The sequence below is a fragment of the Cricetulus griseus genome, chromosome 4 (genome assembly GCF_003668045.3).
Source record: "Cricetulus griseus strain 17A/GY chromosome 4, alternate assembly CriGri-PICRH-1.0, whole genome shotgun sequence".
NCBI lineage: Eukaryota > Metazoa > Chordata > Mammalia > Rodentia > Cricetidae > Cricetulus > Cricetulus griseus.
The window spans coordinates 199,246,484-199,390,662 of NC_048597.1; the positions used below are offsets into that span (position 1 = coordinate 199,246,484).

Genomic DNA, 144,179 nt, shown 5'->3' on the forward strand with positions numbered 1-144,179 from the left:
GATGCACTCTGTCTCTGAACACATGGGGAGGGTCCCAGGCCCAGCACAGGAAGATTTGGTGGACTTGGTGGAGCCCCAGTTGGGGGCCCTACCCTGCCTGGGGAGTGGTGGGTGGATGGGGTGGGGGGTAGGTTGGAGGTGGGGGAGAAGGACTGGGGGTAAGGGGAGAGAGAGGGAGAGGGAGAGGGGAATTACATGTGAAACAAGTCTGTTCCCTAACTTGAATTAATAATAAAAAAATGAAAAAACACACACACACACACACACAAAAAAAAATACAAGATATCAACAAACCTCTCAAGGAAACAGTTCAAGACCTAAAAACTGAAATAGAGACAATAAAGAAAGCACAATCTGAGGGAATGCTGGAAATAGAAAAGCTGAGTAAATGATCAGGAACTACAGACATAAGCATAACCAACAGAATACAAGAGATGGAAGAGAGAATCTCAGGAGTTGAAGACACACTAGCAGAAATGGAATCATCAACCAAAGAAAATCTTAATTCCAACAAATCCCTAACACAAAATATCCAGGAAATATGGGATACCGTGAAAAGACCAAACCTAAGAATAATAGGTATAGAAGAAGGTGAAGAAATCCAACTCAAAGGTGCAGAAAACATATTCAACAAAATCATAGAAGAAAACTTTCCCAACCTAAAGAAAGACATGCCAATGAAAATACAAGAAGCCTACAGAACACCAAATAGACTGAACCAAAAAAAAAAGTCTCCTCACCAAATAATAATCAAAACATCAAACATACAGAATAAAGAGAAAATATTAAGAGCAGCAAAGGAAAAAGGTCAAGTAACTTATAAACGCAAACATATCAGAATCACACCTGACTTTTCCATGGAAACTCTGAAAGCCAGAAGATCCTGGATAGATATTCTACCTACCCTAAGAGACAATGATGCCAGCCCAGACTACTATACTCAGCAAAGCTTTCAATCAATATAGATGGAGAAAACAAGATATTCCATGGAAAAGCCAGATTCAAACAATACACATCCACCAATCCAGCCCTACATAAAGTTCTGGAAGGAAAACTGCAACCCATGGAAGTTAACTACAACCAGAAAAATATAGGCAATAGATAATCCCACTTTACCAACAGCCAAAAGGAAAAAGGAATAGAATCCCACACATAATTTCGCCACCATCACCAAATCAAAAACAAACAAGAATGAACAATCAATGGTCATTAATATCTATCAACATTAATGGTCTTAACTCTCCTATAAAAAGACACAGATTAGCAGAACGGATAAGAAGACAGAACCCATCCTTCTGCTGCATATAAGAAACACACCTCAACTTCAAAGACAGATGGTACCTAAGAATTAAAGGTTGGGAAAAGATTTTCCAAGCAAATGGACCCAAGAAACAAGCAGGGGTAGCAATCCTAATAGCCAACAAATTGGACTTTAAACTAAAATCAATCAAAAGAGATGAAGGTGGTCACTTCCTACTCATCACAGAAGAAATACATCAGGATGAAGTCTCAATTCTGAACATTTATGCCCCAAATACAAAGGCATCCACGTTTGTAAAAGAAACATTCCTAAAACTCAAATCACACGTAAGACTGCACACACTTATAGTGGGAGACTTCAACACCCCACTCTCACCTCTGGACAGGAACACTAGACAGAAACTTAACAAAGAAACAAAGGAACTAATAGAAGTTATGGCCCAATTGGACTTAACAGATATCTATAGAACAATCCATCCATCCAAATATAAAACAATTTACCTTCTTCTCAGCACCATATGGAACCCTCTCTAAAATCGACCACATACTTGGCAACATAGCAAACCTCAACAGGTACAAAAAAAAATTGAAGTAACCTCCTGTATCTTATCAGATCACCATGCTTTAAAGTTAGAATTCAACAACAACACAAATTACAGAAAACCCACAAACTCATGGAAATTAAGTAACACCCAATTGCGCAATTCCTGGGTCGAAGAAGAAATAAAAAAAGAAATTAAAGATTTCCTAGAATTCAATGAGAATGCGGACACAACGTACCCAAACCTATGGGACACTTTGAAAGCAGTGCTGAGAGGAAAGCTCATAGCTCTAAGTACCCACTTGAAGAAACAGGAGAATAACCACACTAGAGAATTAACAGCACAACTGAAAGCTTTCAAACACAAAGAAGCCAATACACCCCAGAGGAGCAGACACCAGGAAATAATCAAATTGAGGGCTGAAATCAATAAAATGGAAACTAGGAGAACAATAAAAAGAATCAATATAATGAAGAGTTGGTTCTTCGAGAAAATTAACAAGATATACAAACCTTTATCCAAACAGCAGAGAGTGAACATGCAAATTAATAAAATCAGCAATGAAAAGGGGGACATCACAACAGACACAGAGGAAATCCAGAGAATCATCAGGTCATATTTCGAAAACCTATATTCCTCAAAATTGGAAAATCTAAAGGAAATGGACAATTTTCTGGACAGATTTCACTTACCAAAATTAAATGAAGAATAGATAAGCAAATTAAATAGACCTACAACCCTAATGAAATAGAAACAGTCATCAGAAGTCTCCCAACCAAAAAAAAAAAGCCCAGGGCCAGATGGCTTCAGTGCAGAATTCTACCAGAAATTCAAGAAACAGCTAATACCAATTCTCCTCAAAGTATTCCACACAATAGAAACAGAAGGGTCATTACCAAACTCTTTTTATGAGGCTTCAATAACCTTGATACCCAAGCCACACAAAGACACAAATAAGAAAGAGAACTACAGACCAATATCACTCATGAACATTGATGCAAAAATTCTCAATAAAATACTGGCAAATCGAATCCAAGAACACATCAGAGAAATCATCCACCATGATCAAGTAGGCTTCATCCCAAGGATGCAAGGATTGTTCAACATACTAAAATCCATCAATGTAATCCACCATATAAACAGACTGAGGAAAAAACCACGTGATCATCTCACTAGATGCCAAAAAAGCCTTTGAAAAAATCCAATACCCCTTCATGATAAAGGTCTTGGAGAAATCAGGGATAACAGGAACATACCTCAACATAATAAAAGCAATATACAGCAAGCCGACAGCCAACATCAAATTAAATGGAGAGAAACTCAATGCAATTCCTCTAAAATCGGGGACAAGACAAGGCTGTCCACTCTCTCCATACCTCTTCAATATTGTCCTTGAAGTTCTAGCTAGAGCAATAAGACAACAAAAGGAGATCAAGGGAATACAAATCAGAAAGGAAGAAGTCAAACTCTCACTATTTGCAGATGATATGATAGTCTACATAAGTGACCCAAAAACTCTACCAGGGAACTCCTACAGCTGATAAACACCTTCAGCAAAGTGGCAGGATACAAGATTAACTCAAAAAATCTGTAGCCCTACTATATACCGATGACACATTGGTGGAGAAAGAAATCAGAGAAACATCACCCTTTACAATTGCCACAAACAACATAAAATACCTTGGGGTAACACTAACCAAAAAAGTGAAAGACCTGTACCATAAGAATTTTGACTCTCTAAAGAAAGAAATTAAAGAAGATACCTGAAAATGGAAAGATCTCCCATGCTCTTGGATAGGTAGGATCAACATAGTAAAAATGGCAATCTTGCCAAAAGCAATCTACAGATTCAATGCAATCCCCATCAAAATCCCAACACAATTCTTCACAGACCTTGAAAGAACAATTCTCAACTTTATATGGAGAAACAAAAGACCCAGGATAGCCAAAACAACCCTGTACAATAAAGGAACTTCTGGAGGCATCACCATCCCTGACTTCAAGCTCTATTACAGAGCTATAGTCCTGAAAACAGCTTGGTACTGGCATAAAAATAGAAGGTAGACCAATGGAATAGAGTTGAAACCCCTGATATTAACTCACACACCTACAAACACCTGATTTTTGGCAAACATTCCAAATTTAATCAATGGAACAAAGAGAACATCTTCAACAAATGGTGCTGGCATAACTGGATGCAGATGTGTAGAAGACTACAGATAGACCCAAGCCTATCGCCATGCACAAAACTTAAGTCAAAATGGATCAAAGACCTTAACATAAACCCAGCCACACTAACCCTATTAGAAGACAAAGTGGGAAATACCCTTGAATTAATTGGTACAGGAGACCACTTCCTGAGCATTACACCAGTATCTCAGACACTGAGATCAACAATTGATAAATGGGACCTCCTAAAACTGAGAAGCTTCTGTAAGGCAAAGGAGACAGTCAGCAAGACAAAACGGCAGCCCACAGACTGGGAAAAGATATTCACCAACCCCACATCTGACAGAGGGCTGATCTCCAAAATATACAAAGAACTCAAGAAGCTAGTCCCCCAAACACCAAACAATCCAATTAAAAAGTGGGGTACAGAACTAAATAGACAATTCTCAATAGAGGAATCTAAAATGGCTGAAAGACACCTAAGAAAGTGTTCAACATCCTTAGCCATCAGGGAAATGCAAATCAAAACAACTCTGAGATACCATCTTACTCCTGTCAGAATGGCCAAAATCAAAAACACCAATGACAGTTTATGATGGAGAGGTTGTGGAGAAAGAGGAACACTCCTCCACTGCTGGTGGGAGTGCCAACTTGTACAGCCATTTTGGAAATCAGTATGGCGACTCCTCAAGAAAACGGCAATCAGTCTACCACAAGATCCAGCAATTCCACTCTTAGGCATATACCCAAAAGAAGCACATTCATACAACAAGGACATCTGTTCAACTATGTTCATAGCAGCACTATTTGTAATAGCCAAAAACTGGAAGCAGCCTAGATGCCCCTCAACCAAAGAATGGATAGAGAAAATGTGGCACATTTACATGATGGAATACTACTCAGTGGAAAAAAAACAATAGAATCTTGAAATTTGCAGGAAAATGAATGGAACTAGAAGAAACCATTCTGAGCGAGGTAACCCAATCACAAAAAGGCAAACATGATATGTACTCACTCATATTTGGATTTTAGACCTAGAGTAAAGGATTACCAGCCTACAATCCACATTGCCAGAGAAGCTAGTAACCAAGGAGGAACCTAAGAGAGACATGCATGGTCCCCTGGAGAAGAAGAAAGGGTCAAGATCCCCTGAGCAAATTGAGAGCATGGGAAGAAGAGGGAGGGAGCTATGAGAATGAGAAGGGGAGAAGAGGAGGACATGAGGAAGCAGAAAGGTTGAGTCAGGGGAAGAATAGAAGATAACAAGAATGGAGATACCATAATAGAGGGAGGCATTTTAGGTTTACAGAGAAATCAGGCACTAGGGAAATGTCTGGAGATCTACAAAGATGACACCAGCTGACAATCTAAGCAACACAGGAGAGGCTACGTTAAATGTACTCCCCTGATAATGAGATTGATGACTGACTTATATAGCCCTCATCCAGCAGCTGGTGGAAGTAGAAGCAGACACCCACAACTAATCACTGAACTGAACTGGAATCCAGTTGCAGAGAAGGACAGGTGAAGAGCCAAGTGGTCCAGACCAGGCTGTTGAAACCCACAGAAATAGTTGACCTGAACATCGGGGAACTCTTGCTCCCCAGACTGATAGCTGGAATACCAGCGTAGGACTGATCCAGACCCCAGGAACATGGATTTCACTGAGGAAACCTCGGAAATCTTACAGGACCTCCTGTAGTAGTTCAGTACTTCTCCCTAGCATAGGGAGCCCATTCCACATAGAGGAATACTCCCTGAGCCAAGACACACTGGGGTGGGCGTAGGCCCTATCCCAAAGGATATGACAGACTCTGATGACCCCCCCCATGGAAGGCCTCACCATCCAGGGGGAGCAGAAAGGATATGTGATAGATAGGGTTTTACTTGGGGGGGATGGTAGGGGAGGATGGGAGGTAGAAGGGAACTTGGATTGTTATGTAAAACAATCTTGTTTCTAATTCAAATAAAAAGAATCTGAAAAAAAAAAAAAAAAAAAAAAAAAAAAGGTTTGAACTAGAAGTAGGGAAACACAAAAGTCATCACACTGCCCTGGGCTATTAAGTATCAATCTGTCTTCCTGAGCAGGAAGGTGGAGAACAGGGCTTAGAGCCTAAGGACAGTCCTGGGAGATAAGCAAGAAGGTTGCAACACCAACCTCTCTCCCCATTTCATCCAGGAAAATGTTCTTCTTTATCCAAAGGAAGCCCTTTGTCTAGGAAAGACCAGAGAGTGAGACCAGACACCAGGGCCACAGAGCTGAATGGAGAAGAACTTGGGCTAAGCCTGCAGTGGCAGGTGGGAGCACCTGCACAAGCTCACCGCATTTGATGAATGCACTCCCCCCTGTCCTGTATTGACTATGATCACAAGGATGTGTTTACTTTTTCTTCTTTTATTGTGAGTTACACAGTTGGCTCAGTCATCTGAATTCTTTGCTCTGGGTTTTGGATGGACTGGATGGTCTTATCACCAAGTCACTGTGCTGTGTGGATGTAAAGGGAATGAATTAGTCCACTCTTGGCTGCTATGACAGAATGCCACAGAGTGGGAAACTTAAAAACAACAGAATTTCAACTCCTAGTTCTAGAGACTAAGAAGGGCATACCATGTCCTGGCATCTGGCGAAAGCCTTTTGTGTTGGTCATAACATGATATGAAAGCAAAAAAGCATATGTGAGACAGAGAAACGTGTCAAATCTACTTGCTTTCCCAGGGATCCACGCCTGTGATGATTAGCCTGCTCCCATTGATAACATCAATCTGCTTAAAAAGCAGAGCCCCCATGGCTCAACATCTCTTAGTACCATGACAACGGTGCTTAAATTGAGAAAAGACATGCAGACTGCAGCTGGTAATGTGCTAGACCATTGGAAGTTTGAGTCCAGTGGGATCAGAGCTTGGGAACACAAGAGCAAGGTGATGCTCTTTTGTCTACCCCATGTTTGCTTCTTAGTCTGCAACTGAGTTCAGGACCCTGTCAAGTTCCTTTACCACCAGGACACTGGTGGCCTTAAAGGAGAACACCAGATGCCCTCAGAGTTCCCGTGTCCATCTGCCACTTCTGCTCACAGCTGGCAGCTAGCTACGTTAACCAGTTAGAGCTTTGTCCATGTGTATTGTAACTTATCAAACTGAGCTACTAGATGTGTGTATTCTCCAAACCCAAAGAACCTGATGTGTGTCTTTCCCAGAATCCCCTGAACAGTCAAAAACTGACCGGCTGCAAAGCACAACAAAAGCAGTCATTAATTTCAGTATGTGTGAAATAATGCAGAACACATTCTCTGAATGAAATGCAACAGAGCCAGACATCAGTAAAGCAAACAAAAACTCGGCTTGAAAAGGCAAAAGGCATTGGATTACAACTTGATGGCCAGGCACCGAAGTGTCTGTCTTCCCTTAATCCCAGCACTAGGAAGGTGGAGGCAGGCAGGTCTCAGTGAGTGCAAGGCCAGCCTGTTCTACAAAGCAAGCTCTAGGCTAGACAGGTCCATGCAGTAAGACCCTGTCCCCTCCTACACACCAAAAACAAGTCATATGGTAACTATCCACCTAAAGGATAAATTCATTTCTGACTCTTTCACAATAGTGAAAGAGATTTATATAGCAATCCCATTGCATTTGTTTTATGTAATAATTCTATAGGATCTGGGGGAAGAGGCAGAATCAGTTCATACAAGAAAAAAATCCAGCCTTAAACACTATTGTTACTTAAACAAGAAATCATGAAAATAAAATAAACCATGCATTCAAGAGATAGAAGGAAAAATAATATAGTAAAGATAGGGACTGTATTGATGAGTTAGGAAAGAGTAGAATCAGTAAGTGGTTGAACATACTAATAATATAAGTCAAATATTTATAAGAAGAGACCAATTCCATGAAGACAAAATCAGCATCTTAATAAAGTGACACAAATGGAGAAAATTATAGTGAATATAATAAATTGGAAAGTGGGAACAAAAGATCTTGGAAATTATGTCACCAAGATTGATTCAAGAAAAGATAAGCTAAATAAATTAATAATATAAAATCCTCCATGTTTACGTGGGGTTTGTCTAAAAGATACTATTGTTCCTAAGTGTTAAGAAATACATTAATATATTCCACTCATTTAACTAGCAAATTTTAAAAAATGAGCTAAAATTTTTAAAAAATCAGAAAAATTCAATTCATAGCAGTGGCTTGAAAATAAATACATAAATAGCAATAACTTCCTTTTCATGCCAGCAGTGTTCACTTTTCAGAAACCAGGTGGCTGGGATGTGCCTGTAATCTCAGTTACTGTGGAGGTGGGAAAGTCTCCAAGTTTGAGCCCAGCATGCACAACATGGCACATCTCACAAAAATTAATTAGGTTCAAAACGTAAAAATGACATGTTTCCAATAGCAATCACTAAAAAAAAGTCAATCAATAAAATATGCAAATCATATTTAAAGGAAAGTAAAAAATTCTGCCAAAACATTAAGGACAAAGAATTTGAGTGATGAACATCTTTTGGGTAAAGAGACAAAACACATTATAAGGGAATTTATCTTATGATATTTTCAATATAATTCCAGTCAAAATTTTTCTGGAGCTTGATAAAATGAAGATTTTACTTTATGTAACGCCCAGGTGTGACAGTGCTTACCTTTAAATCCCAGCACTCAGGAGGCAGAGGCAATCAGATCTCTGTGAGATCGAGGCCAGTCTGGTCTACACAACCAGTACCAGGACAGCTAGAGCTATGCAAAGAGATCCTGTCTAAACCGGGGAAGCGGGTGTTTAAGAAGTACATGTGTTATTTGACTACAATGATGAAAAAGACAAGCAAGACACTATGGAAGTTATTGCATCATTCATGGAGTCACAGACTATACATTTATGAAATACTGATAAATCTACAAGAAAATATAAGTTCATCTTCAAACTTAAAATTTGGGGGGGGGGGGTGTTGAGACAGGGTTTCTCTGTGGCTTTGGAGGCTGTCGTGGAACTAGCTCTTGTAGACCAGACTGGTATCAACTCACAGAGATCCGCCTGCCTCTGCCTCCAGAGTGTTAGGATTAAAGGCATGCTCCACCACTGCTCAGCCAAACTTAAAATTTTTAATATAAGCAAAAAAGAGAGAGAGAGAGAAAGAATTCCCTGGCTATACGCAATTAAAACTCAATAAATTAATAAAATAAATGAAAATTAATACAATATGAGATGTTACTTTTGGGCCTTCTATGAGCTAATATTTAAGAAACTGGGCAACATCAATATTTTAATAATAGGGTAAAGAAACTGGCTTTCTCCTCCTCTGATGGTGGCTCAAAGTAAGACTAAGAGCTAATCTACTGGGAATGAAGCAATACACACCAGTGTTCAAATGTATATCCCCTCACCCAGAAGCCCAACTTTAAAGAACTCAGCCTGAGACTGGAGGTTTACATACAACCGTAACCATTATACTTCACTGCCAAAAGCAATGAACTGAATCCAACTCGAATGTCCATAATAAGATGATTAAATGTGTAGGAGTAGAAAGAAATATTTCCACATAGTATGGAGGAGATAAAGAAAGTGATTATATCTATAAAATACCAGATACTACAGAAAGCCATTTTGGTGAATATGTTTGTATCTGAAAAGAGCAAAGGATTTTATAGAAAAAAAAAATTTAGGAAGAATCTTTGATGGTGTTCTCTTTATTCCTTGTGTGATCTTATTTTTTTTGTTTATTTTACAAAGAACTGTCATCACTCTTAGAAGCAGACAGAATAACATGGCTAATACAAACTAAAAGTGTAGGCCCCTTACTCCTCACTAGGTATCTGGTCAAGGTGATCAATGGAGTCTGAAAATAGAATCGGAACTCACACAGACAAAGGACACATGTCCAAAAGTTCTCTGACTCGATAAATTTTATGTTTCTTTTTCAAAGCTGTATAGACTACCTTTTTCTTTTTAAATATGTTGCCAAAAAAGCAAAAATTCTCTAAGTGTGTGAGTGCATGCACACACACATATCCAGTGGGGAGCCTCAGTTTCTCCAACTGGGAAATGAGACTATTAACCGATACTCAAAAATCTTATTGGGAGGGTGGAGTACATCAAGGCAGCGCCCAAATGAGTTATGGTTAGTCAGCCTCTGTCCTTTCCTGAAGGAGAGGCTAAATTCTTGCCCCATATATAGTGTGTTTAATCTTCAGCTATACCCATTTCTACCAGCTATGCAAGGTGTTGTGCAGTTTTGGCGGTGGTGTGGGAAGCACGTTATAAATTAATATTTATTTACTACAGATAGGGCAGCAATGACAGACCAAAGACTTTTGCTCAAATCTGGCTTGGTGAACCAATGAGATTATTGGGTTTACTACAGGGTTTACTCAAAGGCAGCTGTATCCCTAAGCCACAGTACCTCCCAAATATGGGTGCATCCTTGGAGCTCTCTGCCCAACTTGCTGGCAGCTCTGGTAAACATTTCCTCCTCCAGTACCACCACCCACCCCACCAGTTGTAACTGCTCATCTAATCCTGGGGAGGAATCTTCTAAGGTCTAAACTTCCAGAGCTGTGATGGTTTGAATGAGAATGGTCCCCCTACCCCAGGCTCAATACTTACTCATTAGTTGGTAAACTGGGAAAGATTAGAAACTATGGCCCTGTTGTAGAAGGTGTGACATTGTTGGAGGAAGTGTGTCACTGGGGATGGGCTTTGAAGCTTTAAAAGCCCACACTAGGCCCAGTCCCTCTCTCTCCCTCCCTCCCTCTCCCCTTCTCTCTCTCTCCCGCCCCTCTCTTTCTCCCTCTCTTCTCTTCCTATGGATCAGAATGCAGAGCTCTCAGTTACTCCTCCAGCATCACGCCGGCCTTCACACTGCTATATTCCTCACCATGATGCTAATGAATTGACCCTCTGAAACTGTAAGCCATCCACCCCCCAGTCAAGTGCATTCTTTTGTAAGAGTTGTCTTGGTCATGGTTTCTCTTCACAATAGAACAGTTCTTGAACTTCTTGGGTCTTATGAGCCTTCCTCCTCCCTCTAAGAAGGAATATTTCAATTCAGAAGAAATAGCTACATAGCATTGTCCACCTTCTCCATGGCACCTCTTACAGCATCCAAGCAGGGACCAACCTCGTGAATGGTATCACCTTAGCCAACATTATAAAGTGGCTTCCAAGAGACTTGAGCTTGGTTCTAGTCAAAAGGTCAAAGGTGAGACTCGGGTTTCTGCCTATTTCGAAAAAAACAATATTCACACAGTAAGAGTAATCAAATTGCCAGGCAGGACTGGGACCATTTTTCTCTCTCTAACACAGCAGGAACCAGAGCCACCCTTCCAGCATGGTCTAGCTCACTAGGAAATCCCAGGATCATGGTATTAGCAAGAGCATGTGACTCCACCGCTCCAGTGCTGACCAAGGCAGGAGGACTCAGTGCATGGGTCTTTTGGGCCCAGGCTGTAGAGGTTCTTAGTCCTACCTCCATGTTGGCATCTCCCGGAAGCTTTTAAGTAGGATATGTGTGTCCACCCTCGGCGACTCTGACTTCACTGGCCCAGAGTAAGACCTGAACACAGACTTTAAATCTCTTAAGTACACCAGAGTTCAGAGCCTCTGAAATGGGCTCAACTCTGATCCTGACTGGCACTTCTGATTAGCACATCTTCTGGAGCCCCAAGAGAAAGAGGGTTTTCCTCTGGCTATTCCAGGAGCCACACAGCAAAGGAGGTCCTAAGCCAGGCCAAGCTCTGGAAGGCAGGGACTACATTTTTCTTATCATTGTGTCTCCAGGGTCCAGCCAACAGAATAAGCAGTGTGAGTGAGTGAACAAATGGATGGATCCCATCCTCTCCCACCCCCCACCCCCACCCCCCGTGAGTGCCCCAGCATCTGATAAGTGAGCTGCAAAGCACTGAGGCTGCATGAAAAGGAAGTTATTGCTATTTATGTATTTATTTTCAGGCCACTGCTATGAATTGAATTTTTCTGATTCGTGTGCCTGAGGCAGCATCTCTGGTCCTGTCATCTATTAGTGAGTCTCCAAGCTCCTGTGGTAAATTATTTGTGGAAGTGCATTGCCCATCCACAAACCTGCAGCCCAGGTCTGCCTGCCACACAAACCTCAATGCAGGCCAAACCTTGACTCTAACTCACCTGGAGATGCCCTCTCTCTCTATCCTGCTCCTTTGTGGGATGAACTCCAATCTCAATGCAACCCTAAACCCTACTCTACATATGCCCCAACCTGGTTCAAATCCCACCTCTGCCACTTTCTGTTAAAGTAATCAGAGGAGAGTGAACCCAAGCCCAACCTTTGCTGAAGGCTTGAGAGATCTAATGACTTAACTGAGCAAAGTGCTTAGCACAGTAATCAGGATTTATATGAAGAAAAAAAAAAAACAATCCTGGACATTCTGCTTCCATAGAGAAGGCAGAGAAAATTAAACGTGTGTCTTCACTCAGGACACCGAGGAGAGAGGATCAATTCAAGCCAGCCTGGGCTATGTCACAAGATCCTGCCTGAAAAGACGAGAGGGTCTTAGTGGGAAGGGGGAGAAGAGAGAGTGAAGAGAAAGAAGAAAGTTAGAAAACAAGAAAAAAGGATCACATTTCGTTTTGTTTTTTGGTGTTTTTTTTTTTTTTCAAGATCTCTCTTGGGCAAGCCAAGGCTGCATGAAGGGGCTTAGCCCTCTGCCCTTTTTCTTTTCTTTACCTGCGGAAGAAAAAGAAACATCACAGGGGAACACGAGCCTGGACCACTATGACCTGAACTGACAGGGACAGCTCCATCCCACACCATGGTGTGTGAGTGTGTGTGTGTGTGTGTGAGTGTGAGTGTGTGTGAGTGTGTGTGTGTGTGTGTGTGTGTGTGTGTGTGTGTGTGTGTGTGTGTGTGTGTGTGTGTGTGTGTGTGTGTGTGTGTGTGTGTGTGTGTGTGTGTGTGTGTGTGTGTTCTAAAGGGGGAAGGGCTTCTGTGAGGAAAGATGGTGTTCTTCCTCCAGAGGGCTGCGCGGACAGGACACCCGTCCGGGCTGCAAACTGTCAGCGCTGGGCGCTGCTCCTGTTCTCAGGTCTCAGCGAGGCCGCTGCCCTCTGCGGCAGACGGCGGTGCGCGCTCCCCGCTCCAGCACCAGGCTGGCCCGGCAGCCCGCGCGCTCTGCCGGTGCAGCATGCGGGCGCTGTGACGTTCTCGGATAAATGCCGTGTAACTGTGTAGGCGAATGGGAGCTAAAAATAAGAACGGAAAATCTATCATTAAGGTATCATTGCGCCAGCGCAGCTATTTGAAGGCTCCCATGGTCCCCGGCGCCTGCGTTTGAAGCCCGCCTTCAGGCTTCAGGGGTATTTGCTGAAAACTCCCAGCAGCGGCTTGCCAGCCAGACCTTAGGGTTCACCGGGTGATGCCGGTAATTATGGCAACGCTCAAAATGGAATAAAATAAACGGTCACCTCTACCCTCCCAACCTAACCCCGGTATTCTCAGATCGCCGGCGAAGCTGTGGGGGATAGGACTTAAAACTGAAAGGCATGAGACCCGAACGGTTATGCAAAAACTAGAACATATCCCATCCCTTTCGCCATCTACCTTTCTCCATCCACCTTGGATTAGAAAAATAAATTACTGGAGGAAGGGGAGTGGAGGCTTTAGGAGAGAAAAATGACAAATGGGGCTTACCCTAGGTCTAGAGTGCGCCGCGGCGGTGCGCAAAGAACGCAAACTCCGGGGATGGTGAGTCTCCGGGGTTCCATTGGATTGAACGAAAATTGATCTGATTTGATTTAGAACACCCCAAGTGGAGAAGAGGAAGACAGGGAGAGAGGACGAGGTGTGTGTGTGTGTGTGTGTGTGTGTGTGTGTGTGTGTGTGTGTGGTGTGTGTGTGTGTGTGTGTGTGTGTGTGTGTGTGTGTGTGTGTGTGTGTGTGTGTGTCCAGGAAGGGGGAGGAGGCTCCAAGGTGCAGCCTGCGTGCGGCTCTGCGCCTCGGCGGGGCTGCGTGCGTGTGTCCCTGTCCGCGCTGCTGAAACCGGCTCTTCGAGGGATCGGCGTCACATGACTCCGCCTGCCCCTAGCCAGCGCGCAGACCGCCCGTCCCTCAGTTTGCCGGGGCAGGGTCGAGCGACATCTCCCGGGGCCCCGGGGCTCTACCAAGAGGAGAAGAGCTTCCAGCAAGGAATGGTCCATCTAGGTTCAAGAAATCCCAGCTCAGCGCCAGGTCCTGGAGTGTAGATCTTGAGGAGGGTGGGGTGGGGGAACGAGAGGGAGCGATCCAGCGAGCGCCAGAGAGAGGCAGCGCGGCGCGCACCGACGAGGGGCTGCCGGGTGCCGCGCGAGGAAGATGTAAGCGCGTGGGGTCTCGCTGGCCTCCGAGCACCATGCAGAAAGGGATCCGACTGAACGATGGCCACGTCGCGTCCCTGGGATTGCTGGCGCGCAAGGACGGCACGCGCAAAGGCTACCTGAGCAAGCGGAGTTCGGACAACACAAAATGGCAAACCAAGTGGTTCGCGCTGCTGCAGAATCTGCTTTTCTACTTCGAAAGCGACTCAAGCTCTCGGCCCTCGGGGCTCTACCTGCTGGAGGGCTGTGTCTGCGACCGCGCGCCCTCCCCCAAGCCCGGGGTCTCTGCTAAGGAGCCGGCGGAGAAACAGGTGAGGGAGCGCCGCGTCCTGACCTCCCGCGCCCCTGTTGAGGCCCTGCGGGTTCAGGGCCTTCCACCCTGCTTTGGTGACCGAACTTTGACCCTTCTACTCTAGGCATCTAGGGCGCTCTCAGCATCTTCCGCGGGAAGGACTAGCTGGACCGAACCGGGAGGGTGACCCTAGGGTGGGCAGAGGAGGCAGGGACTGCGGGCTGGGCGCTGCTAGGAGCTGCAGCCGCCCTTGGCGGGGTGAGCCCCGTAGGGGGCGGGGACAGGGAGGCTGAAACTTGGAGATACCGATGGAGATGGGATCCTTCAAAGGGCCAACACAGGCGAGGAATCTGATCAGCGTCCGACCCAAAATGGTGCCCCTACCCCCATCCCCACCCCCACCCCAACACTGATAGCTGTGATCTTCTGCCTGAGTCCTGGAATTCCTTGCACTTAGGCTTCGAAAGGGTGAGACAGGCGTCGGAGCGTCGTGGTTCCCTGCTTCCCGCAGCTAGGGGCGAAGAATAACCTGCGCTAGCCTAGCCGAGTTGGGGGACTGCGGGGCTTGGGGAGGGGGAAGTCGTTTTGTGAGATCGAGTGATGATGTGCTCCCAGCTGGCTCTGGCCCCGCTAACAAACCCCAGGGTTCTAAAGACCACTATGAAGCGCCGAGGCCAGGGCCAGGATTGCTGCGGAGCCATGGGACAAGTGGGCTCTTCTTTCCTCCCCCGCCCCCTGCGCCGCCGCCGCGTCCGCTGCAGTCGCCGCTGTAGCGCTGCGCTCCTTCCATCTCTCGCTGGCGTTACCCAAACAGAGCTAAAGGGCCAGGCCGCGATCTGCCGCGGGCCTGGACCTGATGGAAGAGCATTGAGGGAGGAGGGGCACCTGCAGCCGCCTGGTGGGAACACTCAGACAGAGAGAGCTATCTTTAAGCTTGATATCTCTCCCAAGGCATCTGGTCCCTGGTCTCTGGGAGGAAAGGAAAAGTACATGACAGTGTATCCAAAAATGTCATCAGTGGGAAAGGCCTGACATTCATGGGGCTCAGCCACTTGTCTATTGCCTTGATGGGAACACTGAGGCCCAGGAGGAGAGAGAGACAGAGATTCTCTTGCCCGGTGTCATAGCAGGAGTCACAGCTGCCCAAGGTTCTGAGAAGACAACCATCCGAGCTCTCAAAAGCATCCAGGATAGTAGCAATTGAACTGACTGGGATAAAAAGCCTCCCTTGAAGTCTCCTCCCTAATTAGGACAGAGACCTGCACTCTGTCCCTTCAGTACTGTCTTAATACCTTGCACTCAGCTCCCCAGTGTTAGGTGATAATTTCTGGGGGCTAAGAGGTGTGTGCAGGAATTTGGGGGAAGACGGAAGACTCTGAGAATGACCAATCAGGAGACCAGGCAGAGGCCCCCAGATGGCGACGAACAGCAGCCCCTTTTCGCTTGTAGCCAAATGGAGCCTCCTGGGCTCAACTAGAACAGGCAGACCCAGGCTGCCAGTTCTCTTGCTCACTTTCTGTCTTCAGCCACAGCACACCTGCATCAACCAGTAGACTGCACCACCAGCCTCAGCCAGGGCTCCCTCCGTGCCCTAGCTCCCTACATCACAGTGGGAGCTGAGTTGCTGGGTAGGAAGGAAGGCAGGAGCCTGGAAGCTAAGTTGGTGGCTGTTCATGCATCTGCTCTCAAGTCCCTGAAGGAGGAGACTGGCAAGCTGGAAGCTGAACCTCAGCTGAGTGGCTTCTTGGCTGTGTGGCTTCAGTTAACACACAGAAGTCCTCTGAACATGTTTTGTGTACAAAAGGGAAATGCCACTGACCTTCCCTAGGGCTTTGGGAACACAAAGCCAAACTGTGTGTGTGAAAAGATGCTCCCAGTACAACTTAATGGGATCCTAGTTGGATTAGAATTATACTAGGTCAATCCACCCTTCCCATTTTTTTTTCAGGCTGAGAAATTGAGGACCATAGGAGGAAAGGGAGTTGCCCAACATCAAAGGAGTCTGGAAGAATAGGACCTAGAATCCACCCAGTGTCTAAAAATTCCCAAACTAGGATCCCACATTGATTCCAACTTAGCCAGCCCTCTTGGATACTGATCATGGGACAGATGGGAGTGCAGGCCAGTTAATGTCACACACACACACACACACACACACACACACACACACACACACACTGGCCATTTCCCAGAATGCTCAATCACTGGGACTCATTAAAAGAAGAAGGCAAGTGAGAGCAGGGAGTGATGATCCACTGTGACCCAGCTTGGTGGGTCCCTGTTAAAGACTCCTGCTTTATCTCACACACTCACATCCAAGGTCCCTCCAGCTCCAGAGTAAGTTTGGCAGCTATGGAATCATAGTTCCCACTGCCTTGACCCATTCCTGTGAACAAAATTCATGATCATCCCCCCAACCTTTGAGTAAAATCTGTGACCCCCCACAGCTGCTTCTGTGTTTCTCTCAGGCATTGACACCCCCATGAAATAAACTAAGGAGCCAGGCGGTCTTTACCAGCCACTCAGGGACCAAGTTTGGACCTAAAACAAACCCTTGACTTCATATTTACCAGGCATGTGGCCAAGCGCCCAAATAAATGAGCCTACGAAATGCAACCAGTTGGCAGGATTAGCTGATATTTGATGGAAGTTAGTTTTAAGGGGGCTTCATTTTTACCCAAATCTAAGCCCATACGAATGGAGACCGAGTCTGAACTGGGAACCGCCACGCCAGGGTTGTGGACCAAGCACATAGCAGATGCACAGAAAGTGCTTTTTAAGCTGCACATGTTTAGAATGCCATATGTTACATCCATAGTCATGTCCTGAGGACTGACTGAGTGCTGGGCACTAGGCCTAAGACGATGATGATCACAGATGTTGGGATCCTGGGGAAAATAAACACAAATAAGGAGGTACACCATACCCTGTGAAGACCTTGAACTACTTGGATTGCAAGGTGTTCTGAGAGCCCAGGTTGATCTGATGTCATCTCACCCAGCTGTACCCAGATTGGCCTGACTATGTTTAAAGCAAGAGTATTTTGTCCCATACCGGCTCTGGCCTGGGACCCCAGGGTCTCCTGAAATGAGATAGATACACCTTGTCCTCCACCCCCTTTGGCTGCTACAGGGTACCCTCTCCCTCACTCCCTAACCCAGGCCCGGGCTTTACCTACTCAGCCCTGACTTCCTTTCCTCCTATCCCTGAAGCTACACCCCAAGGCCTGGGTGATATGAACTTGGAGCCTGGTGTCAACATAGAGATTGGTCCTGGGGGCTCCAAACTCTACTTCTGAATAGAGTCATCCATAGTGGCTTTTCTAAACTACCTGAAATAAAACTTCTACTGCCAGATTCTCTGTAAGAGGTCTTGTCAAGACAACCCCAGTACTTCCTGCACTCCTTCCCACCAGGAAGGGCCATATGTGGGCAGAGGTGCCTTCCGATTCCCTAGAGAGAGAAAGGATCCAAGCAAATGCCAATGCCTCTGAGCCTGATATAGGCTTGGGCTCCATGAGCTGGGAACCCCTCTGAACACCTCTACCAGGCCAGTGTTATTTCCTAAATGAAGTGCTACTCAAGGTCCCAACCAGGGAACATTCCTGGTTGGCCTGGAATTGAGTGCACTAGTTTTACAGGTGAGGAGGCAGGCTCCTTAGTGGCCACTCACCATAGCAGCAAACATGAGACTCACCCCTCTAGCTTCCCCTCTCTGCAGCTATACCAGCCTTACCACCCTCCAGAGCTGGAATCTGTTCAACTCCCCCACTAGCCAGGAAAATGCAAGCCAAAGTGTGGGAGAATGATGCTGCTCTAAAGGCAACGCCCTTCACACACAGCTTCCGGTGATCCAAGCAAACCAGGGATGGAGGGCAGGGAATCAGAGTATCTACCTGCAGGAAGGTGGCAAGGCTGATCTGGGGTGCTAACACGTGTGGTCACTGGCTCTGGAGTCACTGTGTGGCGCGCTGATTTACCCACCCTACCTCTCAGCAAAAATAAGGTTGAAGAGGCTCCCTGAGGGTGCCTCTCACAGGAATTCCACAAAGAAGGCTCTGCTTCCTGTACATGCTTGCTGGCAGTAGTGTAAGGGTCAGGGATAGATGGTATGTAAGCCTAAGCTGGAAATCTCACTGCTGCTGATTTGCCTGGCTTGGCCCTCCACACTAAGCCAGAGTCAGATTTCCACGGGTGCAGAGGAGAGAATGGTACACCCCAAGCACTCAAGGAGCTTTGTTCCACACAGTAGCTGCCAAGGGCGAGAAACCCTTGCTCCCTCCCAAAGATCCCCCAGAGGACTCTCTCACCAGCTCCTCATTGGTTAAAAACTCTGCGTCATCTCATCTCTGTCCACCTCACTCCCTTCCAGTTCCCCCTCTAGAGAACAAGCAGTCCTGCTGTTCTTATTTTTGTACTTCTGTCACTTTTAACCTTTTTGATTGACACATAACACATGCTATTTGTATATGTTTATAAGGTGTGGTATTATGGTAGGGTTTGGTATCTGCTACATCCATTGCCTGGACTTTTCTTACCCAGAGTGCACTCAAGCTCTTCCTTCTGCCAGTCATTGCCTAGACAATCCCTGGAGAACAAGCCTGCCGACCCCTCTAATCCAGTCTCATCACCCCTTTTCCTTCTCTTTCTTGCTCGGGTCCCAACCCCTCATCCTCCAAAGCCCTTCTTCCCTCTCTCAAGGCACTGGAAGCAGCTCTTCCCTCTGATATGGTGATCTTCACCCAGGCCCATACCTGTGGGATGTGGTCCTCTGGCAGCTCTTAGCCTAGAAGTGACCTCTCAGAAGAGTATTCCCCTCTCCACTGTCCAGGATGCAGTACAGCCCCAGCTCCAGAACTGTGGTGTTTCTAGCTCCTTTCTCACTCGTATGTGTAGCCACAGTCCATGGTTATTTCCTGTACTCATCTGGTAGCTTGGAGATGGACCCATTTCCCTCACTAAATCCAGATGCCAAGACAGTGCCAGACAACAAGTAAGTGCTCAGGTCACAGATGTAGAGTCAAAAAAGGAAGGAAGGAAGGAAGGAAGGAAGGAAGGAAGGAAGGAAGGAAGGAAGGAAGGAAGGTAGGAAGGAAGGAAGGAAGGAAGGAGGGAGGGAAGGAAATCTATGATAGAATATAAAGAGACCCTAACTGAGGACTTGCAGGAACTGGATGAGATGGAGAGGTGGGGATAAAATCTGACGTCTACATTATGCCCGAGGACATTGGTTATGAGCATATAGCAAACTAAGGAGACGGGGTGTCAGGCGTATGACAGTGAGAAATGATGCTGTCTCAAGAGGTCACGTGACAGATGCTGCGGGCAGGAAAGGGTTTGGTCTGTTGTGAAGAGAATGCTCATTATAGAGACTGTGACCCTATAGAGACTGGGACAAAAGCAGGAATTTGTGCAGAAAGGCATAGGCCCAACTAAAGGCCATGGTCAGATGCTTGGCAGGTGTCCTCCCTGTTACCTAGAGCCCGGGGAATGAGGTGATGTCCTGGACAGATGCACAGCAGGAGAAGACAGAGAACTGTGCCAGCTGGATAGACCCTGTGTGGTGCCTTCAGGTCAGCCTGCCATTAGACTCTTTCACAACCTGGCTTGGCTTGTTAGCCCATTCTCTGTGTGCTCTGAGAGCAGCCAGCAGCAGGGTGTGAGCTCAGACTGCCAGCCAGGTACTGCTGTTCCAGCTTCACAGACAAGGATGGGGAGCCCAGAGGACGTGCCAACACCATGTGACAGCAGAGTTGAAGCTTCTCTCCCACCATCCTTGCAGATGGGTCATTTGACTCCTCATCTGTGGTTCTTCTTCCTCATTCTGAGGAGCCCTGAGGGCCATACCCCAACATCAGTCAAAGCAGTCTGCTTTTAACTGTTTTATATATTAATTGGGCTTCCACATAAAAACTCATCTATATTAATGCTTTAAAACGTTTGACCTTCACTACAAGTTATTACCAAATGCCCTTCAGCTCAGCTCTGGCATGTTCTAAATGTACATTAAAATGTCTATACTTTTTCTCTTTATTTTCAGAGGTGGGAATTGAACCGAGGCCCTTGTGCGTGCTCAGCAAGTGCTCTACCACTGAGCTATACATCTACCCTGTTGTTATTGCTGTTGCTTAAACACACACACACACACACACACACACACACACACACACACTTTTGCTACATTACCCAGTTTTCTCTCAATGTTCCTGCCTTAGGCTATCAAGCAGCTGGGATTACAGGCATGAACCACCCACCCCGTTTAAAATATAGTTTGTGGTGTGGTGTTTTAAAACAATATAGCAGAAATACTGAATAAGAACAATAAGTACCAGCCATTGCACCGCGGAGTGTGACTATGTACTTCGCTTAATGGTGTCAGCAGCTTTAAAAGGTTGTCACTGTTAACACATTTTTGGGGGTTTGGTTGGTTTTTTGTATGTTATGTTATGTTATGTTATGTTATGTTATGTTATGTTATGTTGTTCCAGACAGGGTTTCACAGTGTAGCCCTGGCTATCCTGAAACTTATTCTGTAGATCAGGCTGGCCTCTAACTCACATAGAACAACCTGCCTCTGCCTCCCAAGTGCTGGGATTAAAGGCATGAGCCACCATTGCCCATGTTAACCCATTTTCAAAATGGAAAAATACTTCTCTTGGTCAAAGTTATGGAACAAGTCTTTACAGAAGCTGGTGCCCACGTCTAACTATCAAAGCTAAGCTCTCCAGTCATAAACAGAATACAGAGATAGGATGGGTACCTTGTTAGCATCCTCTGCCCATCAGAATAGAAAAGTGAAAAAGAATTAACGGCAGAGCTGGAGGTCTGGCTTGGTTAACCTACCAAACATGAAGCCCTGAACAGATCCTTAGCATCATATATTCTAGATATGATAGTATAATAGTACATAACTGTCATCCCAACATTCAGGACACAGAGGCAGGAGGATACCTGCAAGTCTGAGGCCAGCCAAAGCTATTGTAGATAGAGACCTTGTCTCAAGGGGAAAAAAATTAACAGCAAGTAAAAATATGTCATGGCCACTTCAGTAACTTTTGTGAAGGAGGCTTTGCTTTCCACTTGAGTGGAAACCTTGCAACTCTGCTGTGATCAAGGGAAACCACAAGGCAGGCATCTATACCCCACAGTCCTGACTCACTGGAATCTATAAGAGCCTGGAACTGGTGTGTTGTGCACACAGCCAAGAACACAATTTAGTCCCCTGATGTATATGCAGTAGCCCCAGTGATTTGTGAACGTGACAGAGGCCCAGAACACTGGCAATGCCCAAAGGCTCCCATGAGAGCCATTGTCACGCAGGGAACATTCAGGGAGGCCCAGACACCCCCACATCTTTTCCCCAGAGGGGAATTCATAGCCCCTCCAACACGAAGCCTTAATTTCCTGTCCCTAGCCTTGAACATGGAGGAGTTCCCAGCATCTCAGGAGAGGCAGCATTAGGGACTCTCAGCCTAGCTGTAAACTCTGTTTCTAACACCCCCTAGTTTAGGATGGGTTTCAAGTCCTCTGGGCCACAGTGTCCCCATCACTGTGTTAAGCTGGATACAGTATAGGAATCTATGGAACAACCAAGAGGGTATAGACTGTGCACTGTAGAAATTACCCCTTCCGCTCTTTCTATTTTGACAACCAAACCTTTGCTCAGTGAAGCAGTAACCCAGGTCACCCATGTCAGGAGCCTTAACCCTGGAAGCTCCCAAGACTCTTAATAAGTTGTCCCTGAAAAGGGAAGGCAGCTGCTGAAGGCCCACTGCTTGGTCCCTAGCACTACACCACCAGAAGTGAGCATTGGTAAAGGCTAGAATTAGGGGAACAATAAGGCTCCCCTTCATTCTCACCCAATCCTGTGACACACTGCTGAAAGCTATGCCTCAGTGCAGTGCCAAAAACTACCTGTGGAGTCTGTGCTGGGGTGCCCAGCTCTGAGTTCTCGATGCCAAATGCCAAGGTCAGAACTTGAACCAGACCTCCTAGATTAATAGGCTCAATGGACATCCAGGCTGATTGTTAGGTCCAGTGATTTCTGCTTTAGAGAATAAGCTTTGCTAACCTCCTGGGCTAAGGCAACGGCTTTCCTCCACAAAATGAGATAATCATTTTCTGGAAGACATCTCCCAGTTGATCTTTGACTTTCTTCACACTGGAAAATCCAACTCATATCTTAAAATAAAACCTTTTTGAAACTACTTTTAGAAAAGTGGATGGATGAATTTGTATCAGCCTTCACTGGGATTCCCAAAATCCTTGTAGAAATGCAGAGAAACCTACTCGAACATTTCCAACTGCAGGCATAAAATGTAATCAACTTGTCTAAATGCCTCCTGGGCTGTTAGGTAAACTCCAGACATTGATGAAATCGTTTGGAAGAATCTGGCCACAGGCAGTGTTTGCAAACTGCCCAGTATCCCCTTGTCCCAAGCCTGTTCTCCCAAGAAGATCTTCTTTGCCCTCTGGCCACACTGGTTGCCACCCAGAATCTCTCTTCCTCTGGTCAGATCTGTGGGAAACTGGGGAGGGGGGGTAGAGTTCCTGATGAGCCACACTGTGTGGGAGCAGACGAGGAGAGGGGAATAATTATGTGAAAGGGCTTACCTGGTAGCCTGGACAAAGAAAGAAAGAAATTGGCGATGAGACACTAGACTGCCTCATTAGTTGAAATGAACAAAAGTATGAGTGGCTTGCGTAACATCAGCAGGGATACAAAGATGACCTTAAGAGCTAAGTCACTGTCCCAGTTAGCAATTCTTGCTGGCCCTCCGGGAAGACCACACTCAGGAGACACCTTGACAGAGTCTGAGTGTCAAGTATCCTGACTGTACCCAGTGGCACTTGAGTCTGGAGGCCAGACAGACAGTCAGAGAAGCTCACAAACAGCCACTACCTGGCATATTTTAAATTAGTCAGTTAGTGGTATAATCCCACAACTGAACATTCATGAGACAAACGGTGTATAGTGAAGCTAGTCCTTGCCACCTGTCTCTGACTTCCTATGGGTGCCCATTATCATTAATGCCCTATGCATTCTCTCAGCGAGCATACAGATCAGACATGTACAAGTGTGCATAATTGCTAACAAGTTTCCATATGCTGTAACCACTCTTCCACACCTTGTTTTTCTTACTCCATGGTGATTGTTCTTTATGGAACGACTTTTTTAAAAACAGCTGCACAGTACACCATATGGGTGTGCTAAGGGCTTTTAAGACAGCCTTCTTTTGAGGAATAATTTGGGTCATTTAAAGTCCTTGGTATTATTATAATTATAGCTGCAACTAATAAATACCCATGGCAAGGGTCATTTCTCATCTGGGTCTTTGACCGAAACTAAAGAACAGACACCTTCAGGTGGAAGCTTGGGCCTTATTCACTGAACATCTAGAGAAGTGACCGGTGGGAAGGTTAAGGTCAGGCTGGTTAAGGCACAGTGATAGACTGAAAAGATGTTGGTGTGACACTCTATACCCGCTGTGTGGTCCTGCCTCCCAGGGCCTGGAATATGTGCAAACAGAGCATTCAGCAGGCAGAAGCTTAGCTCCAAGCTGATGCTGAGATGGGCAGGCTGCCACAGAGCTCTGGAGATCTGGTATACCCCACAGGCTGGACAGGGAGGGTCAGTGAGCAAGGGAGACGGTGTGTAGGAGGTGAGTATTGGTAGCAAGTGTGTGGCCAGATGGATACCTGGCTTAGACCCTGGAGACCAGCAATCTATATAGAAGCTTGGGGCAGGCTCTGTGGTGGTTTAAAAGGAGCTGGCCCCCAAAAGAAGTATCACTAGTGGATGTAGCCTTTTTGGAGTAGGTGTGGTCTTGTTGGAGGAAGTGCGTCACCGTGGAGGCAAGCTTAGAAGTCTCCTATTCACAAGCTACTCCCAGTGTCACAGTTGACTTCCTGTTGCCTGCAAGATGTAGAACTCTCAGCTACTTCTCCAGCACCATGTCTGGCTGCATGCCACCATGTCCCACCATTAATGGACTGAACCTCTGAATTGTAAGCAAGCCACTCCAACTAAATGTTTTTCTTGATGAGATTTACCTTGGTCACGGTGTCTCTTCACAGCAATAGAAACCCTAAGTCAGGCACTTAGCTTGGGAGCTATATTGGTTTCATTGCTATGACAAAACAGCTGACAAAAAGCAACTTCAGGAAGGAAAGACTTGTTTCTGCTCACAGGTTGAGGGTAGTCCATCACTGTGAAGAAGGCACGGTGGCACGAGCAAGACACAGCTGGTCCCACCGTGAGAGCAGTCAGGAAGCAGAGAAAGAGGAATGCTGATGCCCAGCTGTCTTCCACTTTTTTTATTCAGTACAGGGTCCCAGCAAAAGAAATGGTGCTACCCTCATGTAGGATGAATCTTCCCTCCTGGATTAACACAATCTAGATACAGACGTGCCTGGAGATATGACTCCTAGATGAGTCTAGATCCCATCAAGTTGACAATGGACATTAACCATCATGGGGCAAAGCAGGGGTCCTGGTCCAGTAAGCAAGGCCCTGAAAACTAAGATTTGAGAATTCAGGGAGAGAAGCAGGGCAGAAAGAAGCCTCTCGGCTCTGGTAAGCGTGTCTATATGAAGTCACATCGGGTTAGGTGGGGAAGAAGTAGGCAGGACAGACAGTGTCTGTCCAGACTGGTGTGAAATCATCAGCAAGCCTTGGAGGCCTGTGCCTGTACTCAGTCATCCTTTATGGACACACAGTACCTGGTGAGGTTCCCACTGTGCTTATGGGTGAAGTTGGTGCAGCCATGGCTTGGAGGAAGCACATCAATGAGCATTGTCTATTGTAGAAACTGGGGGAGAGGTCAGGAGTCAGTCCTGAAGTGGCCTGCTGTAGCCAGAAGGAGCTAAGTTCTAGGGTCTTTGAGTGAGACGCAGAAAGGAAACTAGAAGATGAGTAGAAGGTGCCTGGATGGATACCCCCACATTTGAGAAGGAAGACGCACCTTCTGATGACTTAACTGTTTGTCATTCCATTCAATCATTGTGGCCTTGTGAGTGGTTCCAGTGACTTAAAGAATGTCACTGAGCCCAGGATGAGGTGGTCTTACCACAGCATTAACCACCACATGGGGCAGGCATTATGAAAGAGGAGCCCACAGAACTGACAAGCCATTTTGTAGACCCCATGGGAAAATAATACATTTGAACTCCAAACCCTGGCACCTGCCACAACCCCAAAATGACTCCCCAGAATTCTGGATTTACAGAACATTAATAGATCTTTCCCCCAAAATGAAACAAAGATAGCGCTGGTGTTACACATAGGCCAGCACTCATAGGCAAGAGGGCCTCATATTTGAGGATAGCCTAGATTGAGACAATGGCTCAATAACCAAATGAATAAAAAAGTAAATCAACATATCAAAAAAGCCCCATATTGAATATGCTCCAGAAATAATTCTTTGGCTATAGGACTTCCCAGTACCACCCTGCTGCCCCTGCAGTGTCAATCGCTTTCATGAAATACCTGTCCCCTTATCAATCTTGCCAGCTCCACTGCCCACCCCCGAGGGGCAAGTTCAGGACCACCTGCTTTGAGGCTTTTGCTATTAACCAATTAACCAATGAACTGGTCTAATGAGTTTGGTCACCCACTCAGCAAACAGGGACAGCTCCATGCCCAGCATAAGGCACAGCGCCAGGCTCAGGGCTTAGTCAGAACAACTTCTCTAAAAGGACAGGAGCCCACTCAATACAGTGTAGGCAAAAGAGAAGACACGGACAGTCATGACAGTGGTAATTAGTAGAACTCCACAGAAAATCACTGTCTCCGAGGCCTGGGTGAGGAAACAGCTCTGCCTATCTTGCCCCAACCTCACCACTCCAAATGCCATCATCTCCTTCCTGCATGTTCTGAGACTCTGCTTCTGTAGACTTCAGCACATCCAGATCATTGTTCCCATCTTCCCATTGCTCTGGTCCAAACTCCAAAAGCCCCCAGGACCTGTTCCCACTGCCACTGCCCATGTTCTCTGGGAGGACTGAAGAGCAGGAAAAAGGGGTCTTTGTTTCTGGTGCCAAAACAGCACTCCTCCCTCAGGAGGTTCAGGCAATGAGTGACAGACACAAGAACCAACTGAGGAACCTTCAAAAACACTAGTGTCAAGTTGTAGTGATAGCTCAGTGAGAGGACCTGAGTTTGACCCTCAGATCTTATCTAAAAAAGCATGGTGATACAGGCTCATGGTGATACAGTGCTGGGGAGACAGCGTGGGGGATTCCTGAAGCCCACAGGCCAGCCACCCTAGCTTACTGGTGAATTCAAGGCACGTGAGAAATTCTGTCTCCACAATTGTGTGTGTGATCCTGTTGAGTGCTCTCTCTCTCTCTCTCTCTCTCTCTCTCTCTCTCTCTCTCTCTCTGCTCTCTCTCTCTCTCTCTCTCTCTCTCTCTCTCTCTCTCTCTCTCTCTCTCTCTCAACAATCAAACAAAAACCCAGTACACACAACCCTCTCTCTGTTATCATGGATCCTTAAATGGTTGCCACTGTTATTTAAGTTCCCACAGGACACTGATGTCCAGCATGAGTTGACACTGTCTCAGACAATAGTAAAAACAATTAGAAAGTCATCAACATACAGTTGAGGTGAACTGATGAGGGGTGGGGCCATAAGAGCCACCTTATCAATAGTTAGGGACATACACTGAGTGGGTGAGGCTCCAAAAACCTTCCCAGATTCAGGCTCAAGTTCTCCTTGCCTGATCTCAACAGTGCAAGGTGGTTTTGTTTTTAATACTGGCACCAGGGACTTTGGAGAGCACTGATCAGGAGGAATGCCTTACCCCTCTGGGAGCACTCATGGCCTGCCTGTTGTCACCGATGACCATGGGGTGAACTGGCTTCTGGTGGGGGCTGAGTATTTGTGACTAGACTCATCACTCAGGCAGAGAGGGGAAAATGTGAGCTTTGCTTTCACTGTTGACACCACGGTGTGCAGTAGACTAGAACAGATGCACCCACTACCAGCCAGTGAGGAGCCCGGGGTTCCAAGAGTCAACAACACTAGCTCACTTTTTTGAGAAGTGCAGCCAGACCGAGTAGCAGCTGCAGGGATTGCCACCTGGACATAGGTCTGTTAGGTGACCAGCTGTTCCGCTTTCCTTAGAACTGAACTGGCTAGCACATGCCATGTCCCCAGGAAATTTATCTATCCTGTGTCCCCATTTTCCTGTCACCTGGGTAGAACTCAAAGCCCCGACCAGGTTTCAGGGACTCAAGCCTTCCTCGCCTGACTTCAACAGTGGACATTTGACATTGACACCAGGAATTCTGAGAACAGAGGATTATCCTAGGATGGGGGAGCAAAAAAATCGATTCAAACCACATTGACCTTAAGAGCCACCTGCCAGGTGAAGAGGAGTGAAGAGGAGGGAGAAGAAGAGTGGGTGGTGAAGATAAGGGCAGGAACCAAGAGCCACAGAGAATGAAAAGATCTAGACAGAGAGGCATGGAAAGAACAGAAATAAGATGTGATATCTTCCCCAGCTCAAAGCGCCAAGATGAGGCTATGTGCAAACTTTGGCTCATCCAAGCCAGAAACTTAGCTCACTGTGCAGGGCACAGGGACAGAAGACAGACTTACCTGGGTCGTGAGAGCCACTATTGAAGGCAGAGCTGCTGGAGCAAGCATCCCCTCTGCCCTCATCTTTTCTCCTTGTGAATGCAGTGTGAGGCAGCCTGAGAATGTAGCTGCGCTCCAGGGGGTGGGGACCAGGAGAAGATTACTGCCCCATGAGGGAGGTACAGAATGATTTTCAATATGTTCCTGTGCTGTCCCTAGTCACCTGTGAGAGGGGCACTTCAGAACCTCAATAATCATGTACATTTAATGCTGTCCCCAACTTAGCCCCAAATTTCTAGACTGAATCAGGGCCTGAAAGATAACCATATTTGTATTCCACACTCGCAGCAGAACATACCAGCCAAGAAGCTGTGTTGTCCAACAAGACTGCTGGGGTGATGTTATAGATAGTAAGAGACTTGTTTGTGAGATGGCACCAGCCTTCTCTCCACTGGACCTTGCAAGAGCTTTAAAAGGAAGAGAGCCTCTTAATGCCCATTGCATAGATGAAGAAACAGGAAGAAAAGCCACTGGACAATGCGCAAGGTTATCTATCTAGTAAGACATGCCAGCATAGCGTTTATCACAAAAACACGAGGCCCTCGGGCTTTTCAATGCTCTCATCCAAATACATAAAGACTATGAACCCCCTTCATTTCTCCTCCCTAAGTGAACAGAGCCATTTGTTTCTTCAAGAGAAAATACAGAGGCTGGGAAGGTGGCTCAGGATGGATCAGTGAGTAAAGTGCTTGCCGTGCAAGCCTGAGAACCTGAAGTTGGATTCCCCAGGACCCAGGAAAAAGCCTGGTGGCCTGTGAAAAATCGCAACACTCGGGAGGTAGGAGGTGGGAAGATCCCTTAGGTTTGCTGACCATCCAACACAGCCAATCACTGGGCTTCGGTTTCAGTAAACCTTCTCTCAAAACTTAAGGTGGAGTACAGCTAACCAAGACAGTCAACATCTGGCCTGCACACGAATTGCTAACATATATGCACACTCACACACATGAACATGTACACACAAAAAAAAATAAATAAATGGAAAAAGTTCTTCCAAGTGCAGCCTCCATCGTCCTTTAACTCCACACAGAGGAGGCTGGAGTAAACGTGCCTGTTCCCTTTGTCGTGCTCTGTCCCAGCTAGGGCTGCTCCTTGTGCAGGGGTAGATGAGGGGTGTAGCCCTTGACCCAGACTAGCTGTGAAGCCACGTTATTCCAACCCTGACTCTTACGTGTTCTCATTCTCCAAAGTCCCAGATCAGCAGGACACTTGAACCTGTCACAGACAAAGCCTCACATCTGTGGGAGGTAGGAAACAGTTAAACCAGAATGACTTGTCACCTCTGCAGTTAGCACCAGGTGTTTCCCAAGCTCAAGCAAGGTGCCCACACCATTGTTACCAGCCAAGGACTTCAAAGAGCCACTCTGTGGTGTGGGAAGGTGCTTCCACCATCCTTGGGTGTCTGTGCCAAATTGTAGAGAGGAGTCTTCCATCTGGAGGAACTTCTCACCAGGAGCCTCTTCTGAAGGCCAAGGTTATCCTCGGGCTGCAGAGTGCAATGAGAGCCCAGAGGGTAGCTTATGTGGGTTCTACTATGCAGTTCTTCAATGTTTGCAAACACCTGAACTTCACAATAAGATGCTGGAAGAAGGAAAGAGACAGCAGCAGCCAAGGCTTTCTCAGCTCAGGCACCTCACGGTCCCAATAAGCTGCAAAAGGGAGGATCCTTCTCTATCCCCTTTCCTCAAGACCCTGCCTCCCCTCATTCTCAGACCCAGGGGTATTCATCATCATGGCTGTTCTCACACCTCCACAAAACCTTCCCTTACTCTTACTGTAGCAGCAGAACCCATGTCCCCAGAAGGTCCCCTAATCACCATCCTGGATAGAGAGTAGGTGTAACAGGCTGGCACAGAGAAAATCCTGTCACCCTCAGTGTCCATCCCTGGGCTCTGCATATTTGGGGGAGCCTGTATTGCTGATAATAAAATTAAAACATGAGGTCCAGACTCCAGCTAACCAATGGCAACAAACTTACGGTCTTGCCTATGGGGGCTTTGCTATACTCAGCATTGTGGCAGGCATGGGCATGTGCTCAGGAGAGTTGTGTCAGGTCCTTATCAATGTGAGCTTAAAAAAAAAAAAGCCACAACATGCCTGGTGCCTTAGGGAAACCACAGAAGTGAGGCAGGGTAGGGTGGAGCCCTCCTTATCTCATTCACCCTCTCCTTCAGTCATTTATTGTTCACTTAGAACCAGCACAGGGTCGGGCTGAGAACACTACAGACTATTCAGGCCCAGGCCCTGGCCTTGAGACTTTTATGGCCCATGGGTCAGTGCATCTCTGAGGCTCCAACACTGGAGAGGAAAAGTAAGGAAAAGGAAACCTGTACCCAGCAATCTACATCCAAGTGGCAAAGAGCAAGCCCTAAGCAGGAGGTTTGTCAACTGGCCCTCCTGCTCTCCAATGGCTCAGCTTCTCTTCTCCACTCGCTTGCACGGCTTCTCCAAGTGTCTGGGTCATCATCTGGAAAGTGTATCATGCCTGTAGCACTTGGAGGATATGGGACAAAACAAGATCATTTGCGATGAACATTTACAGGCTCCTTTCCTCTCCCCAGATAGGGAAGGAGCTAAGTGGCCACCTGCAGCTCCTCTTTTAACCTGCTTCCTTCCCACAGGGTCGGTGCCCACTGGAGCTTCCCTTCAGTTGTTCGAGGCGAGAGCTGACATTTCACGTTACAGGCCCAGTTATCTGTTTCCTAGGAAACAAGGGATAACACTAATTCTGCAACAAGTCTTCCCTCCACCCCCAAACACACACACACACACACACACACACACACACACGTCTCTCAGCCAGAATGGCAATTAAAAATAAAGTACAAGTCAGTCACTAAAATTAGTTTACATATCTTCACCTTGTGTTTCTGCTTCCTGCCACCTGGAAAACTAGGAACTGAATCGCAGGCACCCTGAATAACACACTCTCCAAAGGGCAGGCCCAAGACCCTTCTTTGCACCCTACCCTGCTTCTTTCCGAGAGACAGAACAGGTGGTCCCCCACCTGGGGTTATCCCTCCCTCTGAATGACTTCTCTTCACCTTCTTTCCTCATCTCAAGGCTGTCCCCAGAGTCCCATGTTCTGCATGCCCATCTCTCACTCATCCTGCCCCCTAAGCCACCCACAGACTCCTGTCTATGGCACCTCAGTTACTCAAATCAGAAACCAGGACATTACCGTCACCCTTTCCTCTTACCTGTGTTCTACACCCCTGAGCTCCTGCCCATGAGTACCTCTCTGCGGTTTATCCATCTGCACTGTGTATGCCCTCTGCTTCCAGCAGGCCATGGGCTCCAGGTACCTGTGTTGTCACCCAGTCTTCCAGCCGACTTGAGAGAGAAGCAAGACCTAGGGCATATCCTCTGAGATGCTCCTCTTCATCTCCCTGGGTGGGATCCGTGTCTGGCTTTCTCTCTTCTCCACAGTCCCTTTTATATCTGGCATAGATGCAATCATACGGCATTAATTACTACACACACTCATGCCACCCTTACTTCGTGCCAGGTGTTGTTGTTCAAAAAGAATTATGGGTATTTAACTTCCACAACAACCCTAGAGGTGTGTGTCTCTTATCTGGCTCCTCAGCTTCCCAGGGCCCTCGGGGAGGTGGCCCCACCGTTGATTCAGCTTTCAGTCAGTCACCTGTGCCCAGCATAGAAGTGGCTTACAGTGAGATTTCCTGGGGACTGTACCATTGATTTGCTTTTGACACCCCAGCATCTAGACGAGTGCTTAGTCAATTTTCATGGAGTAATTAAAGGCATGCTGCATTGAACTGGTACCTAGTCCTCCACAGAGATGTTCTCTTGGTGTGTTTCCCCTGCTGTCCATCTAGAGTGCCCGATGGTTGCAAACTGGCTTTTTTTTAATTGGTTCGCAAATAAGGCTTTGTGGGATTTGCTTCCTTATCACACCATAAGCATAGGTTTCATTACATCACACAAAAGGCTTTTGATTGAGCGCTTGAAACTCCTAAATAGAATAGCATTCCTGGGACCACAAGGAATGCATCCAGGCCCCGGCTGCAGAGGCAGCAGGCACTCAGCACTATAACAGGGAGTGTGTGTGGTTTATGGACATCCTGATAACTGCAGGTGCCTGTGTCTTCTTCTTGGTGCAGCATTACTTCATAGTGAACTTCACCCACGAGAACCAGAAGGCGCTGGAGCTGAGGACTGAGGATGCAAAGGACTGTGACGAGTGGGTGGCAGCAATTGCTCATGCCAGGTATGTCTCCCCCTGCTAAACTAGCTAAGGTGAAGAGACCAACCCAAGCAAACTTGTGCAAGTCCAAGACTGGGGGCAAGGGAGTGGGAAAAGGAGGAGAGGAGAGTGTAGATGTTGTCAAAGTCTTGGCTGCCCCAGAGAACAAGAGATCTTCAGAGTCCCATCTTCTTCTAACCGCATAGTCGCATCTCTGATATGCACAGCCACCAATTTGACGTGTGAGCATGAATCGGCCCCATCTTTTTTCTGAACTAAAGCTAACCATGCCCTGGCAGAGCTAAGCACTGTCAAGTGTAGCACCATCCAGCTGGCCCTCTAGACAGCTGATCTCACTGGCCTGGTAAATAATGAGGCATCATTGTGTCTACCTGCCTATAAAATGTGACCCTCTGAGGTCTGGAACAATGTGTGACTCTGCGCTCTCAATGACCGATAAAAGCACAGAAAGGGTGTCCGGCGGGTGTGAGTTGGAAGAATGGAAAGACAAATGCAAGGATGGATATAAGTCTGGAGACTGAGAATTAGTGATTAGTGGAAAACTGGGAATAGATGAAGGAAGGATAAAATGACATGGATGAGTATGGACGGATAGACGAATAGATGAACTTGTGGGCCTTGAAGCTCACTTACCCAGAAACCTATATTGTGAACCAAGCAACAGCCTTAGCCCGAAGAACATGCCATCTCTATTTCTGTCCACAAAAGTCATCCAGTCTCAGCTACAGACATCAAGTTCTAGAAAAAAAAAAAAAAAAAAAAAAAAAAAAGGCAATAGACACAGGCCCAGGGCAAAGTGCGAGGGAGCTGGAGCTGGCTGCCACACAAGTGTTCCCCACGAAGACATCACAGTTTGGTGAGCGACATTATTTCCATCTTCAGGGAAATAGGGGTAGAAGTAGGGTACCAGAGGACCTAAGTGAAGGATGGAAAGGGAGGTTTAATGGGTTTAAATATGAGCATCTCAACATCTCCCTCCCTCTCCTGAAAAAAAAAAAAAACCCTCTTATTTAAAGCACTAATACATGAAAGATAATTTAAGGAGTAAAAAGGACATAGAGTTTAGATGTTAAAAATCAGATGAGGGCCAGTGAGATAGCTCAACAGACAAAAGCACATCCCACCAAGGCTGAGAACTTAAATTTCAATCACTGGGACCTACTTAGTGGAAGGAAAGAGCGAATGTTTCCTCTGGCTTCCACAGATAAATACACACACACACACACACACACACACACACACACATACACACACACACACACACACACACACACACACACATACACACACACACACACACACTATATATATATATATATATATATATATATATATATATATATATATTAAGCAAATGAAGTGGACAACTGGTGGTCATGAGATCATAAATGACCTGAAATTTCCTGTTGAGATACGTGGCCTCTCCTCTGTGAACCATGGGAGCCACTGAAGGTCTTACACCAGAAGAGTAACATGACCAGAGCTATGATTTAGACTAGGAATTGCTGGGTTGTTTATGATGAAATTGAGTGAAGAAGAGCCTAGGTTCAAGGACAGCAATTGGTCCTCAGTCTCTGGGCATCAAAGGAAAACCAATAACAAACAGGGTTTGATTCTGAGATCAAAACATTTCATTTGAAGATCAAATGAAATTACTTACATGAAGGAACTTCATAAGTATTTACGAACTAAAGGAGTTTCCTTTTGCATTTGTTTATTTACTTTGTGGGGGGTCACACATGCCACAGCATACATGCAGCAGTCAGAGGACAACTTGTAGGAGTTGGTTCTCTCTTTCCACCACGTGGGATTCAGGGTTCAAACTCAGGTACCTTTTGCCTGCTGAGCTGTCTTATGGGCACTGCATTACAATTTTAAATCACTATTCATCAATACAAACAATTTCTAGACACAATGCAATCACAGTGTCTATATGGTAGATGGCTAAAATGAAAACTGACAATACCAAATGCTGGCAAAAGGCTGGAAATACTCAGGCAACACCAGAGGGGTGAAAAACAGCACAACCAAACTGGGACATGACCAGGCAGATGCTTGCCATATGTTCTGTTATCTGTTAGTTCCATTCCTTGGTACCTATCCAAGAGGAATGAGAAATGACCACAAAGATCTCCTATGTAAATGCCCTTCGCAGCTTTATGCAAACCATCAGCCATGATGTCTATAAACAAGCTAATATATAAACAATCCTCTGGCGCATCCATGAAATGGAATATTGCTAGGAAATAAACATGAATCAACTACAGCTATGCACAACAAGACGGATGAGTTTCAAAATCAATATGCTGAGTAGATAAAGGAAAAATATGTGCTATATGCTTTCAGTTATATGAAATTCTAGATGAGACAAAACTAAACAGGGTGATGGAATCAGGAACAGCAATCACTTCTGGGGTGGGAATAAAGTGGGAACTGCTTCCTGGGTGTTGGTAATGATCTTTGCCTTGATTAAGGATTCACGGTTTTCTGTCATAATTGCTCACACCGTTACTAGTGTTTGAGATCTGGGCCGGGTATGTCCAGGTTCTTAGTATCTTATTCAAAGAACCAAAAGGCTCTCACAAAACTGAAAGTAGCAAAGCAGTAGACTAGGTCAGCTACTCTGTCAAGAGTGACAACCCACCCCATGAGTGAAAACAATCAAGGCCTGATTAATGTTTAGCACTTCATTTTATGGGGTTCAAATAAAGGATGAACTTTTGTTGCTTAAGGGTGTGGGTGGTTTTTTTTTGTCTTGATTGATATATTATGTTTTAGACCTCTTTTTTACTGCACATGTCCTTTCCTATAACTCAGTCTGATTTTAATCAAATGCATGCCCAATTATGTGTAGGAATAAGTTGGCAAATATGGGATTTTCCCTAAAATTTCACTTTAAGGATGCAATTTGCCTTATTGCAAATGCACCCAAAACTAGTTCAGACCAGATTGACCTTCCTACTCTACACCAGAACATAACTAGAATATAACTGAATAGAATCTAAGTTTGATGGAAAGGAGAAACAACATTGCATTCTTCATAGGGGATGTGCATGAAAACCAGAACATATAGGAGTCCTAGGATGCTAACAGGTTGCCAGGTGAGTTCCCTCAAAGAAGTGTGTGTGTGAGAGTGTGTGTGTGTGCATGCATGAGTGTGAGATCGTGCATTTGTGCATGCATGTGTGCCTGTGTGTGTCATGCAAGTAAGAATTTAGGCTATCTAAAGTGCATTGCTAATACAGAGGTATATCCCAAGCCAAGTGGAGTCCCAAGTTGCTAAACTATTTCCTATGCTTGTCTTCACAACATTGCAACATTGTGACATCAGGATCTGTGCTTTCCACAATATTGTATTGAACCTCACTTTTAAAAAATGAATGATGAATATTGAAATGTTTCAATTTTCTGCTGCATAACAAATCACCAGACTTGTCATCTCAAAATATCCTTTCATTATTTTTGAGGGAGGGTCTGTGGATCAGAAGCCCAGGTTCAACTGAGATTTCTGTCCAGCACCTTGTGAGGCTGAAATCAAGGTTAGGTCATTGAACCATGAGCTTTTTTCAGCCTTGCCTCAACGAGAGAGAGGGGGGGGGAGGGAGGGAGGGAGAGGAGGATGGAGGGAGAGAAAGATGCATGTGTTGCAAGAATTCCTTCCCTGAGGAGAAGTTAAAAAAAAAAAAAAGTCTACCTTGTCTTGTAAAGTCTCAACCAGAAAACCAAAGGTTCAGCAGAGTTCACCCTGGGAAATGAGTAAATTTCTTGGGCTCAGTTACAGAGCGATGAGGAGTTACAGCAACACTGTAAAGTTTCCACACTGGAAAGTCTTCACCAGTATAGATTATGACTGCCATAGCCACACAGATGAAGCCCCCTTCTGTCAACATTTTCCCAGACAATATACTCCAAGGCTACATGCAAAAATGACCAGGAGGACAGTATCTCCAGTGAAGATCCAATGACCCTCCCGACCCTTCCTTCTATGAGGGAATGTCAACTTGGAAGACCACATTCTACAACAGCATGTGTGTGCGTGCGTATGCGTGCGTGTGCATGCGCGTGCATGCAGCAGTGGCAGCAACAACTGGCTCTCTGCCACAGCCATATTGAGTATGAAGTATTTTCACATATTCCCAATTTAGTTTCTGTTTACATATACTTAATAGAAACATTCCGTGTATAAAAATAAGCACTGTGGTGTATTAATACCATGCAGAGACACAATGTTCTTTCACACTGTATGGATCATAGTCTAATATTATGGGATGCCTCTGTAGTGTATGTGTATAGTCGTTTATAAGATAAAGCATCCAGTGTGCTTCATACCCAGCATTTTTTTTAATGTCTTAGTTAAGGTTTTTATTGCTGTGAGGAGACACCATGACCATGGAAACTCTTTTATTTCTTTAATGTTTCAATCCTCCCTCTGGGTATTTCTTTTTATTTAATTTGTTAAATTCCAATCCCAGTTCTCTCTTCCTCCTCTCCTCCCACTCTTCCCACTTACACACACACACACACACACACACACACACACCTCCCATCTGCTCCTCAGAAAGGGTAAGGCCTCCCCTAGGATGTCTACGAAGTCTGCCCCATCATCTCGTTGTGGCAGGACCAAGGCCCCACCCTCCGCACCCATGTGTCTAGGCTGAACAAGATATCTCTCCATATAGAATGGTTTCCACTAAGTCAGACTGTGCATTAGTGTTCGATCTGGACCCGCTGCCAGTGGCCTTATATATTGTCCCAGCCACACCATGGTCACCTATATTCTAGACCAAATTCTATAGTCTAGTTCGGTCTTACACAGGTTCCCCATTTGTCAGACCTGACTCAGTGATCTCTCAGTCTCTCATGTCAGCTGATTCTGTGGGTTTCCCCATCATGGTCTTCACTCCTTTGTTCATATTGTCACTCCTCCCTCACTTCAATTGTACTCCAGGAGCTTGACCCATTGGTTATTGTGGATTTCTGTATCTATTTCCATCTGTTTCTGGAAGAGGGTTCTAGCTTCTCTGGGGTTGTGGATTGTAGGCTGGTTATCTTTTAAATATACCCAGTATTTTAGTGAGAGCTAGATACCAGGCCAGAGAGCAGAGAGACTGAAATACACTCTCAGGCCCTAAGGCTGATTCTACCTCCTCCAGCTTGGAAACTGACCAACTGCTGTTCTAAGCACATTGCTTCTCCTCCCTGGACCTCAGTGTCTTCGTTGAGTAAACCATACAGTCAACCTTTCATGACCCCTGAGTTTCCTTCTAGCTCTGAAAGTCTATGGTTTCACAAAGACGGGGGCACACATCAGGAGTGGCTCAGTCAGTCTGCCCTGGGAGGAGAAAGTAAAGAATGGGGTGCCAGGTGAGTAGATAGAAAGGGAGGGAAGCGAGGGGAAGCATTGTTGTTGTTTTGTTTTTTTTATATTGTTTTGTTTTTCGTTATTGTTACCAAATACCTGAAATAATCGGGTTAAATAAAGAAGAACCTACTTTGGCTCATGGTTTCAGGCCACAGTTGGCTGGCTCTGTGAGATTTAGGCCTACATGGGACAGAAATATCTTATCAGAAGGGTATTGCAGAGGGAAACAGTTTCCCTCATAGCAGCAAGAAGCAGGGAGAAAGAAGCAAGAGCTGAGGACAAGATATACCCTTCAAAGACACACTCTCCAGCCACCCTCTTCCTCCAATTAAACTGAACCTTCCAGTTTCTGCTATCTCCCTACAATCCACAAGGGCCAGTCCACTGATTAGGTCAGAGCCCTCACAATTCCTCCCCAAGCCCATCTACTGACCACCAATCCTTTAAACATCAGACCATGACGAACATTCCAGACTAAAGTATATTCTTCCCTTGGCCCCAAAAGGGCCATGGCCATCTCACACTGTAAAATATATTTACTATGTCTTCAAAGGTCTCTAGTCTTAACAGACCCAGAATTTCTCAAAAGGCCAACTCTAAACTCTTCAATGACTCAAGGCATCAGTAGCTATGAACACCTATGAAATAAAAGAGGAAGGCGTGTGCTTCTAACATATAGTAATAAGACCCTCCCCTTTTCCCAAAGAGAGAAATGGAAACATAGAAGGAGGAATGAGACCAACACCCAGCCAGACGAGCATTAATTATACCATTTAGCTCCATGTCTGGGTATCCAGGTCATGTCATGAGTATACCCAGGATCTGGGGCATGGTATGAGCTCCAATAGGCTTGGAAAGTCTCACCCCAGTAGTCTTTTCTGGCTGTAGCTTATATTGTTACCATCTAGGGGTCTTGATCAGGTTCATTTCTTTTGTCAGTTAAAGAATTAAAAGGCAGGAAAAAAATCTCCATCACAAAAGGTAGCCACAGGGGAATTCTCTGACCTAGTCAGTGGACTGCCCCTGGATGAGTTCAAAATTGAATGGACTGCTGAGAGACAGTAGAGACTGTGGAAGGTTAAATCAAATTGGCGGAAGTGGGTAGCTGGGCCTTGAAGGGTGTTATTATTACAGGTGGTCTAGAAAGGTTTTAGTCAGAGGTGAAGAAATGTACACAGACAGCAAGCACACAGGGAAAAGATCCCCTGCAAGGCAGAGGGAAGACGGGGAAGCCGAAGCATGGCTTCTTATTGATGACTGGGGTATTTTACAGTCCCTTCCCTATCATAGGGTTGCTCAGTTTAAAGAAAGGATGACTGATTGGCCTACAGCTGCTGTGTAAACACCTCCTGATGCAGCTTGGGACTCCTTGAGCCAGTCCATCAGCAGAGGGCCCTACTGACAAGACAAACAGCCCCTAAGGCCTTTCGTCAGGTATTTGTCTTAAGTCAGGAGGTGAGGAAGAAGCCAGCTGTCTTGGAAGTTCACCATTTTTATTACCTAGTCATGGCCCCTCTCCCTCTCTGTTTGCCTCAGGCAGTCTATCAAGTCCAAGTTCCTCAATGTGACCTCTCAGAAGCCTCTGTTCACTTCCTAAAACTCTCCTTGTCAGATGTCCCCCATTCTTGGTATCCCCAACCTCCTAAGGGCTCCGGGAGCTTCATCTTCAAGTCTCACAACTTCACTCTCAAGGATCACCCACAGTTTCCCAGGCTTTCTTTTGAAATCTGGGTGGAAACCTCCGGGACCCACAACTCTTATGTCCTGCCTGCTTCTAAAACTGGTATCCTATGGCTAACATCAGATTCTGCCTCTGGCTCCAGCAGCAGCCACATCCGTTTGGCTTACACCTGCAACTGCCTCTGAGTACTTACTGGCTTGATGCAGGGAAGGATTTCCATAGGTTCCCTATGACTTCTCAAAGCAAAATTTTTCAAATATCCTTGAGCTTGTAATGGGTGGAATCTGGAGTGTGTGTGTGTGTGTGTGTGTGTGTGTGTGTGTGTGTGTGTGTGTGTGTATGTGTGTATGTATGTATGTATGTGTGTGTGTGTGTTCAGGTGTCTCACTGGACAGGAGCTCTCAGAGTAGGCTAGATCTGCCTACCTCTACCTCCCCAGTGCTGGGATTAAAAGCACACACCATCGCAGCCTGTTTTATTTATTTATTTTTTAATTTGGGTTCTGGAGATTGAACTAAATTCCTCCCACTTAAGTGACAGGCACTTCCCTGACTGAGCCATCCCCCATGTACAGTTTCCTCTATAACAGCCCTAATCTCTGCATCAGCCCTGCTGTTCTTGGCCCCAGCTTTCCCTGTGCTTATTTTTTGACACATGAAACTTGACATTCAAAGCATAATAGAGAGGGGGATGAAGGGAAGGGGGAGAGAGAAGGGAAGGAGAAAGGGAGGTAGAAGGGAGGGGGTTAGAAAGGGAAGGAAAGGTGGGGGCAAAGGGAAAAGGAAAGAAGGGGTGGGGTATTGGGAGAAGAAAGGGGAAAAGAAAGGGGAGGGTAGTGGGGAGGGAAGGGAAGAAGCTCTGGGGTGTTTGTCATTAGTAAACCTAGACTAATGAAGAAGCCTTGCTTCACACCCTTGTGTGAAGGGGCAAGTGGTGTGGAAGCAGACTCCTCGCTTGCAATTGAATTTTGCTTGCAAGTGAAGACAATTAAGTATCTTAGGAAGTTGGAAAGCCCTTCGAGTCTGTGTTCATTTTCACAAAAAAGTGCCCAGAGTGCCGTTTTTATCTCCTAGTGTTATGTTGGAACGACATCTTTCACAGCCATTACTTAAGAAAGGGTGGCACTAAGAACAGAGATCAGTTCTCTGGACCTCCATCCTTCCACGGTTCCCTCCTTGCCACAGCCATACTGAGTCTGATGAAGCAAGCCTTTCCTGCTCTATACTCCCACCCTCAGGATATGGTGGCAGCCAGCCTCCCCCCCCCCTCCCCACCCCAAGATAGCATCTTCTGGCATCATCAGAGAACAGGGCCCTTTGTAGGTACCCTGACTACTTTGGCTCTTTGGCACAGCCCTACTTTATTGCAAGGCTACATCCATCATGGCCTCCTAAGAGTCTCACCTCAAACCCTGAGGGTCACAGAGACTTTGTGAGCTCATGTGGCAGGCTCCTAAGGCTGAGACAAAGACCTCCCTCACCAGCCAGCTGTGTACAGGGCTGCATGGCAATAACGGCAGAAGCTGGCAGACTAAAATAATCTCACATTCCATCAATCTCACCAGTAGGAGATAGTGGGTGACCCCAGAGCAGGAGCCAGCTGGTATGGGTGCCAAGAGCCAATGCTGTGTTGTTGGGGTGAAGAAAGTGCTAGGAGGCACTGGGTGAGCAGCTCTTTCAATAAACCATGTTAAGCAAGTGGGAAAGAAGGTGACAGATAGCTGAGGGCAGCCTTAAGGAAGAAAAGTTTATTTTGGTCACGGTTTCTGCAGCTCCAGCCCTCTATTGGCTCTGTTCTTGACTGTTGTGGGGTAGGCCATCATGACATGATCTTGTAGCAGAATGAAGCTGCTCATTGTGTGGCAACCAGAGAGAATGTCCTGGCTAGTAGGCTTCCTCACTCCTCCCCTTTGGTTCCTTCTGGACCTCCAACTGCGGTGCCACTCCAGTTAAAGCAAGTCCTCCAAGCCCTTCGTTAATCATCTCTGGAAACTCTCTCACAAACACACTGGGATGTGTTTCCTAACATCATATCCCTCTCAGTCCGATAACTCTGACAGAACAGGTAGATCTAGGGAGGTTGAAGGACAGCTTAGTTTGTTCTAAAGGGGTAAGAATTGAGCCTTTTCTGGATGCTGGATGGCGTGTGACAGAGCAGAGGCAGTTTGCTCTGAAGGAGAACCTGCAGAGGGGCTGGACGGCCATATAGAATATCCTTGGCCCTGCCAATCAAGAGATGAGAAGGAGAGCCCCTCACTACTGCTAAGAAAGGAGCCACAGCCCTTACTGAGTGAGAAGAGGGCAGGAATACAGAGGAATGGCTGGGTGTGAGAGAGGAAAGAAAGAGGTGTAGCTCTGAGGTAATGGTGGGTTGAAACAGGAAAAAGAATCTGAGAAACAGTGAGGGAGACAGACCCAGACCTCATTATCCCTGAGAACTCCAACCTTTCCCTTCCAAGGCCCCGCCCTTTTCCTGGCCTCCACCCCATCTGGATAGACACCTCACTCTGAGATACTGGAGTCCTGTTTTCCAAGCCCACTGAGTCTCTTCATGGGGTCAGATTCTTCCACATCTCTGATGCACTCCCATGGAGTAGCAGGGAGAAGCCCACACCCAGAACACAGGGGACCAGGGTCTCTCTTCAGGGAAGTGGTGACCTTAGGCAAGCTACTTCTTACCTCATTCCTGCTCGGCCACTGTGTCCATCTGTGCGCTACATGTTAGTCTGGGAATCTGATAAGATACCTTCTCCCCCACTTTGCCTATCCTTTGGGGCTGTCACTGATCTGTGCCACCTAACCACCTCACATCATTATCAATTACTGCCAGCACAACTGTCCTACCCAGGGCTTCCTGAAAGTGGGTATGTACCCAAGGAACTAGGTTTGGAGTCAAAAGTCTCAGCTCCAACTTGGTGGTGTGTCACCTAGCACCTCCTGGAAGTCTTCCCTGGTCGCAGTCCCTGTGGCTGACCCTCTCCTTAGCAGCATACACTAAGAACCTGTGACTCGCCACTTGACACTTGTGTGTCCTGTGCAGCGGCATCACCCAAACAAACAATGAGATGTGTGTGCCTGCTTGTCCTCTGTATATCCCGCAAGGCCTGATGAGTGCATCTGTGGTCACCCTCGCGTGCAGCAAGTGTACGCTGAGTACTTTTTAGGCACACAGTGTAGTGTGTCTCCCTCCATCATCATGCTACTAGAAGCTCGGGTGCTGAAAGAAAATCCCCAGAGTCCTCCAAGGCAATTCAGCTGAATCCCAGAAGTAGCCTAAGAAGAAGTATGGAGTTAGGGAAAGTGGGGCAGCCGGGGATATGTTATAAAATGTTTATCTACCTAGACAAAATCCCAGGGGGAGAGAGAGAAACAGAGAGTCTGTCTGTGTGTGTGTGTGTGTGTGTGTGTGTGTGTGTGTGTGTGTGTGTCTGCTCGCGCGCGCGAGCATGTCTCTGTATGTATGATATATAGACAAAGACAGAGAGAGAGAGAGAGAGAGAGAGAGAGAGAGCACAGCAAAGAGAATCAGGCTAATAAAGCAAGCAGATGTTGGTGTGCAATGGGGTGTGTAGGGCCTAGAGACAGGGGGGCAGCATCTCACCTGCCATGCAACTCTGTCCACAGCTACAGGACACTGGCCACGGAGCACGAGGCGCTCATGCAGAAGTACCTGCACCTGCTGCAGATAGTAGAGACAGAGAAGACAGTGGCCAAGCAGCTGCGACAGCAGATCGAGGATGGCGAAGTCGAGATCGAGCGACTGAAGGCAGAGGTGACTACAAGCCAGGGGCCCCCAGACTGGATCAAAGCCCAGACTCCTCCTCCTCTGTGTTTCCCAAGTGCCACCTGAAGTGTGCCCCCACGTCTTTGCTTCTGAGTTGTTTCATAGATTGCAGGGTCTTTGCTATGACCTAACCAAGTGATAAGGATGAGTGAGATGTTTGTGGACAAGTTATTAGAGGGTACAAGGACACATTGACTGTCGCCATTGTTAGCCTTGGACTCTGGAGTGCAATATCACCCATAGTCATTGCTATGAACTCTCTGTATGTGTGCACCAGATACCCAAGTGTCAAATGGCAAATCGTAGACTTTTAGTGCGTGCCTCTGACGGCACGTGATCAAGCTCTCCTTGTGTGTAGCCTCATTGGGCAGAAGTCCTGCAAACACCTCCTGGACCTAGCCACTCACTATTTACCAAGGCTTTGGGTGACCCCAGAACTCCCGAATGGGAACCTGCAGTTAGATACCATGCCAGGAGATGCTGCGGACTCCTCGGAGCACAGGCATGCTTCCTAGCAGCTCATGTGGCACCCTGGATGGCAGGATGTGGAGAAAAGACATGCAAGAGCCCACCTAAGGAGGTAGAGTGCAGTGAGAGGTGAGGGTTTGTGTGACCCAGGCCTGCAATCCCCAGACTGTACTCCCTGATCCCAGCAGGCTTCCCTCAAAATGTAGTCCCAACAGGAAAGGATGAAGAATATGCAGATGTCAACCACAGAGCTAGAAGCCCCGGGTACAGGATTATCTGTGTACAGAACCCCTTCCCACACCTGTAGCTGTGGCCCGGTGCCACACAGCCCTGTCCAGAAATTTCAGATGCTCAGAGCACCAATCCTAATTATCCGGCAACATCAATGCTCTACACCAGCAGTAATACCAACTTACAGCGTCATGTTTAACTTCCCACATTTGACTCATCTCTAACCCTACAACAAGACTTCAGACGCACCTCCTTCATCAGCCCCCATTGCCATCCCAGTAGGAGAAGCCGTGAGGAACCAGACTCAGAGAGCTCAGGTCACTTGTCTAAACATGCACAGCTGAGAAGTGACAGACCTAGACCCGGAACCCAGGCTCCTGTCCATCTGCTAGTCTTTCTTCTCTGTACAGAGCCTCTGACAGCCTTTGAGAGGCTAGCCCAAAATTGTCCTCTTTCCAACACAACTGGCTCATTGTGGGAGAGAGAAGCCCTGAGATCTATGATAGCCTGACACAGCTTCCTGAATCCAAACATAGCTGCCCACCCTACACACACACACACACACACACACACACACACACACACACACACACACACGAGACCAGGGAAGGGCTGTGTCCCCATTACCCAATTACTAACTGGGACTGTGCAGTCACCTAGCACCACCCAGCATCCGAGAGCACTTAACTGTCCTACCCCCTGGCCTTTGCACACGTCATTGCACCTTTTAGGCCTACCTTTCTCACGCTCATGTTTCTCATCCCAGCCAAATCCTGCCAAGGACAGCCACCTCCCGATGGGGTTCCTGACCAACATGTGCTTTAGGTCCCCTCTGCTCACAAGACTTTCTGAAGCTCAACACAATGGTCCCTGTGTGTCTGTACCTACCAGCAGCCCTGGAGGAACCCCATAAGGGTTGGGCAGTCTCTGCTACCACTCGACCCCTCTTGCCGGGCATGATAGCTTGTGAGGGCTTAGTGAGTGAGTCAGTCAGTCAGTCAGTCAGTCAGTGAGTCAGTGAGTCAGTGAGCGAGTGAGTGAGTGAGTGCGTGCAGGCTCCGGAAGGCTCTAGGAGTGAGAAGAAGTCTGCCTTTCTAGTATTCTGTGTTAGAGTGGGAACAGGGTCACAATGGTGCTGTGTGAGCCCTGGTCCTGACAAGATGTTTGAAAGCCAGAGGGTATAAGCTCAGTTTGCACTTGGCCTTGAATACTTTTATCAGTTGTGGGCCAGAGAAGGCACAGGTGGGGAGAGCAGAGGCCCCTGGGTGGCTAGGAGCAGAATACGGGCCAGTCAGGAGCCTCTGTGTGTGTGTGTGTGTGTGTGTGTGTGTGTGTGTGTGTAATGGCAGAAAAGGCTCATTTGATGGGAATTTGGAGCAATGTTTCCAATAAAATGCCCTGTTCTTCACAGTGGATACACACCACTGTTCTGGCCATGCCTTATTAGCCTAGGCTGGTGTCTCTAAATTAGGGTTTCTATTACTATAAAAAGATACCAATAACCACGGCAACTCTTTTTTTTAATTCTTTTTTATTTAAATTAGAAACAATCTTGTTTTACATGTCAGTCCCAGTTCCCTCTCTCTCCCCTTCTCCCCTGCCCCCCACTGGCCCCCTATCCCATCCTCTTTCTGCTCCCCAGGGAGGGTGAGGCCTTCCATGGGGGATATTAAAAGTCTGTCATATCATTTGGAGCAGGGCCTAGGTCCCTCCCCCATGAGTCTTGGCTGAGAGAGTATCCCTCTATGTGAAATGGGCTCCCAAAGTCCATTCGTATACTAGGGATAAATACTCATCAACTAATAGGGGTCCCATAGATTGCCCAGGCCTCCTAACTGACACCCACATTCAGGGGACCTGGTTCCATCCTATGATGGTTTCCCAGCTATCAGTCTGGGGTCCATGAGCTCCCCCTCGTTCAGGTTAGCTGTTTCTGTGTGTTTCTCGAACTTAGTCTTGACCCCTTTGCTCATTAGTCCTCCCTCTCTGCAACTGGATTCCAGGAGTTTGGCTCAGTGTTTAGCTGTGGGTGTCTGCTTCTGCTTCCATCAGCTACCGGATGAAGACTCTAGGATGGCATATAAGGTAGTCATCAATCTCATTTAAGGTAGCCTCTCCACTATTGCTTAGATTGTTAGTTGGTGTCATCCTTGTAGATCTCTAGACATTTCCCTAGTGCCAGATTTCTCTTTAAACCTATAATGGCTCCCTCTATTATGGTATCTCTTTTCTTGCTCTCTTCTATTCTTCCCCCAACTCAATCTTCCTGCTCCCTCATGTCCTCCTCTCCCCTCTTCTCCCCTTCTCTTTCTCCTAACTCCCTCTCCTTTCCCCCCCATGCTCCCAATTTGCTCAGGAGATCTTGTCCCTTTCCCCTTCTCTGGGGGACCATATATGTCTCTCTTAGGGTTCTCCTTATTTCCTAGCTTCTCTGGAAGAGTGAATTGTAGACTGGTAATCCTGTGCTCTATGTCTAATATCCATATATGAGTGCGTACATACCATCCATGTTTGTCTTTTTGTGACTGGGTTACATCACTCAGGATGGTTTTTTCTAGTTCCATCCATTTGCCTGCAAATTTCAAGATTCCATTGTTTTTGTTTTTCCGATGAGTGGTACTCCATTGCGTAAGTGTAACACATTTTCTTTATCCATTCTTCAGTTGAGGGGCATCTAGGTTGCTTCCAGGTTCTGGCTACTACAAATAATGCTGCTATGAACATGGTTGAACAGATGTCCTTGTATGAATGTGCATCTTTTTGGTATATGCCTATGAGTGGAATTGCTGGTAGACTGATTCCCATTTTCTTGAGGAACCGCCATACTGATTTCCAAAGTGACTGTACCAGTTGGCACTCCCACCAGCAGTGGAGGAGTGTTCCCCTTTCTCCACATCCTCTCCAGCATAAACTGTGACCATGGCAACTCTTATAAAGGAAAACATTTAATTGGGCCTCTCGGAGGCCTGGGATCACATCTGACACCAAATAAATCCAGACGCAATAAAGTGCGGATTGCTAAGGAGTCAGAGCAAGTTTGATGAACAGAATTTTTTGTTTGTTTTTTTGAGACAGGGTTTCTCTGTGTAGCTTTGGAGCCTATCCTGGCACTTGCTCTGTAGACCAGGCTGGCCTTGAACTCACAGAGATCCGCCTGCCTCTGCCTCCCAAGTGCTGGGATTAAAGGCGTGTGCCACCAACGCATGGCGATGAACAGATATTTTAATAGGAGAGTACTCATGCAACGGAGTCGGTCCCCTACAACCAGGTAAACCATGGAACAGAGAGAGCTGCCAGGATTCGACCCTCATATTTAAGGTCTTGCTATGTCACTGACCACAACCTAGAGTGCATGGTCTGTGTCACCTGTGCCAGCCCTCAAGAGGGCGTGGATAACATTTCCCCTACAGGGCCTGGCTTACAGTTTCAGAGGTTTAGTCCATTATCATCATGGCGAGAAGTATGGCAGCATGCAGGCAGACATGGTTCTGGAGAAGGAGATGAGAGTCCTACATCTTGATCTGTAGGCAGCCGAAGGAGACTGTGTCCCACACTGTGTGTAATTTGAACTATGAGACCTCAAAGCCCACCCCCAGAGTGACACACTTCCTCCAGCAACACCATGCCTACTCCAATAAGGTCACACCTATTCCAACAAGGCCACACCTCCTAATAATGCCCTATGGACCAAGTATCCAAACGCATGAGTCTATGGGGGATGTTCCTGTCCAGACCTCCACAGCTAGTCTCATGAATGTCTTGACTCAGATTCCCAGGTAGTGGTACACACCTGCAATCCCAGCTGCCTCCTGCCTGACACAGAGCCCAACACCGGACACCACTGGGATTTTCAGATGAGGTGGACACAAAGGAAGCATGTGAGCTTAGAAGAGACCAAAGGGAAGCAAGAAGGGAAAAACTGAGTTATCACCGGCCATAGCCTAAGATGCCTACAACAACCCAAGTTCCTAACTTTCTGAGCTGTGCTCCTAGCCTGATCCTTAAATAGATCCTCTAGACTCAGGGGATAAAAAGGCCTTTGTCACCAAGCCTTGAGTTCAATCCCCACATGGGGGAAGAAGAAGGTGACTGGTGTAAGTTGTCCTTTGACTTCCAGAGGCATGCACACATGAGAGCACACAAACACCACAAATACAAATAAATAAAATGAATGGACAAAGGACTTTTAAAGACTCTAAGACTGTTAGGACTGTCTGAGCACTGAGCACCACAGCATAATGTAAGGAGGTCTGCTTGTGTCTATTTTCTGCCCTGGTCCCCACTGATTAGATGTCCTATAGAAGGCCTATCAGAAGTGCACTGTAAATTTTAATTGCTTTTTAAAACTTTTGTTTATATTTATTTTTTTTATTCTATATGCATGAGTGTTGCCTACATGTTTGTCTGTGCACTGCGTGTGCATGGTATTCAAGAAGGTCAAAAAAGGGCATCAGATTCCTGATTCTGAAGTTTTAGTGGGTAATAAGTCACCCTGTGGATGCTGGAAACTAAACCCAGGTCCTCTGAAAGAGTAGCCAGTGCTCTTAACCACTGAGCCAACTCTCCAGCCCCGTCATCAATTTTAAATGCAGACTGGCCCCCAACAAACATCATCACCCACCCCACTCTGTGCAAATATCAAAACTGGTGAAGAAAGCAGGATGGTGTGAAGATAAAGACCTTCAGGCCAAGAGGAATGAGTTGACCTAGCCGCAGAAGAGCTCTGTGCTTACTTGCCTCTGTGTGTGGGGAGGGGGTTCGGGGGTATGTGCCATAAACCTTTTAGACTACACACCAAAATATTGACCTTTTATTTCAACATGTAAATGTTCTACACTTAAGGATTGAGGAAAATATAAGGAAGTAGTACAGAGAGGGAAAAGTGAGCGAACAGGCAAGCAGGTCTCTCCACTGAACATTCCAGTTAGATGTTTTCAGACACTCTCCAAGTGAAGGCCAGCCAGGGTAATTTTAGCAGCCTAGGAGTCGAGAGCCTGCAACTGCTCACTCTACTTTCAAAGGCTTCAATGGTTCATTTTTGAGAGCCATTCATCCTGAGGTTCAGCAAGTGGCCTTGAAGGCATGCAGCCTCATGTTCTGAGGAGCGAGCAGCATGCCGGAAGCTGTGTTTATAGAATTCCCTGAGCTTCTGCCTTTAGATGTGTGGGGCTCAGTGACTGCTATAGCTTCCTGTGGTTGGGGGTTTTGAGGTCACTGTTGCTCTGATCGGTTTTGATTCACTTATTTTTTCAGCTAACAAGGGTGTGTTGCATGCTGGGTCCTGTGCTAGCCACCAGGAGCTGTAATGAATAACTCTAGTCACTCTGCAGAACTCTCAGCAAAGCAGGGAGAGAGAACAGATGACTTTTCTTCAATAGAAAGTCCTTTTTTATATTATGTGAGCCCCCACTACAAAATGATCACTGGCCTGTCCACTGGGACAGTCTCAGACAGACACGTTGTCTAGCTCCTGGGCACCAACCCTTGGTCTTGATCCTCTGTGATCCCCAAATAAGACAAATGGAGGTTGTTTTAGATATTCTGCGGGCTACCTTCGCTTTCTGGGCAAGTAGTTAAGCTCCAAAGAGACCTTTGATGCCAAGAAGTGCTTCAGGGTAACCCAGAAGGAGAGAGGCCAGCCAACAGAGCTGTCCTCTAAGCCACCAGCTCTGATCTGATTTATCCCACCATGTGCTTTTGTTGGGAAGACAGAGGACAGGCCAATATCTGCAAATGGGTGAGTGTTGTCTATCATAGAGATACTTGTATGTACATGTTCATTGCTACTATATTCACAGTAGCTGGGACATGAAACCAGCAGATGAATGCACAAGGAAAACAACGTACATAACACATGTGGGACTTAAAGCAGCCATAAAGAGAAATAAAATAATGACATTTGTGAGAAATGAATGGAACTGAGCATTACTGCATTAAATGAAATAAGGCAGAAATAGAAAACTGCACGGTTTCTCATATGTGGAATCTAGATTTAGATTGTGTGTGTGTGTGTGTGTGTGTGTGTGTGTGTGTGTGTGTGTGTGTGTTTCTGTGTGTGTTGTGTCACTTGTGAAACTAAAAGGAATCCCAAGAGGGGAAGTTGAGTTCTAAAGGAATTGGAGGGAAAGTGGGTGATGGATACACATGATACACATAATAAAAAATGCTATCTTGGAGAAGGAAGAGAAACAGCCTGAAAGGGTCAGGGGGGTCACAGAAGGACAGGAAGAAGGGGATATATGAGTACAAAGGATGATGATGATGATGATGTGTATGAAGAAAATTTGACACAGGCTATAAAAAGGATGAACCTTGAGGGTGCAATGCTAAGCAAAATACCAAATAAGTCCATATCAGATTCCTGGTGTAGAATTCACAGCCATGAAAAGCAGCACTGTGGCTGTCACCAGCTGCAGGAGAAAGGACTTACTGTATAATGGGTGGAGTTCCCATCTGAAGATCCCAGGGAGGGTTGCTGATGTTGGCTACACCAACTGAACAATGCACTAAACAAGGATTCACTGGGGAAGGCAATGAGATGGCTCAGCAGGTAAAGGCACTTGCCTCCCGCCTAACCATGTGAATCCAATCCTGGAACCCACATCGTGGAAGGAGAGAATGGACTCCTGAAAGTTGTCCTCTGACCTCCATGAATGTGTGTGTGTGTGTACATAAACAAATCTTTGTTTAAGAAATAATTGATGGGGGCTAGGGAGCTGCTGTGGTCTTTTTCACGCAAACACAAGGACCTGAGTTCAGATCCCCAGAACCCAAGTAAACAGTTAGGCATGGTGAGATATGCCTGTAATCCCAGCCTCCTGTGGATCCTTGAAGTTCATTGGTTACCCATCCTAATTGAATTGATGAGCTTCAGGGTCAATGAGAGACCTTGTTTCAAAATTTAAAGGTGGAGAGCAATCAAGGAAAGTCCTCAAGACTCAATATGCAGGACCAAGTGCACATTCACCTACACACACATGCACGTACCACACACAAATACATTGCACATAAAAAAGATTCACATGGAAACTTTTGTCTTCTTGTGTAGCATACCACAATAAAATAAAAGGGATCTGTGGTTTGCAGAACATGGAGGTGAATCATAGATCAGGCTATAGCCACCACCTCATACCTAGAAGGACCTTGTCTGCACTCTGATGGCCCCGAGATATCCAAGGTAGACTTGTTCCAATGCAGCATGCTATGTAGGCATCTGGGACATGTGTGGTTCATTGACAATACGCTAGTCACAGGAGGCTCAGCTCACAACACTGTGGACTCTTTCGGCAGAGGACCCAGGCTTCGGGCGCTGCCACTGCCTGCTGGTCAGTGTCCCCTACCCACTGCTGACCTGTGATTCTGTTGCAGATTGCATCCCTGCTCAAGAACAACGAACGCATCCAGTCCACCCAGATTGTCACCCCCAATGAGGAGGACAGTGACATCAAGAAAATTAAGAAGGTCTGTACCATCCCTCATCCCTGTGTACTTATGGCATGCCACTCACCCAGTGACCTCAGTTCCAGAGATGGAACCCGAAGCCATTTTTGACACCTTCACGCCATACTTTCTGGTCGTCCCTGTGAGTAAAGGTGATCTAGCCCCATTTTATAGAGGCAAGGGAAAGAAGGAGGACATGGGGCCAGGACTAAGGTCTAGGAAGTCTCCTTTAAGAGTTTTCTTCCAAGTACTGTACAGCCTCACCAAGACTCCTCAGGCATCTTTCTGTCATCACTGATTTGCTTATTGTACACACACACACACACACACACACTCATACAAGCACCTCACAACTAACTACACACTCCCCAGCAGGACTCAGCAGGGAGCTGGCCTTCATAAGACCCCCACTGCTTCAGCTCTAACAGAATTCTCAGGGGAAAAGATACTTTACAAAGTGTCAGGGACCTGCCTAATAGCCAGGATAGTAACACCACCACAAGCCACCCTATGGTGCCACAGCACAGGGAAAGGACCTGGCTTATGTTTTCATCTTGCCAGACTCAAGACGAGGGAGATGGCTTGCCCTAAGGACAGCAAATGAAACAAGAGGATCTTCTTTGTCGGGTTTGCAGGAGGGGCCCCATGCCATGCAGACCAGAAACTGCAAATATATCCCACAGGCCAAGTCCAGCCCTTCCCGATGCATATGGCTTTCAGCCCATGTATATTTTCCCATTTATATTTGTTGCTAGTGCTTTAAGAGCTAAACACTTCACGCAGAAATCTGGATATCTATTTTCTCAAAAATAGATATTGCAGCATTCATTAGCCACTTTCTACGTGCCAGATGCTATTCTGGGAGCTCAGTGTAGATGAAGAGGGTCCTCAGTAAAAGCTCCTGAGATTTGAGTATCATCTCCATCTCATACCTGGGGAAGCTGAGACACAGAGAGGCCAAGTAGCCTGTTAAAGCTGACACAGCTAAATACCTGCAGGGAGACATGCAAACCCTGGCACCAGTTCTCAAGCCCATGCCCTCAGCTCCGTGAACATGTGGCCTCCTGGAGAAGCTGGAGGTCTAACAGCCTGGGTTAGAGTTAGCAATGTCAGCAGCAGGCAGAAGAGGCTGTCCTCTTCCCAAGCCAGCAGCGTGGGTATATAGCAGCTGCCAGGTTCAAACAGGCAAACATGGGAAGATTGACCCCAGGTCCCACCAAGGCAGGGACAGCTGGCTCTGCTATGGCCCCTGAACATCTCAGCCCACCCCTCAACTCAAGGCAGCCCTTTCTGCTTGCAGCATTTGATAGGGGCTGACTGAAATCCACCCCCTATCTGTTTCTTGGGGATTTAAAACCCTCCCTTTTCTACAATGTTCTTAGAGGTGAGTCTGCACTGGAGGGTGGTTTGCTGTCCATGGCCAGTGTCCTTCAGTAAAAAGTCCTGTATGCTGGCCCCAGTCTCTATGTCCTCCCCTCCCCCATGCAGATCATGAGCTTGTGAACAGCCCAGAAGCCCCAAGAGTGCAGGAGGTAGGTGACCCTGAACTAGAAACCTGTGCATCTGAAGACAACTGGTGTGTGTGTGTGTGTGTGTGTGTGTGTGTGTGTGTGTGTGTGTGTGTGTGTGTGTTTATGTATGTGTGTTTGTGTGATGTCTTAGGGTTTCTGCTGCTATGTTGAAATACCATGACCAAATCAACTTAGGGGGAAAGTGTTGCATATCATAACCCACGGAGGGAAGCAAAAGCAGGAACATGAACAGGGAAGGAAACTGGAGGCGGAAGCTGATGCAGAGCCCATGGAGGAATACTGTTTACTGGCTTGCTCACCATGGTTGCTCAATCTGCTTTCCTATAGAACCCAGGACCACTAGCCCAGGGGTGGTACCACCCACAATGGGCTGGGCCCTCCCACATTCATCACTAATTAAGAAATGTCCTACAGGCTTGCCTACAGCCCAATCTTATGGAGGCATTTTCTCATTTGAGGTTCCCTCCTACAACTGTGTCAAGATGACATAAAACTAGCCAGCACATGTCTTCACGTGGATGTGTTTGTATGCATATATCTGGGTACAGTCATGTGTCTTATGTGTCTATGTGTATACGTCTGTGTGTGTGTATAATTTGTGTCTGTGTGTGTATGTCTCTGTATATGTATAAATCTGCATGTATCTGTGTGTGTTTCTGATTCTGTGTGGATGTGTGTTATATGTGTGATATGTATGCTTATGTGTGTCTGTGTTCTCTGTGCATGAGTGAAGACCCTCTCAGAAGTTCCTGCCACTTATCAGAGGCCACTTCTCTCGGCTAGCTTCAAGGCCACTGAGCAAGTGCCCTGCTCATTTCCCTGCTGAGTTGGGAGAGGCTACAGCCTGGCACTGGGGCTCAGAAGCCACTGAAGAGCTGGAGATGAGCAGATTTGCCATGTTCTGTTCAATTTGATAATTACCCTCTCCAGACAAGCTTTAATTGAAACCTCTGGACTCTCTGAAGAGTCATTAGACAAGACTCAACCATGCCAAGCACAGCCTAGCAACCCTTCTCCTCACACTGGCCCTGAATGGAAACTTTCGGCCCACTTTTCCTCCTTTCTGCTCTTCCAAAGTAATCAGGGAACTTGTTCAAATGCAGCAGGCTGGAGCAGGCCCTAGAACCCACACTTCTAACAAGCCGTCTAGTCCATACTGTGACACTCCCTGGCACTATTTCACAGACAGGAAAATTTTCTCCGAGGGCCCAAAGAGCATGTTCAGCGTCTCACCGGCAGCAGAGCCTGCTCAGCAGAACCTGCTCTGCCTCTCGGGGCTTCTTCCCTATGCTCCCAGCAGCAGGGATGACTAACCCCATTCCCTGCCCTTGAGCTGCCCACAGCTCACAAAAACAAGAGTAACCGATACTAACATAAACCTCCCCCACTGGTTTTAACCAGGTACAGAGCTTCCTTCGGGGCTGGCTTTGCCGGCGGAAGTGGAAGACCGTTATCCAGGACTACATCCGGTCTCCCCATGCAGACAGCATGCGCAAGAGGAACCAGGTGGTGTTCAGCATGCTGGAGGCCGAGGCTGAGTACGTGCAGCAACTGCACATCCTTGTCAATAATTTTCTGCGCCCGCTACGCATGGCCGCTAGCTCCAAGAAGCCTCCCATCACACACGATGACGTCAGCAGCATCTTCCTGAACAGGTAAGCAGGACAGACAGAAAAGGTGGGACGGAGGCCCCGAAGAATTGGTCAACAGATGCTGAGCTGAATCCTGACACAGCCCCACATCTGTTTCCCACCAAGTACAGCAGAGGAAACTAAGGCTCAGAGAGGAAGGAAATAATTCAAGGTCATATGGCCATACAGTTTCAGGGCGAGAGAAGGGATATAGAAACCTAGGCCTACATAGCCTAAATCCAAAGCATTTTGACACTGGTAAGACAGTTACCAATGATGGTTTTGACCACACAATTTTGAGGATGTGGTTACTGACATCTGATGGGCAAAGGACATGGCCACTTCTAAACAGTATATGCCACCACTGTTGAGAAACTCTGCTTTCAATATTTAAGCGTTATAAATTGTCTTCATCTATTTCATATTGCTCTAGGCAAGTACCTGAAGCTGAGCACTTTTAAATGGTTGGAAATACAGCACAGATGGAGCACGTTTGCTTAGTCTGTGGGAGACCCTCAGGTATATCCCGAGCACTGGAGAAGAAGAAGGAAGGAAGGAAGGAAGGAAAGAAAAGAAAAGAAAAGAAACAGCTTATTTTGCACTCATGTTTTTGAAGTTTAAGAACTTAGTAGCAGCCTTGACTTCTGGGAGGCTTTACTTTTGCATGAAAACCAAGCAAAGACATGATGAGGAAGGAAAAAAAATCTGAGCAAAGTACAGTGACATATAAAATGCCATTGCTTTATTCAATTAAATTAATTAATAAAAAATAAATACTTTAGAGCTTGTGGACCCTACCTTCCCCATGGCAACTAAGCAATAGTAGAAACGTAAACACATGGGGCAGCTCTGTTCTTATTAATTTTATTTATACACACTGAAGTATGAACTTCATATAATTTTCACTGTCACAAAATATCCTCTTGAAGGTATTCGCCCCACACAGTCTTTTAAGATGTTAAGAAGAAAAAAAACAGATGATGTGGTGGCCATATGTAGAATGCCAGCACTGAGGAGGCTAAGGCAGAAGGATTCAGTCTTGAGTACACAGTGGGCTCCAAGCCCACTGTGAGAATCTGCCTCAAAACAACAATAATCTCAAAAAAAGTGAAAATCGTACAAGAAGAGGTGCATCATGTTTGGCCCACAGGCCGCACGGCAGCTGACCTCTGACACAGTGGGCTGTGAATGGTACCCACTGGAACTGGGTAGCCAGCACCTCGATCTCTGCCTTTATTACTGCTAGGATCGCATGTGGAGTGACCGGTGTCTGGTCTGGCACCTGGGCTAGCAGAGCTCTGCACACGGCTAGCAGCTTTCCACCTTCCAAGGAGTGCGTGCATTTAGAAAAGCTGCATTGCTTACCCTCCTTAGAGAGCCACGATAAGCTTAGCATTTTAAAAGAATCAATCATCTTTACTTAAACTGACAGAACTGAATAAAATCAATCATTTTTACCTAAACTGAAAGAACTGAATAAAATGGAAAGCTTTCCAATTATTCTTATAAAAATTTGATTTAAAAAAAAAAAAGCATACTTGGGGCTAGAGAGATGGTGGTTAAGAGGACGTCTTTCTCTTGTGTAAGATCCACATTGAATTCCCAGCACCCACATGGTGGCTCACAACCACCCATAACTCCAGTTTCAGGGATCCAATGTCCTCTTCTGACTCCATGGGCACAAGGCACACATGTGGTGCACAGACATGTATGCAAGCCAAACATTCAGACACATAAAAGAAAACAAATAATCTAAAAGAATTTTAAAGTATACTTGCATGTTTATAGCACTACACTGTCTCTCCCCTCCCAACCCCTCCTCTCTCCTGCTATCCTTCTCCCAACCCAAACTGCCAGTACATACCAAGAGAACAATGGCCTATGCAAAACTGAGGCAAGAAAAACTTGATTACAGTAGACAGAAATAAAAGCAGAGTGGCAGAAGCAAAGCGAGAAAGAGGGAAGGATCTATAAGACAGACAGGGGACAGGGTGCAGGCCAAGCCAAGGCCACTCCAGATAATCAGCTCAGATGTTCAAGATTGCTGTGTTAAGAGAGCGGGAGAGCTGGGGGCCGGGGTGAAAGCAGGGGACCATTGAGGAATCCACTAGCAGTCATCTGGGTAACAGTGATAGGTGCTATTGAGAGCAGAGTGATGGGGTAGGTGGAGGGACTGAGAGGCTGACCAGCTAGAGCTGCTCTTCAGTAAGAAGAGAAGCAGATGGTGGAGGAGCAGCTGAGTTGGATCAGTTAGAGGTCATAATCTTTGGCCACGTGGTAGTGAGTGCAGAGTCCAGGGAGTTTTTAATCCAGATGGGTAGCTTATTCCATTGTCTACAAAACAGCTTAAAAACATAAGTAAATGATCCTGCTCACAATAGAACCAAGGGCATGATCATGTAAAAATAAACAGAGGATCCAAATGATGAGGACATAAAGAAGGACTCCGAAAACACACAAGTGGGGTTTGGGGAGATGGCACAGTTGGTATTCAGGTCTGAGTTCCATCCCCTGAACCATGTGAAAACACTGAGGGTGGCAGTGTGTACTGAGGTGGCAGAGACAGGTAGATTGCTGGAGCTCTATGACCCGCCAGCCTAGCTTACTTAGTGACTTCAGGCCAGTGGGAAGCCCTGTTTCAACATAAAGTTGACAGTGTTCATGAGGAATGCACCAAAGGTTGTCCTCTGACCTCCACATGTGTACACACCTGCAAATCCATGTGCATACACGGAGAGAGTAGGGGGGATGGGAGGAAGAAGGGAGGGAGAGAGGGGTACCAGTGTACCAGCTTAGGAAGATCCCATGTCAGAAATGTCCTTTCACCAAAACCATTCACCAAACGTAATATAATTCTACACTAAGCAGTTCCAGGATAGAGACAAATGGCCAATATGCATGGAAAATGTTCTTCAGATTTACTAACCACGCATGTGCCTGTGTGTGCCTGTGGGTACACGAATGTGCAGTCAGGAAAGCCGTGGGTGTCTGCCTGTCCTCTCCTTCCACCTTGCTTAAGACAGGGTCTCCTAGCTGTTGACTGCCATGGATACCGGTCTCTACTCCCCTCCTCCCCACCAGAGTGCTGGCTGCAGGCCAGCTTATGTGGGTTCTAAGAACACAAACTCTGGTCACCACGATCATTCAGGAAGCACTTTACACACAGAGCCATATCTCCAGCTACCAACAGTGGATTTTTTTTAAGCAAATCAAGTCAAGATGGAATGATTACTTTTTTTTTCTTGCAGGGTGAGAAACACTGGGGATTTCTGGCTTGTAAGGTTATGAAATTCTCAGAGACCACGCTTGTAATAGGGATGCCTCGTTTTCTGCAGCATGTTCCTTTCCACTCTGCTGAGCAGATGTGGCTTTTCACAATGCAAGGCTTGTGGCCACCCTTCACGGGGCACATCCATCAAACAATACAGGGGAAGTTTATGTCTCTCATAGTTCGGTAATTCTTAGAGAATTTCAAACTGTGTTATGTTATGATGAGCTGTGATCAGTGGCCTTTGATGTTATGACTTAATTGTTTGGAGTGCCATGAACAATAAGGGGATGCATTTGACATGATAAATGTCACATATGCTCTGGCTGCTCCAACAGCGGGGTCATTGCTCTATCTCTCTGGCCTCCCTATCACCAGAGACACAATACTGAAATTGGAACAATAACTCTACAGTGGCCCCTGAGTGTGTGAGTAAGCACAGTCTAAGTATCCTATTTTGAATCAAAAGCAAAAACATCACTCAGTGAGAAAAGCATGCTGAGAGCTGAATGGCCTGAGAGCCCAGCTTCTTAGAACAGTTAGCCAAGTTGTGAAGGCAAAGGAAAGGCCTTGAAGGGAATTGAAAGTGCTACTCCAGGACTGGAGAGGTGTCTCAGTGGTTAAATATCCCTTCAGCTCTTGCAAAGATCCCAGCACTCTCCTAAGGTGGCTGCCTGTAACTCTTCTAGTTCCAGGGACTCCTGTGCCTTTGACCTCCTCAGGTGCCTGCACTGATAGGCACATACCCATACTTGGGCAATTTAAAATAATAAAAGTAAATTTTTTTATTAAAAAAAGAAGGTGCTGGTCTAGTAAACACACAAACGCTAAGAAAGCAAGCGGCCCTGTAACTGTTAGGGAGGCATTCTGAGTGGTCCAGAGGGAAGCTCAAATAAGCAGTGGTGTTCCCTGAGACTGTGACCTAATCCACAGTGATGCTCCAACCCTCGACTCTGTGAAAGCTGAGAGGTAAGGAAGCTGCAGAAGCTGGCAGCGGTTCATGGGAAATAATCATCCCTTCAACATGCAGTTCAAGGAGAAGCACTGGGTGCTGATGGGGGACCTGAAGTGAGTTGTTCAAAAGATGGATCAGTGATAACCCAATTCTCCATGTGAGCCAAAGAACAAGCGACTCCATGGAGGACTGCCACCGCTGCAGAGAAGCTTGTGCCTGGCTTCAGAGCTTCACGGAATGAGCTGTCTCGTTAAGGGCTTAGACGTGGAGCCTAAGCCAGTGGTCTCTTAAAGTTCTGAATTGCCAAAAGCCTGAATCTCTTTCACCTGTGCTTTGTAAATGGTGCCAGACACATCTATATATAACATGGAAACCCATTGTTGAGACCCAATGTCAAGGGAAAACAAAGATTCCTTCCAAACTAGTACCAGGGATGGACAGTGCACCTGGTCACCCCAGAGCTATGACAGAGACACACAAAGCAAATGTTTATCTCGTGCCTGCTCACATGACAACCTGTTCTACAGCTGGCGCCTCAAGGAGGAATATCAGCTTTCAAATCTGATTGTCTAAATAAGATATTTTTGTAAAGCTGTCACAGGTAGGGCTACTTCTGGAGGATCTGGTCAAAGTTAACTCAAGAACTTCTAGAAAACACACACCATTGTAGATGGCAGGAAGAGCATCCATGATTCATGGGAAAGGACAAGATATTGACATTAGCAGGAGTTTGGAAGGGGATGGTTCCAACTCTCACAGGTAACTGGCAGGCACCCAAGACTTCCACAGAGGGAGTCACCTCTGGTGTGGTGGACACAGCCAAGAACCCAGATGATGAATGGAGTCTGAAAACAAAACTGAAGGGCTGCAGTCCTGGGATATAAGCAAAGCAGGTGGTGTCTTCAGGCAGCTCCTACCCATGGAGACCCTGTGATACTCTAAGGCACTGGTTCTCAATCTGGGGGTTACGACCCCACTGGTGTTGAATGGCCCTTCTCTGGGGGGTCACCTAAAATCATCGGAAAACACAGATATTTTCACTACTCATAATAGTAGCAAAGTTTCAGTTATGAAGTAGCAGTGAAAATAACTTCATGGTTGAGGATCACCTTAACATGAGGAACTGCATTAAAGGGTTGCAGAATTAAGAAGATTGAGAACCACTGTTCTAACATGACAAATGATTTAGAGTATCACAAAAACTTGGCTTGTAGCAGCAGCAAGGTCCGAGGTTCTAAGTTTGGAATAACTCTCCTGGCCATAAAATATGGAACTTAGAACTGTTGTCCTAAAAAGGAGGGGGTCAGGGGACCTGGGAAACTTCACTGCTGTCTTATTTTAAGAAGTCCCAAAGCGACTCCAACCTTCAGCAGCCACCTCATCAGTCATGGTCAATGTTGGTGCAAGGCCCTTCACCAACAGGATTGGCTTGCTGAGGATTCAGGCAGCTATCTTTCAGCAAGGTAATGTTTCTCAATTAGGGTATGTGGATTTTTACAGCATCATGGTTAGGCTGGGGAGATAGCTCAGTGGGCAAGAACACTTGCTACATAAGCACGAGGCCCTGTGTCAAATCCCCAGCACCCAGGTAAAAAGCTGATAGGTTACACATGCCTTTAACCCAAGTGCTGTGGGGAGCAGAATCAAAACGATGGCTGGGCCTTGCTGGCTGCTAGCCCAGCTCCAGGCTCAGTGAGAGACCCTGCCTCAAAGGAATTAGGCAATGCATTCTCCTATGGCCTCCATACACATGCACATGGGCTCATGCTCTGGCACACACAGGTGTGCATATACAAATATGCACCATACATACACACACAGACATCACATTGCTGCACATTTAGACTAAAGAATAGTGGAAATATAACTCTTAACAAACAATGAGGGTGGGGAAAAAAATCTCATGACTCAATTCATTAGCCTGTTTGTTTTGCTGTATGATGTTGAGCCATCCCTTTCAATGCCTTCAAGCTGATTTTACTGTCCCTTTTGTGATGCTCCTGTCTGTTGTTACACTGGCCTGTGCAGTATTGGGATCTCAGGAGCTTCCATTCCTCAATGGTGCATGCCCCGGTGTCTGGTGCCTATCTTCTGGCTGCCTGAAGTGGCTTCCCTGTGACAGGCTGTGGCAGCGCTCAGTGCCATCTGACAGGATATAGATACAAGGCTCTCTCAAGAACATGAAGGTCTCCAGCCACCCTGCCATCTACAGCATACTCACTCCCCCCCCCCGTGTGCGTGTGTGTGTGTGTGTGTGTGTGTGTGTGTGTGTGTGTGTGTGTGTGTGTGTATTCTTATGCACCCCTAGGCTAGTCTCTTGGTATCCAAGAGTCTTCCCATACTGAAAACCAAAGTTCTTAACCTGGTTTGAGAGTCAACTAGACATCAGATGGAAGCCAGCCTCCCCAGGTCACCAATGAGGCCTTAAGGTGGCAGACAAGTCCGTAACCATGAAATCCTCACTCAGAAAAGAGAACTGAGCAAGTTTTCTCTGCAGCCACCTTTTTCAGGTTTTGCTGGCTTTACTTTTTGTAGGGTTTGCTTTTCTTCTCCACACCCTGTGACATACCCTGGAGTTTCTGGTGTAGCTCTCTGGCATGGATGCATTGTGTTCTCTCACCATTCCCTTTCTCTCTCTCTCTTTTTCTCTTCTTTCTACCTCCCACCACCACCACCTCACCCAGTCTCTTTTTCCCCTTACCCCCTCCCACCCTCCCTGTGTCTCTGCCCTTCACAGGATCTTTCAGACCCTCTCAGGGCCTTTGTCCATGGGCCTCTGCTGTATGCCCTCTGCTTCTCCCTGCTCCCTAAACCTCTTCCCCTGCTCAAGTAGTGCTGACATAGCAAAACCCCTCAGATCACAAATGACTGGAAGAGAGAACACACAAGAGCAGAGAGCACAGCCTAGAAAATGGGCTTAAGAGAGATAAGAACAGTCCAGAAAGGGGGAAAAACAGACCTGTGCTGCCTTTGACTCAAGGGAGGTAGTGGGGTAATCTCCCTCTCCTTCTGGAACCCTAAATGTAGTGAGCCCCCGCAAGGTCTCTTCCATCTGCTTATAGAGGGAGCTACACAGGCAGCTGTGAACACAGAGGAACCAGAAGGAAGAGTAGGACAGATGCCCTCAGGAGGGAGCAATTGTCATCTGTCCCTTAGTTTCTCTTGTTATAAACTTGTCCTGGGACAGAGGCCTCAGGCTGTGCTCTGGAGCCAGCCACTTTGAGAAGAAATGGAAAGGGGGAGGTCACAGGGCAGGGGCCAAGGCCAATGTGAACCCTAGGGAGCATTCTGATAGAGAACACATCCAGCCAGGGCTAGGCTGCCTAGGCCATGCTCTTCCCCGACCCCCACCCCCGTGTGCATCATGGTGACAAAGGCCAGAACTCTGAGTCTTTTAGCTCCCTGGCTGAGATTCCCAAGAATGAAGGTATCAAGGGGGCAGCAGCGATCTGGGCTCTGCTAGGCACCTACAGTCTACCAGGCACCCAAGCAGCCCCACTCTAGCGGCAGATTCTTCACTCCAGCTTATTTCACATAGAAGGATTTGGGCTTCAGACGTGTTTTAGGTGTCTTGCTGGAGATATGAGCTTCATTCTGTGTGGGTCCCAAGCCGCATCTCTTCCCACCGACAGTGGCTGCTGTTACGTATTCTCCAGGTCTCTGCAATACCTTGGGGCAGGGGGAGTAAGGGGAGACAGTAGGGAGGGCTTCTCGTGCACAGCAAGTAACTCGTCTGTGCCATCTCTGTGGGCTGGCATCCCCTGTGCAGAGGGGCTCGTGTAGGGGTTGATGCTCCACCGCTTAGGTGGTTGGAGTTCCTCCTGAGGGCTCTGTGTTTGGTGTGGCACTGCTGTGTTCAGCAGGGTCTTCCACAGGGAGGGAGGAAGCCCAGCCAGGAGCTCATCGGTGCTTTTTCTTTCAGTGAGACCATCATGTTCCTACATCAGATCTTCTACCAAGGCCTGAAGGCCCGCATCTCCAGCTGGCCCACCCTGGTGCTGGGTAAGTAGCCAACCCCCCTGGGACCCCATCCTCAGGACAGGAGACAAGTCTGCCCCTCTAGATCATCACAGAAAGACACCCTGTAGACTCCGGAGTCCCCTGAGAGGAGAAAGACAGACAACACATGCTCTTAGGAGAGATTGAGGTCTTTCTCTTTGCCTGTCCACTTTCCCTTTCAAAAGGCAACATTAAAGTCTCAAACTCCAGAAAAATAGAAAACACTTAAATTGTCACCTGTCACTCTGTTCCCCGAAGACAACCACCCCAAACACTGCTGTGTTCTCTTACACATTTCTCGAGAGTCTGAGTGTTTTCTTTTCCCATTTTTACACAACTGGAAACTTAGTGAGCTAAACAGTTTGAAGCTTGCTTATAGCAGACATTTCATTTGTTTGCTTACATTAGATTATTACAGTATGCTGGGGGTTTTGTTTGTTTATTTATTTGGTTTTTTTATTGTTTTAAAACAGGGTCTCTATTGTATCCCTAGATACCCTGGAACTTGCTGTGTAGATAGACCAGGCTGGTCTTGAACTGGTAGAGAGAAATCTGCCTGGCTCTGCCTCCTAATTGTTGTAATTAAAGGCATGCACCACCACATCTGGCAATGCAGTTACATTTTAGCCTAACATTGTAGGAGAAGCTTTTTTTTTTCACGTGCAGTTTTCTCATGCTGAGTTTTTTGGTGGCCGTATAATGTTCTAGTGTCTCTAACTATACATATCACTATCCAAGCAACCAACTAGTTCTTCTATTGGTTCTAAGCTGTTGCAAAATTTTGGAATTGGTTTCCAAAACTTGAATTATCGGGAAAAAAAGTCTCTGGCTTCATCCCCATTGCCTAGTAACCTGTGATGTCGGGTCCCAGGAATGAGGCGCAGGTGTACCCTTACAGTTGACACCTGTGCCAGGCTGGCTTTTTTTTTTTTTTTTTTTTTGTCAGTTTCTTACATTCTCACCTTGGTAAGGAAAGGCAGACACCAGTGTCCCCTTCACTACAGAGGGGAAGACCCACTGAGGCTGGAGAGTCACAGTCAGAGCCAGACCAGAGGTAGCCCTCCAAGGCCCCTCCGCTCTGTGGATGTGTCTCATGTCAAAGACTCTGCTTTGTAGGGCTGGGGAGATAGCTCGGTCAGTAAAGTGCTTGCCTTAGAGCAATGATGACCTGAGTGCAGTCCCCAGAAGCCACATAAAAAGCTGGAGCCAGGACCTGGAAGGTGGTCCCTGCTGCTGGTGCCGAGGACTCAGGTCTGGTTCTCAGACACCCAAATGGAAGCTAACAACTCCAGTTCCAGGGGAAATCTGATTCCCCCCCTTCTGGCCACCACAGGCACTGCATGCAGGTGGTATATTTTCATATAAGCAAAACATGAGGGGCTGGAGAGATGGCTCAGAGGTTAAGACCACTGGTTGCTCTTCCAAAGGTCCTGAGTTCAATTTCCAGCGCCCACATGGTGGCTTACAACCATCTACATGCCAGAACACTGTATACATAATAAGTAGGCAAAACATGAATGAAAAGCAAGGACGTTCCTAGGTATGGTTGGAGAGAAGGTTTTTATCATAGATATAAGGGGAGAAAACAGACATAGGCATATGGAAGGGCCCAAACTGAACCATGAGAAGAGAGAGACAGGAAGAGAGGAGGAGGAGGCCAAGAGAGGAACCAGGAACCAGGAGCCAAGACAGCACATAGCAAAATGTCTGAGTCCTATAGGGAAGGGAATGGAAGCTCGAGGGCTGGAGACATTTAGGGTAGGGGCTGGGCGTGAGAAGTGCTACCAAGAACAAGGACTCTGAAACAGGTAGCTGCCGTGCTGGGAGAATCTGGTGGCCAGTGTCTGCTGTGGTATAATAATAGGCAACTCGGCCATTTGTCCCGGGTTTCTCTGAGACCCAACAAAACACATACATAAAATAAAATAAACTTTTTAAAAAAAAATCTGGACTTGGCATGCACTTATATTCCCAGTCAGTGCTGGGGAGGCAGAGACAGGTGGATCCCTGGGGCTTTCAGGCCAACCTAGCCTAATGAGCAAACCCTGGGTACCAGTAAGAACCTCATCTCAAAAACAAGGCCAGCGGCTCCTAAGGAATAGCACCAACGGCTGAGCTCTGGCTTCCACATACAAACACACAGAGGCACACCACATGTTCTCATACACACATGTGCCCATACTCATGAACATGCACGCGTGTGCGTGCACGCGCGCGTGCACGCACACACACACACACACACACACACACACACACACAGACACACACACACACACACTGCCTCTTATAGACACACTTGAAGTTGAGGCAGGGGCTGACCACACTCCACATGGACCCACCATGGATAAGGTATGCGCTACACCAAGGCTGTTTTCTTCAGTTGGAGATAGTTCCAGAGCAAGGCCCCCAGGCAGCCATAGCCCCCAGGGTATGGGCCTCTGCACCATCTCTCTAAGCCCCTTCAGCCCCAGCTGCCACAAGACAGCCCACATCCCAAAACCCACTTCTGCTCATGGATAAGGCTGGTGTACCGGTGTAACCTCCAAAGAGGGAACTCTCTGGAATGGGGATTTGAACCCGGCACACAGCCTTTCTGGGTAGGCCAATGGGCCAAAGGCTTGGGGACGTCTAGCCCCAGGATCCCTCGGGCCTGCTGACCCCACCTGCCCTGCAGCCGACCTGTTCGACATCCTGCTGCCCATGCTCAACATCTACCAGGAGTTCGTCCGCAATCACCAATACAGCCTCCAGATCCTGGCACACTGCAAGCAGAACCGGGACTTTGACAAGCTCCTGAAGCAATATGAGGCCAAGCCCGACTGCGAGGAGCGCACGCTGGAGACCTTCCTCACCTATCCCATGTTCCAGGTGGCTGCCATGATCTTCAAGGGAGCAGGCTGGGGCGGGGGCACTGAGGGCACAGCTGGCGGGACACGGTCCCCAACAACCCCGGCAGGTGGAGAGCAAGCTGACCACCCATGTGCTTGTCCACTCCAGCAGTGGGGAAGGTGAGGGGGCAGTCCCTGGAGACAGTCACATGGGGGTCCCCATCTTCCTGGCGCTCCAGGCAGATCAGAAATGCAGCCTGCTTTCCTCCTCAGCCCACTGGGTTCAAAGGACCACTCTTGCCTCTCTATCTTGCCTTCTGTCCTCGTTGTCCCACATCTCTTGTCTGCCATCACTGTCTCTCCCTCCTTGCTCCCTGTCTCTCCACCTATCCGTCGTCTCCCTGGCTCTGTCCCTCCATGTCCCCTGCCACTCACAGATCCCCAGGTACATCTTGACACTCCACGAGCTGCTGGCCCACACACCTCATGAGCACGTGGAGCGCAACAGCCTGGACTATGCCAAATCCAAACTAGAAGAACTGTCCAGGTGAGTGCCTGGCCACGGTGCAGAGGGTGGGCAGGGGAGGGGTGCAAATTTCCTCAGGAGGGGATATGAAGCCTGCCTCACTTCAAAGAACGGGGTCCCCTGACTGACCTATGTAGCCCATACACAGGCCTGGATGAGCAGCACAGGCTGTGTGCTGTCCCTGCACAGAGGGAGCCTGCAGGACCCTGTGCATTCAAGTGGACCCATTACCCACAAGAGGGAACTTCCAGTAGCTTTCAGCACCTAATTCCCCTCTTTTTCAGTGTCAACTTGTCAAACCTTGTAGTGAGCCACGTATGGTGCTAGGCATCGATAATCCCAGTACTCAGAAGGTGGAGGCAGGAAGGGCAGATGTTCAAAGCGAGCCTCTACTACATGCAAGTTGAAAGCCAACCTAAGCTACATAAGACCTTATTTAAAAAAAAAAATTGCAAACCAAAACAAGGCAGGAGATGTATAGCTTAGTTGACAGAGTATTTGCCCAGCATGCCTGAAGCTTGGGGCCCATGTCCAGTACTAGATAAAACCAGTACTGTTTTACAGTAGATAAACTCCAGCACTTTCAAAATGGAGGCAGGAGGAGCAGAAGTCCAGCTTTCAAGGCCACCCTGGAATCCATGAGACCCTGTCTCAAAAAAAAAAAAAAAAGAAAAAGAAAAACCTAGCAAAAATTGTGTTGATAAGAGCTCACTCACCAAGGATGGGGGTTCCAGGTGACTAGCCCTCATGTGCCCAGGTTCCCATCAACAGCAGGAGGTGACAGGTAGATGAGCTATAGCCATTTCAGACACTCTAGTCCTCTAGTCCGGACCCCTCACCTGGCCCTCTCTCTGTCCTGCAGTCAGGGTGAGGGGTCTTCCTCTACAAGAGCAGCTGCAGGAGGGGGAGCCCTTTCACACCCCACCAAGATTCTGGGGTCCTAGATCGGAACTAAAGCTCAAAGGCAAAGCTAGGAATTCCCAGTGGGCTGGGTGTGAAAATGAGAGAAACTAGTGATCCCAGACCTGTGGGTCCTTAACCAAGATGGATAGTGTTAGAGGGTCCGGAGCTTCCTTGGGGATCGAGTGGAACTTGAGATGCTATCAGATACCCACATGGAGGAGACCAGAAAGGAAAGCTCTAGAGTCTGGAATTGAGAGCCATCATCAGTTCATTGCTATGAGATTGCCTCAGGAGTGACTTCCAACAGGAAGACACCAGAGCCTAGAATTGAGCCTGGGTGGAGGTCCCAACATGAGATGGGCCTTGTGATCAGACATAGGGGATTAGAGGGTGAGGGGTAGGGAGGCTCGGCTTCCTGAAGCCAGCCAAGGCTAGCCAGGCAGGTCTCAGCTCCAAGCTAGGCAGTGGGATGGGAAGGGTACAGGCTACCTAGCCTGATCCTTCTGAAAGCCAGCTAAGTTACCGAGGGAGTAGGTATAGTATCAGGGCATGCTGCAGAGGGACAGAGCCAGTGGCAGGAAGAAAGGACCCTCTCTGACTTTCATGTTCTGGAACCAAATCCTACATGTTCCTCATCTCCGGGGGGTGGGGGGGAAGCCTAGTATGACCCCCGAGGTTCTTCATCATTGAGAGATGCAGGTCCTGGAGCAAAGTGGGGTGCAGATGGCCTGAGAGGCCAAGGTCATTGGCCTAAGACCCAGGTATGCATCCTACCCTTCTTCATTCCACCTAACAACTGAACCATCACATGAGCCCAGCCCTGATGGCACACTGGCGTGTTCTCTCACCCTTCCCCCATAGAGTGCTCAGGGAAGTGTCCTGGCAGGACTGAACCCATCAGAGCCAAGCTCTGCCCAGGCTAAGCTAGGAACCACACCTCCTCCAGAAGACAGCTCTGCACAGGCAAGACTAGGATACACACCTCATTCTCCAGCCAACACAGACCAGCTAGTCTCATAGCTGTACTTCTTCTCTCTCTAAGTGCTCTTAGTGCTCTCTCTAAGGACCAGGCCCGTGTTTTGTCGTTTTATCCTCAACCACCGTAGCACCACTGATAACACAGACCATCAATTCCAGTCCTCAAGGACCCTCAAAGGGCCCCCTAGCTATGTGTGCACATGGGACCCCAACTCCATCTGAAACAGAATTCATACTGACCAGCTGTAGGCTGCCCCTGTCAAGTCTGCCTGCCACTGTGGAGTTGCCCCTTTGTGCCTCTCGGGGTCAAACACTCCCCAGGCAAAACTTCACCCTCACCATGAGAAATGTTCTCGTTGCCACTGGCCACTCTCAAACAGGGCCCCATCTCCAGGAACTGGACATCTAAAAAAAATACACTTCTGGGAAGGAAAGGTCGAAACTGAGGCTACAAGAATCAAGGCAGTCTAGATGTCCTGGAGAGTTTGAGCTAAAATGAGAGTCCTAAAGGGGATAAAAACTAAGCTGGAATGCTGATGCCCACCTCTTCCCCAGCGTTCTGCACATGGGGAACTGAGCATTATCTGGCTGGAGGCTTGAGTGGTTCACTCATCTTATAGCCTACCCAAGCAGAGTACTTCCCTGAGGTGAAACCAGACTGGTCTTTGTGATACTGACTGTAGAATTTCAGAAATCGGCAGAAAATTGTAAGATGTGATCTTCTTAAAGAGTATGGGGTATTTTTCCAGAGCTCCCCCTTTCCCAAAAGTATGCATTACTTTCCTTAAAAGCCTGTAAACCCACCAGGGCAAAATTGCCAGAGAACACTCCCCCCTTATATCCCCCCCACACACACACACACTTGCCTATTTTTTCCCAAAGTAATTAAATGGCGCCATCTCCTGGAGACCATGGGAGTTGCAGGAGACAGAAAGGAACAAACTTTTTTTCCTCCAAGAAGGCAGCTAAGATAGAAGGTGAAGGCCGGTCTTTCCCTAAGCCAACAGGATTGGCAGGAACTCCCAAATCTCAGACCATTCTAGGCCCCATGCAACATACAAAGATGTGGGAGAAAGATCTGGAGCGTAGCGGTAGTAGTAGAGCACTTGACTAGCATCCTCAAGTCCCTGAGTTCAAGTCCCAGTGAGGGGGAGAGGACAGCCTGAGGAAAAGAGCACAGGGGTGATGAACTTTGCTTGCTCTATGGATGAGGATAGGGTATAGTGAGACATGAGTAACAAACAGAGGTGTCTGGGCTCACACCTCCCTCCTGGCCTGGACCTGCTATCTACCCTACAGTATTCAACACTGAAATACGACTGGCCTGCTTCCTGGCTGCCAATTTCCATTTCAGTTTTTCTAAAATAAACACCTGTCTCCTTGAACTGCCAGGGTTTTAAACCAGATGGAGCCTGGGCAGTTGGCACTCAATTGAAATGCATCGCCTTCACCTTCTTAACGGCAGGTCCCACCCACCCCCCATCTTCTCTTCTTGGGTCTGCCCAGAGAGCATGGCATTCCCCTCCCTGGAAGTGGCACAGCATGTCCCTTGCTTCCTGTCTCCCCAGGATCATGCACGATGAAGTCAGCGAGACGGAGAACATCCGGAAAAACCTGGCCATCGAGCGCATGATCATCGAGGGTTGTGAGATCCTCCTTGACACCAGCCAGACCTTCGTGCGACAAGGTAAGGCAGCTGTTCTGTGCCCCCACAGAGGGGTCCCTGGGAGATGAGCAGCACTTGGGGACATCCCCAGTGGACTGGCCTGCAACTGTGGCTGTGGAGTGTTCTGGACTGCTGGGGGTGCAGTAGCTCTACATGGAAGCAGAATCTACACACACACAGGCACACACACACACGCAAGCACGCATGCACACACACACACACACACACACACACACATACGCATGCACACACACACACACACACGCATGCACACTATTACTTTTCATGGTTTCCCTCACGCCAAATATGAGTCTACTACCTATGTTAGCCTCAGGCTTTTTGATGTAAGCACTGACCTGTTCTTTGCAGGAGAAAGTAGGAGACAGAATGAGAACAGATAGTGACTGGCTCTGGGAATGGCAGGTGTTGGGGAGCAATAGTGGAGGGAAGCCTGTGCTCCTGCTCACCTTGCGAGTATGGCCCTGTTGAGCTCCTGGTGGCTCAGAGACATCAAAGCTATGATGTATTTGAAGCTCACCTTGTGCCACTCTGGTGGTCTGTGGGAAACTCAACACTTGCTGTATGCCTCGGGTGGATCTCTGACCCAAGTAGACCCCAGCATCCCCTCTACCCAGCTCCGGAGTTCTCAAACTAATGAATTGCCTTGTGGTGGGCTTAAATTGGTCTATACCTCAGAATCTGGCCTCTGGGGAGGGCCTGATATCCATTATGTTTCATGGACAGTGCCTGCATGTGGCCCCCAAGACCTTCCCTGGGACCTGCCTGTGACACCCAAAGCCTAGAGCCAGCTTTGTCTCTGTCTCCCTGAGCTGCACAAGGCGTGTTCTATGCCAGATGCATTTTCATGGAGCTTCTTTCTGCCTTTCTGAAGAAAACCCTGGAAAGAATCCCCTCCACACAAAGGCCTGGAAGCTACTTCGTCACCCAGCAGAAGCACTTCCTCCTCCAGCCTGGAGTAGGACCTGGAATCCCTCCCAGCCCTTCCCACTTTTTAGCCACATAGCCAACACTGCCATCTTCCCTGTGCGCACCAGGTCCCCATAGGGCTCTAAGGTCCCCAGAGAATGGAGCCAGCCCCACCCTGCATAAGAAGACCTGTCACTTATGGACATATAAGATACAGCAGACACAGAGTAGGGCAGAGGAGTCAAGGGAGGTAGCTCCCCCAAAGAGGCTACACAGTGCGGTCTAAGATGATATTTGCTATGGGGAAGAAAGACAGTGGATGAGAGGAGAGAAGCTGGGAGCATAGTCCAATCCAATCCATGCTGAGGAGCCCTGAGTGACTGATCCTTGAGGACAGTGAAGACAATTGGGAAAGAATCTGTAGAGGAGTGACAAGGGTGTTTGGAGTACCTTGTTCCACGGCCACTGCCAAGGGGTGGCATCATGGTGTCATCTGAGGGCAGGCTGAGAGCCTGCTCACCACCACCCCTGTTCCCACAGGTTCCCTCATCCAGGTGCCCATGTCAGAAAAGGGCAAGATCACCAGGGGGCGCCTGGGATCTCTGTCCCTTAAGAAGGAAGGTGAACGGCAGTGCTTCCTGTTCTCCAAGCATCTCATCATCTGCACCAGAGGCTCCGGAGGGAAACTGCACCTGACCAAGGTAAGGCCATGGAGAGGAGCTGCAAGTCCTGGGGCTCCAGCTCACAGGCTCCACCCTCACTACAGGACTGGAGGTTGATGGTACAGTAGGCTGCTGAAGTACTTAGCCTGGACTTTGTATGCGAGCACGCGCCTGTTCACACACATGCACGCCTTGGTTAAACTGAGGGTGGGAATAAGCAGAACATCCCATGGTATCTCCTACTGAAGAAACCATGGGAACTGGGAAGGCGGCATCAGGCTCCAGGGACTCCACACAGCTGGCCAGGAGTTCTAACAAACCTTTCAAGACACAAGCATGAACATATGATGGTGCGTGGGGGGGGGGCTGTGTATGTGTGGTGTATGGATAGGGGTGCTGGGGAGAGTGGAGGGTCCCCTCCAGCCTAGGATTAGAGCAACACATAACATCTTTCTCTGTCATCTCCAGGCAAATATTCTCAGACACCCACTCCTCTATCACAGGAAGCCTTCCTCAGGCCAGGTGACCCTGGGAGGCTGCTGACAGCCTGGCTCATCCCAGTTGGTAAAGGGGAAGCAGCTCTCAGAGCCCAGGGCCTTTGCTCCTGCTGGATTCCCAGCTACACAGCCTTCCCTCTTCTTTGGCAAACCTCCTTCAACACAACTCACTGCTGGTCCCATTGCTCTGAACCCCAACAGGTCCCAGTCCTGTCACACATGTGACCCTGCAAATGTCCTTGCCCTGAGTACATTTCATCGGTCAGAGATAACTGTTCCCACAGAAACACTGCCTGAGGGGTCTGGCAGTGAGCTGGCAGTCCCTGTGAATTTGCTGTGCTGATTATAGGACCTTCTGTCTCTATGCTGCCATCTCTCCCAACACTATGTCCATCCTGTGCAAGCAGATGGGATTTCAAATGTGAACATGCGGCAGCCTGGAAAGGAAAGGCCAGAAGGCGCCCTTAATTAAGTGAGGGCATCAGGGAAGCCTTCCTTTGGGGCCCTGGATGCCTGGTCTGTAGCCTGCCATTGAGCTATTAGATCAAGCGCTGGCTTCAGGGGAATACCCTGCTTATGTTAACATGTCAACAAATTAGCTGGTTGGCTGCACATGGAGAAATTAATTGACAAATATTAAACACTCCAGTTCCAACCAAATTGTGTGTCATGGGAGGCTTTCATTAATTGTTAGTGCCAAGTTCCACTCCAGATGTCTCTGTCTGGGTCGGGAGGGTCAGGTCTCCATCCCTCTGCAGTGGGGTGAACACAGGCAGGTTACGCCAGACACAATACGGCGGTTTCTTGATCTGAGACTGGAAGTTCATGTTTTTATGTTGGTTATTTTCTCTTAGTTATTTTTGAGTTTTAAAGGGTTAGCCTGGGAGCAGGGGAGATGGCTCAGGAGTGAAGAGGCCCTACTGCTCTTCACCATAACTAAAGTTTGGCTCTGAGCACTCACTCATGTCAGATGGCTCAGGGCCACCTGTAACTACAGCTCCAAAGGATCTCACTTCCTCCTCTGGCCTCCACGGGTGCCTGCACACATGTTACACACATGCATGCATGCATGCATGCACACACACATAACACAAATTAAAATAAAAATAATTTTCTAAAGATAGCCTGCTAGAAAGGAATACTTCCCAGGAATGCTGACAGAGTCCCAGGGCCTGGTACAATAAATTTTCAGGAAGTTAAACAGTCACTATAAATCCTATGATAATGAGCTTGTCATGTGACTGATGAGTGTGACAAGTCCCTATCCCAAGTGTTTTATACATACTTAATTCCCAGAACACCTCTAAGGCAGACACCATCACTTTCACAGCTCACAGGTAAGATTCAGGAGTAAAACAAGCCAGTAAGAGAACACCAGCTGGAGTATAACCTGGTGGTAGAGCTCTGACCTAGCATGCAGAAGGCCTTAGGTTCCAACATCAGAACTGGAAATACATAAGGGAATGTCAGCTCCCAGAATTGTTAAATCCAGTGCAATCATAGGGCAAGGTTACTGTTCAAAAGTCCTGGGAACTTCTCAAGACCACTAAAGAAGGAAGCAAGAAGCAGACCCCAGAGCCTGGGAATCCCCTCTGATGTTCTCCTCACAAGTGGCAGCCTATATAACATGAGACCGCAATAATCCGGGCAAGTGGTTAAAAATAAATTCTGAGTTTCGTAACAAAAAGTTGGCAGCCTGCCCAGCATTTTCATATATAGATCAGTCTGTGGCTGGGTCTATATTAACATCAGTTATTGTAGGGCAAACACTGCCTCCCAGTTGCTGTGGGTCAGAGGTCAGGAGCGCCTTCAAAGTGGTCTTGGCTCAAGGCTCTAGTTTGCCATAGCCATGTTTGCCAGGCCATAGTGCTCTAAAATCTTACCCAACCAAGATGGTTCATTCACCAGATTGTTGGCTTGGGGCCTCGGCTCTTCATCTCCCCCCCCCACAGCATGGCACCCACCTCCCTTGAGACATGATCCAGGAGACAACCAGAGAGCAAACAGGAGGCTGCAGTCCCCAGAGCCGTCATTTGATTCTTTTTTTTTTTTTAAACCATCAGGAAAGGTCCATCATTTGATTCTTTTCATTCAGCTCTGATCACAGTCCGGCCCACACCTAAGAGGAATGCTTCCACTTTCAAAAGGGTGCTCCAGAGCACCTGTGCATAGGAGGACTGCTACCAGATCCCTTCTCAATGGTGTCCTTGCTTTAGTCCTGATAATAGGAAATGAGCTGTTGACCTGGGGCTGGGACGGGCCCTCAGGCTTTCTCAGGACCCCACCAATAGCGCTGACCAGGTGACCGAGCAACCACTTAACCTCTCTAACTTCATTTCTGAATCCATAAAAAAGTCTTAGCAATGTATGTAATGCATCCATAAAGTTGGTCTGTTTCACCATTGATAACCGAGGGATCGGCCAAGAACAGAGGATTTCAAGTTTTTATAAGCGGTATGACGTAATTCTCAGAGATGCTGATGTGACAAGAGGAAGCCAAACAGGATAGATTCTGGCCCATCTGCCCACAGTTTGACCTCAGCCTTCATCAGGTGTGGTCTCCCTGAGAAGAATCTCACTTCACCCACGTTGGTGGACCTTGTAAAGGAAGCCAACATCCTTTGCTTACGAAGCAAAGTACCCACTCGCATATGCTACACACACACACACACACACACACACACACACACACACAGATGTGTGGTACTTGGTGTAGAGGCCCTTCCAGCGTGATGTTCTGGGACTCCTACTCTAACACATGGACTCCTGGTCCAAAATGTTGCCTGTGCTCTTTTTCAGAATGGAGTCATATCCCTCATCGATTGCACCTTAATGGAGGAACCAGAAAACACAGAGGAGGAAGGTAGGTGTACAAGCTCCTTATTTGTGCACATGCTGTCATACACAAACACACACACACATTCATCAAGGGTGGCAGGAAGAGCAGATGCTTAAACATGGTAGACTCTGACCCATATGCAAACAGGCAAGAGAACAGTCCAGACTTGGGCAGACAGCTCACAGTTTGTGCCACCAGAGAGAAGATCTTGACTCCGTGAACTTACTCTTTCCAGTAACAGTGTTCAAGAATTCCAGGGCCTAGTGTGTGTGGTGCCCTGGATTTGATCCCTAGCACCAAAAAAAAGAAAAGAAAAGGAGAGTTGAATATCAGTAATAAAATACCTAGAATTTACTTTCACACGGGGGAACTGTAATCCAAACTGAATGTTCAGCCCAGTCCGGAAAAGTTTCAGATGTCAATGTTGTGTATCCCAGGTGTTAGGGGGAGGACTGTGTTGTGAGGCCCCATCTAACCCTGGCATAGCTGCCTCCCCACTAGGAGGCTTAGTTGAGTCCTGGAAGAGGACATACTACTCAGTGACTCAGGCTCTGAATCAAGAATCTGGGTGCCTTAAATTACTTGCACATGCCAGATCCTCCGAACTTCCCTGTTTGAAATGGTAACTCTCACCTAGCCAAAAATTATAAAACACTATTCTAAAAGGAGTAGCCAGTGGCCTGACATCATCCTGGGGTCTCTACTGGTGTCAAGTCAGGGACCAGAGAACCTTACCCAGCTCAGAAGCACTCTGCTAACTTCATATTTTGTCACTGGAAAAGCCAAAGGAACTGCCCAGGACATAGACCACTTGGATTTTAAGATCGGGGTGGAGCCAAAGGATTCCCCACCCTTCACGGTCATCCTGGTGGCCTCATCCAGGCAGGAGAAGGCAGCGTGGACCAGTGACATCAGCCAGGTGAGCAGCACTGCCCGTTCCTCAGAGCTCATTGTCCCTTCACGCTTGGCCTAGTGAGCAACCCAGATAGAGAGGGCACAGTCAGCGGCACTGTTCTATTAGAGAAGACCAGAGCCCTCCAGGTCCATGGCTCCAGCCCAGGCACAGTCAGCCAGTGCATACTATTTGCAGTGTGGTTTTAAACCCTAAGACTGCCAGGCTCTGCTCCCCAGGCCTGTGAATGGCAAGGGTGTCTGCACTTCAGTCTGATCTCCAGGTGCTTATATGCACATACACAAGACGTCTTGGTGCTGCCAACCAAGAATGCTAGATGCAGCAGAGCTTGAAGAGAGAGCTCCACAGTCCTGAGACACTTGGGCACCTACTGCAGAGAACCAGGGCAGCCTCCTGAAGTCCTAGCCTGCATCCATATGGCAGAGAAATTTGTGTCTTTTGCTTGTCGCAAGCTGTAGAGTTGTTCCCTCATCTCACCCCCATTTAACCATTAGGCAGGAAGCATTGGCTTCTCCTGGAAAGGCAGCAGCCCAGGACTTTTGGGCACTGGAAGTGTAAGAGGTGGAAAGTTGAATGGAGTAACAGGGTTGTCAGCAGCTCCAGCAGGCTTGTGCTCCACAAGGCAAAGGGCAGTCCCACAAAGTCAGGAGCCAGGTCCCAGGGGTCTGCCTGTGGACATGTGCTCTGCAAGGCTGTGCAGGCATGCTTAGGAGACTTGGATACCCAGTGTCCCTAGAGCTCCCTCACTAGCTGCCTGGTGTGTCCTGCTCCAAAGCAGGGTTTGATCTCCAACACTAAAGGGAAAAAAGAGTTGCAAGAACCTTCCAGATAAACACCAATAATAAAATACCAAGGACTTACTTTCATATTGTGGAACTCTAAATTGAACTGAACGTCCAGGCAGTCCATAAAGTTGCAGACGTCAACATTGCTTGGTCCAGGGGACATCAGGTGGCTAGACCTTCTGGCAACCTGCGCCTCTAGAATCCACAGAGAACCAAGGCAACATGGGATTATGTATAGTGTAAATCTATTCTTTTGAGTTTTAACCCCCCCCATACCCACCTCCCAAAAAACAGTGTGCCCTGGAGAAAATGGAGAGATCAAACCCAGCCCTTTCCTGTCCCCAGTGAGCCTTGGCAGTGGCCTCAAAGGATGCAGCAGAGAGGCCAGAGTCTGATGCATCTGCTTGACAAATACCCTGGTAAATAAAGCAAGAGTCACTAAACCCATCTGGGAAGATTGGGAAACAGACTCAAGAAGACTAAGTCAGTCTCGAAAGGTCACTTGACTTCCAGAACTTGAATGACCCTGTGTTGACCTTACACTTACCTAGACAGTGCCCTTGAAGCCTGAGGACCCTGTGTGCAGGCTGGGAGAGCTCCAAGTGGGTCTGGGATCCAGTACGGAGACTGAGTTCTGAGCGCTGGGTCCCCTCTGTTTCTAGTGTGTGGACAATATCCGGTGCAATGGACTCATGATGAATGCATTTGAAGAAAATTCCAAGGTCACCGTGCCACAGATGATCAAGTAAGTGCTCTTAACCTGTCTGCACTCCAGAAACCAAGCACCAATCAGACACAGCTAGGACCTGAGCAGGGCCAGCCCCTGGGGCTAGGTTTTGTGATGGAGGGTTGGGAATGTCTGTTTCATATTTTTGAGTAAATGTCTATTTAAACACTGCTTTGGCATAGCTTTTTCATGGTTGGCTGCTTTGTGCATGTTGGCTTTTTATAAATAATTTTTTATTTATGTGTTGGTTATTTTTTTTACATTAGGCTATTTAAAATATAACATTGGGAATGAAAATTTCAATGCTATTTCTTTTTTATTTATTTAAATTAGAAACAAGCTTCTTTTACATGTCAATCTCAGTTCCCTCTCTCTCCCCTCCTCTCCTGCCCCCCACTGACCCCCCCATCCCAACTCTTTTCTGCTCCCCAGGGAGGGTAAGGCCTTCTTTGGGGGATATTCAAAGTCTGTCATATCATTTGGAGCAGGGTCTAGACCCTCCCCAGTGTGTCTAGGCTACGAGAGTATTCCTCTATGAGGAGTGGGCTCCAAAGTGGTAAATACTGGTCCACTTCCAGTGGCCCTGTAGATTGTCCAGACCTCCAAACTGATTTCCTCCTTCAGGGGGTCTGGAACAGTTCTATGCTGGTTTCCCAGCTATCAGTCTGGGGTCCATGAGCTCCCCTTTGTTCATGTCAGCTGTTTCTGTGGGTTTCTCCAGCCTGGTCTTGACCCCTTGGCTCACTATTCCTTCCTCTCTGCAACTGGATTCCAGAGTTCAGCTCAGTGTTTAGCTGTGGGTGTCTGCTTCTGCTTCCATCAGCTACTGGATGAAGGCACTAGGATGGCATGTAAGGTAGTCATCAACCTCATTATCGGAGAAGAGCTTTTAAGGTCACCTCTCCACTATTGCTTAGATTGTTACTTGGGGTCGACCTTGTAGATCTCTGGACATTTCCCTAGGGCCAGAATTCTCTTTAAAACTATAATGGCTCCCTCTATGATGGTATCCCTTTTCTTGCTCTCCTCCATTCCTCCCCTGACTAGATCTTCCTTCTCCGTCATGTCCTCCTCTCCTAACTCCCTCTCCCCTCCCCCATGATCCCCATTAGCTTAGGAGGTCTTGTCCCTTTCCCCTTCTCCGGGGAACCATGTATGTCTCTCTTAGGGTCTTCCTTCTTTCCTAGCTTCTCTGGCAGTGTGGATTGTAGGCTGCTACTTCTTTGCTCTAGATCTAAAATCCATATGAGTGATTACATACCATTTTTGTCTTTTTGTGACTGGATTTCCTCACTCAGGATGGTTTCTTCTAGTTCCATTCATTTGCCTACAAATTTCAAGATTCCATCTTTTTTTTCCTGCTGAGTAGTACTCCATTGTGTAAATGTACCACATTTTCTCCATCCATCCTTCCAGTTTCTGGCTATTACAAATAATGCTGCTATGAACATAGTTGAACAGATGTCGTTTTTGTATGAATGTGCTTCTTTTGGGTATATGCCTAAGAGTGAAATTGCTGGATCTTGTTATAGACTGATTCCCATTTTCCTGAGGAACCACCATACTGATTTCCAAAGTGACTGTACCAGTTGGCACTCCCAGCAGAGGAGGAGTGTTTCCCTTTCTCCACATCCTCTCCAGCATCAACTGTCATTGGTGTTTTTGATTTTAGCCATTCTGACAGGTGTAAGATGGTATCTTAGAACTGTTTGGATTTGCATTTCCGTAATGGCTAAGGATGTTGAACACTTTCTTAGGTATCTTTCAGCCATTTTAGATTCCTCTATTGAAAATTCTCTATTTAGTTCTGTACCCCACTTTTTAATTGGATTGTTTGGTGTTTTGGTGACTAGCTTCTTGAGTTCTTTGTATATTTTGGAAATCAGATCTCTGTCAGATGTGGGGTTGGTAAATATCTTTGCCCAGTCTGTGGGCTGCTGTTTTATCTTGCTGACTGTGTCCTTTGCCTTACAAAAGCTTCTCAGTTTCAGGAGGTCCTATTTATTAATTGTTGATCTCAGTGTCTGTGCTACTAGTGTTATGTTCAGGAAGCGGTCTCCTGTACCAATTTGTTCCAGGGTACTACCTACCTTCTCTTATAAGAGGTTCAGTGTGGCTGGGTTTATGTTGAGGTCTTTGATCCATTTGTACTTAAGTTTTGTGCATGACGATAGATATGGATCTATCTGCAGTCTTCAACACGCCAGCATCCAATTATGCCAGCACCATTTGCTGAAGATGCTTTCTTTTTTTCCGTTGTGTAATTTTAGCTTCTTTGTCAAAACTCAGGTGTTTGTAGGTCACATACTGTTTCTTAAGGATTTTTCTTCTAATTGCAAAATAAATGCATAGAATATTTCAGAAATGCATTAAAAACCTAATTGCAGGGTGCAGCTGCAGGGCCAGTGCATCTATTTGAATAATCCCTTGGGACAAGGGGAATGCAGTCCCACTGGACAGTTTTCCCAGCCCCTACCACGTGTAGCACAGCTTCCATAATCTAACTGAAACATCTTTCCTCCTCTGATTCCCTCCTCACAGGCCATCTCCCTCTTGCTCCTTCCCCCACCCTGCAGCACCTTGGCTATCTGCCTCCCATCTCAACCTGTGAATCCCAAGCCTGATGATGTCACTGGATACCTCCCAGGACCCCACTGTCCCCTGGCCTGTGTCTAGATGACTATGGCTGCTATTTGATATGAATCTCTGCTATTTCCAGTGAGTGCCCTGGGACAGTGCATACCACAGGACTTAGTATCTGAAAGATGCCAGTTGTTCACACTGGGCACCCAGATAAAGGCAAGCATGTGCTGAGCCTACTGTGTGTTGACGTTACCTGTCTTCACAGTGAGAAATCACTGCACATTTAGAGATTAATAGCATGTGATTGGTTCTGGCTAATGCACAAAAGGGAACAAGCCTTCAACAAATTTTTACCAGCCTATATATGCCTTTGGCTTATTCATTCCAAATACACTGTCATCCTTAAGTCTCTTTTAGGACCCAATCAAAGGTTACACTTTGAACAACTTAAACAGAGACAGGAGACTGCAAATCTGGCCTCTTGGACAGATAGGAGATTTACAGGGCAAAGATATTTCCATGGATATTTCTCAAGTACGCCAGTGAATAGTTGCTAGCTGGGGTCATCTTGCTCACCTGGCAGAATTATCACCTGTGTTGCCCACTGAAGTTGCCCCTTAGAGGCATGGGAATGAGCCTAATGGCTGATTGTAAGTTGGGAGTGTCTTCTTTGTCATGGGAATGGAGCTTAATTGCTGGTGAACAAACATTGGCCAAAGTGTTTCCCAACAATGCTAAACTCCAATTATGTCTAGTAAACCTAGTTAGTGTAACACTTACCTTTGAGGTGTTTGGGAGGCACTGCACCCTTAGTTAGCTTAATTCTACTTTGTGTGACTTAATGTCTCCTATGCAAGTTTATTAGTAAATCCTTTATAAGATCAATTTTATTACTTCGAGTTTCTCCTACATTGTCGTGGGGGTGCAGCAGAGACAGTTTCGGGTGCACTAGGTCCCTTAAACTTCTTTGACACTAGTCAGTTATCATTCCTCTCACCACCACATTGCTGAACGCCCAGTGGCACCAGTAGGGAGAACTGTTCAATGAACCAAAGACACACAGTGAAATGTCACCATGGGGGAGTAAGATGAGTGCAAAAAGACAGTTTGTGTGTTACTGGAAGCAGGCAGGGGATGGCTATGGGACTGCTTCACTTGGCACGGTTGAACAAGGATTCCTTGAAAAGGGAACCCAAGGGCTGGCATTGAAGGCCAGTTGCAGGTTGTTAAATAGAAAGGCATTCTGGGAAAAAGGAACGGTGTGTTTGCACAAAAGCAGAACAGTGCAATGGTTTTGAGAAATGATGAATAATCCCCATTGGGCTGTGAGGTTATAGGATTTAGAGTACCGTGCAGACAGTAGCCTGGGTGAACTCTACTCTCCAGGTACCTGATGAGACCAATAGGTCTTGGAGCAGACAGGCTCAGGGACCAAATTGAGATGTTTCGCCCTAGGGTTTGGTGAGTCCATTTGAAACACAGAGTAAGAAGCAGGGATGGGAGTGGAGAAATGGAGCAGGAGGTTAGGATGACTTATGGCCAAGTGCCAGCTCCACATTACCTGAGTTATAGAATGCTCCCCCCCCCACCCCCCCCCCCCCGTACCTCCTCCGAGTTGTGTCAACCTTCCCTGCTGCATAGACCAGAGTGAAAGTTAGCTGAGTAGGCCGACCTCTAGAAGGTACTTGAAGGGTCTGTGGCACACACTTGCCCTCTCCAAGATGTGAAAAGGCACAGGTGCCCAACAGTAGCTGAGCATGTCAGTTAGCCTAACCAACAGCTGTGATGTCATCTGCATGTAGGTGTCTGCATTGGATGTCTGGCTTAAGACTTCACGAATACTGAACATCCCTGTGCCTCGTATGTCTTAAGTGTACCATGAATATTTGGTACCCATGTGGTCCGTTGATCCTTTCCTGCTTTTAGCATACAGATGCTGTAGTTTATATGTGTATCTGCTATGACTCACGGGCTATTCCTATACTCAATCTCACTTCTCGTTTCTCTGAGCTTTTTATAGCACAGTCAGACTTTATTAACTAACACAGCAACCTACACCACGTGGTGAAAGATGGGGCTGGTGAGATATGTGAGATTCCGTTAACAACATTGTGTCTGGCAAGCTGTTGGGTTTTATTCTGTAGGTGGTAGGGTTGCATCCCAAGGGTAGCAGCCCCACCTCCTTGGTGCCACTCTGAAAGAGCACTTGGGAGCAATGGTATGAGCTAGAAAAGGGCAAGGGGCTGAGCTGGGGACGTGGTGCCAGCAGGTTTCTAAAATGTTCTGTGTCCTGCAGGGGAGCTGAGTTAGAAGGCCTTCCCTCTGTTTCTTTGAGATGGTTTCTTTTAAAATGCTGTTATCTCTGGAGGCCTTGTGGTTTCGTCTACATGCTGTGGGTTGAACTCACTTATCCAACTTCCCCTCTGGTCTATGCCGCAGGGAAGACTGATGCAGCCAGGGAGAAGCAAGACAGAAGGGCAGTGTATTCCCAGTAATGAGGACTGCCATTTGTCTACATGCTACCATAATCTGCTGTTCCATTTCTCCACCTTGTAGATTCACCTCCTGCTCATTGGAGGCTCTTGGGAAAAGGTTATTTATTGACATTTCAAATCCCCATATTTCCAGAGAAAGTAATTGAAAGTGGAAACTGGGGTCTCACACATGCTTGGCAAGAACTCTACTGCCCAGCTGCACCACCAGCTCCCCCCTCACCCCGCAAAAAGAGTGCCTTAGTAATAGTACAAGTGAAACTGGGTAATAGTGGTGCTCGCCTCTAATCCCAGCACTCGGGAGGCAGAGGCAGGCAGATCTCTGTGAGTTCAAGGCCAGCCTGGTCTACAGGGAGAGTTCCAGGACAGGATCCAAATCTACACAGAGAAACCCTGTCTCAAAAAACAAGAGGGGGGAGAGAAGATAGAAAGAAAGGAATGAATGAAGGGAGAAGGAAAGGAAGGAAGGAAGGAAGGAAGGAAGGAAGGAAGGAAGGAAGGAAGGAAGGAAGGAAGGGTCATTTTCTTAGTTTCCTGAGCTCTCTCTGACCCCTTGAGTGGGAATCACCTTCTGCAGAGCCAGTGCTCACTTACAGCTTTCTGTGTTCCATGTACCACTCTAGGCCTCTTAAATTGGTTCATTCATCCCACTCTCTGGAGAGCTTTGTGGAAGGCCTCTTTCCAGTTCACAGATGAGGAGTCTAAGAAGTGAAGAATAGGGTTGTCTAGGAAACAGGAGTAGAGTTGGCATCAAGCTGTGTACTTCATGCTGGCCCCAAGGATGCCGTTATGATTTGAATGTGGCATTCCCCATTATTTCATGTGTTTCAATACATGACACTGGTGACACTATCCTGAGAAATTGTAAGGCCTTTGAAAGGCTGAACCCAGGTGGCAGAAGTGAATCCTTAGAGGGCAAAGGGGCTTAAGATCTGTAACCAGGCCCCACTTCTGGATTCATCCAGATCCAAGCTAGCTACACCACTCCTCATGCAACCACCCAGCCCCCACCCTGTGGTGAACTGCATGCATGAACCTCCTTCTTTAAGTTACCTCATCAAGTATTCTGTCACACAGTGAGGAAAGTAACCTGTTCTCACCATTACAGGTGTGAGCCTGTTCTCACCTCAGCACTCAATACAGACTCAACTCCTTTCTGTGGCTATTTTTTCACACTTATCCTTTCGATAAGAGCAAACATTTATCTGTTCATTTATATATTCCTCCAGTAAGATCCCATCAGAAACACAAAAGGTCTAAGACAGCTACTAGCTGCAAGTAAAAACAACTACAAAGATACAGCCTTCAATGTATAGGGAACACAAGCCAACAAAAATCAGAAGGAAGGAAGGAAAATCAAGTGAAGACTACATCTCACTCTGAGATGTCAAAGTTTAAAAAAAAAAAAAACCTAATTATGGACAACAAAACACAGCTTAAGCTTAAATATTCCCTCACCCCGTTGCCATTAGAGTGAGTCTGCTGTGACTCAGCCTCCAGCTAGCACTGCATGATACCATGACCTTTGGGGCTGCTGATTTCCACCAAGCTCTGAAGAAGCTGCTGATGTTGAGTTCACACAGTTTTGACACAGAGCTCCATCCTCAGTTCCCTAGCCTTCTGTGGCCTGGGTGACATCCTGGCAGTCCAGAGAGGGATGAGACCTATGACAGATCCAGTTTTAGAAAGTCCTAGAAAAGGCCGTGGGTAGGTCTTGCCTGGGAGAAATTCCCACCAATCATAATCACCTTGGAGAGGGGAAAAGACTTCCGTGAGGCCAACTCGGGCTACCTGACAGGCCCTGAAGGCTTCTTTTTCCATCAGAGGGTTGAAAGTCCCACTGATCCTAATGCTCAAGGAGTAACCAAGGTGACATCAAAAGTGATATGGCCTATGCCACAAAAGCTAGGGAGATGGACGAGACACACGCTCCTAAACTGCCCACCCAATCGGCATGTAAGTTGGAAGTCTATGAGAGGCTTCACAACACCAGCTCATTGGTAATAACTTTTGGGAGCTATGAGAAGAGAGGTCTCAATAGGCCAGCTGCACTGAAGACTTTCTAGTCCAAGAGAGTTTAAGATGACTGCTTGTTAGTTTATAGCCAAAGGTCAAACTTTCACATTTAGTCAAAAAGGGACAGGGGGTTGGGAGGGGCCTCGGAGAAGCGTGGCACACAGCTGTCATCCCCACACTTGAGACAGGAGCATTTTAAACTTTACAGGCATGGCAACACTGTCTCAAACTAGAAAGGAAGGGGAATAGAAGGAGAAGGGAAGATGAAAAAAAAACAGATGGGGCCATCAAATTCAGCTATTTGTTAATATAATATCGAGGGGCTTAAGTCCTTGTTTGTTTCTCCATTTGGAGCTATCACTGAGGACTTACCTATCTTACCTATGAATATAGAGCCTGGCTGAAAGGTTTCTTTCTTGAAAGGTTTTCTTCTGTTGAGTGTCCCCAAGGTATTTCATCTGTGACAACACATTGCACTCTTAGTCTGAGAGCACAAAGCACAAAAGTAGCGTATTGTACTTCAAGACCAGGATGCGGAAGCTCCGCCACCCCTTCTGCTGGAGGACAGGGTTCCCCTCACTGTCTTTCTCTAAAAGTTGTGCCCTTCATGGATCCCAAATTGACACAATGATGTCATCCAGCTTCCTGCCCAGTGGACCAGGCATCTGTGGGAAACCTAGGGACTAGTCTCCAAAATCCAGACCAGGGCAGACACCTCAGGGCAGCAAAAACAGCTCGTTTCCTAGTTTCTCTTCACTTGGAACACTGGAATTTCCCTTTTATCTTTTTTCCCCCACCCTGTATTATCTTTTTTTTTAAGATGGGTCTCACTGTGTAGCCCTGAGAATGTAGCTGATCTTGAATTCAGAGAGATCTGCCCCACTCTGCCTCCCAAGTGCTGATATTAAAGTGCCTGACCCTACTTATTTTTTAATTGAGATAAATTCATATAACATACATTTCCTTTCTTTAAAAGTACAAGTCAGTAAGTTTCCGTGTATTCACTATGATGTAAAGCCAACACTAGCTTCTGCTTCTAAGATTCTCCTGTCACCACTCACCAAAGAAAGAGATGTCATACATGTGAACAGTCATTCTCACTGCACCCACCAAACACCCTGCGTCCACCACATCACTTCTGTTACTGCGATTTGCCTGTTCCGTGCTTTCCTATTAATGGAACCATAGTGCTCGTGGCCTGTCTCACTTAGTATGTCTTCGAGGCTTATCCAGGTTGTAGTGTGTGTCTGTAACAAAAAATAAAAGACCCAGAGACTGATATTGGAGTTCAAGCTTCAAGCTGACTATCAGAAAAGCAAAGCAGCCAGGCACTAGTTTTTCACCTCTAGCTCAGGCTAAAAGGTCTGATCCACAAATGAGCTCTTCACCAAGTTTTAAACTGCTGTCTCTCCTCAGCATGGCTGGAGAACAAAAAGCCTGTCTGAGACCTTGCTTCTATCTTATACACTTCCCGAACATTAGGATTAAAGATGTGAGCTATAACTCTCTTTTAGACTGATTCACTCTTGTGTAGGTCTGGGTGGCCTTGTACTCACAGAGATTCGACTATCTCTTAATCCTGAGTCCTAGGATTAAAGATGTGTACCACCACCTCCTAGCTTCTGGCTGCTGGGATTAAAGGTGTGTGCCTGGCTTCTGTGGCCTGTGGCTGACTTTGCTTTCTGAAACCTCAGGCAAGCTTTAATAAGTCATGAACAATATTTCACCACATGGATCAGAACTTCATTTCTTTTCATGGCTGAGTAACATCACACTGTATTTTATTTGTCCTTTCCTCGGCTTATAGACATACGTGGGTTGTCTCCACTCTGCTCTATTGAGAACAGTGTGCCACTGTAAACATAAATGTGCATGTTTATGTGAACAGAATTCTGTGTGTTGGGGATTTGGAAGCACATCTTAAAATGCTTATTGCATTTTTCCAATACCCTTGGGGGTTGGTGCTTATACTGAAGGGTTTTAGGATCCTGGGGGAGAAGAGGTACAACTTCCTTCTGAAGTTTCCCGTGCTCACTTAGGAAAACTGTTCCTGCCTGGGAGGAGGGTGTTGACAAGGGGGCCTGGTGGTAGCCTCAGCCCTGGTCTGGTGAGTAGATACCATGAGCCCAAGCAACCTTAAACGTGTGTCACCTCCTCTTCCACAGGTCCGATGCCTCCTTATATTGTGATGATGTTGACATTCGCTTCAGCAAAACCATGAATTCCTGCAAAGTGCTGCAGATCCGGTATGCCAGTGTGGAGCGGCTGCTGGAGCGGCTGACAGACCTTCGCTTCCTGAGTATCGACTTCCTCAACACCTTCCTGCACTCCTACCGTGTTTTCACCACCGCTGTGGTGGTCCTAGACAAGCTAATCACTATCTACAAGAAACCCATCAGTGCCATCCCCGCCAGGTGCGTGCGCATCCCTTGCCATCGCCATCTGTAGAATCCCTGGGTTCTGATGAGATGGTTTAGTGGGTCAAGGCACCTGCTGCCAAGTCTGATTACCTAAGCTTAACTCCTGGAACCAGCATGGTGGAAGGCGAGAACTCGCTCCTGAAAGATGTCCTCTGACTTCCATTTTCACTATGACCTGAAAATCCCCAGACATATACACACCCACTCACACTCACACACATACACACTCAAGAGCGCACACACACACACACACACACTCACAAATACATTAAGTAGTTAGTTAAATGTGAAAATGCTTTTTTGTTTTTTTCAAGACAGGCTTTCTTTGTAGCTTTGGAGCCTGGCCTGGAACTTCCTCTGTAAACCAGGATGGCCTCGAACTCAACAGAAATCCCCCTGCCTCTGCCTCCAGGGTGCTGAGATTAAAGGCGTGCGCCACCACTGCCTGGCTAAATGTGAAAAGTATTTTTTTTCAAATCCCATCCACACTATTCCCCACTAGTGTGTGCACCCCTTCCCAAACCCACAGATCTTCCAGGCCAAATTGGTCCCTGGAGAAGAGGCTGTCCCAGAAGCAAGGATGTGGTGGCATACTTCATTCCCAAACCACAGAGGCAGTACATTTCCAGTCTGGTTTTCCCAAAGGAAACAGGAGATGGTGGTCCAAGCCTATAATCCCAGAGCTCTGGAGCTGTGAGTGGGAAGAGCAGCTACACAAGGTCATCCACAGCTATACAACCTATTAGAGGGCTACTTGGGAGGACTCCATCCTCCAGGAGTCCATTCTCTTGGGAGGACTCCATCCTCCAGGAGTCCATTCTCTTGGGAGGACTCCATCCTCTAGGAGTCTATTCTCTTTGGAGGACTCCATTCTTTAGGGAGGGATCACTCTGCTCTCTCTTCCTTTCCCCAAAGCCCAGAGGCCCCAGAGGCCTGGCCATCCATGCTGCTGCTCACTAAGACTCCTTTACCTCCCCTGCCTTCCTTGCTCGGGGAAGCCAAGGGATGTCCCTTGTTCTCCCTATGGGAAACACAGGGCCCACCCTTTATAGAAAGATGGAAAAGTGGAAGGAAGGGAGATAGGCAGGAAGGTACCTCTGCTCTGTGTACACTCATCATGCTTTGAAGACTGGGGAGCCCTTTATGGTATGCTCAAGGGACATCCTCCAGTGGACAGAACCCTTTAGCCACCTCAGCTTTGAGACCATCTTTCATGCCTACATCACTGAAGCTCAGCTCTCCAATGTGCAAGCTACCACCCAGAAAGGCCAGGAGACTTTCCACAAGGCCCTTACAAGTTTGGCTGAGGTGGCCTTAAATGCAGGCCTGGCCCCGGGATTCCTAAGGCACTGCATTTCCACCCCCTCACAACGCAGTGGTTATGTGAAACCTCTCAGGTGCCATGGTATAGACACTGGGTTTAGAGCCAGAGGCATCTGATGAGTCACTGCCTGTCCGTGAGCCTCTGTTTTCTTGCCCAGGAGCATCCCTTAGGACCACTGTATGGACAAGGGCAGAGCATGCAGGTGAGAGCAGCCTCCTGTGAAGAGATGGAGGCTCTGCAAAGGCCTGCAGTCAGGAGGCTTAGCACCTCAGGAAGGAGGCAGAGGTAGCAGCATTGGGTAGAAGCACCCCCAGCACCAAATATCCAACCCACTCAAGCCCTGTGGATACAGACATTTGTCCCCAAGCCTGTACAGAGACCCATCCCAGCATCAGGGGTCATACACATAAGGGAGACACTGCTGTCAGCCACCCTGAGCCCTGTAGGAAGCAGGCCAGGTAGGCAAGCCTACACCAATATCTCTCTTTCCTTCTTCCCTCCCATCCCCACAGGTCACTGGAGCTCCTGTTTGCCAGTGGCCAGAACAACAAGCTTCTGTATGGGGAGCCTCCCAAGTCACCTCGTGCCACCCGCAAGTTCTCCTCACCACCACCCTTGTCCATCAGTACATCGTCCCCAAGCCGCCGACGGAAGCTGTCCCTCAACATCCCCATCATCACAGGCGGCAAGGCGCTGGACCTGGCTGCACTCAGCTGCAGCTCCAATGGCTACACCAGCAATCACTCACCCATGTCTCCCTTCAGCAAGTCCACACTGGACACCAGCAAGCTCTGTGTGACCAGCAGTTTCACCAACAAGACTCCAGACGAGACTGATACAACTTCAACCACAACTACGGCCACAACCATCACCACTACCCCAAACCCAACTCCCCCTGCAACCCAGACCCCCACCCTGACCCCAGCCCCAACCCCAGCCTCAACCCCAACCCGCACCCCAAACCCAGTCCTAATCCCAACCCGCACCCCAACCCAGACCCCAACCCCAGCTGCAACCCCAACCCGCACCCCAACCCAGACCCCAACCCCAGCTGCAACCCCAACCCGCACCCCAACCCAGACCCCAACCCCAGCCCCAACCCCAACCCACACCCCAAACCAGGCCTCAACCTCAGCCCCAACCCCAACCCACACCCCAAACCAGACCCCAACATCAGCTCCGACCCCAACCCACATCCCAACCCAGACCCCAACCCACACCCACACCCCAAATCAGACCCCAACCCCAGCCCCAACCCCTACCCATACCCCAAACCAGACCCCAACCCCAGCCTCAACTCCAACCCACACTTCAGTCCAGACCCCAACCCCAGCTCCAACAACTCCAACTGCAACTCCAGAGAAGCCCGAGGAGCCCTCGACCCTTAGCAAGCAGAGTGAGTGGATACCGAGAAGAACCATCCCATTAGCACTCATCAGAGTGGGGCTTGGCTGGGCTGGATTTTCTAGGCCTCTGTTGAACAGGATATAGGCAGTGTAGACTGGTAGCCATAAAGAGGAGATATGTTGCCAAGGTGAGGCCAGCAGAAGTTTCCATGATATCATGCCATCACACTTTATGTGAGTCTCAGCCAAAGTTCTCAGACTTGTGCCTTCCCTCTCTCTTCCATAGTAGCATCCTACATCCCTCTATTCAAGTCATGTCATTGGCTTCTGCTCTCAGAATTCACAGTCTCGCTTGGAAACCAGACTGAACACTGAACAGTGGGTACCTGATAGCCGTCACATTTGAAAGGTGCTAGAAGCGTTCAGAGGATAAACTAGGGACCATCAGGGAAGTCTGAGAAGGATTCCTAACAGATCCATTAGATTAGATGTTCACCAATAGAAAGGGAGAACATTCTAGACAAAAATACTTAGATGTTGAAGAATGAGGAAGGTGTTTTATGTATGCTCTGGGAACAGCTGGATCGCTGAAGGTGGTGGCAGTGGCCCAAGACCCTGCTGGGACAGCCAGTGCCTTCCTAGCTACAGCTTCTGGCCATTCTCAAAGGGTCCTATTTGGTTCCATGTTAGCTCAGATCAGGCCATATGCTAGGAACCACCAGCACAGTCTTGCTCTGTGTGTGTGTGTGTGTGTGTGTGTATCTATCCGTGTGTCCATGTGTCTGTGTCTGTGTGTGTATACATACACATACTCGAGCTGATCACAAGCCCCAGCCTTTGAAAAGGAGGCATACTTGGAAAGAAGAGAAGCCACACAAGTCTCCATCACTACAGGTGCAGGCAACAAATAGGCTTGTGTGACTCACACATTTGAAGATTGGTCGCTAATATAACAGCTTGCTGGAGAACCCAAATACCATTCAGTGTGTGTAATGTATGGGATCTTAGACAGGCAACAGTGTGAAGCTCAGAATTCTGCCCAGCACAAACCTTCAGTGAGATCCCATCGCTACTTTGTGGAATGCAACCCCATTCAGTCCTACAAAGCCACCTGGTACCAGAGTTCTTGATGAGTGACCCAGGGACCCCAAGTCTATGTGCTTCTGTGAGCTGGGTGAGTGTGCTTTTCTAAAGAGACCTATGGCTCCTGGTTGGTTGTATAAACAGACTCAAGTGTGCTCACCTTCTGGTTGAGGAATCTGAGACCCCAAGCAGTTAAGTCCCCTCCCCCAAGGCTCTGAGAATATGACTCAGTTGGTAAAGTGCTTGCCACACAAGCACGAAGACCTGTGTTCAATCTCTAGTACCTACATTAGAGAGTTGGGCTCAGAGGCACACTGCTGTAATCCCAGTGCTGAGAAGGCAGAGCCAGGAAGCTCCCTGGGGCTCTTTTGATAGCTGCTCTAACTGAATTAGTGAGCTACTGGTTCAGTGAGAGACCATCTCAGAAAAATTAAGTGGAGCACAATTAAGGAAGGCAGGTGATGCCAACTTCTGGCTTACACACACCTGCACACACACCTTTATTTTGGCAAAAGCTCACACTGTCCAAAGAATATGTAGGCCCTGACTCTCCCATGATTAATACTTATTTTAGACCAGAAGCAAGGCAAATCAGGCAGGTGCTTACCCCAGATGTCTTACCAGTAACAGAAATGCCTTGCTACTCAGTGTGGTCCATTGCTAGCCACATGAGCATCACCAGAAGCTTGTTAGAAATACCGATATTTGGGGCTGGAGATTCAGTTGATAAGAGTGCTCCAATTGCTAACTGCTTGTGGAGGAGAAACCAGTTTTCTCCAACAGAGTCTCACTGTGTATACAAACCACACTTAAGGACAGGTCTCATGCCCAGCAGTAGATGGCCAACACAAAATGAACTCAGTAGCATTTTTGGAGGTTTCTTTGTCTCATAATGTCTGTCTCATAATGTCTGGGCTTATATAGTATGTGTTTCCAGTTTGTGTTTTTATGGGATTTCTGTGTGTTCTAATGTGTGTGTGTGTGTGTGTGTGTGTGTGTGTGTGTGTGTGTGTGAGAGAGAGAGAGAGAGAGAGAGAGAGAGAGAGAGAGAGGAAGGGAGAGAGTCTATATGTTTTCTTGTGGTTTTTCATTGGCCTTTTTTTCTGTTTGTTTTTTCCTGTTTTGTTGCTTTTAATCTTGTTCTTAATGTTATTATTTAGATGTCTATTTTCTAATGAGAGAGAGCAAGAAGGGGTATAACTTGAGTGAGTAAGGAGGTAGGGTGGATATGTTAGGAGTTGGGAGCGAAACCTGAGTCAGAATATATTGTATGAAAAAAATCTATTTTCAATTGAAAGAGAGAGAAAGTGTGTGTGCTTGCCAAGCACAAAGCCCTGGATTCAATACCCAGCACTAAATAAATTCTGGTATGGTTGGTGCATGCCTATAATTCCAGAACTCAGAGGGTAGGTGCAAGAGAATCAGAAGTTTAAGGTCATCGTTAGCTACATAGCTACATAGCCTAGGCTATATGAGATCCTGTCTCAAAAAAAAAAAAAAAAAAAGGCTGACTTCCTTGTTCCATGTAGACAGGAGCTATTACAACCTGTCCCACACCCCTATCACTGAGGATTGAACCCAAGACTATAAGCAGGCTAGGCACTCTACCATTGGACCCCACAATCTGCACTCTAACAGGAACTTAGCTGTACCTGTTAAGTTTCTGGAAGTCCTGGTAAAGAAAAGGCCACCTTGGAAAGCCACACCATCCATGAGTCTGTGAAAGGTTCTGAGAAAGCCTGTAGCAGCTACACTGTTGAGCAGGCTTCACTGGGGCACCAGGCTCTTGTAATTTACTGTGCTTTACTTTGATAAATCATGGATGTGAGTTTCCCAACCAATGGATAATTGAGAAGAGTGTGAGTCTTTCTATTCCCCCAGGCTCTGAAGTCTCCACGAAGGAAGAGTCTGACATTGACCAGAACCAGAGTGACGATGGCGACACTGAGGCATCACCGACTAAATCTCCATCAACACCAAAATCAGTCAAAAGCAAAAACTCTTCAGGTACCATTCCCCAGTGTGGAGCTGAAAGGAAAGCATCATCCTTTCATCCTTTCAATGTGCATGAAGAGAACCTAGGTTGCTCTTATCTTTCAGATAAGGAAGCAAGGCTGGGGTGTGGCTCAGTGGTAGAGTGCTACCTGACATAGATACAGTTCTGTGTTTTATCCCCACCATCGCAGGCAGGGAAGGCTTCAGAAGATAGTGGCATAGCCCACCCATGTTTCATACTCACAATCCTGCAAGGTTCTTGAACAGCCTACCTGCCTTCTGGTCCCCATAAACACTATTGTACCCCCCAGGAGGGCTCTGGAATACCCAAGGGTGGGAGAAACTCGGGGGTCCTCAACTATCAAGACAGTCTTCCTGCCTCCATAAGAAGGAAGCTTAGCATTCCCAACTTGCTCCCCAAACATGGGGCAGCTCAAATCCCAGTATCCCCTGCCTTCCATGCCTGGTAAGAAACAAGTAAAGAACAGGGCTGCCTGGCTTTAGAGGAAAGGTACCTGAGCCCTCTTCAGCCCTGCCTGACTTCTTGCATGGCAGTAAATCTCAGGAGAAATAGGCATTGAGGCCCAGATGTGAGTGGTGCCTGTAATCCCAGCGCTTGAGACATCTGAGTGAAGGGAAATGGGGAGTGACGAGCCAGCCTGGGCAACTTACTGAGCGTTGTCTTCAACCAAGGAGGAGCTGGAGGGAGAATGAAATACTATCTCAGGGAGAGAGAGGGAGGGAGGGAGGGTGAGAGAGAGAGAGAGAGAGAGAGAGACAGAGACAGAGACAGAGACAGAAACAGAGATGACCTCAGAAATGAGGGAAGGAGACATCTCAGAGAAAGCAGGGAAGGGAAGGGGTCGGGAGGGGAGGGCAGTGGAGGGGAAGGAAGGGAAGGGACTAGCTCAGAGTCTTTAAAGCAAGCCAGTTGCCCCCAGGCTCAAGGACTGGTACTTCACTGTGACAGTGTTGGTTGCTTTCTAGAGTCCCACCAGATGAAGCCAAAGTGTTCTGGGGTTGACCCCATGTCTGTTTGTCATCATTGCCATCCGTAGGTCCCATGTTTATACAGCTTTTTGAACTTTCTTCTGTGATCTCTTTATATCCACCTTTGGACATATCCTTACTGTCCAGAGGAGATCCCCGAGGCTACAGAGTTGAAAGAACTTCCCCATGGTCATACAGCCAGTGAGAGATGGGGAGAATTTCAACCCAGGTCCGCAAGTGCAATCTGTTATCTCAGTCCCACCGTGCCCATAACCCTGTCAATATGAATTATGACCATCAGACTTTATGTGGGTGGTGTGTCAGTCCCCAGTACCCTGAAAGCAGAGAGCTCATGATGTTTTCCTCAGCTGGCCTGGGCCCAGCAAGGCCAAGAAGTGACAGGGCTAGAAGTCCTAGAGAAAGAGAAAGATGGCTCCCAGTCTTCTAAGCAGCAGAGGCAGGCTGAGCCTTCCTTCCCTGGGATAGCTCTAGGAATATTGTAGCACGACCCTTACAGGGAGTAGACCCCCACACTACCTCCTGAGCCCCTCTCCAGCCTTGGGCATAGAGGAAGAGCTTCCACTCTTGAGGTTGGGCTGTCCTCCAGCTGCCTGAATGTCTGCCAGCCTAAAGGACTGAGGAATGGCTGAGGGTCAGCTCCCTCCTCTCCACAGAATTCCCACTCTTTAATTTCAACAATGGAGTCGTGATGACATCATGTCGTGAGCTGGACAACAACCGCAGTGCCCTCTCAGCTGCCTCTGCCTTTGCCATAGCCACTGCGGGAGCCAACGAGGGCACCCCAAACAAGGAAAGGTTTCCGTATCGCAGGATGTCCTTGGCCAGCACAGGTGTGTGGATGTCTCTGCTTATGGGTATTCCTATTCTCCATGGTTCTGTGGCAGGGGTGACAGCCACCGGCCCGAGACCCTCCCTTCCTCAGGTGTTAGGTGTGCATTGCAGATGCCATGGCGGTGCCTCTGGAGGGCTCCCTGCTCAGCAAGCTATCCTCACTCACTGGACATGAAGCCTTGTTCTCTGTTAGCTGCCCTATTGTCCCTTCCTCCCATGGAGGCTGGGATGGAGCCCTTCCTTCTGCACCAGCTAGACTCCACACACCCAGATCTGCAGCCAGGGCCACTGTGTGTTCAGGGTGCAGCCTGTTCTGCACCCTCCCTTCCCACATCCTATCATCAGTGGGATATAGTCTCAGGTGTATTGCTTGTCAACCCCTAGAAGGGTGGCCTTAGCACACACACGCACACACACACACGCACACGCACACGCACACGCACACGCACACACACACACACACACACACACACACACACACACACCTAGATTTACCCTCCCCTCTTTGCTCTTTGACCTGTTGCTACCCACTTCATCCCACTCTTCCCACAGGCTCTGCCAGCGCTGCCCTGCCATCCTGGAGTCCCATTCTTCCTCCCCAGTCCCCTTTGGTCCTTGGCCAAATTCTACTCACAGCCAAGAACGCCAACCGAGAGAGCCCTCGGCACCCACTTCCACAGCAACGGTTCCACACCAAAGGTTAGAGGCGGGGTTTCCTGGAGAACTCTGGTCTTGGGTGCCCTGTATAATCTTGTTGGTGGAAGCCTCCTGAACCTTCTAGATGCAGCAGGAATGACAGAGGTTGGCTGCTGAAGAACTGCATCCCCTGAGGCTTCACGGCCTCTCATTTGGGCTTGAACCCAGTTGTTAAGTGCTCCCGCCAAGGCCCTCAGACAAACCAAGCAGGCTCCACTCCTGTCCTTCTCTCCCTCTACCGCTAGCGCTGCCAGGGTTTCCCCCTGACCAGAGAAATGGCGACAAGGAGTTCGTGATCCGCAGAGCTGCCACCAATCGTGTGCTGAATGTGCTCCGCCACTGGGTCTCCAAGCATTCTCAGGTGGGTGGGGCTGTGCTCCAGGGACAGTTGCTTCCCAGTGGCAGTAAGTGATAGCAGACAGTAGTAGGTCAGAAGGAGGAAGGGGATCCTGTTTTTCCCAGGAGGGCCTGCTCAGATTCCCCAGGGAAGGGAAGCAAGGACAGTCAAGAAGACAAGGGGCCTCTGTTTGGCCACCTGTCTTCAGGTAGAGTACAAGTAGGCTTGGGCCTCCCTGACTTGGGGGTACAACAGCTAAGGGGTAGTATTGGTCTTGTGTCAGCATCCCGTGCTTAGGAGGCTTGAAGCCCCACTTGTGGCCTTGCTGGAAGTAGTGACAAGAAAAGCAGGCAGCCACCATGGACAGAAATGGAAACTCCCTCCTTCAGCCTGGCCTCAGAGTACTGCAGGAACGATGTCTGTTAACTGTAGCCAGAGCTACCTGACCATCTTCCCACAGGACTTTGAAACCAACAGTAAGCTTAAAAGCAAGGTGATCAGCTTCCTGGAAGAGGTCATGCATGACCCAGAACTTCTGACACAGGAGCGAAAGGCAGCAGCCAACATCATCAGGTAAGAGCAGCATGGTCCTCCTGCTTAGGTTGACCTTCTGGGACAGGGGCCTGGCCTGTACCTCCATAGTAACCAGGTGTATCAGGGGTGTATCAGGGTAGATGTAAGCCCCAAACATCTGGGAGCCATGTCCCTTACTCTAGAGTCAGGCATGGATTGGATGCTCTGTGTACTTAGCCCTCCTGTCCCCGCCCCTCACCAGACCTTGATGGAGCTAGTGACATAGCTAGGTTGGTAGAGTGCTTACATAGGCCTGGGTTCAATCTCTAGCACCATGTAAACTGAGTATGGTGGTGCATGTCTGTGGTCCCATCTCTCAGGCTGTAATCTCAGCACTTCTGGGAGGCAGAAGTATGAGAAGTTCAGAATCATCCTTGGCTGCATAGTAAGCCAACCTGGACTACATGAGACCCTGTTGGGGGTGAGGGCGTGTACCACTTCTCTACATATGTCCATGACTGCTAGCACCTGTCCAGCGTGTGCACTCAAATATGATAGATACTAGCTACATACAACTATTTAAATCTCAGGGAACTAAAGTTGACTGCAATAAAATTGTGTCCCTCAGTCCCCAGAGCTTCAGTTGGTTAGAGGCTCCTATCTTAGATAGCATGGGCCAGCCCATCTCTTCACTACTGAGAGTTCTACTGGACAGTGCTCACTGCCATTCAGGTGACTCACTGTTGAGCAGAGAAGGCCCTTAGCCAAACCTCATTTTCTCCTCTCTAAAATGAATGAGCAATGCTGGCTTTAAGGGTGTAGTAAGGCTCAAGCAAGACGGTGCAGGTGGCTTCCGCAGGTTCTCAGAAGGTAAATGGCATAGGTGCGCTTTCCTATCCCAAGGCCCCATGTACAGGCCTCATCACTCCACCACAGCCTGGCCCTTGGTCAGTCATCAAGAGCCTACTACTCTTTCCACCCCATATTCTCATATCGTGCCCATGAGTTCTATCACAAAAAGTAAAGAGTTGGCCTGATGGGGAGGGGGGGGCTACCCTCACTTTCCACCAATGCCCAGGACTCACTCTAGTTAGCTTGAATATATGCTCCCTTACTTCTCTCTTAACACAATCCCATCTTGGGTACTTGGGCCTCTATTCTACTGTGTCACCTTATCTTTGGGCCCTCTGATCAAGCCAGGCCTGAGGGGCAGCCCATCTAGAAACGTCTCCTGTCCACTCTGGTCCTCCAAGTCTGATACTCCTTCACCACGTGTGTCCCATCATTCCATGTGCACACAGAAATGCCTGCCACAGGCCCAGCCTGACCTCAGAGGCCCCTGCCATTGTCTCTCTGGGCTCCAGCACATACACACACAACAGTTATGTAGGAAGCTCAGAGACTAAGGAAGGGACAGAAGGATCAAGAATGAGTCAGTAAAGCAGAGGAGAGGCAGAGAGAAGTAGTGCCTCTGGGTAAAGGCAGTAAGCAAGGGTCAGGGGTTGTGGAAGACAGGCCAGGTAGGGAAGATCTACCAGCGAGGTGTACTGGGGCTCACATGCTATCTTCTTCCTAGGACTCTGACCCAGGAGGACCCAGGTGACAACCAGATCACACTGGAAGAGATCACAACACAGATGGTGAGCGGGACGACCATCTCACCTGATCATCAAAGCAACCTCCTCCCCACCCTCATTACTCCATGACTCCCTTGACCAAGCACAGTCATCGCCTGCATCCATTTCCTGTGGCTTTGCAGCCTAGTGCCACAAACTAGTCCAGTGTGTTCCTCCCCATGTCCTGGAGCCTGGAATCCTAAAGTAAAGATGTATGTGGGGATATGCTCCCCTAGGAGCTCTAGAGGAGGACACTTGCTTGCCCCTGCCAGTTGCTGGTAGCCCTGTGTACCCTCAACCTCTGGCTGTGCCACTCCAGTTCATATCTCCATGGTCTTGTGTCCCTGTGTTGTCTTCCTTCTGTGTATGTGTCTGTATCCACTGTGTCCGTATTTCCCATCTCACAAGGACATCAGTCATGTTGGCCACCCTGCTGGCCTCACTAAAAATTAATTTATTACATTGGCAAGCACCAGGGCCTAGCAAATTTCTCCTTTACTGAGGAGCAAAATCTAGCCAGTAACACTGCTACTTTCCTCTTCCTCATCCACTGTGCCTCTTCCTCTCCCTTAACCCTCCCGTCTCTCTGGCATGCTTCTCGGGAAGGATCGTTGATGGATGCCTCTGTGCTGGACCACATTAGATTCTGAAAGACTCCAGGCTCTCTTGTCAGTGATGCTGCAAGTTTGCATCATTATCCCATTTTACAAGTGAGGCAACTGAGGCAGAGATCTAAATCACTCGCTCAGAGCTGTGAATGGGAAATGGTAGTTATATAGGAGTCACTGAACCTGCCCTGAAATGACAGGACCCCAGCAGAGAGTTGTGTACATCATGAAAGCATGAGTTAGGGGTGGCACTCCATATGCCATAGAGGAATGGTGGCCTCATGTACTTCCAGGGCTTAACTAGGATACTCAAAATGCCTTGGTGAACCCCACCAAAGATCCTGGCCACTGAACTATGATGGTTAGAAATACTTGAGACAGACTCTGACCTCCCCAGAGGTGGATCTCATGTTGTCAGCTCGGCTTCAGGCTGACCAGTGTATTAGTATCCAGTATAAGGGCTTAGGACTCTGAGCCCTGGCCCCTCTCCTGTCTCATCACTCACCACTCTTAGAGAATGTGGATAGAGCTCCCTATCCACATTCTGGCCAGGGAATAACAGCATGGCTGGTGCTTCCCGGAGCCTACACAGTTCAGTGACCCACCAGGACATGGAAGGTGGTGGCACCTAGACATTACTTACTACAGATTGATCCTCTGGGCCAGGATGCTGGGCAAACCTCCCCACCACTTCCCCAGTGGAGAGAATGCCTCGTGCTCCTGTTTGCCTGGGTGGAATGTACAAGGATCCTTCTCCTTTGTAAATGGCCTAGGGTGCTTCTAGAACTAAAGGTGACTGAGCCCCATCTCTGTGCACCCCAATCCCTGACAGGTCCCCAGAGCCTTTGAGTGACAGGTCCAGCTTAATGGAGGCCAGTGACTTCAGTGAGAAGTGCCACTTTATTTCTTACAAGCCTTCTGGAAGGTGACAGAAGTTGTCACTCTGCCCTCTACTTCCAAAGCCACTTTTTCAAGACCCGGGCAACATCAAAAGTGAGGAAGAGGTCGCCTGTCCCTATGCAGCACCTATAGCCACTAGGCCACTGGGCCACACCCCAGTGTGGCCTCCTGGACTCTTCTGTGACCCTCACTGCCCTGCCATCCTGAGCCCAGCCCTGAGGCACCTACACAGGACCCTTAGGAGTGACTGTAGCTGAGCTGCCCACCTTCGGAGGGCCCATCCCCAAGAGCATACAGGAGAAATGCCGCCACAGGAGTCTTGTCCTGCACCCCGGCCCCTGCTGCCCACGTTTGCTTTGCCCGCCTAAGAACTCCTTCTCCCCAATGTAATAGTGCTCCCACACCCACAGTCCTGCACCTGGGCTTCTGTTCTCTGCCCTGGTGACTCTGACAGGAAACACCCATGACTGACCTCCTGCCACACAGAATCTATTGTCCCCTGAGTCCTCGCTCTGTGAACCCCCTGAGCCTGAATCATGTTTGCAGGTCTACATATCTCCAGTGTCTGCCACCAGCCTAGCAATGCATACCTCACTGATTGCAAAAGAAATGGGGGGAGGGGAACAGCAGAACACTCAGCCTCTAGGAATGGCATGTTCTTTGGGTGTGGGTGGACACCACTTACCTTTTGATTGGTGCAGACAGGCTACTTGGGCACTCAGCCAGCTGCTGTTGGAATTTCTGGGTGCCGTGGGGTAAGTGGAAGAATAACAAGTCATGAATGATTGGCGGGCCCATCTCTAAGCCCATCTCTACCTTATAGGCCTCCCCTACAGTGTTGTATGACCCAGATGGCCCCAGCGTACAGGAGCCCTTTAATCTGACTCACTCCTCAGTGGACCTGGGCTCCTCCCAGCACCAGCATAGCTGTCCTTTCCTCTCCTCCCCACCCCCAGCTCCCAAGGCCTCCCTCTGTTAACCTCCATCTAACTCCTGCTATGGGTACCCTTGTCCTTGACTAATGTTTCCCTAAGGATGTTTCCTGGTCAAGGAGGTCCAGGTGACAGTTCCTGTCATATCCATGAGTAAACCTCCTAAGTCAGGGACATGGTAGCTGACAGCTTTCTTCTGCTCACAAGACGGGAACACTGCCCCAGGTGCCAATCACACCCCAAAACCCACAACCCACACCTACTAATGAGTTTCAAAGAAAAATTATGTTGAACCCACCTGGGGCCAGGTAGAACCCAGAGGAAGTGGCCCATCACAGCTGGGACCAGATTCCCAAGCTTGCTTGTGTCCCAGCCAGCCAGTTTCCATTGGAGCAGCTGGAGCAGGCTTTGGATGCCTTGTAGAGGTGGCTCCCTGCAGAGTAGGTGACCGACTCCTCCAGGGAGAGTCCTCTGGAAGCACAGAATACACAGGATACACATATACACAGGGTGTAACATGCCATTGGGACCAACTTCCTCACTGTTATCCCACCCACCCACCAGAACAGAGAGGAGGTTCTCAGAAAAGTGTCAAAAGCCCAGAATCCCCTCATGGACCTGACTCTGACCTTGCTCCCTCAGGCAGAGGGCGTGAAGGCTGAGCCCTTCGAAAACCACTCAGCCATAGAGATAGCAGAGCAACTGACCCTGCTGGATCACCTTGTCTTCAAGAAGATTCCTTATGAGTAAGTGGATATGGCTGCCTGCCTCCTCTTCTCCTCCTCCCTCCTCAGCACATCCCTGACTCAAGCTGTGTGAACTCTTCTAAACTGGGAAAGAATGTCCCTCCCTGTTCTCTTTACCTATCACCTGTAAGTGCACCCCCCTTCTCTGTACACACACTTTTCCAGGAGAACCCTCTTTCTGAAGGTGCAGAAAGAATACATGTTCATTTGCCACAGGCATGAATGTGTATGCGTGTGTGTGTGTGTGTGTGTGTGTGTGTGTGTGTGTGTGTGTGTGTGTGTGTGTGTGTGTGCATACAAGCCCTAGGAACAAATTTAGGAATGGCTCTTGACTTTGATGAAGCCTCGGGCCTGCTGCTGGCTGCCCTGTCCTGTCTTTAGTCATCCTGGTATTCTCTGTAATCACAGTTTTATGTCTCTCTCTTCATCTAATAACCAACATGCATTTGCAAACGCTGCCCATGTGTGTGGTACTCTTTAGCAGTGCATCCAAAGTTACGGTGGTTTTCCTTTCTATGTTTAAAGCTGAATTAAGCAGCCTCCCAACCAAGGCATTCCTCTGAGTTTCCAATAATTATTACATAATTATTTCCCAACATTGGCGTCACCCTGTCTAAGGCCACACATCACTGGAGCACTCTGTGCATTTAGTTTGCCCCACAGGCGTGAGTACAGTCTCACCTAATGACACGGTTAGCCTGGAGACTTAGAAACCCCAGGATGTGCAAGCAGTGTTTCTCCTGCCTCCCTCCAGCAGCAAGAGCAGGGTTGATGTTCACAGCTGTCGCCGCCTCCATGCTGCACCAGCCTGAGGACTTCTCCCAAGCACCTCTACTGATCACTTGAAGCCTGGGCAGTCTATGGCCTCCCTATTAGGTTCTTTGTGCCAGAACACAATGCTTAGAACTGGTTTTCAGTTCTTTTATCCATTTATTCTCTTATGTCCCACCTTTTTTTTCTTTTGGTTTTTCAAGACAGGGTTTCTCTATGTAACAGTCCTGACTATCCTGGAACTATCTCTGTAGACCAGGCTGGCCTTGAACTCACTTGTGTCTACCTCCCAAATGCTGGGATTAAAGGCATGTGCCACCACTGCCAGGCTACACCCTACCTTTTTTGTATAGTGTTGAGAATTGAACCCAGGGCTGTGCACATGATAGACACACACCCTACCACCAAGCCTCTTTTGTGGTTATCTGTCACCTCTGTTCTGGAGACCAGCTACTGCAGCGTGACTAAAATGTAGAAACAAGATCTATAGCAAAATCTGGTATGCCTCTCTGCTTCACAGCAGTGGTCGGCCATCCCATACCTCACGATGGTTGCATGAGGAAAGTGTTACTGTTACACTCCCATTTCACAGATGAGTAAAGGACCCAAGATACCAAGTGCAGCATAGAGCTGGGCTTGAACTCAAGGTTCCTTCCTCCCTGGGCCTCCCATCTGCTGCAGAGCACTGCTCTCCCATAAATAATCACCTCAAAAAGCAAAGAAGTGACCTCAGACCCAACTCTGAGTGAGCAAGGCAGAGCTGATTTCTTCTGCTCAGGGTTTCCCTTTCCCCTCTGCAGGGAGTTCTTTGGACAGGGCTGGATGAAGGTAGAGAAAAACGAAAGGACGCCTTACATCATGAAAACCACCAAGCATTTCAATGACGTGAGTACGAGTGTATGCACAGTGACTTTCTGTCAGGGTTTATTTTTTATCATAATTTTTATTTTAAAACACTCTTTTGTCATTTTACATACCAATCCCAGTTCCCACTCCCTCCCCTCCTCCTGCTCTCCCCACCTTCCCCCCACCCCACCCTCCATCCACTCTCCAGAGAGGGTATGGCTTTCCATGGGGAGTCAGTGATGTCTGGCACATCACTTTGAGACAGGACCAAGGCCCTCCTTCCTATATCTAGGCTAAGCAAGGTATCCCTCCAAAGAGAATAGGCTCCAAGAAGCCAGAAACAGCTGGCCTGAGCTAGTGGGAACTCACTGACTCTGGACTGTTAGGTTTTTTTATTGGCAGGACCACCAATGCGCTGAGTGGAGGGCGGGCTGGCAGCACACACCTGTGCTACACCCCACCTTCAGCTGTGTAACCAGAGCCAGCTGCTTCACTTCAGTCTTGGTTTCTTCACCTGTTAAGTGGATGAACATGAAAGGGCCAAGTGAAGATCCGCTGGGACAATCATACAGAGCCATCAGCCAGCAGTGGCCCTTGGGGAGCTCCCTCAGGCCTGTGATCGCCTCAAGGAGCTCCTCCTAAGAATAGGGTCATGGCAGGCCAGCAGCAGAAAGGATGGAAAGAAGGGCGGGTTGGACAGAAAAGGCCAAAAGTATTCTTGCTGCGTTTCTTATTTTCTGACCTCGTCTCAGGCTTAGAAAGAAGCAAACTGAGTCTGGAAATGGCAGACAGTTTCCCTAGGATATGAACGGTACTCAGACCCTTCTGACTTCCCAGAATGTTTTCTCAGAGTTTCATCCACATGATGATGTAATGTCCTGGCCACCACAGTGACTTTCATGGTTGGTAAAATGGCTCTGCAAGTTAGCACTGAAGACACTAGAGACCACGGAGCTGCTGAGAACAAGGTTGGGTTTGAGCCAAGGGCTTGACACTGCCCCTGGGAAAGATTGGTATGGCCCTGCATCTGGCTCCTCCAGTCCCCATCTCCCAGAACTCCCTCTACTATTGACTTCCCTGAAGGAGAGCGGTTAAGAGGGGACCAAACACAAAAGCAGAAAAGTGGCCTACGTATTTGACAAAAAGGGCTTGAGCTGACTCTGATTAAGGCACTAAGATCAGATTGGTGCATCACACACACACACACACACACACACACACACACACACACACACACACACACACACACACACACACACACACACACGTGCTCACACAGGGACAGACACACACAGGCATACAGTGTTCCCAGGATCTCTTCCCAAAGAACTGGGGCCAAACAGGCTTCAGAGTCTTCTAAGGAAGGTTCATGGCTGCAAGGGGCACTTGCAAAGTTCTTTAATAAAAATAGCCTCTATTATTTCCCATAACTGCCTAGGCCCATGCTCTGTATGCATAGCAATCTCATCTGAAGCTTACACCACCCCTAGGAGATGGACGCTTCTCTCCCATTCAAGATCCTGAGGTGCCAGGTTCTGGAAGGGTCTGCTGATTGGCATGTGGCAGCACAGGCGTTTTCCATTGCTGCACAATGGAGGATGACAACATGAGAGAGAGAAAATACCCCTGTGCAGACACCTATAATCCCAACGTTCAGGAGGCAGAGGCAGGAGAGTTACAAGTTCAAGGCCAACTAAGTCTGTATCACAATATCTTATCTCAAAAAAGGGAGGGATATAGCTCGTTGTTCGGGTGCTTACCTAGCACATACAGGACCCTGAGCTGAAAAATAAAATCTCTCCCAGCAATTTTCCCACATGGTGCTCCAATCTCTGCACCCATGGGACTCATTTTCTCCTAGCCTTGTGCCAGCCATGGGAGCATTTGCACACAGTATCTTCATCCTCTGAGTTTAGTCAACATAAGTAAACAGCCTTTTATGGTCAGAGGTGGGAGCACATGATGTCATTTGTCCTGACTGCCTGACTACACATATCAACCCCAGAAAAAATGGGGGCGGGGGGCTGACAAACATCATCCAGGAGGGCTCTTTTCATCCAGGAAAAAATGAGAAAGTCACAGTTTTGCAGTGCCGGGAAGGAAGGGAATTCCGGGCCCTGGCACTCTGTGCACCCATGATGGAGTAAGTACAATCCAGGAACAGGATGCGTGATTACTGTGTAGCACTGGGGGAATGACTTCTCCTCTCATTTAACCCATGACACCAACTCTATAGAGGAAGAACCTAAAGCCGAAAGAGATTAAATGGCACTGCCCATGTGACACAGCAGAAAAGTCCCCCTTTGAACCCATGAAATCCTCTGGAGCCTACCCTGTGACTGTTTGGCACTTGCCATCTCTGTTCACATCTGTCACCCTGTTCAGAGACAAATGTGAGCCTCTGCAACAGGGGCTGTCTTAATCTCTGACGTGGCTCAATTTTCTGTTACCTAGCCCTTGGCCTCTAATGTTTTTGTCCTGTTGATTGGCTCTGGCTAGAGTCTCCAGCACTAGGACCAGACTTGGGTGAGACAGGCATGCAGCTGAAGGAGCCACCTACCCACCACACATGCACCCTGGTGCCTCCATCGCCCCAGCTCTCTGCAGAACAATGAGGAATGGAGATCGAGACAGTGTGCCTTGTTCTTGATTCTGCAGGAAAAGCTTTTAATCTTCCCCTGTGTAAGAGGAGATAAAGTTAGAAAACGTCCTTCCTATCCCTTCAATGGCAATACTTTTTACCATGAGTGTTGACTTTTTTCTTGTTATTTTTTTCTCATTTATTTCAATGTGTATATGTGAATGCCACATATACACATTAATTTTTTCACCATCAATGCATATTGACTGTTTTTTTTATTTTTCTTATTTCTTTTTAATGTCTTTGTGTGTATGCCTGAGTATAGTTATGTGTGCCACATGCATGAAGGTGCCCACAGAGGCCAGAGAGGGCATCAGGTCCCCTAGAATTGTAGTTACAGGTGGGTATGGGCAACATGCCATGAGTGCTGGGAACTGAATCTAGGCCCTGTGAGAGAGCAGCAAGTGCTTTTAACCAGTGACTCATCTCTCCAACTCACACACTGACTTTTATTCACTGTTCTAGAGCCACTGAGATGGTCATGTGGTTCTTCCCTCCTTTAATCTATTGATATGGTAAATAAGAATTACATAGTTTTTCTAAATCTCAGTGATCCTGCCATGGCATAGAAACAGGTGCCTGACTTTTCTTTCTTGTGTTGCCCATCTCTGGTGCATAACAGAATGGTGTTTTCTGTAGAATAAAATGGTTTTCTTTATTCCAGTGTTTTCTATATGGAAAGATTTAACTACTTCAACTTAATTAGTAGATAGAACACACACACACACACACACACACACACACACACACACACACAGCTTTATGTGTTGTCATTCCCCCTAACTTCAATAGTTCTCAGTAAGTACAGACTAAAGTTCAGCATCCCAGACAATAAGATGTGTCAGTGGGAAAACCTGCTGCCAAAGCTGGTAACCCAAGTTCCGTGCCTGGAACCCACATGGAAGAAAGAGAGAACCAACTCTCTCAAGTTGTTCTCACTTGCACTGGGGAGTGTATCACCCACCCCCCTGCATGCACACATACACACAAAAAAATAAACAAATGTAAGAGATTAAGATTCAACATCCCTCCTTGGCACCCATGCCGTAGCAACTACTTAGAGAAGGTTTCTTGGAGGTGCAGCTCCACCTGTTTATATGCAATTGCCTCTCACTACCTTTATGGTTTCCAATAACAAGTCATCATTTCTTTTACCTTTTGAAAGATTTTTTAGGATTAATTTTTGACTAGTATACAAATGAATGTCATTGTGATGCCTTCATACATATATAATTAGGTATTATTATACTTCATTTACTTTCTATTTTAAAATATTATAGATTCAAGGCCGCATGCAGGGAAGTGGGTGTTTCCTGCCTCCCCAGCTCCTTGTAATTCTATTGCCCTGTGTTGGGTCCCCAGCTTCCTCCCCGATACCCACTCCAGTTCGAACTCACATGTGACTTGTTTGTGTGATTGTGATTGTTGGTGGGGTTTGGGTCTGGTCTACCGCATATGTGAGACCAAGTGTGTGTCCTATTCCAGAAGGGAACATGATGGGAATTTCCCTCAGAGCTGGGCTTGTCATAACTCTTTATTCTTCCAGATGAACTTTAAAATCACTCTGTCAAGATCCAAAGAAATCTCCACTGGATGTTTACTTGGTTTACATTGAACTCATGGGTTAGTTATGAAAACATGGTACTTACACTATCATTTGGCAATATGATCTCTTCCTCCATTACTCAAGCCTTTTACATCCTTTGATAACCTTTTTCTCCCATGTAACAACCTACATGGTTCTCATTAACTTAAATTCCAAGGTAATTCACAGATCTCTTGTTATTTTGGTTGGTGAAATCTTCATCATTATATTTTTTGCTTGTTTGTTTTATTTTTATTGAGGCAAGGTTTTACTGTGTAGCTCAGGCTGGCCTCAAACTTGGCAATCCTCTTGCCTATACATCCCAAGTGCTGGGATTATGGATGCATGCCACCATACTCACCTTTGTTGTACTTTTAAATTGTGGTAATCACTAATTTATAGGAAAATGTCTCCTCTTTATATTAAGCATTTGTTCTGGTAGTTTTCCAATTCATCATTTTGGGGGACATTTTAACAAGAAATTGTGTCTGCTAATAATGATGACTTCAGTATCTTTACAATATTTATTCCTCTTACCTTTTTTCCTGTCTTATTGCGTTGGCTTAAAGATCAGTAACTTGATCGCTTCAGAAATTATCCGAAACGAGGACATCAATGCAAGGGTGAGCGCCATTGAGAAGTGGGTAGCTGTGGCTGACATATGCCGCTGCCTACACAACTACAATGCTGTGCTGGAGATCACCTCCTCCATGAACCGCAGTGCAATCTTCCGGCTCAAAAAGACATGGCTCAAAGTTTCTAAGCAGGTGCGGGCAGGAAGCTGGCACTGCTGCCAAACGGGCCTGGACCGGGGCTGGGGGCAGGGAGACCAGAATCCACGGGCCTGAACAAAGGACTGAGCTGAAGGGTCACGTTTCCAGGAAGGACCAGGTATCAGGCTCACAGATGTGGCAATTCCGACTTGGGCAATTAAGAATCCACAGTGGGAGCTGTGAGGCAGTGAGTATTGGTAGCGATACTCTTCTTCTTGGTTTGGGACAAGAATAGTAACTTCATTAGGCTCTGAAAAAGCTTAAGCTCAGTCTTCTTGGGTGACCAAGTTCTATACGCTATGAGCACTTCAGCACTTCCTTGATGAACTTGGTAGGTGCCCCTACCCTGGCTTAAGTACCTGCAGGAGGATAGACAAGCCCTACCAGAATAAGGAAGCTTCTAAAGGCACCTATAAAGTGACAGTCATATCTGTGGTCTTTCAGCTGAGAGATCCTTTCGGGGAGCCAGCATTGCCAAGAAGCCTATCTGCAGCACTCTAGATTTGCATTCTGTATCCCCTTCATTTTTCTCTCCATCGCCTGTTTCTTGTTGTCTTCCTTGAGCCAGGAGCAGGTAGTAATCTTACCCACTAGCAGGCATCAGCTCCATAAATCTTCCACTTAGATAAGCAGCCAAGCCAGGAAAGCTTTGGGATGCTCATTCTTCTGTCCTTCCCTGCTTTCCAGACACCCCAGCCCCTGCTGACAGCTGAGCTGTAGAGTCTAGAGAACCACCACCACCACCCCTGCCCCTTACACCTCAGGGAGGCTGGGCCTCTTCCTTCTTGGCACATTGGGTATTCAGGGTTAGGGCTGTGGGAACAACTCCAAGAAAGAATAGAAGCTGGGAGCTTCAGGGACAATTGGCCACCCAGGCACATACTATTGTAAACTGAAATTAAAGGTTGACCAAAACAAAACAAAACAAACAAACAAAAAAAAACAAAAACAAAAAAAAACCCTGCAAAATCCCCAAGTCTTCTAAGTCAATCCTGTCCAGGTTTAGACAGGATTATAGGGAGCTCATTCCAGTTTAATATCTTATTCCTCCTTCTTGTACTGTTGGATGATGGCACCCTTCCAGGGATTGTCCAGACTAGGCTTTACTTCTTGCCCCCACTAGACTCTTCCTAGAATGCACAGGCTGTATTTCTCAGCCACATTCTTCAGCATCATTCTCCTCGTGTAGTTAAGGGGTATGGGGACACATCATGGCCATTCTGAAATCTTCCATTCTCTTTCAAGAGCAGTCTAAAACAAGAGCAGTCAATGTATGTGGCCTGGCCTTCATTCTAGAACATCATTCAGAACCAGGAGCCAGCAGGCCTGGTCTAATAAAAGTCAAAAATGCCTCTGGCAACACATACAGGGCTCAAGTTTTGATGATAGACTCAAATGGCTGGCTTCTCCAGCTTTTCCAGAGTTTTCCAGCCTGTGTAGTAGTTACACATCTACTCTGTGCTTGGCTCCAGTGGCTTCTGGAAGGCCATGTCTGTGGTCCCACCAACAAAAGCCAAATTCTCTCTCTCTCTCTCTCTCTCTCTCTCTCTCTCTCTCTCTCTCTCTATCTATCTATCTATCTTTCTCTCTCTTTCTGTCTGTCTGTCTGTCTGTCTGTCTGTCTGTCTGTCTGTCTGCAGGCAGCCTGTGGACTCTTGTAGTGCACCAAGATGGCCACATTTCCTAGACCCTGAAACACAGTCTTATTTTTATCACTTTCTTCTGTGCGTCAACCCAATTCAGTAAAACGTGACATCAAGTCCAGTTCGGCCCTAGAGGAGGGTCAAGTATACTTTGAAATTTTTTGTTTCTCCTTTCTAATTTCAGTTCCCTTTACCTGTTGTCTTTCAAACATGGGGACATGTCTAATGTAGCTCCACAGAACAGCAGCTATGAGTGATTGTGCCTGTGGTTCCCTACCCCAGGAGGTTGTATCTGTAGGGACAAAAACCTGCTCTCAGCTCACTATGCCTTGGTCTCTTTGGCAGGAAACATTCTTCCTCACTTGATGTTTTCTGTTTGATAAGCAGTATTTTAGAGGCCACAGAAGCATCCTTCTTCTTGGCAGTACTCCTGATGCAGGCTCTTTGCTTGATTCCAGTGAAATATCTAAAGCTCCCCCCACCCCCGTTTCTTCCCACTAATTTCCACACTCAGAGAACTTCAAGATCCAGATGTCTAGCACCCCAGGGAGCATTAGAAGATGAGAGCTCCTTGTCCAGCCTCGGCATGTGACCTGATTTTCAAAGCGAAACACAATGGGAAGGCTCCACAGTCTCCCAAGCTCTATCCTCGATAGAGTGTGACCTCCCAAAGAGGATCTGTGTATACAGTAGGCACAAGGTTATGGAAGGAATCAAACTGTGCCTTGCTCAGAACTAGAGTTTTTCCCCACACATCAGAAATAGCCTATGTGAGATGGTTTGATAGGTAAAGGATGTAAGTTTCAAACCTGGTGTCCTAAGTTCAATCCCTGAGCCCACGGTAAGACTCCTGAGGCATGACCTGTAACCTCCACATAAGCCCCATGATCTAGCTTCTGTCTTCCAACATATACTGTATCTGAGCTAGTGTTTCCGTTAGGGACTATCTGAAGAATGGGACTTTGTTCTTGTGTGTGCTGAGTGTAGGTGGCAGAGTCTGAGGAGGCCCAGATCTGGTGCTAAATCTGATCTGAATCCATCTTGAGTCATTGCACTGCAGATGAGTGGACATGGAGAGGAGGAGGGAGCCATCCTCAGAAGGGCTGGTACAGGTAGTCACCAAGACCCTGGTAGATTGTCCTGGGAATGTGGACTTTACCAGGGTGCCAAAAGCCAATTCTAAAGGAAACTGGAATGCCTTCACTTTCTGTGGATTCTGTCCCACTGTCACACGGCTCTCTCATCAGATCAGAATGAATTTGTGCTTTGAGCAGGGTCAACCTAAGTACCTTTGCTTCCTCTCCTTATAGCTAAGGAGCCAAACAATCAATGCCTCTGTCCTCTCCTCCCCCTCGAAGGGTACACACTGAACATCCATCAGCATGAAAACTCACGCTGTCATGTTCTGTGACTGTGTCCCTCTAGCGATGAGTAATACTCCTGGTCTTGTGATGCATGGCTGTCCTCAGCACAGTTTCTCAGCTACATTGTGGATTTTGAAGGCCAGAGCTGGAATGGGAAAACTAATCCCTTGCATCCTTTTATAAATGAAGCAACTGAGGACCTCAAAGAGACATCTCAGAGACCAGACAGGGAGAGGAACGAAGGGACAGATCCAGAGCAGCGTGCTGCCCTGGGAATGTAGCTGTTCTTGCTAGACAAACCCAGATGCCCATACTCTTCCCTGCTCTCATGTAGCCCAGGTCTGGATGCTCGTTTCATATACCCTTTGCCAAGGGTTTCATCCTTTCTTGGATAATCGGCTCTTCTGTCATCCTTTTCCTCAATGCTTGACCTTGGATGGTGTTTCTGCTGCATCAAAGTGAAGGCATGAAAGAAAATGGTCAAACTCATGGAAAGATCATAAGGCTTGCATTATAACGCAATGGCAGGGCAATCCCCAGGTTCAGTCCCCAGCACTGGAAAAAGCAATCATGACCAGGAAAACTCTAACGTAGTTAGCTCCTGCTCTAAATGCAGGCTCCCTCAAGTCCTTCTACGTTATCACTTCTCAGGATCTCACCAGTTTCCAGGGTCATTACTCACTTTGGTGGTCTAGGAGATGTATGTGAAGAGATGAACACATGACAGGGATCAAGCCTGAGTCCTAAAGAGATCACGGGTGAGGTTGCCAGGCACAGAAAGTCCCCAAATCCATATGTGGCCAGAAGCCCTCAGGTCAGCATGTTGAATCATGGGCCAGAGCCTGGGCTTGGGGCCTGGGTGTGTGTTGAATGTTAGTAAATGCTTCTGGTTCCTTCTAGACGAAAACTTTGATTGACAAACTCCAAAAGCTTGTGTCATCAGAGGGCAGATTTAAGAACCTCAGAGAAGCTCTGAAAAAGTAAGTGGTACATCTTCATTGTTGTGTTTAAAACTGTAGACCGCATTACAGAGGTGTCTTCTCACCACATTCAGTCAGAGCAGGAGGTCTGCCTGTCCCTCTGCCTACCTGTAAGTCCCATAGACTCTCATCTTTTCCCTCCATTATTTACCAGAGAAATGCCAGAGCAACTTATCTGTGGTTGACCACAGAGTTGGTACCAGATTTCTTGATTCTTAAATGCAATTTTCCATTTTAATAACTCCAGTAACTGGTATGACAAGTCAATTTATTTAGTGCGGTTGTGTTTCTTGCTCACAAAAAGAAATAGTCATCAAAATGAATGCGTACATTACTAACAGCTGCATCTTGGAATCAAAGAAATACATTTTACTGATAGTTGATAACTTCATCTTACAATTTGCAGGCACCTCCCTGGCTGTAGCCATTGAACTCCATTGATACTGCCTGGGAAGTGGGCTACTTAGCCTCAGCATTATTGTCACTTGGTCCAGGATGGTTCTGTGTTCAATCCCACAATTGCCTATGCATTGTGGGATTTCTAGGTACACTCTGGCCTCACCCCATGGGATGCTAATGACATCTCTCCATTTAAGACTACGAGAAACATGTCCAAACATTGTGAACCCCCACCCTAAGGCAGCTCTTTCCAGCCTGTCTTTCTAGACAAAAGATGGGGACCCAGTGGCTATGCCAAGGTCATGTGACCATGGCATTAGAACTTGGATTTGGCCTGAGCTGGTATCCAAGATCAGTACTTTGCAGTCTGCCTTGGTCACTGTTTCATGCAGTTTGGAGACCTCTGACAAGAAAGCTATGACTCAGCTCACTTTGGCCACACATTCATGAGATGTGGGCTCTGAAAAGACACTGTTTTTATTACTCCCTAGAGATGCTTTCTTTCAGGCTGCCACATTAGGCCCCACCCCTATTTGTCCCTGTCTCACTGCTGGCTGGCTGGCTGGCTGGCTGGCTGGCTGGCTGGCTGGCTCCTCAATGGACCTTGGAGATGCTAGATCCCTATAGCTTCCAGGAACACTCTCCTCTCTTCCATAAGCGCCCCAATGGAGATCACCGCACATGGTCATGGGACAGCCAAAACCTCCAGCCCTTGACATTGGCTGGGATGCCCTGCTCACTCCGTCTTCCCAGCCAGCCTCTCCTGCCTCCTCTTCTTGTTTCCTTCCTGCCCTACTTCTTGTCCATCCTTCACTAGCTCAGTGTGCCATCGCCTTGACCATTTCCACTTTGTTTATGTCCTCAGACAGATGTTGAACCCATCTGTGCTGTCCGGCCGTCTCTCCTCCGCCTGGGCTCCCAGGAGCCCCTGTGGACTGTGCTTGTACGGAGCTGCCCCACTGTGCATTCACCAACTGTCCGTCTGCCTCTGGGCGTTGCTCCATCTGCCTCCTTCACACGGCTTCCTCATCCACCGCAGCCACTACTGCTACCTAACTGTCTCCGTGGCTCCCATTCTGTCTGAGTCCCTCTCCTGACTGTCTTCCCTTTCAGGTCATCTGTATGCCTGTGTAAGTGCCTCCCCTAGAACCCTCTGCTATCTGTGGCACAGGGCAGAGGGCTTAGGGGACTTCTGGGAACCAAGATCTTTATGTAAGGCAGATCTGCCCTGTGGAGATGGAGAACATCCTATGCCCAGTGATGTTGGGGAATCTGCTTCACCAGAAAAGGGCCAGAAAGCAGAAGATAACTGACAACAGTCCCCATAGTGACACACCCAAAGAGTCCTGCAGCGGCTCTCCTATGTGGGTCCTCGCCTCCCTTCAATTGACTCTGGAATCTTTTTTCAGCCTGTTGTCACTGGGCTTTTACTCTGGACTCTCCTCAGCTTCCTGGTCCTAGTGGCCTCCATCAAAAGCACTCAGGCAGGATTCACAGTGCAGTGTAGAAGCTATATAGAGTTCATGATAGAGTTTAAGATACATGCATAAGTGGCGAGAGCCAACAGTGGCCAACGGGACCAGTGTGGTGACCTACATAATTAAGTGGACTTCACACTCTTTCTAAAAGATGTCTGGAACAGCTTCCTGAAAAGCATTTTCCTGTCCAAGTGACTACCTGGCCTCTTTGGATTAACTCTTAAGAATTAATGGGACAATGTTGTATCTTTGTTCCAGAGCAATCTCACTAGATAGTTATCTATTGATGACCATTTAGGCAGTTTAGAATGTCATATCTTGGGCTGGGAATGTAGCTCAGTTGATAGAGTGCTTACTTTAACTTTCAAGAGGTTCGATCCCCAGCACCACATAAAATCAGGTGTGATGGTCAGGACAGCTAGGGCTATGTAGAGAGATCCAGTCTCAAAAAATCGAAACCAACAACAAAAAAACAGATGTAACGGTACACACCTTTAATTCCAGCTCGGGGGGGTGGAGACAGGAGGACTAGTTCAAGGTCTGTACCTCACTTTCCTCCAGCATGGCAGGAGTGCCAAGTGGCCTGAGGAACAATCCCTCTAGCATCTCTGCGCTGAGGTGAGAGGAAGTTGCAGAGCCCTGTCTCAGGACTCCCTGAGTCCTGCTGAAGGGAGGATAATGGCTACTCACTCCATCTCCAACCCCATTAATCCTTCACCTGCACCCTCCCAAAGCACCAGAAAAGCTGCCATGGTACAGGCAATGAATCCCTGCTCAGAGCCACACATCAGAAGCCTGGTCCACCACCAGGGTCTCATCTCTTGTAACCATTGGCCCTCAGAATCACCCACCCTTCCCAGAAGACACTTCCGGGAAGGTGATCAGAGGGCCAGGGTTTGCTGCTTTGGCCCCTAAACCTAGGTGGCAAGAGGACAGGCTTTGGGGACACTACACTGTGGGACCGCTAGAACTTGAGTGTGGTGGCCCAGCCTTCCCAGAGATGACAGAACACAGAGTAACAGTAGAAAGAACAGTGGACTGGGAGGAGGCTGGGAACAGCTTGGGGGGCTCCACTGAGCAGACACCAGAGAAATAAACAAAGGCATTTTGGGTCACAGAGCGAGGAGATACAAATAAGATACCCTCCCAGCCTGATCGTGATGGCCCAGCCAGCTCCACATTATCCCACCCTCCAGCCTGGCTGGCAGTCTAGGCCTGTATGCACCCTATGATTCTTTGTAACTAGAAATCCCTCTGCCTCTAGCCAGGCAAAATCTGCATGCAGGGTGTTCTGTTCTTAGCAGAAATTCCTTTCCTTAAGTGAAAAACTTTTGTGGATGCCATTTGTTTCCAAGTTGTGACCCACCCTGTGTCCCTTACCTGGGGATGTACCTCACTGACTTGGCCTTCATCGAGGAGGGGACACCCAATTACACAGAGGACGGCCTGGTCAACTTCTCCAAGATGAGGATGGTATGTTTCCCTGGGTAGATGGGGGCACAATGCCAGACTGAGCTACCCAGACTCTGCCCCAGCACAGCCTGTTCTGCCTGCACCTGTTCCAAGTGTACCCAGTGGAAGGCCTCCAGTAAAAACTATGACACTAATAACATTCCCTGAGTTCCCTACCTTTCACACTTTAGCCCTCCCTACGGGAGGATGGGCAAGGTCAAGAGACCAGCTCAAGGCCCCCAGACGTATAAAAAGAGCCAGTTCTGTATGCTGGGTCTGACCCCAAAGCCCACACAGTTTTCCTCACATCCCACCCGTTAGTGTCCACAGAAACGCTTATCTGGTATGTATTACTAAAGAATGCTCATTCTGCAACAACACCCAAGAAAGCAAGCTTCAAATCTGCTCAAAAAGATCCAGAACTTGGGGTGACCCCTCTGAGTATGCACAGGACTTCTGGACATTCATGTCTCTTGCTCACCCCAACCACAGAGTCTCTATTTGCACCCATTTTGTGAAATGGGTTTACACATGAATAAGAAGCGTACCTTTCAAACATAGACAGGGAAGCTCCATCTTAATAGTGGAGGGAAGAAGCCCTTATACTTCTCATCCTGGCATGCACACATTAGACACCCACAAGCCTTTCACTTTGACTGGCAGCCGGGGTGCATGCGCGCGCGCGCACACACACACACACACACACACACACACACACACACACACACACACACACTAGCACAGTTATCCCAGACAGGTTTCACCTCGGAAACAGGTGGCTTATATAAAGAAAGCCAGCAGAGTTTTCCAGGAGGCAGTGTGACTTCAGACATAGCTACCAATGACCCTTTTCATCTGTAAGGCAGACGAGCGAGCAGAGTATCCTAAAACTCCCCTGCCTTCCCACAGATCTCCCATATTATCCGAGAGATTCGCCAGTTTCAACAGACTGCCTACAAAATCGAACACCAAGCAAAGGTAAGAGGGCAACACTCGGGGTCCCTCCTCTCCTTCACAGTGCCGCTGTCTACACAGGCTTCTTTCCTTTCCCGAAGCACCTTTCTCCATCTCTTCCAGGGTCCTCCTGGTCCAACATAAAATGTCATGCCCTTAAGGAAACAAACAACCCCTATCTATTCCTGTTCCCTGGCCAGAAGAGAACTGGCACTTTCTTGTGATTCTTGCCTGATTTGGCATCCCACAGGGTGACTTAAAACAATGTCTGTTCTCCCACAGGGCTAGAGAAGTGGCTCCAAACATCTCCTTTGCTTGGTTGGTTAGTTGTGTTTAGTTTTTGGTTTATAGAGTGTGTGTGTATGTGTGTGTGTGTGTGTGTGTGTGTGTGTGTGTGTGTGTGTGTGTGTTCACATACACATGTACCGTACCACAGAGTCTGTGCAAATAGGAGGACAACTTGTAGAAGTCAGTTTTCTCCTCCCACCATATAAATTCCTGGGATTGAATTTAGATCTCCAGGCTTGGCAGCAGTTGCCTTTACCAGTTGAGCCATCTTGCTGGCCCTTGATTGGTGTTTCTCAAAGTCTCATGTAGCCCATGCTGGTATCAGACTCAGTATGTAGCCAAAGACAACCTTGAACTTGTCATCATCCAGCCTCCATTTCCCAGGGGCTAGGAATCGAAGCGTGCACCACCATACTCCTTTCCCACAGTGCTGAAGATCAAAGCAATACTTCGAAGATGGCAGTCAGGAAACTGAGCTCTATCTATCCCCAGCCCCAAACACTTCTAGTTTTGAAAAGCACTATGCCTCAAAGCCACAGAAATCACAGGTTTTCTTCCCAAAGACAAGAGTATCCTGCTTCTCAGACTATATCTGGGCCAGTCCACAAACACAGCATATCTTTTTTTCTACTACAGTTGTCACCTGCTGTCCATGGCTCAGCATCATCCTGTATTCCTATGTGTCTGGAGTCACTCCTTCCTGAGACAGAGTGGCCTTATTCTTGCTTAAAGCTGCAGAGAAATGCATTCCTCTCACTAATCCTTTATGTGGACAGACATCTAGCTCATTTTAGTCTTTCTCTGCTGCAAACCAAGCCCAAAGGAATAGCTTGTGTTGGAGTTGGAGACATGACTCAGTTGGAGAATACTTGCCTAACATGCATGATGCTCTGGGTTCAATCCCCAGCATAAAACCAGGCATGGTGACCCAGTCCTGTATCCCCAGCACTTGAGAAGTGAAAGCGGATACATCAGAGGTTCCAGGTCATTCTTGGCCACATAGCCAGCCTGGACTACCTGGAAACTTGTCTCAAAAAAAAAAAAAGAGGTTGTTGGTGGGTATGGTGATGCACACCTTTAATCTCAGCACACAGGATGCAGAGGCAGGTGAATCTCTGCATTCAAGGCCAACATCGTCTATGGTTCCAGGACAGCCAGAGCTGCATTAAAAAAAAGAGATCCAAAGACGGCAAGAATGAACACCAAAGTTGTTCTCCGACCCCTGCATGCTCACACCTACATTCATACACACACACACACACACACACACAGAGAGAGAGAGAGAGAGAGAGAGAGAGAGAGAGAGAGAGATAATAATAATGATATTAAGACATAACTATGCATTAAATTTTTAGTGTTTGGAGGAGCCTCATTAGTGTGTCACACATGGTATCTAGAAAGCACTGTGGTGGTAACATGGCACCCTGGAAAGTCCCAGAAGTTACCAACAAAATTTCAGGGCTCTTTTCTGCCTCCTGCCACTACTTTACCCTTCTCTCAAGCTCTGATGTTCAGTACATATAAACACCACTTTTCCTCTAACTTCCTGAGTGTCCCAGCAAGGATGGATTTGTCACCAGTCTCCAGCTCAGGGAAACTGAACTTTGTGCTCAAGGGAAAGGACTGGTCAGTCTGCTTTGGGAGCTGGGTGCATTTGTATAGTCTATAAAGAACCCTTTCCTATCTGGCTAGGGCTAAAAGTTTAGTTCATTTCATCCTCATAGGTCACCCTGTGTTTACCCAAAGGGCTGGGTGAAGCCAGACTCTGACATCTGAGGTCATCTTCCTAGAGGTACAAGGTGTGAGCTGTCAATCAGACATAGGAAAAATTTCATCTGTTACTATCAATCAGCACCCAGCTGCTTCTGACCTTCATGGTGACAGAGTCAGTTCCCCAAGACAAAAGCAACAGCCTTGATATCCCCTAAGCAGCTATCACTAGACTTTCAAGCACAGAATATGGGTGTCATTTCTTTTCCTTCTTGTTCTTGGTTTCTGTGAAAGGAGAAAGGCATGCTTGGTTCCAAATTGATAAATGCATGAACTTTGGATCGAGAGGATGCCTGTAAGGTTAGAGCTCTGATCTCCCGTTGAATGTGCAAGAACTCAGCAAAGACTTAGAATCAAGAGTAAAGTGGACAATCAGGAGGAAATACAACTAAATTTCTCAGGGTGACCATTCTCAATTTTTCATCCTAACATTTTGCATCAGACTCTGCGATGGGAAACCTACATTGGCCCTTCCCCCGGGCAGTGCTGCTGTGTGTAAGCATGTACACCTGACACTTCTGGAGAACTCTTGAAACTGAAACATTGAAAGTAATATGAACACCCACACCTGCCACTTAGATTCAACAATTGGCCTTTTCAGGGAATTATTTGCTTTGATCAAGCCCAAAACATTTCCTCAAGAGATCAGCTGAAAGAAAGAAAAGAAGGGAGGGAGGGGGAAGGAGGGGAAGAAGGAAAAGGGAGGAGGAAGGGAGGAGGGGAGAGAGGAAGGAAGGAAAGAGGAAAGGAGGAAGGAAGGAAGGAAGAAAGAAAGAAAGAAAGAAAGAAAGAAAGAAAGTCAAGAGTAATGTTTGCCATGTGGGGTTTATTACTACTAAGATGTTTATTAAGAGACTATAAGAACTGTGGATAACCCAGCAGCTCTAACTCTAACACACACACACAAAATAAATCTTAAAACATAATTTAAATAGAAAAGTTATATTAAGACAAAACACAGCCAAATATGATGGTGCCAGCACTTGGGAAGCTGAGGCAAAGGATCCTGAGTTTGAGTTAGCATTATCACATAACAAGAGCCTTAGAGGGTGATGGAGGAGGCCAAGAACCTGTGTCTCACACGTGTGTCCTCAACCTACAAAAAATGGCTTCACCAGGCATGGTGCTGTACATCTGTAATCCCCACATTTTTCAGACAAAAACAGAAAAATGGTTCTGTAGTGAGTTCCAGGCCAGCCTTGGGCTATAGAGTAAGACCCTATCTAAAAAAGAAAAAAAAAGCAAAAGAAAAAATTTAAGACACCCAGTGTCCACCGCCTGGGACGTCCCATAAGTCTATTGCTCCTTTCTCTCATTTCAGGTAACTCAGTACTTACTGGATCAATCTTTTGTAATGGACGAAGAAAGTCTCTATGAGTCTTCTCTCCGAATAGAACCAAAACTCCCCACCTGAAGCTGCACCCAGCCTGCCCCAGCCACTCCCGTGGACATCTGCTATATGATAGTGTACATAATCGTTTGGTTCCTCTGGATTCCTTCTTCAGTATGTGCTTCTCCAAGAATACAAATCTGTTCTTGTTCTTAGATTCCTGTAGAACCGGAATATGAATTTCTGCACTGTCTCAGACTCTGCCCCACCCCCTGCGGAGCCTGTTCCTTCAAACAGCTGTACTCCCTGTAAGCTCTCCTAGGCCCTCACTCCAATCAGAAGGGGAGACAGAACCCACATGACACAAGTCTCAGACTTCAGCTCTGCTTCGGTCCCTCCCAGCCCAGGCCCCGGGGTTAGCTCAGGCCACCCAGGCATCCTCCCCAGCATGTTCCATGTAGTTGTTATAACTGGGTGGGGGGAGGGGGAGGAGGGAGGGGGAAGTCATACCTGCAAGTCCAATCCTTGACACCTCTTTCTGCTGATGGTGATGCCAATTTCTAAAGCAGCTTCTTCAGCCAAAATCGCAGGTCTCAGCAGTCCCCATTTGTCGAATCCCAATAAACCAGGCTGGAAGGGCGTGTACTCAACTGATAACCACGCCCCTTGCACCAAACGCCACTACTTCCGGCACCGTGCTGCCCTCTGCTCTAGGATTAACACCAGATAGCATGAAAATCAGGCTCAGTAGAAATGGACATAGCCCTGGAACTTCTCTAGGAAAATGGAATCACTCCACCAAGACGTGGTGACTCTGGCCGACCTCTGCCCAGCCTCCACTGGAAATCGGGAACACACACACATACACACACACACACACACACACACACACACACACTTCTCTTTCAGCTGCCTGACAGTCACTACAGCTTATGTTGAGATGCCCTGAGTCTGTATACTTTGTGGTAATTAGTCCCATGATGTAGAATTAGGAAATCAATAACCGAGTGTTTTTATTGCATATACTGTAGTCCTGTCGAAATGCCTTCTAGCAGGAATATAGTGAGGTAGTGCTTACTCTGTGAATATTACCATGATTTTTTACACTGTACAGTAGAAAGAACACTCAGAAGCGGCAGGCATGCTCCACTACAGCAAACAGACAACTTTTGCTGTAAGCAATACCTAGCAGTATGAGAATTCTATTTCAAGCCCTAAAATATTTCAACTTACAGCTTGTTTGGAAAAAAAAAATGATTTCCATTTTTGTAAAAATATATGTTTCCTGATTACCTCTTGCTAATAAATCTATTCTATCTCAGGGTGAACAATGAGTTTTGATGGGTTTCCTTTGTTCCCATGAGAAATACTGGATAAGAGTTGTTCCTTACCAGTCCCTGGACTGTGATCAGAGCTCTCAAGTGACGGTGACGTCATCCTTGCTTTGGTCTGATGAGGTTGACCGCTTCCATCACTTCTTGTACCCAAAACCAATCACTCGGAAACTTAATGGCTTAAAACTATTATTTGCATTACTTTCCCAAGTAGCAGCTCTTGCTTGGGGACTCTCATGAGACTGCAGTCAGTTGCGCAGGATCAAGGGCTGGAGTCATACGAGGGTACCACTTGCCCAGATACCCAAGATGGTGGTCTCACACCGCTGGAAGATGACTTTTCCAGCTGCTGCTCTGGGAATGTCAAAAGGATCATTCACAGTAGCATCTTTAAGGGACTTGGGTGTCTTGCTGTGTCCAACAATGAACTGCTCCAAGCCTCAGAAATAAATTCACAAGTGCTTCTTCCAAACCAGCCTCAGAAGCCACAGAATGGCATACAGCATCCTACAGTATCGAGCACTAAGAGGGTGTTTCTGTTCTTCTCAGTGGGAAAAGGAAGGGAAAACATGTATAGCCATCTTCCAGTGACTAGAGAAACAGACTATGAGAGCCACACTGCCAGACACAGGTGCAGAAAGTACCATGAGGGTACCAAGGAAGAGAGACCAGTGTGCTGGGATGAAAGTGGGGAGAGTAATAAGGCTCCACAAGAAGGAAGACACCAATGTTGAGAAAAGATGATCTACCAGGCAGATAGAGTGGGGATGGATGTGCCATGCAGAGAGAGAGGCATACAAAAAGGCCCAGATGCTAGCATGAAAGAAAGTGTGGGTTTGGCAAGTTGTTGGGAAAGGAATGGAGGTACAGTGGAGGAAATCAAACCATGGAAAGCCAGGAAGAGGGCTGGCAAAGTGACTCAGCAGGTAAAGGCTGCTCTCGCTGCCAAGCCTGACAACCTGAGTTCAATCCCTGAGATTCATATGATGGAGAGAACTGACCTGTGCAAGCTGTCCTCTGACTTGCATGTGTACACTGTGCTCACACACACACACACACACACACACACACACACACACGCGCGCGCGCGCGCGCGCGCGCACGCGCGCGCAGAGAAAAGGATTCCAAAGGGCAGAGCACTGAAGGCTTAGGAGATATCGTGTCTGCACCACACACAGCACCATCCAAAGCCTCTAGGGATAGCAGAGGAAGATAAGCAGAACAGCAAATGGGAAAGGCCTGGGTACTGCCCTCAAGCGGAGGTAGCTGGTCACCACATGGGACTTTTAGTGTGAGTAGTGGGTTCAACCCCCACCTCATGTTTCCTCACTGACACCCATAGCCACCACCACCAGTCACAGGTGGGAGGCCCTACTGTGAGGTGTGGCCTACTTCTGGTGCTCCTGGGACCACCTTCCCCCCGGACACGAATCCAACAGCTCTTCAGTTCCTTCCATTCATAATAGGGCTAAAGGAAGGGTGGAGCAGAGAGAAAATGGTCTCCAAATGAAGTCCAGATTTAACTCTCAGCTTCACCCCTGTGCTTGTCAACCTTCATTGTCAACTTGCATAGACTTAGGATCGCCTAGAAGACTCCCAACCATGTCAGGGAGTGTATTTCCAAAGAGATCTGAGTGAAGCCGGAAGACCCATCCGAAATACAGTTGGGTTCCCACGGGCTGAGTTCCATGACTGAACACAAAGGGTAACAGGAGGGTGTCAGCACACAAGCATCTCTCCCTTCTTCCTGACTGCGGATGCAAGGTAACCAGCTGCCCCGTGCTCCTGCCACCATGTCTTCCCCACCCTGATGGACTATGTCCCCTGAACCATGAGCCAAATAAACCATTCCCCCTCTCATACTGCTTTCTGTCAGGGATGTAGTCACAGTTCCAAGAAAAGTCACTATACAAGCATTGCTGGCCCTCAGAGACTCAGTTTCCATACAGGAAAAACTGAGTGTAAAAATAGTATCTCCAGCTAGAGAAATGTCTCCATAGTTAAGAAAACTGGCTGCAATCCTAGTGCCCACATGACAGCTCACAATGGTCTGCAAATCCAGTTCCAAGGATGCAAATACCCTCTTCTGGTATCCACAGACACTAGGTGTGTACATGGTACACCGACATCCACACAGTACATGGACATACATGCACTCAATACAACCATACATGTAAGTTTTTTTTAAAGGAAAATTGTATTTCATCACAAAGTAGAATCAATTGAACCAATACAAGCCAAAAGCCACTAATTGAAAACCCCAAGTCCAAAATGCTCCAAAACCTAAAACTCTTTGATTTCCAACATGGTACCACAAGTGGAAAATTTCATAGTTGACTTCATGAGATGGATCACAGTCGAAAACAAGCACATCGAAAATAGTGCATCGGGGGCTGGAGAGGCTACTCAGCAGTCAAGAGCACCTACTGCTCTACCAGAGGACCCGGGTTCAGTTCCCACCACCCATATGGCATCTCACAACCATCTAAAACTCCAGATCCAGATCCAGGGGACCTGACAACTGATGCTCATGCATAAATGCAGACAAAACACCCATATACTTAAGATAGTTTTCAAGTAGTGTATCAAATAGTCTTCAAGCTGTATAAGGTACCTAGGAAATATACACAAATTTCACTTCTAGACTTAGGTTCCATGTCCCCAGGTATCTCATTTTATATATGTGCAAATTTTTAAATAAGAAAAATCTTAACCACAAAACACTTCTAGTCACAAGCTCTTCAGATAAATACTCACCCTTAAAATATTTAGCTGGGCGTTGGTGGCACACACCTTTAATCCCAGCACTTGGGAGGCAGAAGCAGGTGGATCTCTGTGAGTTCGAGGCCAGCCTGGTCTACAGAGCGAGTGCCAGGATTGGCTCCAAAGTTACACAAAGAAACCCTGTCTCGAAAAACAAAAACAAAAATAAAATAAAAATACTTAGCACAGAATAAACAGGTGTGGTGGCTCTCGCTTTTAATTCCAACAAGAAGCCAAAGCAGGAAGGTTGAGTATTCAAGTCTGGTGTACATAAGACAGTATCTAAAAACAAACAAACAAACAAAAAAAAACTGGCTAAGGAGACAGTTCAGTCAGTAAACTACTTGCCATGAAAGCTTGCAAACCTTGCTTAATCTCCTAGAACCTGTGTGAAAATGGTTAAGCAAGGTGACATGTGTTCATAATGCCAGACTGAAAAGCTGGAGACAGAAAGATCCCTGAGACTTACTGACCAGCTAGTGTAACCAAATCAGTGAACCCAGGCAAGTGAGAGAACCTGCCTCAAAGAAACAATGTGGTCAGAAACAGAGGAATGACACCTGGGGTTGACCTCTGACTTCCACACGCATGCATTTGCCAATTCACATATGAACACACACAAGTTGGCTGGTCATCTCAAAGCTGCTTTTCTTATAAAGGAGGGAAAGTAAGACAATAGAAAAAGAACTACTGGCTTTAGCATCCGGCAACTTCTGGTGTGCGGATTAAAATGGAAAGAGACATGGGGATGATCTGGCTTTGAAAACTATCACCCGGTTGATTGCCAGAGTTGATGCAGATGATCTGACTGGCTAAGCAGGTGCCCTCTTCCTCCCTCATCAATCCAGGTGCATGCCACCTGAAGCTGTATGTTTCCCCAAATAGAAAAGGACTCAGCATATGAGTAGCTGCTCTCCAAGCAAGCTCTCAGGATTGAAGGAACTTCATTCTACTGTGACCAATCTGTTTGAAGATTTGGCTGTCTTCTCTCCTTTATCTGTTTATGTTTTGTTGCTTTGGGTTTTGGTTGGTTGGTTGGTTGGTTGGTTGGTTTTGAGACAGGGTCTCATTGTGTAGCCCTGGCTGGCCTGGATCTCACTACATAGACCAGACTAGCCTTGAATTCATTCATAGAGATCTTCCTACCTCTACCTCCCCAGTGTGGAAATTAAAGACATATGCTACCACATCCTGCCTTTGGTTTTAAAGGTCAACTAAAAGCTTGATTTAGGGCTGGTGATGTGAGACTTGACTGTGAGTGACTCTGATTTGGTTTTCAGTCTGGTTGAGGCCCACTGCAGAGCATAGACCAAAACTACAACCTCCTGTAATAGTATTTAATACTTTTCTATAAGAAGGAAGGCAGGGTTTCCCCGTTGAACCCGGAAACTATCTAGCTCGCCTATCTATCCATCTTGTTCCAGAAATCTCCCATCTCTACTTTCCAAATGCTGGCATTACAAGATGTTATCTCAATCACATAGCATTTATGTGGTGCTGGCTCCCAAACTCCAATGGTCTACTTGTACAGAAAGAGCCTTAACCACTGAGTCAGTCCCTGTCCCACAAATGTCCTTTAATGTAATGTCTAGTGCTTTCAAATGACCTACAACAAGTGCCTGGTCATCAAATACACCAAAGACATGTATTACAGCAGTAGTGTCAAGCTGCCTGCCCCAGAAAGTGGTGTAGGAACCCCTGGATGTGGCTGTAGGAACCCCTGGATTGGCACATGACAGATTCTCCTGGACATCATGGGGTTCTGTGAGGCTGTGACCAACGAGAGCAAGATAGTGATTGTGGTCTCACAGGATGAGACCTTCCAGAGGAAGGCCTTGTGGAGTGCCTTGTAGCTAATGGCCCTGGCCAAGAGCCACGCAAAGCTGACCACCATGTGGTTGGACTGCTTCCTGGAAGCTGCCTACACCAAGAAGCTGGGCCTGGGGAAAAAAGGTAGGAGTGACTGGTGTAGCCGACAAGTGCACTCCGTGGGCCACCTCTGCTACTTTATGACGTCATTTGTCCAGCCCACTACACCAGGCAACAAAGACGAATGCCCAACGCTGGGAAAGCCAGGGCAGGTCTCCACTGCCAGGAAGCTCCTTGTCCCTCAGCAGGTCCTGCAGTATAGCTATGCCAACTGAAGTGGTAGAGAGCCTGACAGCTCCTTTCCAGTTGCTGTCCCCAGGGTGGACTCTCAGAGAATAGTCCCAGTGGAGGAGCTGGAGCTGCTGAGCCTAATGTTGCCCTGAGACAGGCTCATCTGTCTATCATATCGTCTCTCCTGGTCCTTTTTGGGTTCCTCTCCTGGCCACCCACCCCAGGCTGTAGCCAGCCCTGCCCAGTGGTTAGGACCTATCCCCACCCCCTTCCCATGGGGTGAGGACATAGCCACATGCTGTTATGACATTGGTGCTGCTGGCTTCTTCCCCTTTCATGGCTCTCACAGCCAAGTGTCTGTTCTCCCCCGGGAAGTCCTTCAGCCTTGCTCTTCGCCAAGGCTCTATCACATTCCACTGAGATTGGTCTGGACACTTTTGTCAACTGTCCTTTGTGCTGAGAACCCTCCTCCATTTCAGCAATGACCTCAAAAACACCAGTCTTTCATGTGCTGTTACTTGTCTTGCTGGAGCTCAGACACCCCAGACTTGAATCTTAAGGAGGAGAGGGTGTGTAGGAACCCTGATCCTTCTTCCTTTGTTGTTGTGTGTGAAATTAATAGTATTCAAGTTTGCTACATAGGAAAAAGAAAACGAGCTTGACCATCACAGTATCCTTTGGCGTAAGTGGGCTTCATCGTGGCAAATGGTACCACCGGCATCTGGCTGCCCCTCCCCAAATGGCTTACTCTCATGCTGTTCAATGGTCAGAGTATCTTTTCCCAATGGCAGTCCTGATCCAGAGTGTATAACGGTACCACCCAGGGGGCTGGAGAGATGGCTCAGAGGTTAAGAGCACTGACTGCTCTTCCAGAGGTCCTGAGTTCAATTCCCAGCAACCACATGGTGGTTCACAACCATCCGTTATGAGATCTGATGCCCTCTTCTGGTGTGCAGATATACATGGAAGCAGAATGTTGTATACATAATAAATAAAATCTTAAAAAAAAAAGGTACCACCCAGATCCGCCCACTTGCCCACATTATGGAGTGAGTTCCTGTACGTGCGTACCTGAGTAACAAGAGTTCTTGTCCGTGCATACCTGGGTAACAAGCATCCACCCACCTCCTGACTTCCTGCACCAATGACTCAGCTGAGGAGAAGCCCACAAGTGGAATAACTCCCACACTTCCAGCTCCAGCCACCACCACCCTCTCTCCAGGCTCCAGACCCTTACAGCCAACTGTTAAGCCATTGTCCTAGTTTGGGTTCCCTACACCCACTTCTAACACAGCTGTACCAGGCTGATCTGCCACTTCTGCCATCTTTCCCACCATCCATGAGCCCTCTGCTAACCCTCCCACCCACTTAACCAAGTCACAATGCCACCTCTCTCACTCCCATTTCAGGGGGTCATGAGGTCCAGACTATGTCAACTCTTAATTATCTCTCCATTCAGGCAACATTGTCTCTTCTGTCACCTTGGGCCAACTGGTCTCTAACTTTGGCTTCTAAGAGCCCTCTCTACTCCTAAAATTTATTGAAAACACAATGAAAAAGCACAATGAAAAATCTCTATCAATATAATTGCATTGCTGATTTTTTATTGAACACTTTGAGAAGATTTGTTTATGGTACATTTAAAAATAACAATGAGCTAAGGCTCAATGAGCTAAGTTCTCAATGATAGAGAACCTGCTTAGCACGCTTGAGGCCCTGGGTTCAATTCCCAGGACAGCTAAATAAATAAATGAAATGAAAGTTGATGTGATAACACTTTGAAGGTTGAGGCAGCAAGACAAGGAGTTCAAGGCCATCTTGGCTACATAAAATGTTTGAGGCCACCCTGGCTGAGTGGGAATCTGTTTCTACGTGTACTCATATTGGGGAGCTATTTGTGCAGGCAACATTCCTAACAGCATTCCACACAGTGGCCCACAGAAGAAAATAGCCTAAAGGTCCAGAGATAACCTGGCACATATCCAGCCTCCAAAAGATATGAAATATTGATATAAACTACAATTTGGGTGATAAGTAAAAGAAGACAGACTCAGAGAAGTCAAATATATGATTCTTCTTACATGAAATATCCACAGACAGAACCAGTTCACTGGTTGTCAGAGAACAGAGGGGCTGTCGTGAGCAGTGTGGTGTTGTAGAGTGTTCTTAAACTGCTTTGAAACTAGAGAGAGGGTAATGGTTGTATAATCCTGTGCATCTACTAAACACACCGAATTGTACACTTTAAAATGTTGGGGGTGTTGTTGTTCTTTTTTTGTTTTTGAGACAGGCTCTTACTCTGTAGCCCTGTCTCATTTGATATGCACTGTGTAGGCCAGGCTGTTCTCAGAGATCCCCCTGTCTCTGTCAAGTGCTAGGATCACAGGCAAGTACCACCAGGCCTAACTTAAAATGATTTAGTTTTATTACATGTGAATTTAACCTCAATACCAAACCTAAGTCCTGCACAGGGCAGCACACATGTAGTCCCAGCTACCAGGGCTGAGACAGATGGACCACTAGAGCCCAGGAATTCAGGGCCTGGGTCTACTTTGTCCACAAAGCAGTGGTACTAACATTGAGACAAGGACTCTGGCCTCTCGGGTGCAGGAACGTACCAATTTGCCTGAGAAGGGCAGTGAACTGCACAGGTGGGAAGCCTGAGGGTCATAACTCCTGAGCTGTTGGTTCTAGGACCACACCTAGAAAGAACCCTTGTGCCTGGGACTGTGGCTCAGTGGAGAGCCCTCGCCTAGGAAGGGTAAGGTCCAGGGTTCCATGGCCCACACCAGAAACAAAACCAAATAAAAACGGGTCCCTGAAAGCATAGAAAGCTAGGGTTCCTGGAGAGAGGACTGTCAGAATGTCCCAGATGACCCAGTCCCCTGAGTGACAATGTGAGAGGAGGTCAGAGAGAAAGAAAAGGACAGATGGTTTGAAGGCCATGGCAGATGGTGGGGTCCAGACCTACTCACGAAGTCACCTAGAAGTACCACATCATGGAACCATGGAACGGTGGTGAAATCCTGCAGCTCCCTGTTGGCCAACCTGATTACTTGATGGTGCAGCCAGGTCTTCCATCAGACCTTATCATAACATCTGTGAAGGCTGCTGTTTACCAAGCAATTAGCCCCACACTCAGACCAAGTGACTCTTGACCCAAATACAGTCCAGGCCACTTGTGAGTCCCAGAAAGGGGAGCCAAAAACTGCTCACTCAGAGAGAGTGCTCTCCAGTCTCCAGGCCAGTCTGGAAACTGTCCTTTGACTTGTACAAGAGTCTGGGGCCCACGACTGCCCTCCAACCCTATTCCAACCACAAATGCACAGCCTCTGTTTCTGTCTTTGGTCCCTGTACGCCTTCAGCACATTCCCAAACCCCATGCATGAAGTTGGCTCCAACCTAGTGCCTTCCTCAGACCCCAGGGCCTCTTCTGCCAGTAAATACAGCATCTCCAAACCTCAGTCATCCAGAAACACCACACACACACACCAAACAAATCCCCAGGTGTAGTCAATGCCACAAGTCTTTTTCTACCTGACTCAAAATAAGCAGTGGCTGAAGCCTGTTGCAAGTGCACAGAGCTGCCAGGGTTTAAAGTTCTGCTTTTGAGTGTGTAAGGATGTCAACAACCTCCGTTTCACCAGTGAGGGCAAGGTCACTGTAATCTCCAGAACTGCCAGCCCACACTAAGGTACGGAAACTGCTACTAGGCACTTAGACTAGTATAGCAAAAGGGTGCAAGGATGTTTGCAATCAGTGTACTCAGGAAACCCTACAAGTCAGACAGGATTAAGCAAGACTGACTGTGTAAGGTACAAGCAGGAATTCAGGAAGAGATTTCCAGTATGTGGTCATGGAGACGTGCAGAGGAGGGCAGGATAGACAGCTGACTTGTGCCCCGATGAAGGCAGTAATATTAGTCATTAAAATCTCAAGGGATAAGCCACAGAGGATCTAAAAACAAAAGTGAATTTACAGTGAGAATTTATCATTGACAGGAGGATTGTTACAGGGAGCTCACCAGCCGATTGAAGGTCTTTATTCCAGCAGGCTAGGACCACACCCAAGTGTTTTTAAGGGTAGGGACCTTGTGGAGGCACCTTGATAGGCTACACAAAGTCGTTTGAAGCAAGCGGCTTCAAAAGAAGCTAAGATTAACCCTAAATTCCACACCAACAAGCAGCTAAAACAAAGGATTAGCTGGAGGTGTTTCCACACAAACAAGCAGTTTTAACAAAGGCTAAGACAAGTAAGCTAGGACATCCTGACCTTTGGTTCCTAGAATAAAGATAGGTAGTTTTCCACAGGATTCTCCATCAAGGAGATCAGATTCTAGTTAAACCTGGAAACTGGCCTAAGTAAGAAAATAAGATGGAGGAACCTCTGCACTGTCTTGACCCGGCACAGAATAAAGGAGGCCCTGGGAAGGAAACTGGAAGATGGTGCAGAAGGGGCTTACAGCAAAGTCCAGAGGTTGGTGCATCTCGATGGAGTCAGAGTCAGAGTGAGAGAAGTAAGGCATACCAGCTGCAAAATTTAATGAGTTCCCACTCAGTAGATGAATTCATCATAGTTTAATGTGGTGGCTTGTTAGTTCATTTAAGATACAGATTCACATACCCCAAGTTGACCTTAAATTCCTGATACATTGCCTTCATCTCCCAAGTGCTTGGATTATACGTGAGCACCACCATACCTGATTTAATGCAATACGTTGTGGAGGAGTATTGAGACAATGTGTCATATTGCCCAGGCTGACCTAAGTTTGTCATGTAGCTGAGGTTGGCCTTGATCTCTCCATTTTCCTAATGAAAGACCCCCAGAGACTCAGGACCCCAGGGTCTCCGTCCAGGAATTCGGCCACCCCAATCACCATGCAGAGGTGAAAGCTTGTTGCAAACTACACGAGGCTTTATTATAGCCATCCCTTCACTGCCTCTACTTTCTCAGTGCTGGGATTACTGGAGTACATCACCACACCAAGTCCTTTAATGCAAAATGTGTAATCAATCTTGATTTTGAGACAGAGTCATGCTGTGTAGTTCAGATTGGCTTTCATTCAGGGTAATCCTTGGACTCCCCAGTGTCAGGATTACAGAGGTATCCCATCATGCCCAGCAAAAAAATGAAAAAAAGTTTAATGCCAAATAATCCAAACTTAAGACTATATCCCATTTTTATTTTTTATAGATTTCTCTTTTCTTGGTGTGTGAATATTTTGCCTGCTTGTGTGTATATGTACCACTGAAGGGACCAGCTCCCCATTTCAGCAGCTATAACAGCTGAACACATGCTTGTCTGACCTTGCCTTAGTCACTAAGAGGTTAGATGCCTGCCTCGTGGCAAGGAACCAATCAGAAGTTAGCTGGTGGTGCTATGCTTTACGGCTCTGGGTGTGCTTTACGGACAAGTGCACAGCAATGATGTGCAGAGCATAGCAACCACCCTGGGTGGACCTATAGGTCAACAACCAGTTGACCAATCAACACAGGGCAAGCCCTCCAAGCTTGGAGGCACACCAATCCTGAGCTTGTGCGTACCCCTAGACACTCCCCTTATGCTGCCCTATAAGATCTCTATGCAGCCGCTTCGAGCTGTCTTTCTAGCCATCAGCCATGGTGGGTGGATGGAAGGCCCGAGCTAACATGGGGTTACCTCATTAAACAACTATAATAAAGCCTCATGCTCTTTGCATCAAGCTTTCAAATCCGCCTGGTGATTGGGGTGACCTCGGTCCTGGGAAAAGATCCTGGAGGCCTGAGCTTCTGGGGGTCTTACACCACATGTGTGCTTGTTGGGTCTCTGAAACTGGTGTTAGGGATGGCTATGAGCCACCATGTGGGGCCTGGGAATTGAACCTAGGACCTCTGCAAGAATGACAAATGCTCTCAACTACTGAGCCATCTCTTCAGATCCCCTCTGAGGATGCCCTTTCTCAGCTGGACCATATCACTTCTGAAAAATCTCTGCACCCTGATAAACCTGTCCGCCGACACAGCAATCCAAATCAGACCAAACCAAACAGAATTAGAAAAGGCGTTGGTGGCTCACACCTTTAATCCCAGCACTCAGAAGACAGAGGCAGGGGAATCTCTGTGAGTTCGAGACCAGCCTGGTCTACAAGAGCTAGTTCCAGGACAGCCTCCAAAGCCACAGAGAAATCCTGTCTTGAAAAACCAAAAAGAAAGAAAGAAAGAAAGAAAGAAAGAAAGAAAGAAAGAAAGAAAGAAAGGAAGGAAGGAAGGAAGGAAGGAAGGAAGAAAGAAAGAAGAGAGAAAAAGAAAGAGAACAAGAAAGAAAAGGCCTAGGCTTAGGGTAAAACATTCCCGGATGATTTTCTGGCCCGCAGAGCAGAGAGATCGAGATAAACCGAGTGTGTGTGTGTGTGTGTGTGTGTGTGTGTGTGTGTGTGTGTGTGTGTGTGTGTGTTTTGGGAGGGAGGTTTAAATGCCCTGTGGGAGTACCCTTGACCATATCTAGGGGAGGGGTCATCATTTAGTGGGCTTTCCGAGATGGGGCAAGGGGCTAAAGGTGGAATTTCCACCAGAACATTCCAGACTTTTTGGGTATATGGATGCCAGGGATGGGGTGGAGTTTCCACCAGAACAACTTCCCCCAGCCCTGACTGTGATGGAAGTCCCCTCTGGGCTCCTCCACAGGCCTCCAAGTTGTGCTAAGGCTACTGTGTAGGGCTTTCAGTGTTTGGCCAAGAGATGCTGGTATCCTTATTCCTTGGCCTTGTGTAACCAGAAAACACTCTTCTGGGACCTTGTCTCTGATCCACGGTGATGGGAAGTGACCAAAGTGGCTCAGCAGGATGTCATCTGGTTCATAAAGGAGCTAACAAAAGGTCCAAGTCACTTTACAATCCAACTGAAGCCATTCTGGTGGCTGCTTCACACCTGTTAGATGAAAATTAGGGAAGACCTCATTGCTGTGGACCAAGTCCCTGCATTAGTCTCCACCACCAAAGACCACAAATCAAAATGGAATCACTCACAAGAAAGCTCAACAAGCTGAAACTCAATGGCCCAGATGATGGGAGAAGTCAGGAATAGAGGGGTAATGGCCCCATCTCCCAACTGTTATTTGCTGTGATACTAAAGTTGCCTCTATCTTAAACCTTACACACAAAAAAGTAACTTTTGCCAAGCGGTGGTGGCGCACCCCCTTAATCCCAGCACTCAGGAGGCAGAGGCAGGTGGATCTCTGTAAATTCAAGGCCAGCTTGGTCTACAGAGCAAGTTCCAAGACAACCAGAACTGTTAAGCAGAGAAATCCTGTCTCAAAACAAACAAACAAACAAAGGAACATTTGAGTTTGATGTCAAACATCTGTAATGCCCGAAGGTAGGAAGATTTCAATTTCCAGGATGGCCTAGGACTATATGGGGAGAGTACATCAGAAAAATACAGTCATCCAATGCTAATTTGTGACTTGTGATTGTTCTCCCTCTGTGCCTTCTGCATACCTTGAAAGAAAAGGATTCAGCAGAGCTAATTCCCTGTTATTGCTGTTGTTGTTTGGGGTTTGGGGTTTTTTTTGTTTTTGGTTTTGGTTTTTCAAGATGGTTTCTCTGTGTACCCTTTGTTGTCCTGGAACTCACTCTATAGACCAGGCTAGGCTGGCTTCAAACCCACAGAGATCCGCCTGCCTCTGCCTCCCAAGTGCTGGGATCAAAGGTGTGCGCCACCACCTCCCAGCCCAATCTTTGGTTCTTATAAGAAGCATTGTCAGCCCAAATGGGAAATTTTTATTTAAACTTATACAGGTATATGTATACACAGCCTTATATTTATTATATATATAATTTTAGGTAAATAGGTTGGGTAAATGATTTCTAATGGCTTTTTCAGACATCTTTATTCTTATTTTTACCTTCCTCCCTTCTGTATTTATCTCCCTCCCATTTATCTCCTTAGAGTGCCCCCTGGTTTTCCCATTTCCCTCATCAGATCACGTATACCCTGCTATTCCAGTCTTTATTGCTCCCTCACACCCCGACCCTGATGGTGGTTCCTGGTTTCTTTAGTTACTCCAGGCTATGTTTTTACATCTGAAGATTTGGAGTAGAGACCTCAGATGATAGAGAACATTTGAAGTTTGTCTTTCTGGGTCTGAGTTACCTCACTCAGTATGAACTTTTCTAGTTCCATCCATAAATTTTCCTACAAATTTCATAATTTCGTTGTTCTCTGTGGCTGAAGAGTGGTCCGCAGTGTATATGTACCACATTCCCATTGCTTATTTGTCAGCTGGAGGACATTTAGGTTGTTTCCATTCCTAACTATTGTGAATCATCAGCCATTTAGTGACTGAATCTGAGGCCTGCTCCAAAGGAGGCAAATCACATCTGGTATTGGAAACCTGGCCAAGAACCCAAGGGTCAGGAGGTCATGGGCCCTGGTGGAGAAGTTACTGCCCTTGTTTTGCTAACTGGATACAATACACCCCCAAAATTACCTTCTAAATGTTTTCATTAAGGTTCACAGATAGAGATATTGTCAGACTAAACAGATTTCTTCCTGCAGTGGGTAAGGTTAAAGCAGAGACTCCTGGCTGGTCTATGATCTGAGAATAATTGACTGTGAAAGCTGAACCTTAGATGCAATGTCTATCCACCTCCGCCAAAACCTCAGGGGACATTATGGATAAGGGGACAGAAAGAATGTATGATAGAGGGTGTGTGGCGTTCTATGGCACACTCTCTTCTGGGTGTAATGGAGCCATTGCTCTCTTGAACTCAGCAGCTGTGATTACCACTGTAATCCCAAGATTGGGCCTGTCCACATTCATTTCCTTTTCTTTTTCCTTCGGTTGTTATTACTGGGGGAGGGCACACATGGTGGAGGTCAGGAGACAACTTTTTGGAGTTGGTTCTTTCCTCTACCTTTATGTAGGGCCCAGGGATCAAACTCTGGTCACCAGGCTTGCACAACAAGCACTTTCCCCTCTCTGAGCCATCTCACAGGTCCTGGGCCTGTAATATCCTGTCATGGAGGAAGGGGGTGGGAGATGAGTCCTGACCCCTCCTTAATGCTATAAATGCTATAATGGTTGCTGAGGTCGGGAGAGACAATTTCTCCAGTGTTGTAACCACTGCTAAGTGCCCAGGCTCTTGTCAGTAACCAGTGTTACTGTTCCTATAAGGAACCCTAGTTATAATTAAACTCAGTGGGTCACCAAAAAGAGAGGGGGATGGGACATGGTAATAGAAGGGGAACTGTAATCCGTGCAAGCTGAAGGGGAAGGAATAGTGGGGGTGGAACTGTAGGGATGTGACAGCCAGCCCTGACCCAGTGGCACTGTGTTATTGCCTGCCCAGAAGTGAATTAGTCTATCCCAGTCATTACTCAGCCCTGAATAAGCATTTATAGTTCCCCCCATGATAACTAAAGAAACTTAACATGGAGCCAGGCATCCCTTAGGGGCCATTGACCTTTTGCTCTGGGATACCTGGGAGATCCTAGTGGCTGCAGTTGAGATAAAAATAGGATAATGGGCTGTGAGGTAGGTATCAGCACTGCCTTTGCTTCTGTAAAAGCTGCTTATCCATATGGGAAAGGGATGAAATGGTCTTTGACCACTATATAGCGGGAAGGAAAGACAGCTGAGGGGAGTAAAACAGTTCTCTTGCCTGGCTGTGAATTCCATGGATATTTGTAATTAATACCTTTCTGATGTCTGCCCTTAAAACCCCCTTAGCATCCGCTTTCACAGGGCAGGCTGCACTCACTGGCTCTAAGGCTGCCTTCCTTCTGCTAGCAGGAAGAATAAGTTCATTTCATCTAAAACTGAAATGAGTCTAAGTCTCTGGTTTCTCCAGTGGACTTGAACACCACGACAGGGGCAAGAAAGAATTGTGGGAATAAAAATGATCAAAATACAGTGTATACAAGTGTGAAAATTTCCTAACGAAACCAATTAGTATATATACATAATGTATTCTAATCAAAAACTAAAAGGGGGAGTGGCAGTAAGATGGCTCATTTAGTGAAGGCATTTGTCACCAAGCTGGATGGTTGAGTTTGATCTCCGGGTCCCACACAATAGGAGAGAACCGAAGGCATGTGACTGTGTGTATCACTTCCCTATTGCTACATAATCACTGCTCCAGACCTAGAGGCTGAAAACAACATACTTGTATTCCCCAACAGCCTGTGGTTCAGAAATCACATGGTCTTAATGGGTCTCTCTGCCTGAGGTCTCCCCAGTCAAAATCAAAATGCCTGGCAGAGTTCTCCTTTCTCCAGGCTGCAGAGGCAAATTAACTTCTAAACTCACTGAGATTGTTGACAGAGTTTAGCGCTGTGTTGTTATAGAACTCGGGTCCCCGAGCTGGAGTCAAGCAAGGCCATTTCCAGCCCATAAAGCCTACCTGCTTTCCTTGGCTTATGCCCTCTGAAGAGCCATCTGTAGCAGGAAGAGTTTACTCCATGGTTCCAAGCTGTCTGGCTCACTTCCTATGTCATCCCTTCCTGACTTTTTCCTTCACATGAGGTCTATTGTAGACTAGGTTGAGCTCTTAAACTGTCTATATAACTGAAGATGACCTTGTCCTTTTGATCCTGCTGCCTCATATATACTTCCATATTCCATTTCATATGGTACTGGGGATTTTGTTTGTTTGTTTGTTTGTTTGTTTGTTTGTTTTTCAAAACAGGGTATCTCTGTGTAGCCCTGACCATCTTGGAACTCAGTCTGTGGACAAGGCTGACCTCGAACTTGGAAATCCATCTGCCTCTGTCTCCTGTCTCCTGCTGGGATTAAAGGCGTATGTCACCACCACCTGACTGATGCTAGGGACTAAACCAAGGTTTAGTGCATTTAGGCAAATACTCTACCAGCTGAGTTACATCCCCAGTCTCCTCTGCCCCATTTTTATCCTCTCTGACTTTCTCTTCCCTAATTTTCTACTTCCCTTCTGTTCTTCCTGTAACAGTGCCTCAGATCTTAGGAGGTTCCCAGACTCAGCTCAACTGACACCATGATGAAAGTACCATTCAGGCCATAAAACTCAGCATGTTTTTATGGTACTCAGACAGTAAGTACCACCTTCCAAAATGAAAACAAAGACCTAATCCATCAAAGTCCACAGTTCTGGGAAAATCTCTAAACGTTGCTTTTTTTTTTTTTTTTTTTTTTTTTTTTTGTGTGTGTGTGTGTGTGTGTGTGTGTGTGTGTGTGTGTCTGTAGCTCTGCTTCTGGCTAACTGTTCTTGTTAACTGAAGTATGTCAACCCAGAATATGTTTTTTGTGCTTAATAGCTCACCATGAGAAAGGCTTGTGGATTCCCTGGGATATCAAACACCCAGTGTAGATGCCAGCCTGCTAATAAAGACTTTATATTGACTTAAACCGATGTCTGATCAGTCTTCTCTAGTAGATACCCCACAACATTCTGTCTCTGAGGGCCCTATGATTACAAGAATCCCAAGATGACCCTGTTTTAAAGTCAATGAACTTGGACTTAATTTCAGATGGAAAGCCCCTTCCCAGCAGTAGTCAGAATGTATTTGACCAGATAACCTGAAGAAAGAGACCTGCGGATTCTACTGAGTGCATGTCCCCACAAGGATCTGCCACTAGCCCCAGCCTCAGCATTACCCACTGCAGAGGCACAGAAGCCAAGATCCATGGAGAAGACACCACAGGTGCAAAGGCAATAGCTGACTTTAGAAGGGCAGACAAACTGACCATCAACCAGAACTCAGGACACAAAGTGTTCTGGGCTTTGGTGAAGCCCACATGTGGTCAGTTACCACTCCAGTGTCATGCTCAGGGCTATGCTACAACATTTTCTTGGGGGCTATATTTAACCCTGCTGCTAGACAAGGACACTTATTATTTTGTAGATGAGGAAACTAAGGCCCTCTGAGAGCAAGCCATTTGTTCAGATGATGGTATGTCTGTGGTAAGATTAGAACAACATATTGGTCTCCAAGTGACCAAGTAGGTGCCCTCCACTCTCTCTACACCAGGGGCTTCCACCTTCTGATAATCTATAATCATTAAATCATTAGACCAGCCCTGGGCCAATTCAATAATCAGGGCTCTTAAATCTGCTTCTCTCTAGGTGGCCAGGGTGACAGAGGGATGAGGCAGTCCCAGCACACCTGCAGGGTAGGACATCTGCAACAGAAGACAACTCCATCAGACCAGGGATTTACACCTCAAATATTAAACATGTAGGCTCACTTCAGAGACATTGTCCTCAAAGCATAGCTCACTTCCAGAAGGACATCAGCTCTATCAGAAGTACACGTGCAGGAGCTGGAGAGATGGCTCAGTGGGTAAAGTATTTGCTGCACAAGTGTGAGGACCAGAGGTCGGATTCCCAGAACCCATCAAAACTCAGACAAGTATGGTGCCTTTTGTTTAATTGCAGCATTCAAGAGAGAGAGACCATAGCAAACTGCCTGACTAGAATAGCTCGAATCTGATCAATAAATAAAGCAGATTAATCAAGAAAGACACTTAGAATTATTTGCTCCTCCATGTGCATGTGCACACTTACTTACACGAAAACACCTGCACACACATGTGCCCACACTTGAAAGCACATGCTTGCATGCGTGTGGCTTGGCTATGTATCTGTATCTATATATACATAAATGCAAGTGCTCTTCCACTTCCGTGGTTGAAAACACTATAAATCAACGGTGCATTTTAATTTATATCCAACTTAGCAACCATCACAGTTTAGTCCAGACTACTGGAAATGTGTTCAGAAGGCCCATGTTAGCCAACAGTTGGGCAAGACCATTTGACATAAAGCCCATTACATAATAAAGACCAGATCAGCTCATGCCATTTGCCTCAAACATTTTACTTTAGAAGGCCAGCTGCTCCCCTTCAATAGCTCTCAGCTGACAGGAGCTGCAGGTAACTGAAGCTGCTGCCCTGGAAAGAGCTCAAAATTCAAAATGAAATCACACTTTCACCTGCATATTGCCATCACAGAATCATCAAGTCTAAAACCCTAAAACGGGAGCCCTTTACATAGTATCTGTTCTTGGAGCCATGTTCCAAGGCCTGTCAGAACTGATAAGTGATTCAATGTCCAACCTGCTGGCCAGACCACCCAGGAGATGTGTCTTTTTCTGGTGGCTCCTGGTTTGGTTATTTGGTGTGTATGTGTCTGTTTCTGGCAATACTAAACATTGAACCTAGATCCTCCTGCAGCCTGGGCCGTACTCACTGAGTTACATCCTTAGCCCTGAGACTCCTTAGAGTCCTGAGAACTGGTCAGACACACTAACCCAGTGGTTTGAAACCTTCCTAATGCTACGACCCTTTAATGCAGTTCATTATGTTGTGGAAACCCTGCCCAACCATAAAATTATTTTCACTGCTGCATCATAACTGTAATTTTGCTACTGTTATGAATCATAATGTAAATATCTAGGTTTTCTGATGATCTTAGGCCATTCCTGTGAAAGGGTGGTTCTACCCCCAGAAGGGTCACAACCCCACAGGTTGAGAACCACTGCACTGGACCAAATCTTAAAAACAAACTCCTGGAATCTGTTCCCCTGGAACCTGAAAGGCAGGATCTGACAAAAGAAGTTCAGGAGAGGAAGGTCATTCAGCAGCCTTCATCAAAATGCCATGGACTGCCAAGGGATACTTGTTAAGGGGGCTGAAGCAAGAGGATTACAAGTTCAAGGACAGCCTGGGCTACATGGGAAATAAGATAATCGCCTCAGAGGCAGTATTAATGCTACATAGCCCAGCAGTGGTGACACTAGTCTTTAATCCCAGCATTTGGGAGGCAGAGGTGGGTGGATCTCTGTGAGTTCCAGGTCAGCCTGGTCTATAGAGTGAGTTCCAGAACAGCCAGAGCTGTTATACAGAGAAACCCTGTCTTGAAAAAACAAAACAAAACAAAAAAAAAAAAAAAGATTGCCTCAGTAGGCTTAGAGTCCCTAAGGGGAAAACTGACATCATCTATTCCTAAGGGCTCGGTTTCCCATTTGTAAAATAAGAAGTAAAACAGAACAACAAACAACAACAACAAAAATAAAAACACTACTGCCATTATGCAGGGTGGTGATACAAGTGGGACAGCCTGGCCTCCACGGGTGCCAGGCCTGGTGTTATGTTGGCTGAATTCCCTTTTCTCCTTCAGAGGAGTCCTGGCAAGGGCTCCTTAGTTCAAAATGTGCTTTGTCTGTTTATTTCCTACGAGGACCTTAAATGTATCCATTTCCCCCTTCGGACTTGCAAAATAAAGAAAATGGCCAAATAGGTACAGTGTGACTTCCTCAGAAGAAATCCAAAAGCTTGTTGGGAGCAGTCAGGACAGCCCTCTTGTTCCTCTATTCCTGGGAAAGGCCAGCCAGGGAGATGAAACCCCCATGGAGAGGTTTCCGGAGTTGGGGACAGACAGGGGTATTGGGAATCAGGCCGTGCTCCCTCCAGCTTGATGGGGACCAGCCATCAGAGCCTGGTCCCGAGCCCTTCCTTCCTTTCCAGGAAAAGAGCAGGAGTGTAGTGGAGGGAGGGAGCGGGGGAGGAATCAGTGTCGCCAAGGCGGAGGCTAACGTCGCCCCACCTCTCTCCTGCCGGCTGGGCTCCTAGGGCGCTCCACCGCAGCCGGCATTGAGCTCTGCGATGTGGGCCGCGCTGTGGCTGCTGTGCGCCGGGGCCTGGCTGCTGAGTGCCCGGGCCACCACCGAGCTGACCGTGAACGCCATAGGTACGTGGGACAAAAAGCCGAGCGCAGAGCTCCCGGGGCACTGGAGGGGGAACGGGAGCCCCCAGGTGGTCTTGAGGAACCCGTGATCCGAGGGACAGGCCGGCGGGTGCCCAGAGTCCCTCTTGTCCAGGCCTAGATACGGAAGCCCTCAACCCTTTCTGCCATCCACCTGGGACAGCTGGGGACGCAGAACTTTCTTGCCCTGCCACGCAGCAGGACGTTCCAGCCTCTTCTGGCTCTGTCCGTGGACCTGCCACCCCTCCGAGGGGGGGGATCTCCCTGCCTTGGTTGTTAGTCCATCTGTGGCTCGCTGAACAAGCTTCCCGCCCTAAGAAACACACTACCCACAGCAGTTTTAACCCTAGTGCGCGTGGTGTGCGCGAAGAGTTGGGTCAGAAAAGCAACCCTAACTTGGCAAAGTGCAAGACTAGCTAGCAAATATTTTAGTTCTGTACATCGTCGGTCTCCGTAGCAACTCCTAAACTCCCGCTTGTGGGGCAAAAGCAGCCACAGGTAGCTTATTCTACTAGACGTTTACTTATGGACAGTGAAGTTAGAAGTTAAATGATTTTCAGGTGCAGCTGTTCTTACACACACACACACACACACACACACACACACACACACACACACACACACGCGCGCGCGCGCGCGCGCGCGCGTCCTGCTTGCCAACCATTTTTAAGTGTAAAGAGCCCTTCAATTAAAGTGTGGGCTGTGGTTTTCTAGCCCTGCTGTCGGTCTTTAAGTAGGACATACAAAACTATACTTTCTTTTTTGTTAATGATTTTATTAGCATATATTAATTAAACATAATGATGGGTTTCATTATTATATTCTCATACATGTATTTAACATACTGTGATCATATTTCAGCCTCTATTGTCACTTCCACTTTCTTCCTCTTCCCAGTTTGTCCCTTTTCTTCCCTCCTTCCCTCCCTCCCTCACTCTCTCTCTCTAAACCTTTTTTGACCATATGGATTTTATTAGGGTTATTTACAGAAACGAAACAGAAACAGGCACCTTATCAGAGAGGCTACAGCCCTAAAGAAGATGTATCTTCTCTCCTCCAGTAACTGTATTTGCCTAGGGATTTGCCTTGTGATTCCCCTCCATCCATTTTTGGTTTTGTTTGTTCTGTTTCTCACTATGTAGCCAAGGATGAGCTTCAATTCCTGACCTTCCTGCCTCTCTCCCCCAAGTACTGAGTTTACAGGCATGTGCCATGCCCTGGTCATAAAAACTGTTCCTTTACAGAGAGAGCCCAGTGGGAAAAGCACTTGATATACAAGCCTGAGAGCTTAGTGTACAAATTCTGATCCCCGGAACTATGTAAACTTCGGTCAGGCACAGGAGCCGCCTGTAATGGCAGCACTCCGGGCAGTGATGGGGGTTCCCAGGGTAAGCAGGCTAGCTAGATTACTATGAGCTCTGGGTTCAGTTAAAGATCCCTGCCTCAGTAAACTGGAGAGTGGTAGAGGAAAACATGTGACATCTCTGAGCATGCTCAGTGCACCCGTACACTGCACACCCTCTGTGCACAAACACATGTAAAAAATGAATAATAAATTAAATGGACAGTTATAGTAAGCTTAGGATGGATCTCAGGTTCCCCTAAGGTCATCTATGTTCTTATCCACCAACGGTCTATGCGAAATTCTCCCCTCTTGTTGGTTTGGAAACCCCCCAAGAGGCACAGGTGTCAACTTCTGCCAGCTGCAGAGCCTGATCTGGGCTGAGGTTTGTCTTCTCTGAAGAATTCAGCCACAGCACGTCCTTAACCAGGGTTTGGAATCCCCTGAGCCCTGGGACCTGTCTTGAAGAACCAGGCTTTTTCTTCCCAAGAGAAAGGGCTCTGGCTTAGCTGCCAGAGCAGGTCTGGGGCTTGTGGATTGAGATGTAAATGCCACATCGAAATTACCTTCATTTTGCTGGCATGGGTCCCTGGGGATACCCAGGGCAACATGGAACCGTTCCAAATGATCCAGATACAGATAGTTTCAGAGACCAGGTATTGTGACTTGCTTGTAATCCCAGCACTCAGAGCCAAAACATGACTAGCCTGGACTATATATCCAGACACTGTTCTAAACACACATACAAGAGATACAGTTTTACCGGGCGGTGGTGACACACGCCTTTAATCCCAGCACTCGGGAGGCAGAGGCAGGCGGATCTCTGTGAGTTCGAGGCCAGCCTGGTCTACAAGAGCTAGTTCTAGGACAGCCTCCAAAGCCACAGAGAAACCCTGAGAAAAAAATGTGTAAAATATCAAAATCTTTTGGTGGTGGTTGTGGTGTTTTGAGGCAGGGTCTATGTAGCTCAGGGTTTCCTTGAACTCCTCCAGATCCTTCTTCCTCAGCTTCCCAGGTACTAGAATTAACAGGCTTGTATCTCCCTGACCAGCAAACTCTCCAACACTGTTTGTATGGGGGGGGGTGGTATATGCATGTATTATATATGTTCTTGTGTGGGGGCACACATGTGAACAGGTGTATGTGGAGACGGAGCGTTAATATTGGGAGTCTTCCTTGTTGTTCCTTCTATTTTATTCTTGGAGGCAGGGTCTACCAATCAAACTAAATTGGCTAGTGTTACTGGACAAACTCTGGGCATACCTCCTCTGCAACTCCAGGCTGGAATTACAGGTTAGCTTCCATGCCCCACTGGCATTTAGTAGGTTCTAGGGATCCAAACTCTAGGCCTCTTTCTTTCATGACCAGTGCCTTAGCTGCTCAGCCATCTCCCTAGCCCAATGGTCTTATTTTCAAATATCAGTATTTAATATAAGGGGCCAGTGAGATGTTTCAAAGAGTCAAGATGCTTGTTTCCAGGCCTAACACCTTGAGTTCAGTTCCCAGAATCCACGTGGCAGGAACATGCTTCTAAACATTGTCCTCTGACCACTATAGTCATACCATGGTATGTTCATGTATGCAGACCTACCCACTGTAAAAAATAAAAATAAAAAATTTAAACATTTAGCATCCATTTGAATACATCTTTTGCAGCTATTTAAATTTAAAATGGAAATTTTAAATCATGTACAATAAAATATTCTCAGCACCTCAAAAATTCTATTCCTGTGTAGTCATGGAAAAAAAAAAAACCTATGTTGGGCAGTGGTGGTGCACGCCTTTAAACCCAACACTTGGAAGGCAGAGGTAGGCAGATCTCTGTAAGTTCCAGGCTAGTCTGGTCTACAGAATGAGTTCCAGGATAGCCAGGACTATTACACAGAGACACTCTGTCTTGACCCCCACCCCTACCCCCACAAAAAAAAGGAAAAAAAAAGAAACATCTACTCACTCCTGATAGGGAAACAATGACAGGCCAAAGTAGAATGCAACCAAAGTCCAACTTGGTAAACCAGTAAGTTTTACTGGGATTACTTCCTGGATTTGGGGTGAGGGGTCACTTACAGAATTAGAAATAACTCAAAGACAGCTTCACCACCAAAGTGGGCACACACACACACACACACACACACACACACACACACACACACACACAAGCATGGGAGAGCTTCAGGAAAGCAGGGTGGCTGATCTTTGCTTATCCAGACAGTTACCACCCAACCTGGAGACCTGAGTTCCTTGGGATCCACATGATGAAAGGAAAGAACCAACTCCCAAAAGCTGTCTTCTGATGTATACACCCCCCCCCACCACCACCACCACACACCAAGGGTGCTCAGTGGACAAAGTGTTCCTGACACAAGTATGAGGACCAGATCTAGCACCCACATAGAAAAGCCAGATGTAGGAGCACACACTTAGAACCCCAGTGCTGGGAGGCAGAGACAGAAGGACCCCAGAGCTTTCCAGCCAGCCAGTATAGCCAAATGGCTGAGCAGGTCCTTCCAGATATTCTGTCTCAAAAAATACGGAGCTAAGAAAGATAGAGGACAACCTCCAAAGTCAACTTAGGGCCTTAACTCGTGAGTGCATGGGTGCACACCTCCCCCATATACTGCATACCAATAGCAGTTTCTTAAAATTTCTTGTGGTTTGAGTTCCTTTTTATACTCAAGCATTAACTAACCTTTGGTACTTTGTAAATGCAAATCAGCTGGGTCTGGTGGCACACACCTTTAATTCCAGCACTTTGGGGTAGAGGCAGGTAGATCTTTATGAGGAGGGCCAAGGGTACATAGTGAGACCCTGCTTCAAATAATAATAATATAAAAAGTAAAACTAAATAAATAAATGCTGTCAGCTCTTCAGTGCCCTACTTAGCTTTAGACTCAACATGATCTCAAGACAGACTTAATTCTATCTTTTCTTTTTTTTTTCTTTTTTTTTTCTTTTTTTTACTTTCTTTTACAGAAAAGTTTCACTTCAAGTCATGGATGACACAGGTCAGTGGCCAACTTCTTCTTTTGAAGTTTCTCTTGTTACAAAGCTTCCTGTTAGGAAACTGAATGGTATCAGATTTGAGACACAAGAGAGGAATTTTCCAATCTTGCTCTGTCCTGGGTCCTTCCGAGCTTCACCCTGACCAA

The 144,179-nt window shown here is 47.3% G+C and overlaps 2 protein-coding genes across 3 annotated transcripts in view; both read left to right on the forward strand.

Moving 5' to 3' along the window:
* The first annotated feature begins 14,321 nt into the window (after positions 1-14,321).
* Rasgrf1 (Ras protein specific guanine nucleotide releasing factor 1) lies at positions 14,322-119,205 on the forward strand. 2 transcript variants are annotated; one of them, XM_035444519.1, is made up of 29 exons: positions 14,322-14,597; positions 20,655-20,657; positions 32,345-32,451; positions 43,115-43,262; positions 51,342-51,434; positions 54,347-54,600; positions 62,722-62,801; positions 65,473-65,666; positions 66,064-66,173; positions 69,602-69,720; positions 71,167-71,327; positions 74,585-74,648; positions 75,407-75,543; positions 76,985-77,067; positions 86,306-86,554; positions 88,397-88,722; positions 89,236-89,280; positions 92,195-92,320; positions 93,973-94,149; positions 95,101-95,207; positions 95,644-95,756; positions 97,273-97,336; positions 100,395-100,498; positions 102,070-102,154; positions 106,911-107,108; positions 111,022-111,101; positions 114,334-114,451; positions 115,340-115,408; positions 118,764-119,205. In XM_035444519.1, exons 1-29 carry the CDS (start codon positions 14,322-14,324, stop codon positions 118,854-118,856), a joined length of 3,783 nt encoding a protein of 1,260 aa, XP_035300410.1. In that variant the 3' UTR covers positions 118,857-119,205. The 2 variants fall into 2 exon arrangements, with proteins under 2 accessions (XP_035300410.1, XP_035300409.1); XM_035444518.1 differs by lacking the exon at positions 20,655-20,657.
* Positions 119,206-139,517: 20,312 nt separating this feature from the next.
* The window catches only part of Ctsh (cathepsin H), a 21,249-nt gene continuing 16,587 nt past the window's right edge, over positions 139,518-144,179 (forward strand). The window contains exons 1-2 of the mRNA XM_027410968.2: positions 139,518-139,673; positions 144,004-144,035. Of these exons, the coding sequence (XP_027266769.1) occupies positions 139,589-139,673; positions 144,004-144,035 (117 nt within the window). The 5' untranslated portion in view covers positions 139,518-139,588. The remainder of the gene's footprint in view (positions 139,674-144,003; positions 144,036-144,179) is intronic.

Bases quoted from the DNA above. Each gene is read 5' to 3' on its own strand.
- Rasgrf1 (XM_035444519.1), top strand. From the start codon at position 14,322: ATGCAGAAAGGGATCCGACTGAACGATGGCCACGTCGCGTCCCTGGGA. The intron at 97,337-100,394 runs GTGAGCGGGACG...TTGCTCCCTCAG, and splicing joins AAGAGATCACAACACAGATG to GCAGAGGGCGTGAAGGCTGA. The intron at 115,409-118,763 runs GTAAGAGGGCAA...CTCTCATTTCAG, and splicing joins AAATCGAACACCAAGCAAAG to GTAACTCAGTACTTACTGGA.